General features: G+C 42.8%; 3 protein-coding genes and 1 long non-coding RNA gene across 7 annotated transcripts; 1 reads left to right on the forward strand and 3 right to left on the reverse strand.

Annotated features, from left to right (window-relative positions):
* Positions 1-3276: 3276 nt before the first annotated feature.
* LOC109278057 (cytochrome b-c1 complex subunit 7) lies at positions 3277-7966 on the reverse strand. The gene is made up of 4 exons (XM_019468085.2): positions 7853-7966; positions 5381-5452; positions 4406-4572; positions 3277-3486 (listed from the first exon to the last, which is right to left on the reverse strand). Exons 1-4 carry the CDS (start codon positions 7869-7871, stop codon positions 3409-3411), a joined length of 336 nt encoding a protein of 111 aa, XP_019323630.1. The 5' UTR covers positions 7872-7966; the 3' UTR covers positions 3277-3408.
* A 3284-nt stretch (positions 7967-11250) lies between these two features.
* MTERF3 (mitochondrial transcription termination factor 3) lies at positions 11251-30565 on the reverse strand. 3 transcript variants are annotated; one of them, XM_019468082.2, is made up of 9 exons: positions 30395-30565; positions 28486-28631; positions 27652-28000; positions 25742-25894; positions 20682-20871; positions 16474-16621; positions 16025-16096; positions 14671-14832; positions 11251-11542 (listed from the first exon to the last, which is right to left on the reverse strand). In XM_019468082.2, the coding sequence occupies exons 3-9, from the start codon at positions 27983-27985 to the stop codon at positions 11348-11350; spliced, it is 1254 nt and encodes a 417-aa protein (XP_019323627.2). In that variant the 5' UTR covers positions 27986-28000; positions 28486-28631; positions 30395-30565; the 3' UTR covers positions 11251-11347. The 3 variants fall into 3 exon arrangements, with proteins under 3 accessions (XP_019323627.2, XP_019323628.2, XP_053752578.1); XM_019468083.2 differs by lacking the exon at positions 28486-28631; XM_053896603.1 differs by lacking the exons at positions 25742-25894; positions 27652-28000; positions 28486-28631; positions 30395-30565 and adding an exon at positions 21783-22161.
* Positions 30566-30831: 266 nt separating this feature from the next.
* PTDSS1 (phosphatidylserine synthase 1) lies at positions 30832-95347 on the forward strand. 2 transcript variants are annotated; one of them, XM_019468080.2, is made up of 13 exons: positions 30832-31121; positions 42376-42467; positions 53855-53899; positions 57113-57237; positions 61307-61465; positions 64935-65086; positions 69180-69321; positions 71232-71344; positions 74194-74259; positions 82116-82215; positions 91124-91192; positions 91929-91998; positions 94243-95347. In XM_019468080.2, the coding sequence occupies exons 1-13, from the start codon at positions 30943-30945 to the stop codon at positions 94350-94352; spliced, it is 1422 nt and encodes a 473-aa protein (XP_019323625.1). In that variant the 5' UTR covers positions 30832-30942; the 3' UTR covers positions 94353-95347. The 2 variants fall into 2 exon arrangements, with proteins under 2 accessions (XP_019323625.1, XP_053752577.1); XM_053896602.1 differs by lacking the exons at positions 91124-91192; positions 91929-91998; positions 94243-95347 and adding an exon at positions 86623-86749.
* Positions 48460-52603, reverse strand: LOC109278056 (uncharacterized). The gene is made up of 2 exons (XR_002085485.2): positions 52377-52603; positions 48460-48697 (listed from the first exon to the last, which is right to left on the reverse strand). It is a non-coding gene; the product is annotated as an uncharacterized LOC109278056 (long non-coding RNA).
* Positions 95348-144179: the final 48832 nt, after the last annotated feature.

Consider the following 144179-nt stretch of genomic DNA (forward strand, 5'->3'; position numbering starts at 1 on the left):
TTGGATGGAATTGCAAAGAACAGAAAGATAAAGTAAACCACTTCAGAGTAAGGAATCTTTCTTCAAGGTCTAGGAAATTATACATTCAAAACTTAAATCAACCTCAAACTTTGAACGATAAAAGATACCAAACATTTTACGCTGTACAACATAAACTAGCAGGATGTGAAATTTTGAAAGTTTTTAAAAAAACAAACTCAACTCAAAAGGCAAAACAAGGAGACGGCAAAGTCTTGGCTGGGCTGCATCCCAGTGAAGCTGTCATACAGGACCAATTCCATCTGTCCGCATCTCGGCTAATGGGTACCTTCATTCAAGGTCAGACAGCCAAAGGAGGCAGATGGACCAGAAATGAGAGTGCCACAGGGGAGATTGAGGAGACGTGCCCAGGACCTGGACCTCAAGTCAGCTAACCAGACTTGATGGCTGAGTGCATCTCCCCAGAATATTTATTCTTGCTATTCACCTAAAGGAGCACAGAAACTAAGCCTCCTAGTGCTAGCCATGTGCCAGGAACTAGTCTAAGTGCTTGACATGTAAGCAAGTCAGGTAATTTTCACAATATCCTTGTAAAGTAGGTTCCATCATTAGCCTCATTGTAGAGTTGAGGAAACTGAGGCACAGGGAGGTTAAATCATATTCCTGAAGTTACACAATGAGTCATGGACTCATCTCTGGGCAGTCTAACCCACAATCATCTCTGAATCACTCTATTCTGTCTATAGGATGATAAGCCTCTGTATTTCAGATACGCCCATGCTGATTTTTCAAACACTACAGCTTTTGGTAACAAAAAGGCCCTCTCTTCAAATGAAAGGATTTCATTGACCAATTAACAGAATTCTCACCCCTTCAACTATTCTTTCAATGGCCAAATACTCCTTCTACTTTCTTATTCCTCATAACAAGCAGAACAATACTAATAATTATAATTAACAGTAAAAACTTTGATATAGCGTTCATGGTTTTCTAAGAACTTTTGCATACCTTTTCTATTTAGAAGAATCAGGTAATTGACATAGGAAAGCCTTACAGTTTGGCTATAGAAAGACCTCTCACAAAGTCACAGATCACCCTACTGTCATGCCTCATTTTCTACCTTGAGCAGGTGGATGACCCAGCTGTTTGTTAACACCTTAACCTTGGCCAATTGTTTGCCCCCATCTTTCAGGGGAGCCTTTAGGCTTGCTTTAAATATCAACAGCATTTACAAACATAGTTCCTAAGCTTAGTACCTCAGCCTCCCTCCACTCCATCCTTCTCCCCACATACCATTGTAGGGGTCCAGTTTGAGGTGCTTCAGCTCTGTTCTCCTTGCAAAGGTACACATTGGCTGCCTAGTTGAATAATTATATATAGACTCCTGCAAAAGTGATCTTTAACTTAAAGGAGCCTCTGGAGAGTCCTAGTCAAGGAAAATCCAAATGGTTTTAAAAACAGGGGTTCAGGACAGTCTGTTTTCTTAGTCTTTTTCTGTGAACCAGGACTATGTTGAAACCTCCTCCAAGTGTGGCCTGATCTTTAAAAGCCCCCAGGGAATCTTGATCTTGCCTGGGTGGTTTTCAATCCTCGCTTGTGCTAGGAATTCACTGGTGACAAAGGAATACAAGGGCACAACCTGCCTGCTGTTCCAGTCCAGTCTTCCCTATTCAGCCTGAACATGTTTTAGAAAAATTGTTCAGTCTTATTGTTAGCTACCATTTCACCCATAAGAGCCCCTGGGGCAGGGGGCTCAAGCAAGTCAAGAGATCCTATGACCTGCAGCTTTTGTGCCAAGAACACAAATATCTGTGATTTCCTTTTCTACTGTAAAAGTGACTGTTCAGTTATAAAAAATTGACTATTAGAGAAAAGGAAAAATATAAATACTACCTTTATTCAGTAAAAGATAACCACTGTTGCCATCTCAGTGTTTCCCCAGTCTTTCCTTAACCAAGGGTCAGGGATTTTGTTTCACCTGGTTACATCTTTCTTCATTTAATATCATAAGAAGTTTCCAAGTTTTTCCTTTTTTTTTTTTTTAATGTTTATTTTGGAGAGAGAGACAGAACATGAGTGTGGGAGGGGCACAGACAGGGAGACACAGAATCTGAAGCAGGCTCTAGGCTCTAGGCTGTCAGCATAGAGCCCGACACGGGGCTTGAACCCAGGAACTGTGAGATCATGACCTGAGCTGACGTCAGACGCTTAACCGACTGAGCCACCCAGGTACCCAGAAGTTTCTAAATTTTAAAACTCTCTTAATATACTTTTTCCACTTAGCACAGCTTAGTCATGTCCTATTATTGAAAACTTTCATTGCTCAGTTTTTCACTCTGATAAGCAGTGCTGCAAAAACATCCTTTTCATAAAGTATCATTCCATCATGGTTTTGGAGTCCTACACTATTTCTGTGGATGCATGACCTTGGACAAGTTGCTTGATCTCTGTAAGCCTTTCTCAATTTGTAAAGGAGTAATAATCCTATCTCACTGCATTGCGGTAAGATTAATGATCACAAAGTGCACAGTGTCTAATGTAAAATAATCACAATCACTCAATATAATGGTGACCACTACTGGAATTATTTAGAAAGAGTTTGCAGTTCTTGATACATATTGCCAAAATGTTATCCAAATGGGTTATAGCTATAGAACACCCATCAGCAATGTATGAGATTCAAATTAATTTGCAAAGGTGTGAGAGGAACGAAACTGAATCACTGAAAACAATGGTCCTTGGTTGTGAGAATTTGTCTTAGTTGCCTCATTGGGCCTGATAGGGAAGCACCTTGACACAAAAATCTTTACTCATCTCATATAGTCCTTCACTAAACCACGCCCCAATACTAGCATCTATCAACATCCTCAACCATTTCTCTGTGATCTGTGATACTGTACCAATAACAGAACTCAAATGGATTGCAAAATCAAATCATAAATCTTACAAAATATTAAGTATGTTAAAGGAGAACTGCTTTGCCATGACCAAATCCATGATCAAAGGAGGATCTAGGCAAATTGCTCTATACCATCCCTGTGAGTTGGGCCCTGAGGGGGCTTCTAAGTATACTGCTAATCTACAAAGGCAATATAAAGGTGACTATTCTACTTGGAAGAATGTTATATCCTTCAGTACATTAAGAAGTTATCCACTCAGTGAGGAAAACTGATTAAAGTAGCTTTTTTAAGCTCCAGGAAGGAGTAAAATGCTAACTAAAAAGTATCTTAGAATTGTAACAGGGAAGTAAATTCAGTAGTTGCTCAGAATAGGGTTTAGAATTCAAACATCCCAACAATAATTACCATAGACATTTATTTAAAGTTAATACATTTGCAGCTCAAATAGTTCCAAATTGTACATTTCGGGTTTACCCAATCTCTTAAAAATATCTGAGGGCAGCTGCAATCACAGATTTCAACTCCATGATTATTTCTTTGCCCATTCTTCTCTTTCTTTTCTTTCCCGAATAACTTCTTTCAGATATGGTTCAAGGTAGAATTTATCCTAAAGAATGAATAAAAGAAAAATATTATATGCCAATATCACACACTGATATATCCCTAACACTCAACAGGTCTTCGACAAAAGAAATCCATCAAAATTAATTTTTATTTCTAACTTAAAAAAATATATATATTGAAGCAGGCTAAAAACTGTCTGCTTTTCTTTTTTTTAAATTTTTTTTTTTTCAACGTTTTTTATTTATTTTTGGGACAGAGAGAGACAGAGCATGAACGGGGGAGGGGCAGAGAGAGAGGGAGACACAGAATCGGAAACAGGCTCCAGGCTCCGAGCCATCAGCCCAGAGCCTGACGCGGGGCTCGAACTCACGGACCGCGAGATCGTGACCTGGCTGAAGTCGGACGCTCAACCGACTGCGCCATCCAGGCGCCCCAAAACTGTCTGCTTTTCTAACATGTAAAAGCCCACAAAGATACTGTAATAAGTTGCTTTGATAGGTTATGAGAGGAAAGTCTGCCAGAGAAGAAGAGATGAGAGTACAAGCCTTTGCCTAGTTTCAATGCAGTTCAAGAGGAGGGTTTACTTCGGAGTCCTTCCTGGGAGCTAGAGGGCCACTCCATGGGCTGATCACATGCATATCACCAATTTTTTCATCTGAGCAGAAAGCAGAGTGTAGAGGGAGAACAATGGGCTGGAAGAGACAGGATCTGGATTCCAGCCCTGGATCTCTACATTAGAGACTTGCTTAGTGATTTTGGAACAGTCACGTCACCTCTAAGTCTCAAAGTGTTTATCTCTAAAATGGAGCTAACATTTGCCCTACTAACCTCACTGGACTGCCATGAGGATATTTCTTTGACATAACCTTAAGAACCCTAACTGTACAAATGAATGTGTTTCTCTGTTTCTAATGCTCAATCCTTGGAGGCCAACATTGTCAGATATGTAAAAGCTGTGCTACCTCCTCATATTTTGTCCACTGCTCTTTAGGCAAGATCTGGTGCCTCATGGTCAGGTCCAGTGCTCTCTTAATGCGAAACATCCTGTCATTGTAAAGGTTCTCAGGAAGCCTTCTTATGGCCTCTTTCACATCATCATTCTCATATATTGTATCATCTCGCATTAGTCCTATGATAAAAAACAAGAGAGTCAGATTGAACACACATCTCAAAAATCAGACATTAAAAAAAAAAAACGGGTAAATATGTTTATGACTTACAACTTAAGACTCAGGTGAAATATGTATGTATTTCATACATAATAATGGGTTATTTCTTAAACAGTACTATAGAAACAAAATAAGAGCCTTTTAAAATACACTGCCACAAAACTCATTTTCTCTGAAACAATTTTAAAAATATTTAAAATATCTACTTTATTTTTAAACACACATCAATAAACCACATGTCTATTTTCTTATGTTTTACATCTGAGATCAAGGTATTAAAGAATCTTAAGATGACAGTGTACTAAAGAACCAGTAACATTTAATGACACTTCCATCAAGCTTCAATTAATAAAAAGATGAAGTTCATGGCAAATTATACAATTTTTAAAAAGTTCAGGTATCAGATGATTGTAAAAATGCCAGACAATTTTAACATTTGAAAAATCGCTTACTTTCGAAGTTCCTATAACTTAAATTTTCAAATGCTAAGTGGAGGAGTTGGGAGAGGGAGTGTATAAGGAAAATGTACTGTTACCATATTTCAAGAACATAATTTATTTCCATCTCAAACATCTGAGATGATTCTATTACTCTCTTCTCAAAATAATAAAAAGGAAATGACTTAACAATAAAATGTGGCCTAATTTTAAAATTCTCTAATGTACACAGGTACAGTTAAACTGTTTTTGGGAATCTTAACTCTTGCAAAAGCACTACTCTCAGATAAAGCAAAACAAGAAAACCGAAGAAGAAAACTCAGATACTCACCCAGTTTATTGAACCCTGCAGCATTGTAATACCATTTTCGAATACCCTCCAGCCACCGACTTGATGCTGCAACTGATATTGTCACACTGTTAGTTATGATTCACTTATTATACTATATGAACATGTAGACAGGCAAGCAACCAGTACTTTTATTACCTTGTTAGAGAATGCAAACATTGGGAGCAATTTCCTTTTAAAATCGCATATCCTATATAGATAAAAACTGCTTATTGTATCTATGAGCAAAAGTGATCACAGGTTAAAAAAAAGGTGGGCAGCAAGTCATGGGAAAAAGGGTAAACTCAAGTATCTGATGTGCAAAAGATCTATACAGAGGTACTTATTACCACTCCAGCCTCTCCATGTCAAGTGTCCCATCCTTTTATGTACCTGTTACATCAGAACTGAAGGGGTAGGATGTGGGAATGGTACTTGGAACTCCTCCACCTTTTGTAGTTTCAGAAATTACAGGAAGGAAGTGTAAACTTTTCAAAGGAGTTGGAGTTATATGAAAAGAAGATAAGACTTCAGGATAGGCTGGCAGGTCTCAATGACCCTCTTCCTCCAAAATCTTTATTCGACATTACCTTTACTTCACTTGGCTACCCTCTCTCTCTGTATATCTATATATCTATATCTATATCTCCCGAATATATATATATATATATATATATATATATATATATATATATATATTTATTTCTGGGAGGATTTTGATACCATTAGCCAGTCATTTAATATAGATTATGGTAGAAGCAGCCCACTTTCCTCCTCCCAAGTAGCTAATTTTCCAACAAGGAAATGGATGAGAAGAAATAGGTAGTGTTAAAGCCTAGCAGGACTGAGCCTGATGGGATAACCCAGTAGGGGCTAAGGGCAACATGATAGTGCCTGACGTATTCGTAGGAGAGAGGTGGTAAGAAGGGGAGGAAGAGCATGTTTAAATTTTCTTTAATTTTTTTTTTTTTTGACGTTTATTTATTTTTGAGACAGACAGAGACAGAGCATGAAGGGGGGAGGGGCAGAGAGAGAAGGAGACACAGAATCGGAAGCAGGCTCCAGGCTCTGAGCCATCAGCCCAGAGCCTGACGCGGGGCTCGAATTCACGGACCGCGAGATCGTGACCTGAGCTGAAGTCGGACGCTTAACCGACTGAGCCACCCAGGCGCCCCTAAATTTTCTTTTAAAGTTTTGTCTGCGGCTAGCCCCTCACTAAGGGACGAAAGCAAACTTCCCTTTTATTTCAATCCCTCCTTATCCCTACTCCTTAGTATATCACAGATTACACAACTTTGGTTAAGTCTCCTTGAAAAGTAAGCACCATGTATAAAATTGCTTCTAGAAAAACAAGTGCCAAAAAGTCAACAATCTACAAACATACTTGTAGAGGACCAATTATCTGTAAACATATTTACCATTGATGGTGGTAATGATTAATATCCATTGATAGGCACTATCCTATCTGCTTTACCCACATTAGCTCCGTTTATTTACAACACACCTGTAGGTCTATCTAGTTCTCAAACACAGGATAGAGTGGAGTGCTTTCTACGTTTGTCAAACTATGAAACAATGAGTTCTTAAATGTCTCCCCGCCACCAAAAAGTTCAGTGTCATTTAAATTAATGGATTTTTCGGGCAACCTGATGTTTCCTAACAGCTTCACCATTGCTGGGGGCGAGGAGAAAGGGATCAATAGTTTTTAAAAGCTACTCCAATGTATACCTCCAGAGGGCAGAGACTGGCAAAAAATGGTGCTGGGGAGGGAAAATCCTACTTGGTCCTCACGATCTGTTTTAAATACTCCGGTAATTTCTGTATTCTATTCCATTAGGTATGTTTGCGCCAGTGCCTACAGTAAATACAAATTTATCCAAACCTACAGATCGAGCTGCCGTCCCAAATAAACCAAGGTTAATCTCAAGTTTGGCTGTAACCTTACTTAGCTCAGCTGCCCCTAATTTCCGTTTGAGAAGCGTGAGGTTGGGAACCGAGTTTGCAGACCTATTTCCTCTGGCCACTCTGCCTTGGTTACCTGATCTGCAGAAAAGGGAAACTAGTACTAATCTCTCACGTCTCACTGGCAGGAGAATTTATCACACATGATAGGGCTTGACTCACGGCAAGCACTCGGTTCATTCTGGTTGAAAATCCTGCACTAATTATCTCCTTGTGCCCTTGAACTTTTTTAAGGTCGAGCGGAAGGACTGCCGAGCACGGGCAGCTGGCAAGGCAGGGCTGTGGAGCCACCGCGGGCACCTTCACCAGCAGCAGATCCACCTCCCGACCCTCCAGGTGAGCCCGGGAACAGCAAGGGGATGAGGGAAAAGGCGTCCTTTAGGCTAGAGCGGAGCCGCCACCTTCTCATCGCCGCCCACCTGGCCCCTTAGAGCAGAGGAAGCGGAGCAAATTGCTGCAAGAATAAAAGGTTGAGTGTGGCGATGCCTGGCAGGGTGGTCGCCAATAACTTACCCGCAGGCCGGCTCGCCATTTTGACCCGATACTGGAGCGTTGCCTGCTGGGTAAGTCCTGAAGGACGCGCTGGGCCCAATGCGCAGGCGCCTCCTGTCGCGTCACCAGGCGAGGAAGGACGCCCGCGCAGGCCCAGTTTTGGTGCCGACTTCGAGTGCCTGCTGGCGGCGCTCTTCCCCTTGGATCAGGCCGCTGTAGTAAGCCGGGCGTTTTGCGCACCCTGTTCCATTAAACATTTCATGTGACTAGGTGGGAAGAACATTAGGCAAGGAATAAGGACACTGGGGCTTTAGCCTGGATTCTATAATGGACAAGCTGTGAGAATTTAAGGAGTATTAATTGAGCCCTTTGTACATAGTAATGCGCTAAGCCTTTTACCTGCATATTCTCATTTTCTTTCATTTAGTTGTAAATCTAAGGCAGGTACTGTCATTTTCCCCATTGTAGAGAGGAAACTGAGGTTCAGAAAAGTTGGATAAATTGTCCAAGACCACAGAGCTAGAAAGAATCCAGATCATCTTCTGGTATCAGAGTATCTAGGTAAAACTTTGGGATTCCTTAACTCTAGGACCATGTACTTAACTACACTACTAATCCAGGCACCCTAACCTTCTCTGGACTTCCGTTTCTCCAGTTTAAGATCTACACCAAGCCATTTTAGTGGAAGGGAAGGTTAGATAAGAACAACAACAAAAAAATTGATGCTAAAACTAAGAGATCTAGCAGAGTTTGTGTACAATTTTAAGATAGAAATATACTCGTAAGATCTCAGCCCCAACATGTTAAGTCTAAGGCATTAAAATCTTGGGACAGAAAGCAATTAGAATTAGTGTGGCTGACTTATTCAGTTACTAGTGAACCTCTAGCAGCATTACTGTCATGGTCAGCTCGAACTGCTGTAACAAAACACCAGAGACTGGATAGCTTAAAAAACAAAAGTATTTCTCACAGTTATGAAGGCTAGAAGCCCAAGATCAAGGTGGCAGCACAGTTTCAGTTGAATGGTCTTCCTGTGGGTCGTTCAGGGCTGCAGTCTCACTGTGTCCTCACGTGGCAGAGAGAAAGCAAGCTCTTTTGTGCCTGTATTATAAGGGCACTAAATCCCATTATGAAGGCCCCACCCATATTACTTCATCTAAACTTAATTATCTTCCAAAAGCTCTATCTCCAAATGCCATCACCTTGGGAGTTAGGGTTTCAACATATGAATTCTGGGGAGACAATTCAATCCATAGCAAGTACCCACAAATAACTACTTTTGTTTTCTTCAGGCTTAAGCTGAGAACTGGAACCATATAGAACGCCATCTCATTGTAAATTCAAAAGGTTAGATTTAATGGTCTTGGTCACATTCCAGTCCTAAAATTTCACTGCCTTCCCCTTTTTTCTTTTGTGCCACCAGATTCTCAACACTACTCAGTCTTTATGCAGCACTAAAAACTGACGAGGGCTGCTCCCGGACTACACTAGCCAAAGTGAAGTCTGAAAGATGTGAAGAAATGCAATACATTTTACACTGGCACATTACTTTACAAGTGCTCTACTAAACTCTTTTTCCTTCCTCATTACCCCGAAGTTTCAGCTTGCTGGTTATAGGGTGAAGGCAGTAAGAGAAGGAAGACCTTGTCAAGAGGTCAGATATCCAAGACTGTTGCAAAATCCAGCTTCTAAAGGTATTGAGCCTAGAGATCCTGGATGTTTGCTGGCAGTCATTAGTATTGATTCAAAAAATATGTTTGATTTCCTCCAGGAACATGGGTAGGATTGCACTTCTCTCCTCCCTTAAAGGTAGGCATGGCCATGTGACACTTTGGCCAAGAAAAATGTGAGAAGTTTTTAAGAACAATTCACATTCCTTTCCCCTTTCATGGATTGGGCTATAGTTAAGACACAGTGGAGGTTCCATCAACTTCTATTGCTAAAGATGATATGGAGCACAGCTCTTTTGGTCCCACGTTGGACACGTAGGAGATAAAAATTTCTGTGGTTTTAAACCATTTAAGGCTTTAGGACTATTCATGAGAGCCTATTCTGACTGATATGAGTGGTTTTTTAATAAGGGCAAAATGAGGTTCTGAGCCACAGACCAGTTGTCGTTTAGCTGAACCTTCTTGTTTTCTTTGTATTGATCTCATTCATTAGAGAATTCCATGAAGGCACATATCTATGCCACACTCACCACTGTATTTTATGAACTCAAAAATCTGTTGGGCAAATGAATAAAATACCTAACAGGAAGGCTACTATACTTAGCCCTGATCAATTACAAATCTAGTTGCTCATGAGGTTGCTGGACATACATACAGCACATCACAGAACCCTGGAGCACAACAAACTACCCCCAAAGTTAGTGGTTTAAAACACTTTATTATTTCTTCAAATTTTGAATTCAGCTGGGTAGTTCTGCTCCATGTGGTATCTGCTGAGGTGAAATATCGGAGATAGCTTCATCCCTCAAACGTGTGGTGCTCTGTTGGCATGGCTGGAACAGCTGAGGTTTGGCCAGGCACGTTTCTCTCCATTGCCTTTCTCTAATAGGGTCACCCGACCTCTTTCCATAGTGGCTCAGGGTTCCAAGAGGACAAGCCCCAATGTGCAAATACTTGTCTAGCTTCTGCTTGAGGATGCCTCAGGGACCAAATCTCATTGGCCCAGGGTCAGTGTGGAAGGGGACAAGGAGTGCAAACACCAGGGTGGTTCACTGGGAACCACCAGTGTTACCTAGCCTGTGATCCCAAAGCAGATAGCTAAAGTCACAACACCTTGTTTTTTACAAAGAAGAACTAGACCCAGAGGTTAAATTATTGGCCCAGGATTACATGTCTAAATGACAAATGGGGGAAAAAAGTATCCGCTCATGCTGTAAATCTTTGCATACTGGCAAGAAGTCAAAGGTTTGTTATAGCCTTTTACTATGTCTCATTGCCTTCCACTTCCCTTCAAACTACTTTCCGCTTTTTCCTTTCCTGATTCTCAGTAGCCAATTGTGGGCAACTTTGAATATCTATGCTCAGGAAGATAACAGTGCAGATAATCCAAAATAGAATGTGTCTTGTAGCATTATCTAAATGAATAATAGGTATTAGGTGAATAATAATATAGCATGCTCCAGAAACTCATTATATTTCAAAGCAAATAAAGATGTCTTGTGACAAAATCACTTTAAAAGACCCGTAAACACCAGAGGAAAACCTCTGTTCTCATCTTCACCAGAATGACAATGTGCCAGCCTACAGTAAAGTGACTCTCTCTCTCGAAGCTTGCTGTATTTTAAGTTCTGTCCTCCCTGAGAAGAAAGGAAATGGTTGAGTTAAAGAAAAATTATGTCACTAGGAACTTGTAAGAAAGATGTACTATAAGTGTACCCAAATTCACAATATCAAGAAATTGCACCAGTATCGATTGAGGGCTGGGCATTTATTTAAAACTAAATATATATCATCCATACATATACACGTTCATTTTACATTATTACATCTTAACATTCATCACACACTAGAGAGTTTTTAAGAATTTTTCAAAGTCCTGTACTGAGGCTTTGGCAATCTCTTCACAAAATATTTCATCAGGCACAGACACTAATTTGTCCAAAGAAATGTAGTTAAGTTTTGTTGGATCATACTGTGCTCTTCCTAAATACGTAAGAAACAAATGTCTTTCCTTGATTTTAAACAACCTTGTATTAAATACCTAGAAAAGAAAAAAAAAGTGTTAAAAAAAAAACATTGTGCACTGAAAGATGAACTATTAAAAATGTCTATTTCACTAAAAATTAAAAATTTTTTAATGTTTATTTTATTTTAAGAGAGCGTGAACAGGGGAGAGGCAGAGAGAGGAGACACAGAATCAGAAGCAGACTTGGGGCGCCTGGATGGCGCAGTCGGTTAAGCGTCCGACTTCAGCCAGGTCACGATCTCGCGGTCCGTGAGTTCGAGCCCCGCGTCAGGCTCTGGGCTGATGGCTCGGAGCCTGGAGCCTGTTTCCGATTCTGTGTCTCCCTCTCTCTCTGCCCCTCCCCCGTTCATGGTCTGTCTCTCTCTGTCCCAAAAATAAATAAAAAAACGTTGAAAAAAAAAAAAAAAATTTAAAGAAGCAGGCTCCAGGCTCTGAGCTGTCAGCACAGAGCCCGACATGGGGCTCGAACCCACAAACCGTGAGATCATGACCTGAGCCGAAGTCGGATGCTTAACCGACTGAGCCACCCAGGCACCCCTTCACTAAAAACTTTAATTAGGCTAACAACTATAAAGTACTGACTACATACTCAGTAACTATGATAAATGCCACAGGGTTTAAATGCCATACAGCTTCTGCTAAGAAATTATGATTAAAAAGGGACTCAAAACTAATAAACAGAACAACTATAAAGTAATTAAGGGCTATATTGTAGGCAAAGAACATTGACTAATCCAGATAGAGGACATGTTGTTAAAACAGCAAATCCTCAGGCCTTGCCCTAAAAGTACTTAATCAGAAACTTTGAATGGGGTTCACAGGTTCTCCAGGTGAGTCTGATGACTGCCAAGTTTGAGAACCGAGGTTAGAAATCAAGGTCAATGGTACCAAAAAATTTGTAAGATTTCACAATCTGTGAAGCTTCCTTATTATTCTTGTAAAATTCCTGCTTGCTCCCTCTCTCTGATTAGCATCAGAATGAAATGAACCTGGCCTCTAGGAGAGCAACTTGGGAAAGCATGTCTTACCCATCTTGGGTTAAAACTCCTAAGAAGTAGCATAAGTGGCAGCAACTTTAAAAGGGAGTCAGAAATAGACCAACCAGAAGTGTTTTTTGCCAGAGAAAATTTGCTTCACACCACTGGTTTTAAAGCACCAGCCAAAACTTTAAGGTCTGTATCAGTTCCCTCACAGCCCTGTCAGTTAATGTATTTTTCCATTATTATTATTATTTTTAAACAATATTAGCCAGACCCCTAGGACTCTGAGAATCCCAAGAAGGAAGGCACAGTTTTATAACTGGGCTTCCCAGAAGTTAGGGGTCAGCATGCCTAAAAGCCTGTTTTTAAATAAGTGATTCTGATGCATCTGGTCAAGTTTATAGTTTCCTCAGAAAGCTTCTGTCCATCTTTGAGACCCCACTCATTCTACTGACAGTGTCAGTTCTTAGAGTGATAGCATATCCTAGTTAAGAGGATGGGTTTTTAAACTCGACTGCCAGAGTTGTAATCTTGGCTCTGTCCCTTGTTACCTAGGTAGCCTTTGGACAATTCTTTTATGCTTACTTTCTCCACTTGTAAAATGGGGATAACAGTACCCATCTCATATGGTTGCTGTGAGGGCTAAATGAATCAATACAAGTAAAACAGTAAAGACAGAGCTGGCACACAGTGAGCACTTAGTAGCTATCATTATTTCTATGATTTTCCTACCTCTTCTAAATTAAATTAATAGCTCTATAAGGTATCTGGTTAAGACTCTAACATTATGTAAATTAATTACATTTTAGAAGCTTGTCTTCCACACTAGATTACAAATTCCACAAGACTACAGACCATGTCTGATTGATTTTTGTATCCCCAAATCAGATTATTTTATCATGCTCTATCACTGAATTATTTAACCACTCAGGGGAAAACTAATTGTCATTGCTTTTTAGTTGAAGATCACTTACTTTATAATTGTTCCAATGAGCCAAATTTGTAACACCACTGCAGGCTTCTGACACTTTTAATAATGAATAGATACGCATTTGATGAAACAGAAAAATTCTCTATTAAAGGCCCATTCATAGTGAAATATGATAGGTAAATAAACATTGCTATTTGTGAAGGAATTGTACCAAATGCAATCTAGTTCTGAACTGTATTAAAGTCATGTTTCTTTTGCCTATCTTTGTATCAAGAACATATATAGCAAATAGGGTACGGGGATCACTTTAATGAAATTCAATCATTCATTTGTTCAGCAAATATTTATCTAGTGCCTACTAAATGTCCTGGTGTAGTTCTAGGCACTGGGAATCCAGTAGTATATAAATCAGACAGGATCTCTACCTTCAAAAAGTTAACATTTTTGTGAACAAGCAGATAATGTCACTTACTAAAGACCAGGAAGTCTGATTAGATTAGAAAATAGAAATACGGCTTTGGCACAATGGCAAACTAGAACTGTTTTATGCTTTGGGAGGTGATCATTACAATACGGCTTAGCTAGTGGATTTAGATAGATTGTGAAATAAAAGTATACATAGAATTGAAAGGACCTTTAAGGGAAGTAATCTATTTCAGATTTAAATGGAGAAAAACACAATAGGGAATACCTTAGATTCCAACAGGCAGAATGACCAATATATAAAAACTATAGGGAAATAGAGTCATCATTTGTGTCTCCTCTGGAGATGTCCATGTGTGCTCCAGAAGTTGTAAGCATTTTTGTTTTTAACATTCATTTATTTTGGGGGGGGGGGGGGGAGGGCAGAGAGAGGGAGACACAGAATCCGAAGCAAGCTGCACACTATGAGTGCAGAGCCTGATGAAAGGCTCAAACCCATGAACCATGAGATCATGACCTGAGCTGAAATCAGGAGTTGGCCACTTAACCAACCGAGCCACCCAGGTGTCCCAGCATTGTTAACTTTTCACAAATGACCCCTCAACTTTGTTCGCTAGATGTGTTCTTGATTAAAAAGATGGGCAAAAGAAATATGATCTTACTACAATGGTCAGTCTCAGAAGCAGACTATATTTGGTCCGATTCCTTTCCAAACAGCAAGTCATTTTTGCAGTGGAACAGCACTATGCACACAGACAGCAGTTCTGGATGAAGGGCAAGGACAGCTCTTCGAGCTGTGCGCTTGTTACCTGTGGGAACCTGACAATGAGGTGGTGGGGAATGCTCATCACATTGTGCACATAGTCGAAAATCTCTGTAAGTTTCCTTTTATTTGCAGTTAACATCTTTGGGACTTGGGTGATCATATGTTGAATTTCATTATGTTTAAAACCTAGTTCAAGACGATAAACCTAAAAGAAAATAGAGTTGCTATGAATCATGAATGGAAATAGTTGTTTTGGTAATAGGCCAGAGGATACCCGGATTCCTTCAAAATTTGAAATGAGGACCTTAGAATCTGGAGACGGCTATGCCAATGCCCTCAAGGGTTCATAACTTCCTGCTTCTGGGGTCACCTGAATTTCAAGCCCCTCTCCTGAGGACAAACTGCTCATGCCATGGTGATCATCATGAAGATCATAACTATGGTATAACTGTCATAGCTATGAAATAGAATACTGGTTGGATGTGGAAGGCCTGGTCAGGCTATCTGGATGGGTCCTATATCACAGACCAGCAGTTAAAATTTACAAAGTGTTTTTTGAGCCTCTGCTCCCAAACACACTCATATACATGTTATCTGGAAAACCTACATCTCAAAATTCCAGACAGAGATGATCAAACTAAATACCCAAATGCAGGTTATTGTACGCACTTATAGTATCCTATGCTCCCCCACCAATTGACTGCTCTTATTACTCTGTTTGCTATGCCCCCACTAGACTATAAGCTCCATGTGAGCAGGGACTATCTCCCTAGCACAGTGCAAAGGCAGGTGCTCAATAAAAGTTTCCTCAACAACTGGACATGAAACACTTTTAGCACCTCAGAAAAATAGGCCTTATATCATAATTTCAAATACTACTATAGCTTTGCTTACTTGTCAGCTGCCTTTGGCTTTATACTATCCTCTTGAAGGAAGGAGAGTAAAGAGTGTCTGGTATGTTCTGTGATAGAACTGGCAATTGGCACAGTTCTAAGGAGAGCAATGTGCTGGCTACTAGTTTCTTCACAGAAGTCTTTTGGATCCAGCCTCCAAAACTCATCCCCCACCGAGATGACATAAACGTGGGCAACAGATGCCCTCAAGTCTCACACTGGGCAACAGATGCAGTTTCCAGGCATCACCCAGGTACCTAATTCATTACTCCAGGGTTACGTTTCAATGTCTACAAGGGGATTCACTCCCATAACACCTGGTAAACATGTGAACATGTTATTAACTAAAATAAACTGCTTGCTAGATACTTATTGTATCATTTCCTATATCCATCTTTTCAGAAATAACTCCTTTCACAATCTAGTTTTCTTTTAAAATGACAGTACAAAATCTATCCTCTTAAGCAACAAAGCTGATTTCTGAAAAGCTTAAAGTCATCCTACCTTCATGTTTTCTTTCACAGGTTCCAGACTTCCAGTTAGTAGCCTTGGGAGACGAACTATCAGATCTCTAGTCTATAGTTGTAAAACAATTATTACTATGTATGCATATTTAACTAGTTTGGAAAAACAAGGCATTACTAGGAACTAGGAAGGAACACAAAGCTAATTTTAAAATATGACCCATTAAGAAAAATGCTAGGAAGCCTGAAAACACATAAACTTAATACTGTTTGAGGAGAAAACAAACACTGAAACCAAACTTAAGGCACCACCTTGATGGAATATTATAAAATGATATGGCTATATATTTAACATAGCAGGGTAATTCATTCTGGTACAAAAATACCAGGCATTTATAGAATTCATATGGGCTAGGTATCTGTTAGAAACATGAGAGATTTAAGTTACTAAATGAAGCTGACACGGAAGTATACAAATTCTCCCCTTACCTTCTTCACGCTAAGTTCAAGTTCTTTCTGAAAAAATCCCAATCTGTTATCCAATCTTTCCACTGAAAAACTCAGCAAAAATGGTGCATTTCTGACCATCTGTGCAATATGTGCCTTGCTGAAATTTTTTGACTGTAGATAAGCCACTCTAGAGAAACAAACAAAAAACACACGTACACATGATCAACATTTACTAATGTCATGCTACTTCCCAAAGTAACAAACCAGAAAAGGAATAAGTAAAAACATTCTATAGTAATGGCCCAAATATGGTTAAAGCAAAACAAGCATCCATCCAACTCTAGAATGGTTCCCATTTATACTTAGAAACCAAATAATTCTGAAATCTAACAGACTGATTCTCTTTTCAGTTAATCTGACTTATTTTATTACTTGATAGAAGAAAATCAAATAGTTTCTGTTTAAGAACAGAAAATCCATAAATTAAGAAACTAAGAGATTCCAAACTCTTTTTGTAAAGACCCTCAAGCATGGCTAAAATCGGGAGTTGTTTCAGTTAGTCAATTTCCTGAGTATTTATTTTCATAAATAATTTTTACCATAGTTTCCATTGTGCATTTTGTTAACAACTGAGAAATTCTTGTTCAGTTTCTGGGAACAAAAGTAAGGTAGTAAAATATAGAAAATAGGACTATGAAATAACATTATTGATTTTAAACACTTATAAGCACAGTAAGAAGCAGTTTTATTAAATGCCTAAAATATAGGAGGGCATGTTTAATTCTCACCAGAAAAAACAAAAAACAAAAAACATGTGAACCAGGTAAGTTTTCCACATTGCATTTGAAGAAACACAGATTCAGAGAAGTTAAATACATACCTTCTTTAGACCACAAACTAATTAATGACCAAGCTGAGATTTGAACTTGGGCATGCCTACATTGAATGCCACCATATGGCATGGTATATTCTATACCGTATGCCACCAGAGCTTATATTTTAAAGTGACTACTACTCCTTTAAAGGACTCCTTAGAGTTCATGAGAAAAAAGACCAAAAAATTTAAGTGTATAAATATTTCAAATGCAAGGCAAAAAACAACAACAACAAAACCACCATCGACAAAGTCAAATGACAAATATTTACAATATGTCATAGAGAAACAACTAATTTTATTAAAATATAGAAGAATGCTTACAAAAGACAGAACAAGTCCTAATTTTAAAATGGCAAAGGACGTATGTGATTTATGAAAAAGGAAATGGAAATGGAAATTTAGCATATGAAAAGATACTCCAAACATTTCTGGAACAACACTGAGGCAGTTTTTATGTACAAAATGAACTGAAACCATAAAGTTAGATGTCACAGTATTAGTGAGGGTACTAGAGAAACTGGCACTTCTGTAAGATGTTGGTGGAAGTGTAAACTGGAAAACAACCTGACAAAGGACCACCTGTCAATACCTATTAAAATTATAAATGCACATACCCTTTGACCTAGCAATTCCCTTCTAGAAATCTGTCGTACAGATATATACCACTATGTGTGAAATGATACATATGATAACGAGAGTCACTGCAGCCTTGTGATTACTAGTAGAGATTGGAAACAACCGCCATGTTTATCATAAGGGACTAGATGATCCTCAGTATGAACTATACTAGCATTAAAAAGAATAGGAAGTGCCAATACAAAACTATCTCTAACATATAGTTAAGGTAAGAAAGTGGGGTGCAGAATAGTATGCATAAAAATGCTGTCAATTGTATGTATGGGGAATCATGTATATTTGTACACACAGATCTACACATATGCTTGCATATGATAAAACATTCTTAGCACGTTGAACACAAAATTGGTAATAGTACTGCCTCCACAGATAGATCTCAGAAGGTTGATGAGGGATAGGAAATAAGTGGGTGGAAAGTAGGGTTACTTCCATGCCCCCCCCCCATTTTTTTTTGGTCATAGCAAAAATCAGTATCTGACTAAAACATTATCAAAACCTTTGTCTACATGGTGATAATTTTTCTAATAAAAAATTAAGATATAAGGCCCAGCCAAAAAATTTTTTTAAATGATTTAAATGCAGATTATTCACTTGAAAATTCTTATGAAGAATCAAATAACTTTTTTATACATTTGAAATTTTCCGCATTCAAAAGACAAAAAGTATATGAAACCAATGCTATTACAGAAATCCTAGAAAATAAGACTGCTGTACGTATCAGAGACAAAAGCTAGTAAGTTCAATTAAATAAAGATTATCTTACTCTCGACTCTTACAGCAGAAGCTTATTTGTTGTCGTATGTGGATAAACTACCTATTAAAAAATTCCAAGTAATTAAAACAAATGCTCCAGAGTTTTGAGTCAGCTAGGTTTAGGGATCATTAGACCATGCTGTCTATGGGAGAATATCCCTTAGTTGTTAGGAGCATGCATGATCTACAGCAAGTAACGTCCGCTTCTTTTAAACTTTGGTTTCCTTCACAGAATTAGGAGTGGGGAGACAACATGGTGCAGTAGCCAGGACTCTGCAGTTAGACTAAGTGGGCCTGAATCCCAGCTCTGCCACTTGTACTACCTGCGTAATCTTGGGCAAATCATTAAACCTCTCTGTGCCTCCTCTGTAAAATGGGGTTGTTAGTAATATGGTGCAATAGTTAATGGTACTGAAATAGTGTCGTATGGTGATGGATGGTAGCTACACTTGTGGGGAGCATAGCATAACAGACAGCCTTATACAGACTTGTTGAGTTACTCTGTTGTACACCTGGAACTAACGTAGCATTGCACATCAACTATACTTCAATTAAAAAAAATAATATCAGTGCAGTAGGCAGCATCTGAAATGGCTCCCAATCCCCACCTCCTAGTATACACACTTCTTTTGAATACATCTTGAACAATAGGGCAAACTGGTGTTGGAATGGGGAGAGATCAGTGTTCCAGAATCAGAAGCAGAGCTGGATACATCAGACTGTGTTTCCTTTGTTCTCTTCCCTGTATTCTAATAGCCTATTTATATTATACCAGACTGTAAGTCCCATGAAGAGAGAGTGTGCATGTCTATCTTTTGTGGTTCAAGTCTAGCTAGGTGCCTTACATATCTAACCGCTCAAATTGTTCAATGTAAGGAATCCAGTTTTTTGTTTATTTTTTTCCTATTCCAGAGACAAGACATTGGACTCTGAAGCTTCAAGGAACTGCACAGTTCTCTGAAATCATCAGTGTAAGAATAATCTGGAGGTGAAGACTAGAGGCGGACCAGTTAGGAGACTACTGCAGTAATCTTCATGTGAAATGATGGGGACTCGAGGTAACCTTCACAGTGAAGATTAAGAGAAATGTGTTGACTGATTTGAGAGAGATACGAATGGAATTCATAGGTGATTTCATAGTGAAGATTAAGAGAAATGTGTTGACTGATTTGAGAGAGATAAAAATGGAATTCATAGGTGATTTATTAGATGTGGATACTAAAAGAAGAAAAGTCAAAGTCAATACCAATATTTCTAATTTGGGCAACAAGGTGAGCAGTGCTTTATCTGGGAATACAGGGAAGAACTGACTCTTGGGTGAGAAGTGGGGATGATGATAAATTCAAAACATGAATTTAGGGACAGGGGCTCTGTCTTATTCTCTGTGGTGTTCCCAATGCCTAGCAGGATTCTTATCTCACAGATCAATACTGTCTCATTTCACTGTATTGATTCTCACAGATTTTTCTTTGAATGTTGAATGAAGTACAAAGATGTTTATAGAAATGCTTTTTAAAGAAGAAAAAAAAGAACAACCAAAATAGCCAATTTACGGAAATGATTAAGCGAATTATACAATAATGTGCCAAGAGGATGCCAAATGTCTACCATCAAAAATTGGCCAGAAAATAAAAAAAAAAAACACAAAAAAGTTCAGGCTTTCATAATTTAAGTGCACTCTCAGATAATTCAGCCATCTGCTAATGGATTAAAATTTTTTTTTTATTCTAGTCTCCAAAGAGATACAGTTAAGTATTGACTCAGCAATAAGCTAAACACATAAAAGTATGAAGTTGAATAGTAAACTGTCTTAGATACTTAATCTTGATCAAAGAAAATCTATAACAACAACAAAATAACATTCATGTTCATTATCAGTCAATCCTTATGCAGCTGAGACTTAAAAATAACTTACATATACATTTCCTTCATAACCATAACCACTTCTTGGGTTATGTGAAAATCATTGTAACAGCCCTACCTGGTCTTAAGATTTTCAAGGTCTTCAGAGAAAATAGCATAGTTTTTAGTCAGGTATGTTCCCAGTTGGTTATCTTCTATACCCAAATCTTTAAGAAACACGAGTATTTGCTTAATGTCTTTTTCAAAATCCAGTCTCAGAAGGAGGTTGGCTGCATCTGGATGTTTTTCTATCTTTGAGAGATCCACTCCTATAATAAATTGCAAATACTGTTTGAGGAAAACAGTTTAGGTAGGTCATTAAACTTCATACACAAAAACACAAAAAATTACTGATGAAGACCAACAACCTGTCCAAAGGAGAACTGAGATAGGCCAATAGCAATTTCTAAATATATTTAAACTAATCTGGTTGCAGAAATAAAAATAAATTAAAATGAAATATAGTACTTATTTCAAAGTCATCTATAGAGGAAAACAGTGCATTTGGGGCTAAATTTCTACCCAAAACAAATTTACCAAGTCATACTGACCTAGCTAGGATCATCACCTTTATCTATGCTTTCTTGAATATTGTTTGAAGGATGCTTATCAATCCCTGGTGATCTCCACAGTAACTGCTTAACTGGTAATTCTGATTGTTACTTTCTTCAAAGTTTGTCATTTTCTTAGTTATAAGCATTATTTTAAAAATATACTTATGATGGGGCATTTGGGTGGCTCAGCTGGTTAAGTGTCCAAATCTTTAATTTTTTTTTAACATTCATTTATTTTTGAGAGACACAGAGAACAAGCAGGGGAGGGACAGAGAGAGAGGGAGACACAGAATTTGAGGCAGGTTCTAGGCTCTGAGCTGTCAGCACAGAGCCTGATGCGGGGCTTGAGCCCACGAGCCATGAGATGTTGACCTAAGTCAAAGTCAGACACCTAACCTACTGAGCCACCCAGGTGTCCCTAGTGTCTAACTCTTGATTTTGGCCTGGGTCATGCTCTCTAGATTTATGAGTTCACACCCTGCATCAGGTTTTACACTGGCAGCATGGCACCTATTTAGGATCCTGTCTCTCCCTCTCTCTCTCTCAAAATAAATAAATAAACTTAAAAAAATAAATATACTTATGATCCCCTCCAGAGGGGAAATAAAAATAACCTGATGTCTTACTCATTGTAATCTCCAGGTCTTCAGCATAAAGACAAGTACCTTGAAGGAGCTCAAGAAATATCTGTGTGAGAACAGGTGAGCGTATACAGCCCTCAAATATGCAACACAGCAGGAAGTATACAACCTGTAACCCTCACATATCCTTATAATCTTAGGTAGTCTAAGAAAATGAGACAAGGGACAGGAGAAAGGAAGAAGGAGAAAGCAAGTTGTTATTTTAAAGTATTCTCTGGTTATGGATATAATTAGATGTCAACATGAATTAGGCAGGGAATCAAAGTAACCTGTAATTCAAAATTTTCATTAAAACTGAGTGTTTTATTCTCTCATTTTTTTCCTTTTATCTGGTTAAAAAAAAAAACATGAATAGGAAAGGCCTATTTCTTACCTTTAGAATAAACCTTTGAAGATAATGTAAAATTTCAAGGTTAGACTTAAATTTTATATTCTTAAAAATATTTCTTCAGGTTAAAAATACTCTAAAAACTGATCTCCAGAAGCAACTGTATAATCTTAAATATAAAAGCAAAGAAATAAAAACATTCTTTCTTTAATGGTATACACAACCAGAAAAATAAATTATTATATCCAAACATATTTGTAAACCCATATTTATTGATATTAAACAGGCATTGATATAAGATGATCATGAACAGAAAAACAGATTACACAAACACACACACAGAACGAAAACCAGAAACAGATCCAGGATGAGCTAAATAAATAAAAAATTAGCATAAATAATGACATTTCAAATTAATGATGAAAAGATGGACAATTCATTAAAATATAATGGGATCACGAGCTATACATTTGAAAAGTAATTGTTTTCATAACTACACTTATCATGGTGAACATGATATAATGTACAGAACTGTTGAATCACTATGTTGTATATGTGAACTACATAACGTATGTCAATTATACTTAAATTTAAAAAGTTCCTTGTACATCTGATATAAAATTTCAGAAAGATTAAGAATCTAAATGTGTACTAACTCTACAACTACTAGAAGAACACAGAGTTATAAAAATATTAAGCTTGACTACATAAAAATATAAAACCCTTGTATGGTTTTCTGTAATAAATTGCAGAGAAAAAGGTGGGGAAAGCTATTAACAAATTGGTGATAGGGTTACCTTTGGAAAGTGGGAATGGATATGCAGAGAAGGTGAGAGTTCTTTCTCTTATGATACTTGCATTATTAACAACTAGATGTAATTATTTTATAATTTAAAAATAACATTAGTAGAAAAATAAATTAAAATTGTTAGATGAAAAGATAAGACAGAAACTAGTTCTAAAAATCTGTGATAAATGTGGGAAGAGGTGCTTTAAAAATAACATAAAGGGTTCAGACTTCAAATTTAATTTAATATTACAGCTGACATGTGCTGAAGTGCCTTGCTCAGCGTGAGCCGTCACACCCTGACTGTGCTGAAACAGAAATCCTGAAAAGCTGCTTTTTAACAGCAATAGGAGAGCAGAATCTCATGCTTTTTAACAGCAATAGGAGAGCACGCTGCTGTCAGCACAAATCACTTGGGCTTACTCAAGATTTCATTAACTTGAAAAAATAATCACTGAATGCGTACTATGGACCAGGCACTCCTGTTAGGCTCTGGGGATATAAAAAATGAATAATACACGACGCTAACATCTAAGTGACCAGAGTCTAAGTTGGTTTTATCTGTTCAGTAACTAAAAATATTACCACTGTATTCAGTTATGGTTATACATATTTAGTGTATCCATCAAGGTCTGGCAGGATTGCCCCAGAAAGCGCAAACAAAAAGAACTTTAATGAAGAGACTGTACAGTGTGGTGTCACAGAGTTGAGGGAACCGACAAGGGCACCCCTAGTGCTACCGAGACAGGCAACAAAAAGTATTACCCAAACCCACAGGGAGCTGCAAGCTGTTGAGAAAGGGCTGCTCAGTTGGAGCTGTTGTCATGGAGCGAGGCAGTTATAGGACCCAAAGCTGGGAGGGAACAGGGAAGACAGTACTCCCACCTGCCCTCCCTCTCCTCCTGCAAGTGCCTCCCACTGGCTAAAGCTGCCCAGAAGCCAGCTGGCAAAGGAGCTCTAGTGCACAGAGGTTAGCCTCCTAGGATACAGACAGAATGGACAGAGAAAGGCAGAAAATAGATCTGAGAAGCAGAGAGGCACCAGGACACTAGGGTCCTTAAAAATACTGTTTGACCATGTAATCATGGGTCCTCTGTTCTGTCATTTAAATTACTTCCAAGATGTGCTGTCCACAAATCAACATACAGATGAACAGCTGAAACATATTCTAAAACTGTTAAGTATGCTGTAAATTATTTAAAGGCAGGGCCACGTCTTCTGTTTATCTTGTGTTACCCATAGTACTTCTCATAAGGTTGGAGGAAGCTGTTCCAAAAGGAAGGGGGCTGACTCTTCTGTTTGCAGTAGATGTCATCTTTCTCTCCCTTTGACCCCACGAAACACTTTATTCATATGTCTTCTGTGGCACTTACCACTTTACCTTTCATCCTTGTAGTCTGGTTATTCTTATAGATGTATATTTAGATGCTTCTAAAGACTTGAAGCTTCGTAAGAACAAAGGCCATTCCCTGTATATTTGGGTAACTTGCATAGGAACAGGTAAGTAAGCAACTGTAATACTGTTATTAGCACAAGAAAGGCAGTAAGCTGCGGGTGATAGGAACGCCCAGCTAGTGGAGGGTCACTGAAGACATTTTAGAAGTTACTTGAACTTGAATTGAGTTTTCCAGTTGTCAGAGCTGGCCAACCAAAAGGATGGAAGGGGCAAGCAGTGAAGCTGCAAAGGTAAGCAGGGGCCAGACCAGACAGAGCTCTGATATCTTGGGAAGGCTTTGAAGGACTTCAAGTAGCTCACTGATGTAGTCAGATCTGCATTATAGAAAGAGAACTGATATTAGGGATCATCGGGGTAATGGTGCTGATAAGACGAATATCAAGTTAGAAAACTCCTCATTTTCCAGTGAAAAATAAGGATCTAAACTATGGCAGTGACTGGAGAATGAGAGTAGCACATGGATTTGACAGAGAATCCCTCACCTACCCTGCTCCTCTCAATCCCCTAGGAGAAAGGTTTGTCATATGGGAAAACGAAGCCTGAGAAGTGCCAGACCCAGAGATAATGAGAAAAGCAGAAGGCTGAAATAAGATGCTGGACTGAAAATGAGAGGACCAAGTAAAAAAGCCTGTGGTGGGGTCCCTTGGCTGCCTTCAACTCTCCAGGTCCAAGTATGTCCTTCCAACCAACAAGCTGAAATACTCTGGAGTAGGCCTAGAGAGAAACCATCGAAATTAGGGGGGCAGTGGGCTTCAGGAGGAAGGCTGTGGGGCGGGGGGGGGGGGGAATGGAAGTAATTCCTCACCTGATAGGGTTTACTGTAGGAAAAACTGTCCTGAGAGGCTATTGGAAGGTGTGGGAAAATCTGGCTCTAGAAATAAAGAAAAGGAATCAAAGGAAAAACAAAAATTATCATTAACTATGGAAAAATGAAAAGTTGTACAGGAAGGAAAACAATCCCAGGACAGCAAGCAATATTGATAGTCATAATGTTAATTGATGACTGATGATTCATCTAAAATTTGTTACCATAAACATACTGGGCAAATTGAGTAGGGGAAAGGTATGTGTGTACATACAAGAGATCAACTAATGTCTAAAGCTGATGAACCAAGAAACAACAGTATAAACAATTATATAAACAAAGGTTAACTGCAAACAAAGCTGTAAAACTTGAGTGGATACCTCTGGGGAAAGGCATGAAGGTCAGGAAGGATGAAGCAGAGAATATGGGTTTTCACTAGAGGCCTTTTCACACTATTTGGCTTTTGTTCATCTTGATAAAGATTAAGAATGCTGATTTGAACAAAGTAAGGCAAAATAACACAAATGAAGACTACACCAAGAAGTACTTGTAGGTTATTCAGACTTACCTAGAAGCACTAATTTCTGCAGAGTCTCAGAATGATCCACATAGTCTCGAAGTGTGAATGTATCTGGGGGCAATGGAGGGTCTGCAATAATCTGAATGGCCTCCTCCTCGGAAACTGGCTGCAACGGAGACAATGGAGGCAAATCGTCCAGTGCTTTGAAGCCAGCCATGTAGAAAGAAAGAAGCAGTTAGCTATCCAGTCTGTACAGCTAAAGCTAAACCCCTTCTTTTTAAATCTTGGAACCATTTCAGAATTAAAGATCTGAGTTCAAATATTTTCCACCTTCAGAGAGGTAAGGTTAAGACTATTTATAGAGAAATCAACTGCTGTTCCTCCAAGATAAGAAATCTGTTGGTAAGTTTCTATTCATAAAGAGGTCCTATACAAAATTCCTTTCCTTTGTTTTACTTTTAATCAACAGGTAAGAATGCTAAAGATCAACTGACCTTCAAGTACATTTTGAGATAGATTCTACCATAGCTTGTTAAACTGGACCAAAATACAACATATTCTACCAGCCTGATTTGTATGAGTTAAAATCATTATCTCCTGAAATATCTTTTTTTTTTAATGTTTATTTATTTATTTTGAGAGAGAGCAAGAGGGGGAGAGAAAGAGAGAGAGAGAAAGAGAGAGAGAGAAAGAGAAAGAGAAAGAGAGAGAGAGAGAGAGAGCAAGCGAGCGCATGAATCCCAAGCAGACTCTACACTGTCAGTGCAGAACCCAACACGGGGCTCGATCTCATGAACCATGAGATCATAACCTGAGCCGAAATCAAGAGTCAGATGCCTAACCAACTGAGCCACCCAGGTGCCCCCTGAAATGTCTTTTGATGCAATCCCCTTTCCTCCAAGTTATTCTCAAGTATGTTGGTTAAGTGTCTGACTTCAGCTTAGGTCATGACCTCACGGCTCGTGAATTCGAGTCCTGTGTCGGGCTCTGTGCCGAGACAGCTCAGAGCCTGGAGCCTGCTTCGGATTCTCTGTCTCCTCTCTCTGCCTTTCCCCTGCTCATGCTCTGTCTCTCAAAAATAAATAAACATTAAAAAAAAATTTAAAGGACTTCTGTGACTCTGTTCCTATCACCTGTAGTCCTTCCCTAAGGACATGACCCTCTCTGGTATAGTCTTGATTCTGATATTTTCTTTAAACCAAACAAGGTATGGAAGACACTGGGAACTGTCACCAACCTTAAGCTAAAGAATCAAGACTATGATTTTTTTGTTCTATTTTTTGCTTCATAACACTACCCTTTATTTCTTATAGCCAGTCTTTCCTCCCTGCCCTCCTCAACCCAGCTATCTTTCTTTCATATTCTGCTTAACCTAATATTACCTCATTGTGGTGAAATATTCCTTTTACAGAAATATTCCTAAAATAGAAAACATAGAAGGGAGAGGACTGACTAAAAAATGACACAACAGTGCTTTCAGGGGTGTCCCATTTGTGCTCTTTTTGGTTTGTTGATTATGGGAGCTATTATATAACTAAATGTGTATGTCAAAATTCGTAAAACTGTATATTCAAAAGCACTGAATTTTACTTGGATAAAACTATATCCTAATCAGGCATATAAAATTAGGATAAATTATTCCCTAATAAACCTAATTACCACCTGAAAAATTTTTTATAAAGATTCTAAATAATAAAGTTTTTAGAAAGCAACTGTTATACATATAGCTAGCTATAATGATATATATACATATATATGTGTATATATACACAAATTTATGAACTTGTTTTTTTAGTCAAATAAAGATATAATAGAAATAAATGAACAGAACCAGCATTGTTCTTTTCCTTGTGTGGTACAAAGTTATAACTTGAAATGGGCTAACAGACTATAAACAGTTAACTTGTTCAAACTAACAAAGTGGGGCAAAGGGGACTTTTCTGGAAGTTCAGAATTACCTTCTAGAGACAGCTCAGAATCAAAGCTGGGTATCTTTTGTGTCTTCTGTGTCTGCTCATTGACGGAAGGAAGCAGAGCACTCTGGGCAGAACTAATCTCTTGCCTACTTGAGTTCGTAGACTGGGAACTATTCCACAAGGAGGAAGTCCTATAAGTCTTAAATCCCCACGGGAGAAAGCAATTGTCAGAGGACATCTGTGGCTGAGCAGAAAAGCCATGCGACAATGTTTTTCCTCGTCTCTGAAACTGTTTTCCGAGTTGTGTAGCTGTAATGAAGCTACTCAACTTAACTGAATTGAACCATCTGGGTATCTGCTGGGCTGACAAAGCCATCTTTCTTGAAGTAGGCTACAAAGGAAATATATAACAGTCAAAAGAGAGAAACTTACTTTACTTAAATGTTTAAAACAGTATTCAAACAACAAAATGATAAACTGGAGAATCTTTTTTCTAACTGAAAGATGTTTAATAAATCTAGATGATTAGTCAGATGTTTCCTAAGCACAAGAAAAGCCATAAGCAAAGCAGTCCCAGGTATAAACCAAAAAACAGGAACTTCTGAACTGGAAAAATAAAGATTGCTTTACAATTAAAAAAAAAAAAAATCATTGGTATAATAAAAACACTTAAAACAAAAATCTGTAAATGTTTAAATTACAGCTGAACCCAATAATCTGTTTAATATTTAGAGGAAATAAGGTGATATTAAGTGTTCTTGAAATTTAGTTTGAAAGACATTTAAGAAGCAGATTGTTAATCAAAACACTGACTTATTCAAATGCATTTTATGTATGTACATTAGTCACAAAATAAAAAACAATAAAAAAATCTACCTTGTCCTAAATGAATTATCAAAATATTATCACTGTTATCTAGAAGATTGTTTCTTGCTTTATTCTCAGGGCTGAACACTGTTAAGATAAAGCTGTTCCTCAAAAGGGAATTGAACAAAACCAGTTTTGTCAAATTTTGTTTTTGGCTGTAGAAAAAGAAAAAGAAAAAGCTTTGAAAAACAAAAGGTCAAAACTAGCAAGCAAAATGAAGTGACAGAAATACATACGCAACCAGCAATGCATACATGAATATTTTCACTGAAAAAGCAGTGGTTTTTAAAAAAGATTTTTATAAGGAAATTATGAAGAAATCTTGTCTACATCCAGCTTCATCAGAAGAGTAGACTTGCTGCATATAATTTTATGTTAAATAAGATAATCCACATAAAACACAGCCTGGAGTCCAGCATGTGGAAAATGCTCAACAAATGTTAGCCATTATCACTATTATTGATTTCACATCCAAACAGAAATGAATTCTGAATTAATTGCAGCATACAATTTCTTGTTTTTCTACATATTGGAATTCAGCTTGTTTTATGATCTGAATTAGAGCAGATATTGAAGGTCTAGCCTCCTTCTGGAGATGTGTAGTTTAGGGAAATTTCCTGAAAGAGATTTACAAATGTCAAAGTCTGTCATTCTGAAGTGATTTTTGAAAGGAAATAAGTATGCACAACAACCTTGCGGGATTGGTGCTTTTTGTTAAATTCTGGTAGGAAATGATCCTGCGAATCTGTCAAGTTTCCACTAAAACCTACAACATTGATTCTCTGCACAAAGTCATAAGGGAACTAAACTGGAAGCCAGAAGGCCTCAGTTGTGCTAGTTGACAAGACTATTTCTTGTGGTGCTGGGCAAATTGGCCCATGAAGGGGGTTCAATAACTATTCTTTAAATAACATTTTTTTAAAGGTTATAGGTACAGTAAGATGATTCTTAAAGTCCCTAGCAGCTCTAAAATGTTTTTTGACTTCTAAGTTTGTCGAAGCATTTCATACTACTTTGATTTCAAAGCAAACTCCTTAAATCCCACATTCACTGTAAAGACTTCCCAGCCTCACATATCGCGCAGATGAGCTTTTGAATTCCACCCATATTCATTAAAAGACCTTTTGCGTACAACTAATGTTTATCCCATTTGTATTAACAAGTGCACTAACCTCTCTTCCTCAACATTTCATTGCTGTAGATACCTTTTAACAATTGATGAATTATTCGGTCATGGGAGCTGGGATGGGTCCCCTCTCTCGACCCACCCTCCCATTAGCCCAGAGCCTTGCACTGCTCCAATGTGTGTTGGATGGAAGTGAATCAGTTCCAACTAAGGCTAACTCATTTGTCTAGCTCGGTATTCAAAAGAGGGTAAGGCGCTTGCAGACGTGCATAAAATCCAGCGTACTGGTAACAGTAAATATAACACAACTTCAGGAAGATCAAAGAAAAAAGCCTTAAAGAATTCTGTAAAGTCCATTAAAATATCACACACTACTTCTTGCTCTAGTTCCTCGCTAGGAATAGTAATTGGGACTGAAGTACTGTTTTTCCAGCGTTCAAGATTTCTACCTCTGTAAGGCTAATTAGCGAAATCAGGAGGTGAAAAAGGGGTGAATGGGAGAAAGGCTTCGTTATAAGGGGCCTCTCCTAACAAGCCTCCATAGCGAACTTCCGCAGGAAGCCAGCTGACAAGCTAGGCTTCCTTCCGCAAAACACGCTAATAGACAAGCATGGTTGAGATTTCGCCTCGTCGACCAGGGAAAAAAACAAAACAAAACAAGACTAATTGCCCCCGATAGGGTCGCGGAGACCCGAGAGCCCTGAGGCCCCGGGTGCGGCCTGGACGTGGGCAGATCCGGACCCGAACCCCACCAGGAGCGCGCCCCTCGCGCTCCGGCGGCTCCCGCTTTACCTGTGGCGAGGCCCAAGCTCGCGGTTTATTTTGGGGTGGCCTCCAGGCTGGCCCGGCGGACCGTCCCGCAGTACCCCACGCCAGCCGGTCAGCCAGCCCCGCCACCCCTGCCGGCCACCGCCGCCGCGCACCCTCGCCCACGTGGACTGCGGCCGGAGTGGGCGAGACTATCTGCGAGGCTGCGCGGGGGGAGAGCCGGCGGCAGGCGGTGGGAAAAGAGCCGTCCAGGGGCCACAGCTTCTCTTCTCTCGCACGCCACTTCCCTTAGGCCATGGCCACTGGGCATCTGAAATACCACGAGTCCGTAGAGATGCTTCTGCTGGAACGCCAGCGCGGGCACGGCCGGCGCCGCCCCCCGCCCGAGTCCGCGTTGGCGGCGCCTCGACCCCGCCCTCCCGCGCCTGTCCTTCCCTCGGCTCCCAGCTTGTGCTCCGCGCCAGACTCGGCCCCGCCGTCCGGCTGCCCGCTCTCTGCGGCTCGCCACCTCCCGGGTCCCAGCCTTCACGGGCCGGGGCCGTCGCCGCCGCCGCAGGACGGGGAGGCGGGCCATGGCGTCCTGCGTGGGGAGCCGGACCCTGAGCAAAGATGATGTGAACTACAAGATGCATTTCCGGATGATCAACGAGCAGCAAGTGGAGGACATCACCATCGACTTCTTCTACCGGCCTCACACCATCACCCTGCTCAGCTTCACCATCGTCAGCCTCATGTACTTCGCCTTCACCCGGTGAGGCGGGCCGAACCGCGCGGAGGGAGCGCCCTTGGGCGAAGGGAAGGGGCCGGCGGGAGGCGGTGGTGAGGAGCATGGGCCAGTGTAGCTCTGCGTGAGGAATCCGGCTGGCTGTTCCACGTACACCCTCGCAGACCCTCCACCCGTCAGTTCCTCCACCGGCCCGGTGTCTCACTGCACACGCAGCTAGTTCTGCCCTACAGCTCTTCTGGACTGGCGTTGGCCCTACCCTCCAACCCCCACCCTCACCCCCCACCCTATACCACCTCTTCCTGTACAGCGCTTTGGGCCATATCAGGCGTACTCGCGAGTCACCTAGAGCGATCCCCATCTCTCCTATCGCACCGAGCATCCCCCCCTCACACATCACGACACGGCCCCTTCCTCTCCAGCCCCCGTCCCTACCCAGCACACCGCATGAATCATCTCCTATGCACCACTTTCAGCACATACCGCTACATGGCTGAAAGCACACCGGTCCACAGCGTCTCCACGTACCATACACGGGCCCAGGGCACAACCTGAATCCCTTCCCTTGGATCGCCTCCAGTTGTCAGCACTAGGGGCCATGCACAAAATGCACATGTGAGTTGCACTACACAGCCTTTCCCATGCAGCACCTCCTGTAAGTGTGGCACACCGACCATCTAGCATAACCCTTCCCCCAGCCTGAAACAGGACTGTCTATATACCACAACACAAATGATGTAGACACCTATCAAAGCTGACCTTTCCCCTTCCAGCGCAGCCAGTACCTGTCACCTCTTATGCACATTGCTATTCAAACACCAGCCCACTGCGTATCACACAGTGCACACTCTGCCTGGTTCATCATCTAACATGTATGCTGAAATGAGATATCGTCAAGCAATTGTAGCAGTGTCTGGTGCATAGTAAATACTGTGGAAGTGATACGTAAAACACATAAACCAATATAGCACAACTCTCCTTTCTCCCTAAACACACACACACACACACACACACACCCATACGGTCAAAGCTCTTCTGATACATACTTGTGCATAGGAACGACCCAGCCCAACTCTTGATACCTACATCATATAACTGTCCCTCAACTGAACATATGGCCCCTCACCCCCAAGCAAGGGAACCATTCTATCCCTTGTTCATAATGACATGCGCACCGTGGGTCCTACTTACAAGGACTTGTATTTTCTGAATGAACCTCTTTAAAGAAAGGAAAGGCATGCCTATCACGCTGCTATGTTTTAAAAGATCAACCCAGGGAAGTGTAGTTTTTGAGCCAGATTGTTGGCTTCAGAAGTGTCTGTGTATCCTTAGTTGAGTTACTTAACCTTTCTCTGATCCACATTTGTAAAATGGGGATAAAAATATGTACTTACCTCATACAGGTTTATGAGTATTAAGTGAATGTGTGAATGCACTTAAGAGTATCTCCTACACGATGCACAATTAATGTCAATTACTCCTCTTAGTATTTTTGTCTGACAATCAATGGTTCTCAGTCCAAGTCAGCAGATAATGTGCAGAGGTATATTGAGTGGTCACAAGCATTGGAACTTCTGATGTTTTGTGGGTGGGGATTAAGGATGCTAGATGTGTTATGACGCATGGGACAGCACTGTGCAGCAAAGAATGAATTGTCCCCTATATAAATGCATGTGTGTGCATGTACACATACAAGATAAACACACATGCACACATGTTAAGTGCCAGTGGTGCCTCCGTTAAGAATCACTGAAATTTTTCGCATTTTCATAAAACTAATAATATTCTTCCACATCACACTTGTTTCTTACCTCCAGAATCCAGTTGACTCTTCATTCCTATTATGTGTTTATCTATTTGCATAAATCTACCTAAAGCAATAAGGAATACGTAACAATAATTACTCTTAATGATTACTCTTAATGATTGAGGGATACAGTTACTATTATTGTAAAGTCGTCTGCTAATGCTATGCAGTGTGGTTTTTTTTTTTAATTTTTTTTTTTTTTAACGTTTATTTTTGAGACAGAGAGAGACAGAGCATGAACGGGGGAAGGGCAGAGAGAGAGGGAGACACAGAATTGGATGCAGGCTCCAGGCTCCGAGCCATCAGCCCAGAGCCCGATGCGGGGCTCAAACTCACGGAACGTGAGATCGTGACCTGAGCTGAAGTCGGATGCCTAACCGACTGAGCCACGCAGGCGCCCCGAGCTATGCAGTGTGTTAAGACCAGATATTTCCATAGTATCCAACCAAGAACTTATTTCTAGCCTTGGAGAATACTCATTCTTGTCCCTAATTATGGTTCCCTTCAAATACTTCATTCGTCATGTCATCTGATTTACCACTTAATAGTAATGTGGCCACTTAGTTTTGCTAAGCCATAGTTTACTTATTTATATGTAAAATGAAAATATCTAATAGTACTCCATAGGATTGTCTAGCATGAGGGTTTAATTCATTTTTTTAGGTAATCTGTGTTTAGCTCAGTTCATGACAAATAGTAAGTGCTTAGTAAACATTATCTATTACTATTACATCGTTTCATTGTATGCTAATGCCTTCTAGATTATATTTCTCATTGAATGAGGATGAAGTATGCTCTATTATTGACAAAAGGGATGAAGGCATTGGAATAGTGGACGTTGCTTTGCTTGGATAACATACATGCCTGTTTAGTATTAGCTTTGGTTTAACTCATCTCCTGTGTGGATTGGCAATGATGTAATTAGTGCGGGAGTTTCTTTGGAAATAAGAAAAGTAGTTACGGTATTTTATTCTAAATGAGAAGCAAGAATGAGCAGTTTGTTTCCACCTTTTATCTTTAATGTTACTCTAGGCCCCCTAAGAATAGATCTCTCTTCCTTTTTTCTAATACAGAAAGTCGCAGTCTTCTGTAACTTCCCCTTTACAGCATATTCTGCCAAAGCAGTCGATAAATTGCAGCAGAGAATATGAATTTCGACAGCTTGTCAAAAGTAATGGAAAAGGCATAATCTAAACCTCAGGCTATGGTCTTTTCTAAAAATCCTCATCATTTTATTTCTTTGAATAATTTCATAAAGAGAAGTCGTATATTGAAGAACTCATTAATAACCAGTTTCACCTTATATAAAATCATAAGCACCATTAATGTAGTTGGTACTTATTATCTCTTATTCATTTTTTGTATGATTTGTGATCCTTTAAAGTGGGACCTTACAGTGATTGCTCTTTCTCCATAAAGATTGAAAGTAATGACTTAAATGAAAATTATTCATTCTGTGCTCTTTTGTAATGATTGTCTCTAGTACCTTGTACTTATTTTACAACAGGATTTTAGTTGGATGACTGTTCACTGCAATTCTTTCAGTAAAACTTTCAAAATATGCCTTAACGTTTGTTTTTCAAAGACTAGTGATCTAGAATACTTTCAGGGTGCCATAGCAGCAGTTGGCAAGAAACAGTACTGGATCACGTCACATGCTGTAGAGACACAGCAAGAATTTAGGGTCGTGAAGAATTAGATACCATGCACAGAAGTCGGAGACAGGGTTGGATTTGTCAAGTAGTTCTTTTGTTAAATAGCAACTAGGTCAACTCACTCTTAAATCGTAGCGTTTAAATCTCCTGTCTCTTTCACTGTCATTAAAAATGAAGCCCGGTACCATTGAATCATTCTCCCTAACCTCATTTTGCCACATTTTAGGATAAGTATTTTTATAAGATAAATGCTTTGGCATGTATTTTGGAAGTTTGTTCAGCCACAATGGGGTCAGGAGAACCTTTGCCTTGAGCTCAGAGTATAATTGCTAAGGTGCCTCATATTTACTCTGCTTTCAGAGATTGGCGAACTTGGAAATAGTGAATGGCTTTAGGTTCAAAAACTCAAACGTTAGATTTGAAAACGCCCAAGTCTACTAACACGTTCATAGCAGCCCACCCCCTCCTTAAGAGGCACTTGGCAATGAAACAGTGGCATCCACCTGTCCAGGAGCGCTCGTCCGACAACCATGCCGGTCGTCCCTTACGCAGAGGAGATTGCCCTCCTACAGCTTGCTGTATCTAAGTGCTTTGTTGTCCGTCTGTGCTAGCTTTCTCCTTGATAGGAGGCTGAGGACGCAGGTGAGGGCAGGGAAGTGGACAGACGTTTGATTTATTTATTCTTATTTGCTTGTTGATAATGGTTTTTACCTTATTTCCCTTCGGTGGATTTGGAAGAACTATAGTTCTGCCTTCTTTGTCAGCTTCCCTCATGGATATCTGCCAGCCTTCCCTGTTCTTTCCCTTTTAGACCATATAAATCCCATTAGAAAACATCTCCTGATACTGCTGACTCAGTTGTCTTAGTTCTGTTTCCTTTATGTACATCATGTTCTTTTCTCCCATTAATGGAAGGCCTGGATGTCCTTGTTCCCTGACACCAGCTCTATGAAGTGATGGTCCACAGGGCTGTGTGCTGGGGTTCAACCAACCCTGGGGTCACCAACCACTGTTGGGTGGTGTCCTCTGAAGAGGTTCACTTAACAGTGATCTTAATATTTCTCTTTTCCACTTCCTATTTGGATTTTATTTTGTGATGGATTTAAGTAAGCATCTTCTATATCCTTTCTTATATTTATGTCTAGTGTTTTAGGTCCCCAATAAGATTACAAGGTCCTTGGAGGGGAAAATGTATCCTATATTTCTTTGGGGTCTTCTGTAGGAAATAGGTTCCTGGGTGACTTCAGATGTTCATTTGGTTTTGATGCTGCCTTACCTCAGAGAGATTCCATGCCTAGGGATTGCTACGTGGTGTTTAGCATTTGAGCTGTAATTCTGTTACCAAGTATAATACAGTTAGTCTTGTGATATAATCCCTGTAGCCTCAGATTTCTCTAGTGAAGTTAGCAGGTTTTCAGCCTCCCTGAATTCAGAAACCAGACATTGTCCAGTCAGCCAGGACTGCTTCCTGAGCCTTTGGCCCTGGCATCCTGTTTAATTCAGTTCAACAATTCAGTAGTCCAGGTCTCCGCTCACCTGGAGTACACCTAGTTTATCTTCACCAGGTCTCACAGGGCCTTCACGCCTTTCAGAGCTGTGTTCCCTCCCAGGCCCAGGCCGTGGCTCGGCAATCCTCTTATCCTTCGGGATAGTATGCTCCCAGACCTTTACTTCATCTCCCTCCCACTCAGCCTCCACACTGCTGCCTTCATGACCTTCTAAGACAAAGGGGAGACCCGATCTGTCCCCTGCTTACTGTCTGTCGCTACATCCCCATCACCTGTAGGAAATGCTGGCTGGACTCAGGCCTTCCATCACGAAGTATCCCTGCCTCTCCAGCCTTGCCTCCCCTACAACACCTGCACACAGGGCACACGGCAGGCCCGGATGGCTCACCGGCCCCACAGCCAGTGCCAGGCTGGCAGCTCTTTCCCAGGGGAGAGCGCCTCCCGGCACCTCCTGTCTGCCCACGAGCCCATGGTGTCCTGAGCTCCTTCCTGAGCACCTTTCTTGATTGTTTCAGGAAGCACAGGGAAGACATGTTTATATACTTCCAAATACCTTTTATTATTGTGTGTCTCTTATTGGTGTTGTAATAGTTGTTAACTGCATCAGTTTCTTGAGCCCAAATATCTTTTTTTTTTTTTTCGTTTTTTATTTTATTTTTGGGACAGAGAGAGACAGAGCATGAACGGGGGAGGGGCAGAGAGAGAGGGAGACACAGAATCGGAAACAGGCTCCAGGCTCCGAGCCATCAGCCCAGAGCCTGACGTGGGGCTCGAACTCACGGACCGCGAGATCGTGACCTGGCTGAAGTTGGACGCTTAACCGACTGCGCCACCCAGGCGCCCCATCTTGAGCCCAAATATCTTAATCACCCCAAGATACACACCCGGAAAATGCTAAATGAATAAAAATGCAAGAAGTCATTTATCCAATAAGAACTTAAAAATCACTCTTCTCCTTTAGTTGTTATCTAAGTTATAATTCTTGACAAGGACTGTAACTTACTGTAAAATGAAATGAATATAGTCTTTAAAGGTAATACCAAAGCTAGTTAACCTCGATCCACCATGTAACCGAGGACTAAGTTCTCCATCGGGAGAGAGGATCCTTAACAGTGACCAACCTTATAAACATGACCCTACCTGTGTGTCTCAATTTCAAGGACTCCTATTAGAGGGAAGGGAAAGAGAAGATGTGGGGAGGGAGGACAACCCACTTAGCAGCCTTAGGAGTCATGATAAAGGGTTCCTGTCTGCCTGGCCCCGGGGAGGAAGCCTTGTCTAGATGGTCTGTGAGTACGTGGAGTTTGTTTCGCTTTCCTGAAGTCTTCCTTGCCCACTGCCTATGGTCAGACGTTAAACTGACACAATCTGAGTCCAAAACTTTTCTGAGTGCAAACTTTTTTTAAGTTCAGGGCTTGTCTTAAACCTTTCCTGCTTTTAGGACATTCTCTCCTCTCTGGGTAGAAACAGCATTCTGCAGAAGGAGTTGAGGTGTTTGAATATTTGGCCATTCAGCACCGGGACAGTAAAGTCACTGTTAGTGGACTCTATGGCCTCAGGCTGTGCTTCACTCCTTCGTGACTTGAGTCGCTGGGCCCACTCAGCCATAGCGTCTCTTTCATTCTGGCACCCACCATATTGAGAATGCCTTCCGTGTGCTAAAGCAGTGTGCTGGGCATGGGAGGTACCTCAGAGGAATGAGATGGGACCTGTGCCCACTGGCGCTTAAATTACAATTTTATTATAAACTGCCCATTCAGTAGTTTTACTGTATGTGGTTGGGGCTACCCCCCCCCCCCACTTCTGGAGCACCTCCTAAATTTGGTAGAGAGAAAAGGACTTTGTCCCCCCTCCCCGGCTTGTCTGTTTGTATCATTTTGGTAAATGTAGCAATCTTGAACTAGAGCCAGCATTCCAGAAGCCCTGGCTCCTACTTCCACTCTGCCTCCTATTTGTGTGTAACTGTGGGCAAGATAAAGAAAGAGCTTTATCTTCTTCATCCTTTGAGTAAAGATAATACTTCCCCACAAAACTGTGAAGCAGTTAAAAGAAAATGCCAGCTGAGGAAGTTCTTTGGAAAGTTCAGAGCACCAGAGATTGAGACATTTGTCGTTGATGGCTGCAGTAGACCTTGGGAAGAAGTCAGGGCTGTGGTCAAGGTTGTCAGGGCAGGGAGAGTTGACGGGGCACGGGTTGGGGGTGCTGGGCAACCCCTTCATTCATGCATTCAGTTCTTTCTGTGCACTCACCTCTTGTAAGGGGCTGTTCTAGGTGTGGTGGGAACACCCTCTCCACTCTCCAGAAGCTGCTTGTGAGGCTGAGCTCAGATGGGGCTCACATTCCTAATGAAGATCACCTGCTTACGCTCCAATCATTGGTCACAGAAGTCTGATCTTCCTGTACTGTACATTTTCAGTTTATCTAACAACCCTGCTGTCTATCTTTGCTATGCTTTTTCCCCCCTCATTAGATATAAGGCTGCCAACTTTCAGACCCCACTGCTACTTTTTTTCAGATTTAATCAGCCTTTTTTTTCCTCCTGAAACAACTAAGCCATCCCTTTGATCCTTTCTAATATAGCTGCTCAAAATTTACAAAATTGCAGTTTCATTTTATAAGTGTTTATTTATTTACTTTGAGAGAGACAGAGAGAGAGAGAGAGAGAGAGAGCGCGCAGGAGGAGCAGAGAAAGAGAATCCCAAGCAGGCTCTGTACTGTCAGCGCAGAGCCTGATGCAGGGCTTGAACTCACCAACCATGAGATCATGACCTGAGCTGAAACCAAGTCAGACTCTTAACCTACTGAGCCAGGTGGGCACCCTGGTTTTATATCCTTAGTTATTACTGATTTTAAGTTTTTATGAATTTCATGTTGATGTATATTTTCAAGCATTCTGACTAGCAAGTAATTTCAAGTAGAGACTGATTTTCTGGTTTGCTGTAGCCATTTGTTTAGGTAAAATTTTAATTACCTTTTTTTTGGTAAAGAGTAATGGATACACATTGTTTGAAATCCATTAACCAAAGAGTATGTGGAGAAAAGTCTCCCTCCCTCCTTTTTTCTTCTTGGAGGAAACAGTGTTGCCATTTTTTGGGTAGATTTCTGAGACCTGCAGCTATCTGTACAAGTTGCAAGTTACATGCACATACACGTGCCCCCTTTTTTGAACAGAGAATATTTGCTTCCTAAACTCACTGTTCTACAACTTGCTTTATTTATCTCATGATGTCTCTTATTCTGTAGTAGTTAACTTACAGGAAGCTTCTTCAGTCTTTTTTTGGTTGCCCAGTATTTCATTATGAGATGGGACCATAATTGATTTTATCAGTTCCCTTTCAGTGGACACTTATTTAGCTTGTTTCCATTCTTTTGCTAATGCAAATAATGCCACAGTGAACAACCTTGTACATATGTCATTTTTGCATAAATGAAGGTATAGCTGTGGGATAAATTCTCATTCATGGAGTTGCTGAGTCACAGGGTATATGCATTTATAAAGTTAATATGTTGCCAAATTGCCCTACTTTAAAGTGGTTTCAATCTATACTACTACTGGCAATGTGAGAGAGACTTCCTGTTTATCCTCTCCAGCTCGGTCATTTAATTTTTACCTTTGTCCATAGGTTCATAGAGAACGGTCTCTCAGGGTTGTTTTAGTTTGTCCACCTCTTAACCATGAGTGAGACTCAGCATCTTTTCACTTGCCTGAGAGCCACTGGATTTCTCATTCTGAACTGTCTCTTCATATCCTTTGCCCATTTTTCTATTTGTTTTTCTTTGTCCATTTGTTGTTCTTTCTGTTAATTGATTTGGGGAGGAGTGCTTTGTGTATTAGGGAAGTTAACTCTTTGCCTTGATAGAAGTCCTAAGTTTATCATTTTTCCTTTGTTGATTCTTTGTCGTGCAGATTGACCAGTTTTTTTCCTTTATGATTTCTGGGTTGTGTCATATTTCAGAAAGGTCTTCCCTGCTCTGAGATGGTTGTGTTTTGGTTTTGGTTTTTTTAATTTGCCCATTGTTTCTTCCAGAACTTTTTTCCATTCTTGTTTGTTTTTAGTTTTTTTATTCTATGAATGTCCAGAGTATATTTTGGTATAAAGTATGAGTTACAATTCGCCTTTTCCCAAGCAACAGGTATTTATTTCAGCCTTGCTTTTATTTTATCTGGAACTTACAAACGTATGTGCTGTCAAACTCTCTTCTACCATCCGGTACATCGAACATGAATCAGATTGATTTAGGATGACAGATAATTTTTTTAGGAGGCAATTTGGCATGTCTTGAGCGTCTAAAAGACCTGGTTTCACATGCAAACTCTGTATCTTCTTATCTGTGTAGCCTTGGGCAAATTAAAATTACATAACCTTTCTGAGCCTTTGTTACGTCATTTGTAAAATATGGTTGATAGTACTCCATTTTGCAGATGGGGTGGGGGGGGGGTGACACTTAGCAATAATGTTTAGAAACTGCCTGTTCAGTGCCTGGCACACAGTAAATACTTGATAAACAGGAGCTGTTATTATGGTCGTTATTGTTGCCAATATCAGTAGTGTGATGTTGGTCTGAATGAAAACATTGTGTCCCCCCCAATCCCTGTATGTATTCATTCTTCGGTACAAGCTGGTGTTCCTGGAAATTGGATATGGGGCTTCCCTGCCTAGGCCAAAAGGTATTGCAAATACCCTAGTAATAATCGGGCTAGCATTTTTTAAGGCCATACTCATAACTTCTGGGCAGATGTTAAATTGTTAGGGTGTACCTTAAAATAAGATTGCGCCTTGCTGCAAGAGAAAATCTGTCTGATTGTGTAGTTTGGTTTTATAAGCAGATTTGTGAAGTTAACAGTGAAGCATTGTTTGTCCAACATTAACATGAGTGCTGTTTGGCCAGATGATGGTTTAAGAAATGGAATCTGTATGATCTCTTACCTCAGAGCCTTATGTTCAGTCCTCTCATGAATCTGGAAATCACTTAATTGGGTGCCTGAACAGAAGTTCATAGTAATTCATTATTGTTTTATTCCATACCTCTCATGTATCCCGATGCTCCAGATTTTTTTTTGTATGTTAACTTGATTTTCTTATAAAGTTTTTGTCTTCTTTTTTCAGTAATGTTTAATCTTTGTCTTTTGAAAGCTCTTTCACTGTAGTCCTTCCACTGATAAACTCAGCCTTCAAAAATCAGTTTTAAATTTATTGCTTGTAGTCTTATTATGTCTAAGTATCTCCTTCTGTTCTGTTTTCTTACTTTCTGTCTACTCATCCTGCATCCTTTTAAACTGAAACCCTGGACTTTCCTCTCTCAAGCTTCTTAATAATGATCAACAATTCACAAAATCTTGCTGTCTTATACTTCTGTTTTCCCTCTTTTGTTGGTTTCTCTTGAACCCCAAATATGTTACTAGACTCTCCTTTTTTTTTTTTTTTAAATGTAAACAGTGAGAACCTTAATTTTTTTCTGCCATCAGATTTCCCAAAGGGAATTTTACTTGGTTTTATTCAATAGATTTTCTTCCTAATAAATAATCAGTCCACAAATATCTATTAAAGGTTTACCATGTGCCAGCTTTTGAGGATACAATGAGAGAATAATCCCCTGCTTTCAGGAGTTTACTTTCTATATTGAAGACAGACAACATATCAACCAACAAGTGGAATCATTTCAGTTACTAGGGTTATGGAGGAGATAAACACAGCAATAGATTAGAAATGACCAAGCACAGAGGGAAGAAACTCATTCCCTTTCTTCATAGTTCTTTTGCTTCTGGTCTGACTTTAAGTCTTATATTCTGTTTTTAATGATTTTTCTTTTAATAAGTATTATTTTCTGGTGTTTTCTTATTGCCCAACATTTTCGCCCTTTTTGTTCATCCCTTAGGTAGTCAACTGCCTGTTTTTAAGAATTGATACATAATCTCATTGCATTATGTTCTTCTTCTTTATAATATTATGCTTTCTTTCTGACTTCTAAAAGATTTCTTTGCACAGTCTATATCATAAAGGTCATCTTTAGTGATTCTTGAAATCAAAAAGCATTTACCTTTTGACATCCTGGGCATCAAAAAAAAAAAAAAAGAACATTGATTCTCAAATGTTTGTCTGAAGAGAATGTATGTTGGTGTGCAAGGTTGCCAACGGCATTTTTTGTAAGAACTGGACTTTATTATAAGATGGTACTATTTTAGGAATTGATAGTGAATGATAAGTAGTATTTGTAATGACTTTGCTCAGCAAAATGAAGTTAACAATCCCAATCATGTCGTCTGTTTAGATCTGAAAATGAATACTCAGTGTTTTCTTTTCTGCTTTCAGGGATGACTCTGTCCCAGAAGACAACATCTGGAGGGGTATCCTTTCTGTTGTTTTCTTCTTTCTTATCATCAGTGTGTTAGCTTTTCCCAATGGTAAGTGACGTATTTCTCCTGTGCATGGTATCCTTTTGGTGTTTTTGAGATGCATGCCACCTAAAAGGTGAAACTAGAAAGTGGAGTAAAAACTTAATCTGTGGTGGTTAGGGCACAGGCCCTGGAGGCAAACTGCCCCTTCTGCCAGTTGCTAGAAGTGGTCCTGGGGAAGCACCCTAGCATTTTCACCGTGCTTGAGTTTCTCTTTTGTACGTTGGAAATAACAGGTAGGTACTGTTGAAAGGGTTAAATAAACTAATACATGTTATATTCTCTGAGTAGTGACTGACCAATCGTAAGCTCTTAATAAGTGTCCGCTGTTGTTCGTGTTGCTATTTTTGCTGTATCAGCTGAGTCATAAAAATACACAATTATTATTTAGTCCTTTTTGCTAATGACAGGGTCAGTGCTGTGATGAGTATTATTTAAATAACGTGTTGTTCCAGATGATCTTTTTATCACAGTAAACTTTGCTGATCATGCATTTGGGATATGAATTTTCATCACCGGATTAAAAAAAAAGACCATTATTACAGTGAATTTTATCTCCCATCATGATTATAGAGTGAGGCAAAGTCTGTTAAAAAAAAAAAAAAATCTGCCATACTCAGGATTCATCCCTTTCCTCTGAATTGTCCCTTGCTTTACTTTTTCTTACTTCTCTTTTGTACCTTCTCCCTGGAATATGCTTACTTATTTTCTGTAACCATTTATAAATGCTTCCTTTTTGTAGCCTATTTCTTTTACACTTTAGATATTTTGAAATTGTTCAGTCTTACCTATGAATTATGCTCCATGGGCCGTACTCAAACATCATACTTTGGGGTGTGTTTCTTCTCTATCCTCCTGTCTCTTCAGTAGATGTAATGTATAATATAAGAAGCTCATTGTGAATGTTACTCATTGCTGCTTGGAAATGTACCATGGTAATTACGTTCTAATGCCAATTCCAAAATATGTGTGTTGGGGGATAGTAGCAGGCCTGGGGCGGGGGGAGGTGTTCCCCCATCAGTAAGCAATTTTCAGACACCAGCTGGTTGCCCTATAGTTCAACTCAGTTCTGACACTGTCTACCCAGAGTTAGCATCAGATCCCACAGGTTAAGGGCTCAAGCTTAAGACTGTCCCCATGTCAGATGCCAATTGCAAGTCCAGAGTGTCACCTGTGCTTCTGACAGAATGGTTATAAATCAGAGGTTCCCATGACCCCTCCTTGGGTTCAATTAATTTGCTAGAGTGGCTCACAGGATTCAAGAAATAAGTTTACTCGCTAGATTACAGTACCAGTTTATTACAAAGGATATTTATCAACAGCCAAATAAAGAGATGCATAGGATAAGACATGGGGGAAGGGGCAAGGAGCTTCCATGCCCTCTCTCCGTGTGCCACTTTTCTGGGATCAGAAAAGTGTTCACCAACCCAGAAGCTCCCCAGACCCCATCCTTTTGGATTTTTATGGAGGCCTAATTTACATAGGCATAATTGATCCAATCATTGGCCATTGGGGATCCAACTCAATCTCTAGCCTCTCAACCTTCCCTGGAGGTCTGGGGGTGGACTGAAAGTTCCAACCCTCTAATCACATGGTTGGCTCTACTGGCAACCAGCCCCATCTTTAGGTGCTTTTGAGTTCTCATTAACACAGCAAAAAACATTCATTACCCTCATCACTTAGAAGATACCAAGGGTTTTAGGAGATCTGTGCCAGAAAAGGACACAAAGACCAAATATATATTTCTTATAAATCACAGTATCACACATGGCAAGGCCTTCAGTCTTTTCAAGATTGTGGCAATGGTGTTTCGTTCTGTATGTTTGCTTAATCTTATGTAACACTACGTGGTTTTTGCTGATAACATAATCCAACCAGTAAAACCATGACTGAATTCTTAAGAGAATGAGTTGTTTTAGATAACTAAGTTATTTGACAGCTGAGTTTAACTCTCCAACCACTCACGCTTCTAGATTAAATTTTATTTTTAGTGGAAACCTTTCAAGATATGAAAGCCTGCTGTCTCAGTCAGTGCAGGCTGCTATAACAGAATGCCCTAGACTGGATGGCTTAAACAACACAAGATTCATCTTGTGGCAGAATTCCCCTCCAGCTGTAAACCTGTGAAACCAAGCACATGCTTACAAAATATAGCAGTGGGACAAGCTCTTTTCTTCCAAAAGGGAGAAATAGGAAGGAATGAGGGGTGACAAGTCCCAAGCAAGTTCAAAATCAGGAAGGCAAACTCTGTGAGATTTTAAAGCTCAAGAATCATCAATCCTGGGAGCACCTGACTGGTTCAGGTTGGTGGAGCGTGTGACTCTTGATCTTGGTGTTGTGAGTTCTAGTCCCATGTTGGGAGTAGAGTTTTCTTAAAAAAAAAAAAAAAAGAAGAAGAAGAAGAAGAGTCAATCCTTTTTGGATCAGTGCTCTGCCTTCCAGACCTACTGGGGTAATAATAGTCTGCTTCCATAGCTCTGCCCAGCAAGGGGTCTAGCCTGCCCCCGTGGGTCTGCTGGGTGTTTATCTTGCCTTTAGAAACCAAGGTGGAGCTTCCCTTCCCCCTGCCCCCGGCCCCCCCACCCAGTGGCCCATGTACTCTGAGGCCTGTGGTGGAAGTGACAGCCCAGATAATCTCCCAATTACCTTTGAGGTCCTTCCTCCTGTATCTTAAAAAATAGCAAATGTTCACAGACAAGTAGCTCTATGGTCTGGTCCTGTAGGGTCCAAGAGTCCCACGAGTACAAGAGTCCAACAGAAATCTTCACTTTAGGGGTTAGGATTATAACGTAATGCATTTTGCCGAGAGTCTGTAACACCTGCACACCCTATGCAGATATGACAGACGTAGTTTGGCCTTTCCATGATGATTGAGAGTTCTGGTAATGCACAATTATTGGAGTATGACAATAAGATGTCCATGACATTGGCTGGGAAAAGTCCCCGTTGTCAAACAGCGTTTTGGCTATTTGCCAACTTTCTTTTCCCTTCCTCTTCAAACACACAAAACCTCAGAATTTTTGGTTTCGAGGTGAGCTTGGACATGATGCAACCCATCCCCTCTTTCAGGGGTCCTATGTTGTAGGATAGCTAAGTGATCACTTGCAACATGAAGCATTTTACATACATGAACCACCTAAGTCTGTGGTTGGTCTCCTTGAGCTCTGAAACCTGGCCTTTTCGTGCAAAGGTGACATGAGAACACAGCCCAAAGCAGGGAGATGGTGAGCCCCAAAGGAGGGTATATAGGTGACAGTTCAGGTGGGGTGACTGCCATTCCTCCCCTTAGCCATTCTACCTCTCCTGTCCCGTGAGGGCCCACTGCTTACTTCTACGTCATTAGTCAGTGCCATGACCATTATTGCTGTGTACCCTTTGTTCTTATTTCTTTCTTTTCTAGTCTTTCCCTGTCCTACTTTTTAAATATCAGTCAAGGCATGATAGGTGCTCAGAGAACTGATCAAAGGTGTCAGGTCTGTTCTTCAAGTCTTCAGCTTTTCTTGGCTGGGTGCTAATTGTTGCTTAGTTCTCAACAGTAACTTCTTCATGGCTTTGATGGTTTCTTTTCTGCCTTTGGTTTTTTTTTTTTTTTTTTTTTTTCTTTTACACTTACTTTTTCTGAGTCCAGTGTCATTTTAGAAGTCTGAGGATTCTCAAAGATTAGTCTCTCAATAACCATGATTTTATAGCCATCCCTTCAATGAGGCTTCAGCAAGAGCTGAATTTGGGGCTTCATTAGCAGATGGTTTTCTTCAGGTACCAAAGGCCCTGAGGACTGGGGGATTAAGTCTATTGCAAGGAACGTTTTATATGATTTCTGCTCTTTTTTTCTTCTGTTCCTAATGAAGTCCTCTAATCTTCAGAGTCCACCTACTCAGTCTCATTGTGGGACTGTGCTATTGTTTTCCTTCTGGGAAGATAAAAGTGAAGTTTGTTTTATGCTTTTCTTATCCTGGCTTGTGGACTTTGTGGGGAGGACCCATAAGGCTCATCTCATTCAGCCTGCTCAGTTTACAGCTGTGAAAGCTGAAACGTGTTCATCCATGAAAGGTCACCCAGACATTTGATGTCAGCTTGCTGGTAGGGCCCTGGCTCCTGTGTTTTCCTTTAGTCTCTGTTGTCCTTGTCATTTCTCCCTATTAGATCCACTGGCATGTGTTTTTATCTCTGTCTTCCTATGTGGTTTTGTCTTCTTTTTCTTCTGTTCCTCTCTGTTAGTGTCTAGCTTTTCTTTTGCCCAGGTAAAAGGGTCTTAAGGTATTAATTGGTCTGTACTTAGTCGGTCTTAGGGTCTTAGTTGGTCTGTACGCAGTGGCTTTGGATCCTGCGGAAGTTGGTTGGTGGTGGTGTCCACGTTCCTGTGTTGCCCAGATGTCATCTGTGACCAGCCGGAGTTAGCAGATCAATCGGAACCTTCCTTCTTTTTCTTTTTCTCATCACTTCCTGCCTTGTCCTTCCCCTTCCATGTCTGTGTGTGCCTGCAGAACATGTAGGCAGAGCATGCCAAAAGAGAAGGTTTTAGATGGATACAGAAAGGGGCAAGGGCAGTTTAATCTTCTATGTAAGAAGGATTAGGACGCTAGTGTAGCATGTTTTTAGAGGGATTCTCTTGAAGCCCTGTGTGCATAGCAAACACGTGTCTGCCTTGTTTTCTAAAGATCCACTTATCCACACTTTCCAAAGGTTAGTGAAACTAGAAGTTTTCCACATTGAAGAATGTTGTTGTTGAACAACAACAACAAGTGCAGGCTGGCTTTAGGGGGTGCTGGTGTTGATGGTGGGGGAACTACAAGGCCACTGGGAAAGGGTGGTCTAGGATATGTGGTCACTTAGACCTCAGGCCTTCCTGGGAGCCTCGATGCCGGGTGACCGCTTCCTGAGCGGAGTGTGCACGCCCCCTCTTGCTCCAGTCCAGTCACCTTATTTTCCGTTCTCCTCCCCCTTGGCACGAATTGTTAGATTAAGTAATGAAAATGAATGGGAGAAACAGCGCCCAACGTTAGCCTTCTCCTTGAAAGGCAGTTTTGGGGCAGTGCCTGCAGTGGATGGCATTCCCAGAATGACTCTGTTTTGGCAACTTCAGATGCATTTATCCTTGACCTAGCAGAGGCTGCCCTGCGTGTTTGACTGCAGGCCTGAGTTGGATGCTATCCATATGTCTCATTTGTGTGAGTCCATCTGTACTACCTGTGTGGTAGCATCAGGCAGCTCCTTCAGGAAGGGGGGCCCCGTGATTCTTTTTGTAGAGTCTCAATAAGAAAGAAAGCCCTTGACTTTCTCCATAGGGTTCTATAACAGGATGCTTTGGGCCACCAAGTAATAGGAAGCCCATTTCAAAATAGCTTGAAGAATAAAGAGAATGTTTACTGGAAGTTGTGAGATAGAGTGGTTCCAGGGTTGACTAATTCAGCTGCTCGGCGGCATGTGAAGACCCAGGCTCTCTGCCTTCTTCTGCTCCCCTGTCTTCATGTTGGTGCTGCTCTCTGCTGCGCTAATGATCCTGAGATAGCTGTTGAGTGCTGAACATATGGTCACGGTCAACATCCAAAAGAAGAGGAGGGCACCTCTTCTATAGATCTTTTTTTTTTTTTTAATTTTTTTTAATGTTTATTTATTTTTGAGACAGAGAGAGACAGAGCATGAACAGGAGAGGGTCAGAGAGAGAGGGAGACACAGAATCCGAAGCAGGCTACAGGCTCTGAGCCGTCAGCACAGAGCCCGACACGGGGCTCGAACTCACGGACCGTGAGATCATGACCTGAGCTGAAGTCGGACGCTTAACTGACTGAGCCACCCAGGCGCCCCACCTGTACATCTTTTTAAAAGTAAAGAAACCTTTTCTAGAAACTCTCCAGCACACTAGTCCTCACTTCTCTTTGACTAGAATTGAGCCCTGTGCCTCTTCCCCAAGCAGACCTCAGGACAGGAATTCGTATTGTCCAAAGGAGTAGGCACTGATAGGTCTTCAGTGACCAAAAGAATAAAAGGGAAACAGGATTACTTCCATCGGCTTAGACTTTACCACTGAGTTATCTGGGAGAGGCGTGGACACTCAAAACAGAATTTCACTTGGCGTCAAACAGGGTGAGTGGCTGGGGTGGGTTCTCGAGTTCCTTCCTTCAGGCCTGGGAACAGATGTGGAGGGAAAGACCCTGAGGCGAGGCCAGGGAAGGAGGATCTGATATTGACTTCATGCTGCTGCTTTCCTGCCATCTTCTCTCTTGTTCTCTTTCAGTTCCCTTCAAAAAAAAAAAAAAAAGTTTCTTAAATGCTGCTTTCATCTCATTATAGCAACTGACACTCAGGTAGAAGTGAGCTTTTAACTCCACCCCTGTATCATTAGAGCGTGATTATAACTGTATCACTCTGTCAGTGCAGTGAAATCTAGAAACCTGTTTGGCTGTGAGGTTTCTTTCAACAGGTGACCTTCAGGGGTACTTTTCCAGTGTCTGAGGGCTTCCTTGAACCGTTTCTCCCCCTTGCACCCCCACCGCCACCCTACCCAAAGTGCGCAAGCCTTATCCTCACCCACAGCTCCTGGCCCACAGGGGCCTCTCAGTAGGTAAATGTGGGATTAAGTCATGAGTCTGCTGGGAAGAAAGCTCACAGAATCAGCCCTGTCTTCCCCATTCCTTGTCTGCAAGAGGAATGCCATTCAGCACTTCTTTAAGGTATTTTGAGAAGAGTGAAATACTAGTATGTCTTGATTTTCCTGAGTTTATCCTTTTGTCTGTCCTTTGGCCTCATTCGACTTCTCTGAGCTCAGATGGTGTTAACCACATCTCCTTGAGGTTTGAAGGGGATCCAGAAGGCTCCCTGTCCCCTAAATTTAAAACAAAAGCCTAGTTTTCTCCCCCCCCACCCTCCTCCCACCATTCTGTTCCCTGCTCCACTACTTCTGCTTTAAAAAATGCTTAGGTTTGAAATTTGCTTAAAGATAATTTTATTCACCTTTTCTAGGTTTTTCTTAGAGGGATTTAAACTTTTCAAGTAATACTCATTGTCAGTTATACCTCATTAAAGCTGAAAAACAGTGGTAATGAAGAGAAGATGTGGTTGAAGAGGCCCAAGGACACAGATGTACAGATTTTGGAGAGGCAGCTCCTGAATTTGATTAAAGGAATTATTCTTCCCTGAGGTTCGGTCCCTTAAACCTAGTTTTTCCCTGGGACTAACAGGCTGCTGGCAAGTCAAACTGTGATCTTCTTTTCTTTTCTTTTTTTTTTTTCTCGTGTGTGTGATTTTCTGATTTCTAATTTCTTTTTTTTTTAATTTTTTTATTAGTTTTCTTTATTTTTGAGACACAGAGAGAGACAGAGCACGTGTCTGAAGGGCAGAGAGAGAGGGAGACACAGAATCGGAAGCAGGCTCCAGGCTCTGAGCTGTCAGCACGGAACCCGATGTGGGGCCCGACCTCACGAACCGTGAGATCATGACCTGAGCCGAATTCGGATGCTCAACCTACTGAGCCACCCAGGCAGCCCTCTAATTTTCTAATTTCTGAGGTCGGATCTTTTCAATGTTAGCTCTTCTCATGACAAAGACATTTGATTTCTGTTTCTTTTGAAATCAAACTCCTAATATCTGATTGAAAATTCACATGTTCTAGATGGAGGGACTGATAAAAGAGAAGAAACCATGCCATGTTTAAATGCACCCCGTAAGAACACAGTCCAAAACAAAACAGCACTTCTTTTTCCCTCGCGACCTGGCCAAGCCTTCCCCGTTTCTCCCACATAATCAAGAAGAGTAACTCTTGCAGGCAGCTTTTGTCAAATCCGAAATGAAGTATAGATAGATACACACACCAGGATATGGAGCGCCCCTAACTTCTTGACCATGCAGAGGAACACGGGGGACCCTGCCTGTACATGCCCACTGAGAAAACAGTCTGTCGGGAAAGAAGATGGAGATAAAGTGAATGTTGCGGGAAGGCTGTAGGCAGTGTTAACATGTCTGGGCAGATGAACACTGTGAGAAGCATGGCTTTAAAGGTGACCTGACTGGATTAGCCAAATGTGAGTAATCTGGTGAGCATAAGTGTCAGGGTTTATAATAAAATATAGAAAGACACCAGCCTCATCCTCCATTTTTAAAAAAGCAAAATAATGTTTTCAGCAATATTAACATCCTTGATGATAAAGTTGGTAATCTTGGTAATGCTCCTAGTGTATTTCTTAAAATATGACATCAAAATATTGAGAGTGTCTTCTCAGAAAGAAGTGGGCAGATTTGATCATTGAAATAAAGCCTGGATTTGGTTTTGCAGTTAGTTGCTGAAGGTGTCACCTTACTTTCCAGGGCCACATCTCACCTTTTGGAGGCAAAAGATACCACTACTCCCCACCTACTTGGTTCAGGGCAGAGCAACATCTTTTCTGAAATCTACCACACCAGGTTTCTTAAGCCTTTCTCAGATCCCTTCAGTGCATTTCGATTTGCAAAACTGAAAGGGCATTTTAAAAATTAGTATTTTTTCCCGGAAATATTGTGATGTGATATTACAATGTGTAAGTGGAAAATCTGGAGAAAATGGGGAAAGATTCAATAGGGAGGAGTCAAGACAAGACTTAAAAAAAAAAAAAAACAACACCAACCAACTGCAGTAAGATGAAAATTCTCATCCTGATTCTGGAACAACATGTGCCTGTCACAGGAATCACAGACTGGTGGAGAGAAATACCCTGGAGCCAGAGCAGGTCCCGGTTGGGTTAAGGAGAGCTGCAAAGCCCCGTCAACCCCAAATTCCTCCACCACCCCTCCTCTTATTTACCCTGGACACACTGCATAGGGTGAGGTAAGAGAGGGCCAAGTTCTGTTTTCAGAAGACTACTCTTCAAGTGATCATGGGCTGAAGATGACCTTGGATGGACTTATGAGGGAACTTACATCAGTTCCCCATCCTGTCCTTTGTCCTTCCTGACCTTGTGTTTCCTGACCTTGCTTATCAGTTCCACGTAGCAGCACCTCCAAACAGCACTCACTAGCTTGCTTCTCTCCCCTCACTCTCCTGGCCTTGAGACAGTCCTGCTTCAAACCTTCAATGCCCCCAACTCACCACCCCCACTCTGTCCTCTTCAGCTGGCCCAGCCTGACAGAGCTGATCAGAAAGCACAGAAGTGCTCTCAGGCCAAAAGTGGAGTCCTGTGAGCGGTGTGACCTTGGGAAAGTGCCTATGCCTCAGTGTCCTCATCTGTAAAGTGGGAGTGACCGTACGCTCTCATCAGCCAGTTGTCAACTGAGGGGACAACTGAGAGACAATGGCGGGGTGGGGTGGGAGGTCTCTTACCCTCCAAACTGCTTCCCATTATGTGCTCAGCAAAGTACTATTATGAATGCTCTTGAGAGTAACCCTTCTTTTATGATTTTGAGTGTTGATTGGGCATGGAATTCTGTTTGCAAGCCAAATAATCATACCATTTTTGACTTTCACCTTGCAAGAGGAAACTGTAGAGAAAGCTGGGATCCCATGTTATGTCTAAAAGGTTAATTCAGTGGTTTGGATGAAGTAATACTTGCAAAGCAGACAGCCACCATAATACAAAAGTCATTCATGGTGACAAGTTGAGCTGTCACCTAACAGCAGTGAAGAAGAGAATTTGGAAGAGAAAATTACTTAAATGATGACCATTTTAGCCATCAGTTTTCCAGTGACTTGAAGAAGGGTAGCCATGTTAAGTTACCTGGAAAGGGATCCTGGTTTCTGTGCCTCACTGTGCCTTTCTGAGAAGAAAGTGGCCAATTAAAAAGAATGCAGGTGTTCCTTGCTGTCTGAGCCTTTGCTATAAGAACTCAGAAATGGATCAGATTTTGAGACATCTTATTTACATCCCTCACTCTGAGCCCTCACTACTTGCCATCTGAAACTCAGACATCATATTTCTGGATAAAGAAGGGTCCCACACGAACCTGACTCACCTTCTGAGCTGCCACTGTGTAAGCTCCAGAACTGACTAGATTTGGATGGTAGGGGATCCCTGTAACTCACTGCTTTTCCTAATATGAACTTGATCCATCAAAAGAAAGCAGTTACGATATGTTTCAAAGCCATCTTTTAAAAATGAGGTGGATAATTCAGGATGAGTTCCAGAATAAAAATTACAATGTCATGTTTCCTTCAGACAGGATTCCAGGTTGCCAGCAACAGAAGCTGACTGCTGATTAAAAAGACTTCTAGGATGTTGGCTGGAGGATTCCTGGGAGGGCTAGGAGGCTGGGTCCCAGGCTAAGCTCCTAGAAACTGGCACATCACCCAGAGCTGGTCTCATGAGGAAACCCAGTGTGCACTCTGCAGTGATTTGCCACCATCATGAGTGTCACCTCTCCACTGCTGCCCATGCCAGCCCCGGCAGAGGGACAGGTTGGGGAGAGAGCTCAGCATACTTAACATCTGTATCACCAGCTCCTGAGATCAAGTGTGGCTCAGGGGCAACTGAAAAACTAAGCCCCAGTTATGAAGAGGGCAGGGCAGCGAGTTCTGGCATCTCCCTGGGAGATGTGGGATTCATAACATTGGAAGTGCGCCCAGAGTCTGTAGGAAGGCCGTTCCAACGGGGTGGGCAGCCCCAAGTAGGTCAGGTGCCCATGAGAGCAGTGTTTTCAGCGTTTGCGAACTATGTAACCTTTCAGTGGATGGTAACTCAGTTTAGTGGATCAAGGCCCAACTTGCTTGCTTCTCCTTTTCTTTTCTTTTCTTTTCTTTTCTTTTCTTTTCTTTTCTTTTCTTTTCTTTTTTAATTGAAGGAATAAAGTAGAAGAGAAAGTATTGGTGTGCCACTTGTAGTAAGAGTAAGTTTCATCCTGTAAAACTTGTTTTCGTGGTGCCAAAGTTGCATCTGTGTGTCTGAACTGGGTTGCCGTGTCCAAAGTATTTTGTTACCATGGCTCATGATCAGAAGCCACTGCACTAGTGTGTCCCAGTGCTCCAAGGATTTGTTTTCCATTTCAAACCCCACCTCACTTGTTTTCAAAGCAGTGTTATTCCTGTTTAATTTTCAGAACCTACCCCCTGCCCTGTGTCAGACTACACGGGCGCGCAGGAGATTTCGCTTGTGAAACCGTAGTATTTTCCAAACCCTTACAGGGCATCCTGGTAACCTGCTCACTGTGGTAACATTGTTTCCGTGGGAAATTATGGTCTGAGTTCTAAAGACAAAGCTTTAAAAACAGAAACCTCTGTTGTGGAGACTGGTACCTGTTAACAGTTGTAGTGACAGTTGCTACAATGCGAATAAAAACATTTCAACCTAGACTTCAACCTAAAAGTATTTATGTGGAAAAAAAAAATTAACAGTAGAGAGCCTTTTTTTTTTTTTTTAAATCTCTGTAGAGACCACTTTGCTTTTAGTTTTTGTTTAAAACCAGTTCGCTCTAACCCAGTGTTTTTCCGTCTACAGGTCCATTTACTCGACCTCATCCAGCCTTATGGCGAATGGTTTTCGGTGAGTTACCCACTGGTAGATTTAGAGGTATATCCTACTTAAAATCCTTTTTCTGTGTATCATTATAGCAGTTTTACTTACTGCTGTACAGTAGAACTTTATGACCTTTTACTTTTTGGTGTTCTTAATATAAGTTTTTATGAAAATTCCTTGCCATAAAGCAGACGTGCTGGTGGTAATTTCAGATTCTCATACGTGTCAACTGTCTCAGATCTCCTCGCCCCCCCGCGCATGCTGTCGTGTCTTACTGTGCACAGGTCTGACGTAAGGGGATGCGGCTTGTTTTTCTTTATGCACCTTTACGTTGCTCTTGGCTGGTACAAGCTCCAGTGTGTGCTGTGAGCCCATTTGTCCTGTCAGCAGCCAGGAGGTACTGAAAATGGGAAAGATCCTAGAGAGGGAGAAGTTTCTAGACAGAGAGTCCTGATTTGAAATGAGGATTAGTGATAAACGTCTGTAAATATTGGGTGTCTTATTTTTACTTGATTTCTAGTCCACAAATAGATCCCCTAAATGGACTTAAAACACGTCTTTCAAATGTTGGCTCTTGGCTTCGTCCTGCCTAAATAAGACATCAAATAAATTATTTTAGGTTCAGAAAATGTAGTGTTACAAAAAGGACCCTAAAAATGGATATTTTGCTCAAGGTCACCTATTTTTCTTTGAACTTTCAGACATCATAAGTAAGTCTGTGTGTGGAGCGGGGCGTTATTCATAACCACAGTAGGTGTTTATTCTGTGTGGCAGGGATGCTGTGGTCCTGAGGCTGAAGGGGAGGGCCACACAGACAGGGGACTCCCCTCAGGAGCGGCCCTTCCTGTCACAAGGAGGGAGGACAGCTGTCACAAACTATTAAACAAATCAACAACCAAAAAATATCAGATGCCACTAAGTGTTAGGAAGTTAATTAAAACCATGTGAGGTGACGATGACTCAGTGGCTGGTTTCACTTGAATGTGCAAGGAGGCCTTGAAGGAAGGATGCTTAGTGGAAACCTGAATGCCAAGAAGGATCTAGCATGCAAGGATTGAGGTCAGGGGAAGCCCGGCCAAGGGAAAGGCTACTGAAATGGTCCCCAGCCAGAAAAAGTATGGTGTGTTCCAGGGCACTGTGGCTGGAGCAGAGCAGACCCTAGGGCTGTAGTAAGAGGCCAGAGCTGGGCATGGATGGAATCCTGAGGGCTCGTGGGCCAGTAAACAGTGCAGATAGGAAGGGCGGTGGGAAGTTCTAGGAGAATTTTTTGCAGAAAAGTGACCATTTACATTAAAAAATGTTTATTTATTTTTGAGAGAGAGAGAGACGGACAGACAGTGCAAGCAGGGGAGGGGCAGAGAGAGAGGGAGACAGAATCCAAAACAGGCTCCAGGCTCTAAGCTGTCAGCACAGAGCTCGATGCGGGGCTCGAACCCACGAACTGTGAGATCATGGCCTGAGCCCAAGTCAGACGCTTAACCGACTGAGCCACCCAGGTGCCACCATTTACATTTTTAAATAGATTATTCTGGTTGCATCATATTTACATCTTATGAGCTTAATATTGCTGTTTGAAATTATAAGTTTTCAGCTGGCTGGTTACATTTGAATTTTTTCTACTTCAAATGATCCATTATAGGTAATTAGCAGTATAATTCTTACCTGAGATCTTTTTGGGATCATGGAGCCCTTTGATAATCTGATGAGGACTATAGACCCTTTCCCAGCGTGTGTGTGCGCGCGCGCGCACACACACACACACACACACACACTACATCTGGGGCTTCATGGACCTTGAAGCTCAACCATGAATTCCAGTTTAAGAAGCCCTGCTCTACCCGGATGTTTTTTTTCTGTCTTAGAATAATTGTTTTGAAAGGATTATTACAAAAGGGTATAGTGGGGGGCATTTGAGGTGAACAATTTTAAAAACAGCTGGTGATAAACCTGAGGAGATCCTCATACTAACATGCCTAACGGGTGTGCCCCTGGGGCCCTGGGATGTGCAACCAGGTCAGCCACGCTCTGCTCAAGTCCCCTGAACTCCCTGAGGGTTGAGAGAGGCCCTGTAGGAGGACCCGGTGAGTAGATGTTCCAGGGTACTTCATTCCAGCCCTGGACACTGTCTCCTCTGGAACAGCTCATTGGAGATTAGCGCTGAGCCAAGTTCACATGATCCAAGGTCGTTTGTATCACCGTGTCTGGGTGTCCTACACAAATGTTTCAGTTCCAACAGGTTCAGGAGAAAGAAGTGATAAAGCCACTGGTGGTGGGGTTTTTCAGATCTTTCTAAAAGGCTTTTGCTGTTTTAAAAGCAGGTTATTGTAATATGGGACGGTTATTAGGGTACCAGTTATGATGTGACGGGAACCCCGGAAGGGCCCACATGGGGTCTAAACTGTGGATGTGTGGCCACGGGCCACCTCTTGGCATGCCCCACTTGTCTCTACTGATGTTGCCCCTTGGCTGGGCTGTCCACACCCAGCCTTGCCCACCTGCACGCACTCTGCACACAGCAGCCAGAGGCCACCTTGTAAAACATTACCCAGATCAACTTCTTGCCCCCATGTAAAACCTGTCATGTGTTCCTAGTTTCACTGAAGGTAGAATCTGAAATCCTTGCCGCGGCCCCCAAGCCCCCTCACTTCAGTGCCGCCTTGCTCTCTCGTGTTTGCCAGCACCCCAGCCACAGGCTGGCCCCTGAATGGTTCTCCTTCTGTGGGCCTGCCTGGATGCCTTTTCTCTGCCTGAATATTGCCGGTCCTTGGTCCTTCAAGACTCAACCTGAGCATCATTTTCTGAGAATATTACCGAGCCTCTCAGCCTGAATTAAGACTGTGTATCAGACTCACTCATCAAAGGAAATACTGGATTGTAGTGAGGATCTCCAGACGCTACATCACAATTTCACATTGGGGCGCCTGAGTGGCTCAGTCGGTTGAGCGTCCGACTTCGGCTCAGGTCATGATCTCACAGTCCGTGAGTTCGAGCCCCACGTCGGGCTCTGTGCTGACAGCTCGGAGCCTGGAGCCTGCTTCCGATTCTGTGTCTCCCTCTCTCTCTGACCCTCCCCCATTCATGCTCTGTCTCTCTCTGTCTCAAAAATAAATAAACGTTAAAAAAAAAAAAAAAAAACAATTTCACTGTCTGCTTTGGCCATAAGTGACTTGAGTCTAATGTGTGTCGTGCATCTGACCCCCAGATCTTTCCTAAACATAAGAATATTTTTGTTTCCCTTAGGACTCAGTGTGCTCTACTTCCTGTTCCTGGTATTCCTCCTCTTCCTGAACTTTGATCAGGTTAAATCCCTAATGTACTGGCTAGATCCAAATCTCCGGTATGCCACGAGGGAAGCAGATGTCATGGTAGGTACTTGTCAGTCCTCTCAGAGAAATTGGTAGACTGTTGGGTATAGGAGATAGTTAACTTCACGTTCTAAGTTGTTCCTTCTCCATATCTCCTGTGTAGATATCCAAAAGCCAGGCCTCTGGGAAGGTGAGGCGTGTGGTTTCCACGAGTGATAACAGTCTAGGGAAATGGTATCTTCTCTTGGAGCAAAGGGGGATGGTAGGAAGAGTATGACTGTTATCGTCAGACAGCCTTGGGTGTAAATTCTGCCCCTGTCACTTGTTAGCTGTAGGATTTTGGGCATTGTACTTGCTAGCCTGATCATTTCTTTGTAAAGTGAAATAATAGTACTTATTTGGGGATTTTATTGTGAATTCAACAAAGTAGCACTATCTATGAGGCCCAGCATGGTGCCTTGCACACACCAGGTCCTCAGTGATGGTGGTGGTAGCTGCTCTTATCAGTGTCACCCTCAGCAACTCTGCTCCCCACTCTGGCCCTGATGCCATGAACGTCCCACCTGCTCACCATGAAGGGGCCAATTGTAATGAACTAGGCCATTTCGGTCATTATTTTTTTTAAACCCACAAAAATAATTTTATTCTTGGCAAAAGCTACTCTGTATTTTGGCTTTTAGTGAAGAGACCATTTTATACTCCAAGGCCATTCCTTTTTTGAAAATTTTTATTAATTTATTTTTAAATAATACATAACATTTTGTAGACTGAAGGAAAAACCTAGTGATGCTCAGAAAAGGAGAGCAGGCATTTGGGCTATAGGCGGGTCCTTGTTTAAGAAACAAGACAAATGGACTTAATAAACGGTCCAAGAAGTGATCATTCTATTGGAGCTGAGATAGGTCAGACCCTTCTTAAATGGTATATTAAGATTTTCTCTTTAATTCTTATAAAGGACATGCTAAAGGCAGAAGTAAGAATGCCAAAAATTATTTAAAAGTCTCAGGAAGAAAAGTATGTTTGGGGGGTTTCTTAGTTTATGGAAGAGAATGGCATGGGTGACTTCAAGCTTCTGCTGATGGAGAGGGTGGTGGCAGTTACCAACTATGGGCTGTCTATTCTGGCAGACATTTAACATATAATCTAGGTAAGCCTCCCACATGCATGCTAGGCATTAATATCCCCATTTTATCAAGGAGGAAATGGAAACTTAAACAGGATAAATATCTCATTCAAAGCAGAAGCTGGTAAGATCTCTCTGACTTCAGAACCTATACTTTTCCTTTGCTCTATGCCTTAAGTATGTAGTTATAATAATGACAGTGCTTTGACACTCACTGGAGCCTCATGAAACAGAGATTGGGAGGAACGTATTCCAGATACGATATTTTCCCCTGAGAATTTTCTTGGGTTTTTGAGCAAGATTGGTTATATCACAAAGTAAACTGACCTGCAAAATGGATAAGACTTGGTATTTGGTGAAGCGTTAGGCAATCGGGGGAGAGGATGGAGCACCAAGATCAGCCCTGCGAGCACTTGGGAGGTGGGCCCAGTCTGTCTTTACCTACCATTTACTCGTGTGCACACACCTCCCCTTTCTGGACTCCCTGGCTCCGGGATGTCCTTATTTAATGCTTCTTCCCCCTGCTTCCCAGGGTTGTGCTGCATCTGGCTCCCTGGCAGCCCTTAAGCATCATGTTCAGCATCCCTCCCACAACCAGGACCTCAAGATCTTCCTGATGTGATCATTGGCAAATCTGCTCATTAATAATTACAATGCTAGGGGCGCCTGGCTGGCTCAGTCGGTGGAGCGTGGGACTCTTGGTCTTGGGGTTGTGAGTTCAAGCCCCACATTGGGTGTAGAGATTACTTACAAATAAAAAAATCTTAAGAAAAAAACCAGTAACTATAATGCTAATAGTTACATTTGGCTCTTTATGATTTTCAAAGTGACTTTCCATCTGTTGAAGCACAAAAATATCCTCACGGAGAGTAAAAAGGCCTCCAAAGTCATCTTTAACCCATGGTCACTTGAAGAGTAGCCTTCTGGGAACAGAACTTGGCCCTCTCTTACATCACCCTATGCAGTGTGTCCAGGGTAAATAAGAGGAAGGGGTGGTGGAGGAATTTGGGGCTGACAGGGCTTTGCAGCTCTCCTTAACCCAACTGGGACCTGCTCCGGCTCCAGGGTATATCTCTCCGCCAGTCTGTGATTCCTGTGACAGGCACATGTTGTTCCAGAATCAGGATGAGAATTTTCATCTTACTGCTGTTGGTTGGTGTTGTTGTTTTTTAAGTCTTGTTTTGACTTCTCCCTATTGAATCTTTCCCTGTTTTCTCCAGATTTCCCACTTATACATTGTAATATCACATCACAATGTTTCTGGAAAAATGCAATATTTTAAAATGTTTACTTATTTTGCGGGGAGAGGGGCAGAGAGAGGATTCAAAGCAGGCTCTGCACTGACAGCAGAGAGCCCAAGTTGGCGCTCAAACTCCTGAAACCGTGAGATCATGACCTGAGCTGAAACCAAGAGTCAGACACTTAACCGACTGAGCCACCCAGGTGCCCCAAAATGCAGTTTTTTTTAAAAAATCAGCTTTGCAAATTGAAATGGCACTGAATAGGTCTGAGAAAGGCTTGAGAAATCTGATGTGGTGGGGTTTGGAAGAGATAGAGGAGAATCAAATTGCTCTTTTGCTCCCTTAGGAGGCATCATTTCTAGAATTTGAAAATATTAATACCTTGTTCCAGGAATTTCTTCAGCTGGCTGTTAATAGGTGGCTATTTTCTGAATCTTATTTCATCCTATCAGATTACTTTTGGGAAGGAAGAATTCAAATGTAGAAATTCCTGAGAAATCTTATATTGTCATATGATAACTACTTTACTAATATATACAGAAACAGAAGGATGTTGACTTAAAATATCTTTAAAATGTGCCAGTTAGGGGCACCTGGGTGGCTCAGTTGGTTAAGTGCCCAGCTTCAGCTCAGGTCATGATCTCACTGTTAGGGAGTTTGAGCCCCATGTTGGGCTCTGTGCTGACAGCTTGGAGCCTGGAGCCTGTTTTGGATTCCGTGTCTCCCTCTCTCTCTGCCCTTCTCCCACTCATGCTCTGCCTCTCTCAAAAGTAAATAAATAAATTTAAAAAAAGGCAAACTCATATGTCCTAATAAAAACAAAAAGATAGTAGAAACAAAACCAAAAGTCTCCAAAGCTTTGTAATTTTTAAATACTTAAATTATGTAGCATCTGAAAAGGTTAACTTTGGGATGGGAGGTTGATTCCGTTTCCTTCTAATTTCTGAAATTGGATGCTTCAGCTTTTCCTCTCTGCTAACAAATTTTTCAGGCTTTGGATCTTCTGTAAATTCTACTTACCTTCATCCCATCGTTCTGACACATAGTGTTTTCATTACCATTAATACTGAATATAGTTTACATTTCTGTTGTGATTCCTTTTTTACACCATGATATTTAGATGTGTTTTCAAATTTCCAAACCTATAGGGATTCTTATTTTTTTGTTAATTGAGATTCTATTTATGTTTTTATCGCTGGCTTTAACATAGTTGTCCTGTGGTCAGGTGACCTGAGCTGTGTGATTCCACTTCTTTAAGACATGCTCAACTTGTGTAAAATTATTTTGCTTCCCATTTAAAAAAATTTGTTTTAATGTTTATTTTTGAGAGAGAGAGAGAGAGACAGAGCGCGGGTGGGGGAGGGGCAGAGAGAGAGAGAGGGAGACATAGAGTCTGAAGCAGGCTCCAGGCTCCTAGCTGTCAGCACAGAGCCCGATGTGGGGCTGGATCGAACTCACAAACCGCGAGATCATGACCTGAGCCAAAGTGGGATGCTTAACCAACTGAGCCACCCAGGCGTCCTGCTTCCTATTTTAATCAAACTTTTGCAATTCAGAGCAAAGCAATTCTGAGTCACCAACTTTAATATTTGTCTGTTTTTCCTAAAGGATCTTCAATTATTAAAACTTTCGGGGGCAGGTGGGCAGGACAGGTGTCAGTTGTCATATCAAGGTCGTATCAGTTCTTTTCATTTGTTGTCAGCATCCTAGAAGTAAGTTGATTTTGAGAATATCCATTAATTATTTCCCTGTTTACTTTGAATAGGAGTATGCTGTGAACTGCCATGTTATCACCTGGGAGAGGATTATCAGCCATTTTGATATATTTGCATTTGGACATTTCTGGGGCTGGGCTATGAAAGCCTTGTTGATCCGTAGTTATGGCCTCTGCTGGACAATCAGTATTACCTGGGAGCTAACTGAGGTAAGAAGGGGCCATGGGCAGCGATCAGATAGTTTACATGTAGGAGGAAGGTTGTCTGTCCATTAACAGTCAGTTAATCCATTCTCCAGCCCCTGTGGTACAAACTATGTTTAAACCATCCCCTACAAATATTTGATGCCTTTGTGGCAGTTGGGGGTGGGGTGTGATTCCTTATTAACTTAAAATGTGTCTCTTGTCTCACAAGTCTTAAGGAGAAACCAATGAAATGAAGCAAAAAAAGAATGATAATAAAATCCTCAGTGAGACTGAGACAGGTACATAGTAATGAGGACATCTGCTTAGGGGTAGATAGGTGGGTTACCCACTAGCTAGTTTCTGGTTTGGGACAAATAGAATTGTGTTTATGAATTACAAGGGCACCCAGGATATTTTGTAGGTGAAAAATGGATTCCTGATATAGCTCTGATGTCTCAGGAGTCAAGTTTGTCTCATTTCATGAATGAAAGAGATATAGTCTTTTAAAACTATTAGGAAAATGATTTTGGGGGAACTTATTTATTGTTCAGTTATGATATCATTCTTCCTCAGTCCCAGGGAACAAAATTTGGCCATGTGTGCAGTATATTTCTTGATGCCAACTATTGTCTTGACCCCAACTTAGGGAACCACGCCAGCCAGATCTAGCTTCCGTTAATGTGCCTCTCACAGCCCAGGAGGCCAGAAGTCTGAGTTCAAGATGTTGATTGGTGCCCTTTGAGGGCTGCGAGGGAGAATCTGGCATAGGCGTCTCTTAGCTTCTTATGGGTTGCTGGCCATCATTGGTGTTTCTTGGCTTATAGATGCATCACCCCAATTTCTGCCTTCGTCTTCGAGCCGGGTTCTCCTCGTGTGCATTCATGTGGTGTTCTTTTTATAAGGACACCAGTCACACTGGATTAGAGGCCCACCCTATTCCAGGATGACCTCATCTTTACTAATTACATCTGCAACAACTCTCTTTCCAAATAAGTTCTTGTCATGAGGAACTGGATGTTAGGGGTTCGGCAGGAGGATTTTGAGGGGACACGATTCAAGCCACAGCGGTACCCAACACTGTACATGTATTGTCTCCTAAATCCTCACCATAAACATATTCCCGGTGGACAGATGAAGGGACCAGAGCCTAGAGTCTTGCCTCCTGAGGTGAGCCAGTAGGATTCCACATGTGCTGGACTCCAGGTGCACAGCCCACGTTCCTGCTCTCATGCCACATTCCTCCGAGTTCCAGGCATCTTCCTGACCGTACTGCCGTGTGACCCTGTGCAAGGCCCTGGGCTTTTCTCAGCCTGCCTGCTTCTCTCCCCTCATACTACAGATGGCCTCTGGGCCTTCCTTCTCTGTTCCTCTGTGTCCTCTAGACTCTTGCAAGCACCTCTGCTCCATCTAAGTCTTTCACAACCCTGCTCTGCTCACATCTAACCTCCTGTCCTCTCTTGTGTGAACTACTCGCTTCCTCCCTTCACTGTCTTTTGCCAAAGTGATCTTTTTCACACCTCAATCCAGTTGCGTCCTTCCCCAGCTTAAAACTATAGTTTTGTCCATTGCTTTTAAGACAAAATCCAAACTTCTAGGCCAGCCTTTGAGGCGTGATGTTAACTGGCCCCAGCCCACCTGCTTGAGACCCTCTCCACCCTGCCATCTTGCTCCAGCCATCTTTGCTTTCTTCTTGTCAAAGAGCCCGTGTCTTTTCTATCCCAGAGCCCACCAGCAGGCTAGTCCCTTTTCTCCCTGCTCCCGCTGTGCTCCATGTTTGTACACCTGGAAAGAGAGTACCTGGGCCTTCTCCTTTGAAATGCCCATCATATTATAGGTACTTATAGTGTCTCTTTTCTGCTAAGTGTTCAGCCTCAAGAGGGCAGGGCCCATATCTGCATAGTCCCAGATACTCTGCCCCACAAGTGGTAGGTTCTCCCCAAATTGCTCATGAGTGAATGAGTCCAGCCCTCTCCAGTTCCTCCTGCTCAGTTCTGGACAGATGAGGGAACCGGAGCCCAGCACCTTGCTTCGTTAGGTGAGCCAGGATTGGGTTCCAGATGTGCTCCTGCTAAGATGTGCAGCCCATGTTCTTGCTGCCCTACCACGTTCCCCTCTGTGAGTTCCAGGCATTCATCTGGACGGCCCATCTCACCCCCAGAATCTGGTCCTTTCCAGGAAAGCTCTTCATGTCCTCCACACCCCACCTCCCTGTATAGTCTTGTTTCAGCAAATATGTGTTATCAACTTCTGTTGAAGTTTCTCTCTTCCCCTTGTGCACACCACAGTTAATGCCGCATCTCACGGCTGGGGACCAGAGAATACACTTCAGGGGTCGGGTCGCGCCTGGCTCACCTGAGGGAGGAACGCAACTGCAAGCCTTCACATGCAGTAGCTGTGCTGGGTCTTCTTGGCAGCAGGCACATTAAGAAGGCCAACTCCATATATGTGCCTTGTCTTACAGTCTACAAAATGCTTTTGTGAACAGTTTTATTTTGTAGTATTTATTGTGTTACTTCACAGGTTTGTGATTATGGGGTTGCCTCCTTCCAAAGGATTTCCAGGTACCGTCTTTGTCATTTCAGACCTTCTAGAAATGGGCCTTCACACAGCAACATGTGCTGCTCTGGACACAGCTGATAGGCTGTTTGTTTTGGACGAAAGGATTTCCATGAGATTTTTATTCCACCCTTGATCCTGCTGTTTCTGGAATGCCCTCAGTCTTCATCTCCGTCTTGAAACCAGTCATCCCTGTCCTTAACGACCTCTGTCCCAATAGGTCTTGCCCCAGTTGCCGTCTGTCAGAATGAATCTCTCTTTTGTCCTCACCGTGCTCCATTTATGTCGCCGTGGTAACATTTGCCACAGCCTACCTTATTTTGTGGTTCTGCATAAACATCTGACTCCGTCCTGCCCTTGGGATCGAGAACCGTGACTTTATTTTGCCTCACCCCTTGCACATCATAAGCACTTAATAAGATGACGATTGTGAACCAGTTGTCATAGGGTTTCCTGTTAAGCTATCCGTTTCCCACCTCATGTCATCAAAACCTAACCTTTCTCCTTTGCAGCTTCCTTGCTGTTTTACCTAGATATCTGTGGGATAGTTCTAAAACACACAGCTTGAACTCTCAAGCTGCTAATTTTGAGGACTATGCCAGTGATCTGTTGGCAGGTATGAAGACTTTTCTCCCTTTCCTTTCTTAGATCCTTGTCTCGCTGTCGTTAGCCAAGGTAATTCATCAGCAGTATTTTTCAGGAGGGGTTACCTTGTCTTTAAAGCCGTATGTCAGGAAAAGAGCTGTTTGGATTCATAAAATGTGTAAACTTACCCACAGCATAAAAAACAAACCCGATTACAGGCCTTGTTTTGATTTATGTGTTTCATACATTGGGAAAACCCGTAACGTCAACGACTTCTCCTAAAAGAATGTATTAAAAGGAAGTATATCTTTCTGCAGTTTTGTTTTTAAAACCGTGGTCTCGTGTGTCTCAGCTCTTCTTCATGCACCTTCTGCCCAATTTCGCTGAGTGCTGGTGGGACCAAGTCATCCTGGACATCCTGCTGTGCAACGGCGGTGGCATCTGGTTGGGCATGGTCGTTTGCCGCTTTTTAGAGATGAGGACCTACCACTGGGCCAGCTTCAAGTGAGTCGCCTCCCCTCTGGACATTAGTCACAGCCTCGCACAACGAGGACTGAGCTGCTTTAGTAGCAAGCACCTTCAGTATGGTCTTTGACGATAAGAAGTAAATGACACATTAGTAGTTGAAACGCATGAATGATTATAGACCGTGTTGCAGGCATTCACCCAGATGATGCTAAACCATTTATGATTTCATTTCTCTCACATCCATTTTGTTTTCATTCTCCTGCCTCAGCCTGCATTTATACTGCCCTCACTGGATTAGTTAGTCCCCTGTTCCCTGGTTACCCCCTGCAAACCATCTCACCCCACTGCTTGAGGGATCTTTTTAAGCATGTCAGATTCATCATGTCATTCCCCTGTGATGGCTCCTCCTGGTCTTTGGGACAAAGTGCACATTGTGGGCTGGGCAGGTCCAGTCATTCCCTCCATGCCCCCTGGGGCTCCCAAGGTTCTGAGCATATGCTCCTCTATACCTGGGTTTGACCCATGTCCCCGTGTGCCAGGCTGACAGGTCCTCTCCTTTCCTACCTCGACTACCTTGACACCTCTTCAGGTAGCTGTCTCTGACTTTCTGATGCAAGTTGCGCGTCCCTCCTCTGTGCCTCCAGGGGGGACAGCACCCACTTCTGTCATTCCTTGTCCTGCCTCCCTGAGCTCTCCTCAATTTGACTGTCACAGGAACTGTGCCATTGAAAAGGAGGAAAAGAACAGCAGTGGGATTATGAAAGTAGCTGTCTTTATTGTGTTTACACCTTCATTTATTTATCAAACAAAATATGAACATTTTCCCACATCATTAAATATTCTAAAACATGATTTCAAAGGGCTTCTTTATATCCCAACATATGGATAAATCATGAGGTATTTAACCAACTCCCTTTTGTGGTCATTTAGATGTGTTTCAGAGTTTTCAGTTTTATGAAGGAAGCTAGAGTGAACATTCTTGAACATGTATCTTTGTAGATCTTTTTTTTCTCTATAAATAACTTTTTTTTTGTTAAATGAGGGGCACTTGGGTGGCTCAGTTGGTTAAGCATCTAACTTAAGCTCAGGTCATGATGTCAACAGTTGGTGAGTTAGAGCCCCATGTTGGGCTCTGTGCTGACAGCTCAGAGCCTGGAGCCTGCTTCGGATTCTGTCTCCCTCTCTCTCTGCCCACCCCGTCTCATGCTCTCCCTCCTCCCCCCCCCCCCTCAAAAATAAGTAAACATTAAAAAATTTTAAAAAAACAAATAAGGGAAAATGAGTATAAGTCACAAAGAAAATGTCTCAGCGCAGAGCTGAGGCTCAATCTCACAAACCATCAGATCATGACCTGAGACCGGAGCTGAAATCAAGAGTTGGATGTTTAACCCACTGAACCACCAGGGTGCCCCTATAAATAAATTCCTAAAAGTGTAGTACTCTAATTTATATTCTCACCCTCATTCACTAATGTATATATGTGTCTATTTCACTATTTCTTTGAATTTTACTTTTAAGCCTTTTTTAATGTTATCACATATAATTATGTGATACTGAATTTCTAGTCCGTTTCTATTATATTTTCCCTCTTCTTATTAGTGCTTTTTATAGGTAAAGGACATTAACACTTTGTCATAAATGTGACTTTATTTTCTGTTTTGTCATCCACTTGTAATTTTCTTTATGGTAGATACTCCATTTAAACTTTAAAAGCTTTTCATCTTTTTGTGTAGGTAAATGTTAACCTGTATTTTCTTCCGGTTCTTCAATGGTTTGGTCTTTTATTATGAGTAACTTATTTAGTCTATCTCACATTTAATGTGCTAGATGGTATGAGGGAGAGATTTCAAAATGTTTCTTGCAATTGATTAAGCCATGTTCCCTATTCCTCTTTAAATCATCCTTTCTCTGGGTGCTGACTTGAAAGCACACTTTTAATATATTTAAGACAGTAGATAATGGAACAAAAACTGGAGCTGTGCTAGATGTTGCTGTAAGTCAACTTTATAAGCAGTATCTCATTTGAGCCTTACATCAGTCCTAGGGGTTGACACTCCTTTTCTCTTCATTCTAGGGATGGTGACAGTAAGAACTAGGTTCAGTACTTGCCTAAGGACACACAGCTAGCAAGCTGCTGAGTGTGAATTTATCTCTGGTTGTCTGGCTCTTTACACACTGCCATAATGCTTCCCTATTTTCATACATTTATGCTTTAGACTCAACTTGAGAGTTGTTTTGTCAGGTTCCCAACACACAAGCCCAACTAAAAAGCAGAAATCCCATTGGTGCTTTTTTCTTTTAAGTGACGTCAAATATACAAATGAATATAAAGCTGAATTAACCTGTTGGCTGTACAGACAATTCTGACTTACAGTGGTTTGACTTAATGATTTTTTGACTTTACAATGGTATGAAAGTGGTACACATTCATCAGAAATCATACTTTGGGTCTTGAATTTGGATCTTTTCTTGGGCTGGTGACGTGTGTAGGGTAGGATCCTCTCTTGTGATGCTGGGCAGGGGACAGCCGCGGCTCCCAGTCAGCCAGGCGATGGTGAGGGTCAACCACTGATGCACTCACAGCCATTCTGCACCCAGACACCCACTGTTTTTCACTTTCAGTACTGTATTCCACAAATTACATGAGGTAGTCAACACTCTATTATAAAATAGGCTGTGTGTTAGAGGATTTTGCCCACCTGTAGACAAAGGTAAGTGTTCAGAACAAGCGTAAGGTGGGCTACACTAAGCTATAGTGTTTGGTAGGTTAGGTGTATTAAATACATTTTCATCTTATGATATTTCCAATTTATGATGGGCTTGTCCGGGCGAAACCCATCACAAGGTAACGGAGATCTGTAGTAAGTATTCCAATACTTGATCACGCTCTGTCCTCCTATTTATTCCCATATTCCTCTACCTCTTACCATATGGTTTGCTATTGTTTTCTTTTAAATACAGGTCCTTCATAGTTCTTGTTTATTTTTGGAGAATCTCTATTTTTTGTTGCTCTTGTGCCTCATGTCTTTTTGCTGCAAGATTTTCTCAGTACGTGCCTGTTGATGGGTAGGCGAGTGGATCCTCCTCTGCCGCAAAAATAAAAGACCTGACTTGTTCGCTCTTGTGCCTTCAGCACTTAGCACAATGTCCAAGACCTAAAGGCACTTGATAAAAATCTTTGTCGAAATAAAGAATCCTTACCAGTTACTAAATGCTATTTACCTTGGATTTCGGCTCCTGGTCTAGCAGGAGAAGCTAGAATACACAGCCAACTGTGGTGCTCATGACGGGAGCTTTCCTCTGGCAGGTGCCCTGAGCCTGACTGTTCTCACGTGTAACACGTAGGAATCTTCGTTCCTGTCATGGGAGTGTGAAGTTTTTAACTGAGTGATTTTGTGGGATTAAAATGAAGGAGGCTTAGAAATTGCTGTTTGTCATCCCAAACTGTTCATTTATCTTAGGAAGAAATAGGACGAAGAAATGGTGTGGGTGACCTCTCTGTTTAACTAAAATGCCCTGGCTTGGGAGGGTCCCTGGGTGGCTCAGTCTGTAAAGCATCCGACTTCAGCTCACAGTTCATGGGTTCAAGCCCTGTGTTGGTCTCTGTGCTGATAGCTCAGAGCCGGAGCCTCCCTCTGTGTCTCCCTCTCCTTCTGCTCCTCTCCTGTTTGTACTCTGTCTCTCTCTCTCTCTCTCTCTCTCTCTCTCAAAAAATAAATAAACGTTAAAAAAACAAAACAAAAAAAAAAATGCCCTGCCTTGGGAAATACAGAGTGGGTGGGATCATGTCCTTGTGGGCGTCCTCATTCTCACTGGCCTGGTTCCAGGGGGCTGTTATTATGCCTCAGCTTCTTTTGTCACCTGTTCACAAGTTAAGGCCTCTCCTGGCTCTTTAGTGACCTGACCCCTGCCCTGTGCCTGTCATCACTGAAATTTCCTATCGAGGATACAGCTCTCCGCACTTCATATAAATAGAGAGATCATTGTTGGGGAGATGGTTCACCCAGAAAGGAATCTTTTTGTCTTGAGCATTTGTTGTAAAATTGTCAGTGCAGTTTTTTTGGTTTGTTTTTCTTCTTCCCCTTCCTTATCTCTTTGGATTTTCACTGGAGCCATTCTCTTCTTACAGAGACATCCACACCACCACTGGTAAAATCAAAAGAGCCGTGCTCCAGTTTACTCCTGCTAGTTGGACCTACGTTCGATGGTTTGACCCCAAATCTTCATTTCAGAGAGTGGCTGGAATATACCTTTTCATGATCATCTGGCAGGTATTTTTTCAGATGCCCAGAAATGGGGGTGGGGGGTGGGGGTGGGGACAAAAGAAAAGCAAAAGCAAAATAAAAACCATTCAGGAATTTAGAGTTAACATTAGTTGACGCTGCTTACCAGCTGGGTGGTTTGGAAGATAGAAAATCCTGCAGCTTACATACAAAAAATAATTAAACAGAGCAGTGTTATTATGCCCAAGGCCTTGCTTCATCATAAAGACATTTTCAAATATCTTTCTTGGAGTTGGAAGTTAGAAAATGCTTACAGTTCCCCAAAAGAAGCTTTTGGTCACAGCATCTGTCACCCAAGTTGTTAGGCATCGGATAGATTTTCAGAGGGATCATTTTCAGGACCAAAGGAACAAATGCCAAGGGTTTTTCTTATATTCTAAGTTTAACGTTTACTTTTTAAAATTGGGCCTCAGCTGTTACCACCTCAGGTAATTTGTAGAGAGCTTAGTAAAGAAGGCTCTACTATGTGTGGGGCCCTGGGTCCTCCAAGAAGGTGTTGTCAGTGGAGAGAAGGTCTCCTTCCAAGCAGCCCACTACGTGATTCAGGCAGCCACGGGCCTTGGAAGAGGATTACTAAACATCTCTGTTTTCTAGAGATAGCCTTTTGTGTTGATCCTCCTGTGCCCAAGTTAATCATTTTACAACTTTGGGAGACCAGCTTTTGCTTGACGGGTGTTTCAGAATCATGAGAAATTATATTTTGAACACAGGCACGGAATGCTCCCAACATAAAAAATGAGCGTGAGTCACCTTTAAGACAATTATCCTTGTCCACATGTGGAGAATAATATTGCTCATCTCAGCAGGTGGAGTTCACGGATTCAGAAGTGGATGTGAATAAGTAGTCACCATGGTTTGGGGAAGTCAGTCTGATGAAAATGGGAGTTTAAATGGGTAGGGACTAAGTTTTTCCTTATCAGAGCGATGTCTGGGAAGGTGTAGGTGTTCCATTAGTATGCGAACTGAGGAGGAGGTTGGATTGGTCCAGGAGAGACCGGGTGTGCTCCTAGAATGGCAGCATTACACGGAGCACCCTTCTCACACTCACTGAGCTGGGACCAGCTTTCCATGTGTGGCATTAATTAGTGGACCATTTTTTAAATTTTATATCCTTGAAATCAATGCTGTGGGAAAAGACACATGTCTCACGTCACTGAAATGAACCTGCTGGTCCGTGTGTTCTCCTTTCCTAATCTCTGCTCCTTGCTGAATCTGGAGGGGAAATGCAGGAGATGGGCTCAGCACAGACCACGTCCTGCCTGGTCTCTCTTGTGCTGCCACGGGTTCTTCGTGTGATGAGCTGCACCAGGATGCTAACCTCAGGGAAAGTACCACTGGCCATAGGTGAAACTTGAACTGACCCTTCGCACCCACTTTTAAGAGCTGCCTTTGGTCAAGGCATGTGCTAGATAGGTTCCCAGTCATTTCTCGTTGACGTATCTCAAGCTTCTTTTGGTTATCAAAGAGCTCACTTTCCTACAGTGAGACTTCTTTTAGATCTGGCCTGATTTCTGTAAGGCTGCAGAGGTGTTCCATGGTGTATATTTGTTTTCATGATTTCTGCTGTTCTCAGAACATCTGTCTCCCAACTATCCCAGCAGATCACACGGGTGACCCAAATGAGAGCCACGCACCAGGAAACCTGACAAATAGCTGATTCCACCATATACCCCTTCCCTACGCCAGCACCCGTGATCCCCCAGCTGGTTGGTGCCCATATTGTACTGGCTGTTACTTAATTTAAATACAGCCGTTCCAGTAGCAACTTGGAGGACCCCATAAATTTTCTGAAAATGCTTTAAACATACTAATTATTTTTTAGAATGTCCATAACAAGGAATATGTTGTTATGACTTAGCATGCAGTATCAGGTTGACTAATGCATCCTTCTTTTTCAGCTAACTGAGTTGAATACCTTCTTCTTGAAACATATCTTTGTGTTCCAAGCCAGTCATCCATTAAGTTGGTGTAGAATTCTCTTTATTGGTGGCATCACGGCTCCCACAGTGAGGTAATTCTATACAAGCCTGACTGTCATTTGAGCGCATTAACTTGCTGTGCATTCTCCTGTTCAGCATAAGGAAAGTCACATATGTTAGATTTTCCATGAAAATATTAAAGAATTATACATCTGAATATGAAGAAAATGTTTTGCTCTCAGACCTCAGTACCATGAAGTGAGAACACCACACACACCATTATCTTCAAGCCTTTTTAATAATCTTTCACTGCTGTTCTTTTTCCCCCCTTTAACATCCTTTAAAAAAAAAAATGAGTAGCAGCGGTGCTGACTTTTTTTTGTTTTTAATGAGGTGATCGAAAAATACAAAAGTTTTAACGTTGGATCTGAAGTCATAAATGATGCTATTTTAGAGCCAGTTACTTTCCTTTTATCAGCATCCTTCCTGTCATCTTCCAGGACAAGTGAGATAAGCTTAGATATTCATGCTGTTATGCTTCTGACCTGGGTAGGGCCCCAGAGGTGAGGTGTGATTTGGTGACTGTCGCTCATGCAGACTGATTCCAGTGCACATCAGAGGCAAACAGTCATTTGTTTCATTCCTCCTGTCTAGAACTAACAGCATTGGGGTTTGACAATTCATGTGAAGCACCGCCATTGATTCACTAACAACACCAGAGGTATCTGCAAAGTTAGGAAGATACAGATAGATACTAAGCAGCTACAAGAGTTAGCTTCAGAAGCTGTAGCTGTAGAATAACTTAATTCATCAGTTTCAATGTGCATGCAAACCACACAAGCAGAGGGCCTCACTTGCCAAGAAGAGTCGGTATTCTCCTTGGTCAAACTTCTTCTGTGTTCATTAATTATTACAGAGAGGAAACAGATAGATATAGATAACCATCTGTATCTATATATATCTCCTCCCCTTGCCTCCCTCCTCCTGTGGCGCAGATCCCGGATTGAACAAACCCAATAAGATAGAGCTGAGTCCTGGGAAGTTAAGACCTAAAATTCCATCTCTTGTTTTCTTTAAGGACCAAACAGGAGACCCACTAGTTGGTAGGCAGGCAGAGTTTTGACATGTTACAGACCAATGGTCTGTTGAAGTGGTTTTCTCGTAAATGCTATTTTCCCTTGGTGGATTGGAGCCTCCTTTCTCATTTAAAATTTAATTTAATTTGAGGCTCACAGTTATTTTCAAGAAAGATTAGCAGCAGCTTTTTCATTAATTTAGGAGTGATCAACAAAGTCAGTAAGTGGGGAAAGAAATCGCTTATATATAAAACAGAATCACAAATCACATCTGATTTATCATGAAATTTCAATATTGCTAAACATTTCAAAACAAAAACCAGAGGCTACATGTCCAGTGTTTTAAGTTTTTGAGAGCTCCTTAAAATTTCTGCCCAACACTGTGGATTTCTACATGATTTCTTTTTTGTTTAAAAGTCAGCCCCTTTTCTGTGCTCTCATACCAACTTGAGGCATTTCCTATGTAAGAAGATGCTTTGGCAAGCTACTTGGGAAGATGGAAATGTTCTAATGGGTTCTAACACAGCCACCCCAGGTAGCAAATGGCAGTCCCTAAAAGTAGAGAAAGCTTACAGGCTTTCGGATAAATAAATCATACGGACCACATCTCCATTTCCTTCCCTTTTGATTCGACTCTCCTGCTTTGCGAAGAAGTTTGACTGAACCTTCTCTTACTCTGATAATATCAAGTACAGTGTAAAGGGATGGCTACAGTTGGAGGGGAGAGAAGCTGAAGTGGTAGAAACATACTAGGCCATGAAAATGTGAAGTGAGAGGTAGACCTGAATTCTTCATGACTAGAATTCTTCACGACTAGAATTCTTCACTCAGGCCTTTGGAGTGAAGAGATGATAGTTTGTGGATGATCTTCAGGTATCCATGAGCCCCCTGCAACTTAATGCAACATTTTGTGTGTTCGTGCCCCTTATTACAGGTTTCATTAAATCCTCAAAAAAGTCTGTGACCTCCAAAAAGATGATGAGCTCCTGCTTCAGATGCTACTTCTGAAGGGACGAATTGGGTTTTGGGGGTGGTCATGAGGGTCTAAACGTGCACTGTCCTAACAGCAGCCACTTACCCTACCATATGTGGTGGCTGAGCACAGGAAGTGTGGCCAGTCTGTGTTGAAATGTTGTACATGTAAAATACACACCGGATTTTGTGCAAAAACTTAGTGCAGAAACCTTGTAAAATACTTCATTATAGTTGTTTTCAATACACTGGGTTAAATAACATGTTACTAAAACATCTATTATCTTGTTTCTTTTTGCTTTAACATGGCGGCCGGAAGATTTGAAACTGCATTTGTGGCTTGTATTATATTTACGTAGGACAGTGCTGCTCTAAGCTTTTCAGCTCCATGTCATTGCCTCATTTTTCTGAGCTCGTCAGTAACATTCAAAGTCATTGGTATTGAGTGAACAGTGACCTGCATGCGGGATCCCATTCCAGTTTCTGAGAGCCAAAAGTGTGTGTCTGCCCTGCCCGGTTACAATCGGCAACCTTTGTCCTGGAGAGTGCCAGAGGAGACAATTCATGACAGTGTAGGTGACCCTCTGGAATCACTTCCCTGCAGAGAGACTGAAGCACCCATTCTGTCCCTGAATCAAAACTGCCTTTGTGAATACTCAGCTCTTTAAGCCATGCTCTCTCCACTCCAACCCAGCCCGAACTCTTCACCTTTTATAGGAATGTTCCAGCAGCCACTGGCTTCTCATTCCCTTGACTAGAAGTAGACCACTTAGCCGGAGTATGTAGAACAAGGCGGAACATCTTTTATATTTATCCTGTCAAAGTGATTTAATTTTATGCTGACCCATTGATCTTCCAGAAGCTTTCATTGAATTCCATCTTTGTTCTTTCAGGCAGTACTATGCTTACCTCACTGACACACAGTGCAAACGCGTAGGAACACAGTGCTGGGTGTTTGGGTGAGTAATCTATTATTGTGGAGGCTTAAAAACCACTTAAGCCTCTAAATTTCCTTGGTTATTTCTTGACCCTGTATTAAGTGCCTTTCAGTACAATCTTCCAATGAAGGCTTGCTATTGTTTTGTTTTAGGTCTTTTCATTTTTAACATTCTCTTTTCTGATTTAAGTTTAGAATATTGTAGTTAATTGGCAAATTATAGAAAGAGGACATACAAACTTTTTTTTTTTTTACAAAAAAAAAGGAAATCAAAAGATATTTGCTGCATGGAACTCAGAGACCTTATTTTATGAAATAAATTAGATAGACAACGGATTGTTCGAATTCCCTCTAAATTTGATGACAAGTTTGGGACATCATTTCATGATAGGCTTAGTGATGCTTTATGTTACTTTTACATCAAAAAGCCTGCTCAGAACAGCTGCTTGCTGCCTACCAAGGTATAATTTTATTGTTCCAAGGAGAACTAACATACAGCCACACAGTCACAATTTATTGTCTTGTCACAGATACAAATGCTATCTTAAAGTATTATTATTTAAATGATTTGAAAGAGACCATAGGCTAACTAGTCTAACCCTGCAGTGTTAAATGTGAGGCCATCTTCAGTGTCTCAGGTAAGTGGTTCTTTTGCTTAAATTCGGCCAACAATTTACCATTCCATTTAGCAGCCGAGGTTCCGTAGTTGTGTAGCACATCTGTGTGAAGTTAAGTCCCTGAGGTAGCTTAGACTCAAGACCTAATTTAGGTTCTAAATTGAGTGTGACAACATAAAAATGAATACCCATAGTAGGCAAGAAGTTACTACTTTCAGCAGATTTTTAAGCAGAGTAACTTTTTTTTTTTTTCCCAGTGAGAAGGTAATTCATATGTTTAGATTAGAAAAAGTGGCAAAAGAAGAAACTAAAGATCATCCAAAGAAGTTAGCCCATCAGGGATCACTGCCCTTAACCTTTCTATGTTACTCTTTCTAAACATTTTCCTGTGTGGGTGTGTGTCAGCTCTCATTTCAGATTCTGAGGGCTTGCTCAAGTTAAAGATGTAGGCAGGCTTCCCCCTCCCACCTAAAACACAAAGGGCCATTGTCCTTATTTCTCATACCTTCTGTGATGTAAGCTGATTTTCATACCCAGAGTAGCTTATGGGGTGATAACGTGGGTTGGCTTTCCATTGTTTAGTAATCTAGCAGGAGAGAGAATTTACACGTTTACCAGATTTCCGATATTCAGAGCAAAGGCCATGCGACCGCACTGTTGTAGTCACAAAAAGGAGGTAGACGGGCTCTCCTTACTGCCCCATCCAAGGAGGACAGGAAGCGTTGTTCTCGCACCTCGTCCACAGAGCGTCTGAGCCCTCCTCCACTGCCTATGCCTTCTTTCCACACTTAGTTTCCTCTTCAGACTCAGAAGTCCTTGCCAAAGCCTTATTCTGCTGTGAGTGCACGTATGCTCCACATGACTTGTCTCTGTTTTACCTGTTGAGGAAAAGGAGATGCTGATCAGAGAAAGTGGCAGTGTGGCAGCAAAGTTGGTTTCTAATCGGGCAGCCGAAAAATACAATCCCTAGCGGTGGGAGAAATGGCAAAGATAAACGGGGCTGGAGCGGCACAAAACGCTGCTGCAGAAAGTCACACGTTGTTGAAAAGGGCTCAAGTAAAGTAAAATGCGAAGGAGGCATCTTTTGGCTTATTGAGTATGCTCTCCGAGAATCGCGAGCTCCCAGAATGGTGGTATCAGGACACGCACCTTGAGAACTAGCGGGCCATGCCGGAAAGAACATTCCTGTCCATAAACCTCACACAGCCATCCCCCTGGGGGTGTGAGCACACTCAAGAGCCACCTCTCGTCAGCCAGCGGCAGGGAAACACGGGGCCCGAGCTGTCTTCTCTCTGCAGGTTTGCCCCTTGGAGGCCACCACCTTCCCTCTTCTGCCCCGTCCCTGTTGCCCTCATTTTGTCTTTTTCCCATCTCCTAGTAGCTGTTTTATAGCTCCTTTTCACTAGTTTTAGAGTAATTTCAGGCTTCATTTAGCAAGGTGTGGAGAGGGGGGGAATAGGAGCGCCCCACATAGCCACAGTCAAATTTTTGCCTTTGCGGAGGTGGGCGGGGGAAGGGAAAGGGCAAACAGGACCCCCTGAGGTGTCTGACCCACCATTCCATCTTTTTCTCCTGAAGAGAGCACTTTTCTCTTCTGTAAATGTTATACCCTGAAAGGGTTTGTATTAATTACTCGCAGTGTAACTAAATACGGACTTACAATGTGGTCTCCCACAGTTGTACCATAAAACTGAGCTTTTAAGCTTTTTATACTCAAACCTGCCGTGCCCAGCGGAGAGATGGGACTCCATCCAGCTAGGGGATGGGAACCCCACCAAGGAGAAAGCAGTAGTGTGTAAGAGCTGGCCTCTTCTGTCTTTAGAAAGTCCCATTACACTACTCCAGCTCTGTGGGGGTGTTAGGCCCAGACCGATATGAACAGATTCCCCAGGGGAGCACTTTATACCATATTTATCTTCGTCTTTCTCCCCACTCTGCCCTCATCATAACTGTTTCTGAACAAGAGGGAAGTAGCCTGATTTATAAAGAAAGGATTTTGATCGCATGGCCCTGAAGGAAGGTGTCCACGCTTTGGCCATAGCAGGAGTGAGTAATCACTTTTCCTTCCCCTGGAAGTACTTGGGTGGGGCCGTCAGGGGCTGGGTTGGGTAAGAGTCCACTGTTCCCCAGGGGCTCCAGGACCACGTCCGCCTCACTCTCAGAACTGTCCTTTTCTCCATGTTGTCCTAACCCAACTGGTGCCCCTTTGACGATAAGCCTCACGTCTCCGGTGCTCTGCTGCACTGTTCTTGCCAAGGTCAGTCCCAAGTCAGCAGGCCCTTCCTCCACCCGCATCTCCCCTGTCTTCCCCGCGGCATCTGCCATCTTGAAACTGTTCCTTCTCGGTTTCCTCTGCGGGCTGTCCATTCCACGTCACTCGTTTCCACAGTTTCTTGCAATGGTACTTGTTCTTCCAGGCTTTTCCCCCTGTGCTCCCCTACCCCCGGAAGGATAGACAACAGCTGTGAGGCATAGAGTCCTTCCAGGAGGAGGGTGCATGCGAGGGGAACAGACTTCTGTGGGAGGTGTCATCCCACTCTGACCTTTTCCCAGCACAGCCCTCACCTTCCTGCTGTTGACCTTTGTTCACAGCCTCCTGCCCTCCTCACCTTCTCTCCCCATCTGCCCACCTCTGTGTCGTGCCCTCCGTGCTCACACTGCTGGGGTAGCATTCTAGTTTCCCTTTTCCTGTGTCTTCCCCTTCATCCTGTCCTCCTCACGATCGATAGTCCGTCCTTCCTTTATCCCGCCACCCATGCTTCCTTCCTCAAAAACCCCTCCAGTCTTAGCCCCAAACCTCGGTGGTAGGCACAGAAGTTTTTTTTAGCAGTTGAATCCCTTTCCCCAAATGACATCTTGCCCCAAATCCTAACAGAGAGCAAAACAATTGACTAAGCCTGGGTGGCTTAGTCAGTTGAGTGTCTGACTGTTGATTTCGGCTCAGGTCGTGATCTCATGGTTCGTGGGTTTGAGTCCCACCTCAGGCTCTCTGCACTGATGGTGCCGAGCCTGCTTGGGATTCTCTCTCCACCCCTCTCTCTCTCCCCCTCCCTCGCTCACGTTCTCACTCTCTGTCCCCTCCCTCCCCTCAAAATAAATAAATAAACTTTAAAAAAAAGAAACAGTTGAGCAGAACTGTCAAGGTGAGGACCCTTTTGCCCCTGTCCCCATGCACCCCACCCTGCCTCTGGGGTTCTTGGGAAGTCAGAAAGTTCCATGGAACACGGTTGAACCTTTTTTTTTTTCTAGCTGGTAAAGCCTAGCCCATCTATGACTGTCTCTACAAAGGTGCGTCTACTCCCCCTAATCTGAACCGGAGCCTGACTCCTGCCTGTGTGACTGTGCGGTAGGTGTGTCACAGATTTGCACATCTCGTTTCCACTGCTGGAGGGTCAGCTCCTGGCTGGCCAGACAGAGCGGCTCACCCACCCCCTGAGCCATCCCAGCAGTGTATTCTGGCACAGCCATGGGGCAGTATATGCAGTATATGCGAGGTGCACGGAGGCCGTGGCATCCTCAGAATCCAAAAGCAGGTCTTGTTGGCGAACTGAAAACTTTTTCCACTTGTCAGGGTTGGCTCGGGCACTCAGTTTATACATGCGGAGCCTAGTGCTTTTGTGCCCCAAGTTTCTGCAGTGACTCTGCTTACATTCTTATCCCATTCACTGAAGAGCTCCTTACCCTGGACCCCACATTCCTGTCATCTTTATTTCTACCATGTCTGGAAAGAGCAGGCTCTGCAGGGCTGGGAAGCTGAGAAGGTCCCAGTCAGCTGACCAGCCTCGTCCCCAGGCAGGAGTGCCTCAGGCTGCCCCAGCGTGCTTGTCTGCCTTGTAACCTTGCTAATTAAAGATAAGGATGGGCGGAGACATCTAAGGAAGTAGCAGCCCCGACTGAATTCCACCAAACCACAGTTTGGCCACCTAGTTCAGTCTGGTAAAGATCTGAACTAGATTTAAATTTGCACTCCCCACCCCCTTGGTGAGGAGGTTGTGCTTTCGCAGGTGACAGGCTCAATAATATGGGCTCCCAGTGCTCCTGAGCCTTTGGACTCAGCCCTAAAGGGGCAGCCATTGGGTCTTACACAAAAGCGATGTTAGCCTTCCTTAAGGACTTTATTTATTGGGATTCCCTCCAGGGGCCAGGGATAACGGTGGAGGGGCAATGACTGGTGGCGAAAGGGTCCATGTGATTGCTGGGTTTAATGTATCCCAGTTCCCACCGCTTCTCACAACTCTGCAGCTACTCCCTGGGTCCCCTCCCTAGATTAGAAGGCTCCCTGTTCCTGCCGCCAGAATGAGTAAATTAAAATGTAAATTGAATCATGTGAAAAAACCTTTTGCTCAAAACCCTCCCTCAGACTAAAAGCCAAGCCCTAGTGTGGCCCTCATGACCTGCGTTGCCCTGTGACTCAACTATGCCCCTTCCCCTCACTTCCCCCCACCTTGCTTTGCTCAGTGGTCACGTTCTCACTGAGAAGTCCACGCACATGGACAGCAGCTTACGTAAGATTTCCTCAGCACAGATGAGCAAATCCTAACCCTAAAGTTGCTGACTGAAATGCTCTGTGGTCTTTAACTTCAGGTCATTGTGAAGTCAGTTGAGTAGGTCCTGCCAGCATTTTCTTAACGTGAAATAGAATACAAAAAAAATGTCAAAGTAAAGGAACAGATTGTTTTGCAAAACTTTTGTTTCAGGTGTGTGTGTATGTGTGTGTGTGTGTGTCTACTAGCTCACAAAAAATGTGTTTCTTGCTGTGGGTCTCAGATCATAAAAGTTTGAGAATCATGGCCCTAGTTACTGTGTTTTTGAAAGGTGAGTTGATCAAGTTGGATACCCCAAATTCTCACAGGAAACTCTGTGACATTTCAGTCTGGCTTAAGAGCAGATAAGCACACTGACTTTCTGGGCTGAGCATTTGCTGTTCTTCAAGAAGTCCCAGCCAAAAGTTAAACTAAATATTCTTTCTGAGTCTCCTCCACAGGCACCACTTTGCTCTGTGCTGCCATCTAGTGTGGGCTCACAGCCCGGACTTGAGGATTCTAGCGACACAGCCCTACACTTAAAAGCCTGTCGCGTATTGCAGCTAGAATGATGCTTTCTCACACATGTACTTTGTTGGGGGGGAGGGGCGGTGCGTGGGTTGGGGATGGTCTTTAAAGATTCAGGCCAGCCACTCCTAAACATTGTTTGGTTGGGGCTAGGGGAAAAGAGTCCCAAATTCTCAAAAGATAAATTAAGGAGATTTTCTGCTTTGGTTCAGATTTGGGGTGTTCAGTTGTTTAGAGTCATCTGTACATTTGATGCTGGGAGTGATCTTTGGGTCTTCCCATGGGTAAGGGGACCAAGGACCTTCTGGGCCCCTTCTTGCCTTTTGAGAGAATATCTGTGCGACTACACCAACCCTGATTGACCAGATTCCATCTGGAGTAAGGAACCCCTGAAGTGGAGTTGTCTGAAATCAATATTCTTGGGTCATCTTTGGGATCACGTGGCCAGCTCATACTCACCTCATCCGTTCTTAACTATGAGCTTGGAACCTTAGTAAAGGCCTGATCTTTTTAAACTTTTTTAAAATTTTATTTAAATCCAAGTTAGTTAACATATAATGTAATAATGGTTTCAGGAGTAGAATTTAGTGACTCATCACTTACATATAACACTCAGTGCTCATCCCAACAAGTGACCTCCTTAATGTCCATCCCCCGTTTAGCCCACCCCCCCCCCACCTACCCTCCAGCAATTTGCCCTCAGTTTGTTCTCTGTATTTAAGAGTCTCTCATGGTTTGCCTCCCTCTCTGTTTTTATCTTATTTTTCCTCCCCTTCTCCTATGTTCACCTGTTTTGTTTCTTAAATTCTACATATGAGTGAAATCATATTTGTCTTTCTCTGACTGACTTACTTTGCTTAGCATAATATATTTTAGTTCCATCCATGTTGTTGCAAATGACAAGATTTCATTCTTTTTGATTACCAAGTAGTATTCCATTGTGTGTATATATATCGTATCTATCCATTCATCAATCCATGGACATTTGGGTTCTTTCCATAATTTGGCTATTGTTGATAGTGCTGCTGTAAACATTGGGGTGTACATGCCTCTTTGAACCAGCATTTTTGTATCCTTTGGATAAATACCTAGTAGTACAATTTCTGGGTCATAGGGTAGCTCTGTTTTTAATTAAAAAAATTTTTTTTTAACATTTATTTATTATTGAGAGAGAGAGATAGAGCATGAGTGGGGGTGGGGGGCAGAGAGAGAGGGAGACACAGAATCCGAAGCAGGCTCCAGGCTCTGAGCTGTCAGCACAGAGCCCTACGCGGGGCTCAAACTCACAAACCGTGAGATCATGACCTGAGCTGAAGTCGGACACTTAACTGACGGAGCCACCCAGGCGCCCCTGTTTTTAATTTTTTGAGGAACCTCCATACTGTTCTCCAGAGTAGCTGTGCCAGTTTGCATTCCCACCAGCAGTGCAAAAGGGTTCCTCTTTCTCCACATTCTCACCAACATCTGTTGTTTTCTGAGTTTTTAATTTTAAGGTTTGGTTTTTATATTCATAAATGAAGGTGCAGAACGTAAAAGTGGTGTTTTTCTTTGCTCTTTTAATTAAAAAGTAAAGCAAAGTTGTTGTTGTTGTTGTTGTTGTAGTTTTTCAACATTTTTATTTTTAGAGGATAAAGGCTTACTTTATTGTCATCCAGAATGGGGAACATTGAACCTGGAAATGCTTGGAAGTCTGGGAGGGAATGTGACTGCTGCCTTCAAATTACTGAAAAACTTGGCTTGGAAGGCTCAGACTCACCCTGTAGGACAGGAGGGCAGAGTTAGGACCCATGGGCAGGCGGAGGCAGATACCAACCTGAGACAAGGAGAACTTCCCCACAGCTAGAGAGATTGAGTGGCGGAATAAGCCCACCTGCCAAGGTAGTAGGTTCTCTGTCACTTGAGAGGGTGCCAGCAGAGATGGTGACAGTTCATCTCGAACGTGATAGGCACTCATCTGGATGCTTGCAGCTATTAAAATGTGTGAGTGGAGGTTCTGTTCTGGGAAGAGGGAAGAAGTGAGTAACAGTAAAATAAGCTAAGTACTAAATATAAATATATATGTTATTTCTGAAGAAATTGCAATGGAAGAGAACAAGTGTCACTTTGTGGGGAACCCGCTCTCAGTGTGTCATGATGGCATAAGGCATATTTATGTAGGATGTATATGCTCTGATAAGACGAATTAATATTTAACCTCTTGTTCTAACTAGGGTCATTGGTTTCCTGGAAGCTATCGTGTGCATAAAATTTGGACAAGATCTCTTCTCTAAGACCCAAATACTCTATGTTGTGCTTTGGCTTCTTTGTGTGGTAAGTTTATTTTTTTTTTAAAAAGATCACTTTTTTACCCAAAAGTGTTAGTGAAACTCCTCATGGTGTCTCTTTAAAAAAACCAACAACAACAGCAAAAATTCTTGTGCACCTAGTTTTTTTTAGAAATTCATAGACCGGACCTTCTGCTTGTAATCACCCAAAATTGGCCACTAGTCTGAAGGTCAAGATTAAATACATGGGACCACCCAGCATCCAAAGCGGGTCACCTTGGTAAGTTCTGGTCAAATGCCCTCAGCAGGTACACCATACATGCATAAATTTCACTTGTGAGAATTCACCTACATGCAGGCCTCCATGAAGGAGCAAGGGTGTTACAGTGTTACATATTGCTGTACAAGTGTTTATGGACAAAGTGATGGACTGTGGTTTATAGGTCTTGAGAGATGTTCTTGAAGGTAATCAGACCATGCAGTTTCTGCCCCACAGGCTGACTTAAGGGGCCAAACCCTATGAGCTGACCTTCCTGTCTGAAGGGAAGATCCCTTTGGAGCCTCTGGCTCCACTGTCCTGGGACTTTTCCGTAATCTTTCTTTCTTTTTTTTTTTTTTTTAATTAAAAAAAATTTTTTTAACGTTTGTTTATTTTTGAGACAGAGAGAGACAGAGCATGAACGGGGGAAGGTCAGAGAGAGAGGGAGACACAGAATCTGAAACAGGCTCCAGGCTCTGAGCTGTCAGCACAGAACCCGACATGGGGCTCGAACTCATGGACTGCGAGATCATGACCTGAGCTGAAGTCGGACACTTAACCGACTGAGCCACCCAGGAGCCCCATCTTTCTTTATTTTTTTCATGTCTATTTATTTATTTTGAGAGAGAGAGAGAGAACGAGCAGGGGAGGGGCAGAGAGAGGGAGACAGAGAATCCCAATTAGGCTCTGCACCGATGTAGGGCTCAATCATGGCTCAGTTGGTTGGGTGTCTGACTCATGTTTTCAGCTCAGGTCATGATCTCGCGGTTCATGAGATAGAGCCCTGAGTCAGGCTCTGCACTGACAGTGCAGAACCTGCTTGGGCTTCTCTCTCTCTCTCTCTCTCTCTCTCTCTCTCTCCCTTTCTCTCTCTAAAATAAATAATCTTAAAAAAAATAAAATTAAGTAAGATCTTAACCTACCTTAAGCATTCTGTGTCTGCCCTTCTTAATTTTTTTTTATTATTTTGGACAGAAGTCTTATGTTAAGCTTAAGATTCTTCACTTTTACTTGGTTGGTCCAGAAAATTAGTTTGGGTTTTCTTGGTAATCACAGAAAATTTCAAACATATGTGGAAGTAGAGTAGATGACCCCTCATGTACCCATCTATCTTCCAGTTTCTTTTTTTTTTTTTTAATGTTTATTTATTATTGAGAGACAGAGCATGAGCAGGGGAGGGGCAGAGATAGGGGGAGACACAGAATCCAAAGCAGGCTCCAGGCTCTGAGCTGTCAGCACAGAGCCCAACTTGGGGCTTGAACTCACAAACCGCGAGATCATGACCTGAGCCGAAGTCGGACACTAAACTGACTGAGCCACCCAGGTGCCCCTCCATCCTCCAGTTTCAACAATGCTCACCTTGTGCACAGTCTTGTTTCCTTGTATTCCCTACTCTCTATCCCCATGCTGAATTATTTTGGAACATATCCACCTTTAATATTTCAGGATGTATCTCTAAAAGAAGGTAAGAATGCTTTCTTGTTTAATGCAACCACCATACCGTTATCACATCTGAAAGAGAATAATTTCATAATACTATTAAATATCTAATCAGTGTTCAGACTTTTAATATTTTTTAAAATTATGTAATTTTTGAACAGTCTATTTGAATCAACATCCATTTGTTGCAATTGGTTGGCGTGCCCTTTAAGTCTCTCAATGTATAGTTTTCCCTCTGTCTCTGGCTCTCTCTCCTTCATGATTTGTTGAAGGATCCAGCTCTTTGTCCCATAGATTTTCCCACAGTCTGGATTTTACTGATTTTGTAGTGTACTGTAATTTAACAGATTTCTTTGTCCTTTGTATTTTCTGCAAATTAGTAGCTGAATCTAGAGGCTTAATCAGATTCAGGTCTACTTTTTTTTTTTGGCAAGACTTTGTGTTTTTAAGGTGTTTTTTATTGCCTTTCACGGCATCTATTTTTAGGGTTACTTGTTAGAAATCTTAACTGCACCAGAGAACCTTGAGCCTGTTCTGTCCCATTTTGTCTTGAACAGCAAAAGGGAATAATGATTTCCTTTGTACCTACAGTCCAGAATTAACGTTCGAGTGGTTTTTTTTCCAGCCCAGTGAAACTAGATGTAAGAATTGGTTAGGGGAGTGTGTTTACATGTGCCTGGAGATTTTAACTGTGTGCTCTCCCACTTTTCTCTGGCACATGCACCTCAGGTGTATGAATAGTATTGTGACCGAGTGTGGAGGGCAGGTAGAGGTGGGTGTGGCCCTCTCCTGGTTCCGGAGCCATGGGGACCACAGAGAGGCTGAGGCAGGTGGGACTCCTGGGACATGGGCAGCAGCTGTTCTCACAACACCCTCATACAACCCCACCCTAGGGTGTCCGTGGCCAGAAGGGTCTTCTCAAGGCCATGTCCAAGAAGCCCTGTCTGGTCACCTGCCCTGCAGGGGCTCCTTTAGTCTCTCAGTTCTCAAGACTTTTCTCCATTTTACTTATTTGACACTTAGCATACGCTCCCTTATGTTGGTGACTTTTGGTTTGCCTTGGTGCCTGTGTAATTGTCACTTCATTGAGGACACGAATCACTTCTTGTCTCCTTATTGGTCTCTCCTTCCCCTGGCATGGTCCCTGTAAGTCTGTCATTTGTTCACAGAACGTTTACTGAGTGTTCATCAAAACTGCACCTGATGCTGGACCCACGCAGATAGATGATGGTCAAGATAAGATTTATTAATGGTCACTACATGCCAGGCTCTCTTCTAAGCAGTTCTCATGAATTACATGTTTGATTGTTGCTTTGAGGGCAGATACTTTATTAGCCCTCTTTTATAAATGAAATAAAGGCAAAGAGAGGTTCACTAACTGGCTTCAAGGTCACACAGGTAGTAGGTGGCAGAGCCAGGGCCTACATCCAAATAGTCTGACAAGAGTTTGTGTTCTCCCACCCACCCCCCTGCAAAAGGTGTCCCCTTCCAAGGCTGTCCAAGTCCAGACGGGAATTGTCCACGCAATCTCATCATGTTCATGTGTGATAACCATTGTGAAGGGTGTGAACGTAGTGCTAAACGGGCACTAGAGAGCACCAGACGAGCTGGGGAGCTGCTGAGGGCTCCCTGGATGTAACATGTGAGCAGGATTTTGAAGGGTTGCCACGGATGCTCTCCCAGCTGAAAACCTTACAGGCTGCTTCCTCTCCTCTGTCACTCTTGAAATCAGCAGGTCGCCAGGTTCTGTCCATCCCAACCAACTATGGAGCCCATCTCCGTCCCCTCCTCTCCGTTCCCACTGTCTGGACATACGTGTTCCTCCCCATTCTGCCCTTCAGACCCACTCTCTACGCTGCTGCCAGGCTGTCTTCTAGAACTCATATCTGAATCTCTTTCCCCGCTCAGAACCATTCCCTGCCGTCGGGGGTGTAGAGGAGTCAATAATACAACACTTTTCAGTTCAGAATAGTTAAAAGATAGGGTGAAAGAAGGATGTAGAGATCAGAATAGCATCTTTATCACTGAGGATACACATTTTTCAATCTCAGCTTTAGATGCATGGCAACAAGGGTTTTGTGAACAGTGAACCCTCGAATGAGACACTCTCCCACCCCAGGAAGCAGGCCACCCTGTGTTGTGTAAGTGGCCTTGCACCCAAGGAAGACAGGAAATGTCCAGCTTCCTTATCTCAGATTCGTCAGTTGGTTAAGAGAGAACTCGTTGTCCCTGGGGTGGAAAGGAGCAGGGGTATTATACCAGCAAAACTCTGTGTAGAAAGAAACATCAAGAAGGAAGAAGGATCCCTACCACACGTCCTGCCAGCTGAAATATGTTGCTTGTGTGTTTAGGACGGTCATTATCTGGAGCATTCATCATACCCGCCCTCTTGTACTTTCTTCTTGGGCCACCCCAAACTGGACGTAGCCACCTCAACAAATCATCCTTCCAGACTTCCTTGTCCTCACCCAGGGCATCTTCTTTGCCTGGGCTGAGTGCTTTTCCCTTCTTTTTCTACCTAGTGACTCTTATGCCAAGATCAAACTAAATTCACACCCTCCATGCAGTGCACCCTGATCTGCCAAGCGGCCTGGATAACTCCCCTTGGGGGACCAGTCACACTTGGTACATATTTCATTGAGTTCTAACCTCAGTGTAATGTAACTTGCAGTGTTTACATCTGTCTCCCCAGCATTGTACTTCTTGCTCACAAAGACTAAGTTTTTGTTGTCTTTTTGTCCCCACTGATTCTAGTGCGTTCCCTGATGCATAGGACTCACTCGGCAAATGCATGGAGAATAAAGGAATGAGTTCAAGAGGCAGAGACCAGGAGACAGACGTACAGGCAGGCTGAGAGACAGGCATGTATGAAAACATGCAGCTGTGCCCATGCCCAGCTTCTCAGGAAGACGGCAAGCTGTTTGGGGAACGAGAGTGAGGAGAGTGAGGGGGGGAGGGGACATGGGACATCTGCTCAGGAAAGACCCTATGTGTCTGTAGTTGGAGATCCAGAGACAATAATTCAGTGGGAAGACACCTGTTCGCAGAGGAAGGCTGCATGGGTGGGAGAGTCCCGAGGGAGGAGAGGTGCTGTCTGAGGGGGTTGAGGATCCCAGAAAGAAATAACTGAGGCTTACCCAAGGGTGGTGGCGTGGAAGATGCAGAGAGAGGGCTGGATTTGAGAGCTGTTCAAGAGGGTCAGCTCAACAGGACGCCAACCCCGTGTGATAGTGTGAGTGACTCCACGGTTTCTAGTTTGTGCCACTGGGTGGCAGTGTTGGTGGTAGTAACAGATTGGGGGATATCACAGAGGCCCGTTGAGTGAAAGGAGATGAATTGGGTTAGAGCGCTGGGATTTGAGGGACCCTTAGAACTAATAGCTGAAGGTATCCCGTATCGTGGGAAATGCCAGTCTGTCCAGTAACACTGGAAAGACTTGGTCAGCAATAGAGGTGAAAGAGTTGAGGGCCACTGGTGCACAGGGCATGGTGGGAGCCGCTGGATTCGGGTAGGGGAACACCTCGTGGGCAGGAGAAGCTGGCTGAGGATGGTCTGTGGAGCAGCCACACTTAAGAGGCCAGGCCTGAGAAACAGACTCAGGAGAGCAGGCCTTTGAAGAAGCAGAATCCCCTAATGAGCATTATCAGTGCCATGGAGGGGGACCTGGCCCAAAAGGAGACCATTGGCCGGGATAATTAGATGTCTCCACTGCCCATATTCATGGCCTTTACTAAACATCAAGATTGGAGTGAGGTGAACATTATTCAGTAGGAGAGTTAGGTTTGACCATGCCTCCCTTACTCCTCAGAGAAACAAAGCCCCTAATTATTTCCCTTGCTTGGTAAGAGAATATCTCCAGGCCTCGAGGTTAATGCAGAAGCAGAGATTCCCGCATGCCGGTTAGTTAAGTTTCTCCTCAGCAGTTGTGTGATCAGTCATCGGCAATTTGCATGCTCATTACTCTGACTGGAAGCCAGGGGAGATCTTCCGCCCTCATTGCCACCACACATGACGCTGTCGTGTGCTGCCTTGGCTCTCATCCCACATATTTTTCTTCTTTCTCTTTTTTTTCCTTCTCTTTCTTTAAACAAAATCTGTGCAATTGCTGTTTTAAATCCAGGCCCTGACATTTTAAGTGGATGCGTGCCTAGGTTTTCACAGGTGTGCTTGCGAACCCATAAATTACAAGCTTTTGTCTCCTGGGACAAGTGTGACCTGGGCCTCTAAGTACCCAGGTGAAGTGGTAAATTTGGCAACCACAGCGGCCCCTTTGTGTGGCGATTGTGATGATAAGCACCTGTCGCTCCTGACCTGCCAGTGTTTGCCTGCCTGCAAGCTGCAAAGCCCATTCTGTCCTTGCAGAGACAGGGCTAGAGAAAGCAGAGCTCCGCACTCCTGCCCTCCAGTGGGCAGAATCCGCAATGACGGGCAGCCCTGCGCTCACCGCCCCTTCATCCTGTGGAGTAGCAGCTGCCTGCCAGCCTCCCCACCTCCATCGCACCGCGATGACTGGTCGCAATGACTGGTCTGGGGACATGGGACCTGCCTCCCACGCTCCACTCCCTCAAACCTAGGACAGTCTGTTTTGCCCTTCGTAAAGGAGCAAACACATACATAAGCTTACACACTGCAAATGCTCTAGTCTTCCCCACTCTTTCCATGCCATGAAGATGGTACATTTAATGGTGGTGTATGTTAGAAATCTGAGCAAGTACTACAATATGTTAAAGGGTAGAAGTTACTTTCACTTTATAATCTTAATGTATTCATTCATTACCTAATTAAGAAAAAAATTTTTTAAGTGTTTATTTCCTTTTGAGAGAGAGAGCACAAGCAGGGGAGGGGCAGAGAGCGAGGGAAGCACAGAATCCGAAGCAGGCTCCAGGCTCTGAGCTGTCGGCACAGAGTTCGATGTGGGGCTCGGACCCATGAACTGTGAGATCATGACCTGAGCCAAAGTCAGACACTCAACCGACTGAGCCACCCAGGCGCTCCGCTGCCTAATTTTTTTTTTTCAATATATGAAATCTATTGTCAAATTGGTTTCCATACAACACCCAGTGCTCATCCCAAAAGGTGCCCTCCTCAATACCCATCACCCACCCTCCCCCTCCCTCCCACCCCCCATCAACCCTCAGTTTGGTCTCAGTTTTTAAGAGTCTCTTATGCTTTACCGCTGCCTAATTTTTTGATGGGGGAGGATATGAGCTTCCTTTTCTTTAAATCCCTCATCTGTGTATGTATGTCCACTTGCATATGGATTTAAAATAAAATGAAGCAGTGGGCCTTATATTTCATGTTCTGTCTCCACCATGCCGGCATTCCCACTTCACTGACCTAGAAGGAGAAGGCCCGCCAGAGCACTCATACTCCTGTCTTTCTGCACTTAAGATGACACTGCACACCCAACAGACGCTTAACAAATGTTGACTGACAGGAACGGGGCCAGAGCTAGACTGCACGCTGCAGTGATGAGAGTTCACAGCCCTGCCTTGCCTGCAGTCTCGGCTCCACCCTTGCATCTGGGGGCTGTGCACAGGGATGCTGCTGGTCCTGGCTATTCCCGGCATGCTTTTCTTTCTCCGGAGGTGGGTGAGTGGATGGATGGATGGATGGATGGAAAGAGATATAAAGATGTGTAGACATAAAACCAGTATTTGTTTATCTCTACAGCCATCCCTAAAACTTGGATCCAGGAAAATCAAGAGACCTGTGTTCAGGCTCCAGTTTTGCCACATACTAAATGTGTGCCTTTGAATAGACACCTCTCCAAACAATCATTCCCCTTCTGTGAAATGAGAGGAGTTGAAATGAATGATATCTTTTGGAGCTGGAATTAGTTTTGGGGTACCTGAGTGGCTCAGTCAGTTAAGTATCTGACTCTTGATTTTGGCTCAGGTCATGATCTCATGGTTGTGGATTGAGCCCCACATCAGGTTCTGTGCTGAGCATGGAACCTGCTTGGGATATTCTGTCTCTCTCTCTCTCTCTCTCTCTCTCTCTCTCTCTGTCTGTCTCTCTGTCTCTCTCTCTCTCTGTCAAAATTAATACAAACTTTTAAAAATTAAAAAGTTAAGATTCTCGGAGAGAATTAAAATTATTCCAGAAGAGAAGGTTCTACCATGATTTCACGACTGTTCACATAGTTGGTTCAAGGTGACAGCCTCAACAGGAAATGCAGGAGAAGAACCAGAGACCAGATAGGGAGAGTGCTTTGGTGTCAGTGAGTTCCTAAGGCAAGGAATTCTAAAGACAGGAGGGACAGACAGTCATTTTGTTTTGTTTTGGTGATTCATTTATGGTTGGGAAAGTCAGGCCTGGCCGGAGGGCCTGGCAGAGGTTCATCTGTCCTTAACAATGCTGAGGCACACCCTCCCTCTCTTGTTTAGTGCTCTGGCAAGGCACCCAGAAACTTCTCCCGGATTTTCAGTGTTTTGGCACATGTTAAAACTTCGGACTCTTGTAGATGCTATTCTTTGCTTAAATTGGAGTATAATTTAGGGTGTGGTGCAAGGTGGGTGGGGAGTCTCGGGGAAGTAGAGGTTATCCCTGCCTCTGGGTACCCACAGGCCATGCCCCTCTCATTTCACTCAGGGGTTTACAGAGCGGTTTTGTTTTCTCTGACTTCCTATGTACTTACAGAAGAAAAACAAAAGCAACCAGAACTGGGGTTGGGGTGGGGCCACAGAGACAAAACAGCAGTGAGAGAGCAGTGCAGAGCCACCCACTCAGACACAGTGGGCCTCGGTCCTAAATGCCCTCCAGCGCCACTGTGCTCCCAGACTGAATGAAGCTCCTTTTTCATTCAGAACTCGTCTTCCCCACGGAAGCTCACAAACTGAGAGTCCTTGTAACTTTCCAGTGATGGGGGCAGAGGATGGGCCGTGAGAACCAGAAATAAAGCATATACAATCCTATGTATCCTCTCTAGGAAGACCTGCAAAACTGTGCAGAAAATACATCCCACCTTATCCTACATCTAAAAATGATCTTGCGTTCTGATTATTAGCGTCGTAAGTAGTAACTACGGTCTGGTCATCACTCTTGTCAAAAGCTGTGGGGGGACGCTCTCCCCAGCCCTACTAGCTCTGCCATTTTGTAACCAGTGTCCTCAGAGAGACAGTAGAACCACATCAAGCCGTCCTCTGTGCATTACTGTTGAGACCCTGAAAGTCTGGGAAATGGGATTTCTTTTTTTTTTTTTTTTTTTTGGTGCAACATTGTTTTATGAAATATGCTTGGTTTTCTCTGCCAGGCCTTCACCACCTTCCTGTGTCTGTACGGCATGGTTTGGTACGCAGAGCACTATGGTCACCGAGAAAAGGTATGGAAGGAAGGGCAGAGATGGTCTCTGTAAAATAATCACATCCTGCTTGGAGCTTTAGCAGGGAAGCACATTCCTGTGAGAATGTGGTGTAGCCAACTGTGTGAGCACGCAGGTTCAGTCCTGCTGCTGTAGAAACGTAACCGGTTCAGGACCCGTTCCCTATCGGTTGCTGTCCTTGCTTGTGAGCGCCCTGTTCAGTAGGTCAGTGTTTTTATCCTCCCTTTTATAAAGGGGCTTAAAACCTAATTATGCGTCTGCTTAAAAATAATATTGCGGGGAGAGCCCCGGACTGGGTTTTGAAAGGCTGGGTTTTATTCCCGGCTCTTGTACTTTGCGTAGGCCTCTTTGTGACCCAGCCTGGGGCTCTCCCCCATTGTAAATGGCCCGCCCTGCCCACCGTGTAGTGGACACAAGGATTAAAGCAGAAAATGGATGTGAGTGAGCTTAAAATGCTACAGCAGTCTTGCAAAGTATAATATCTTTTTAAGTAAAATAATAGCTTTCATACTCGATTCATACTTAATTCGTATTAAGTCTGAGGAACTAAAGGTTCTTTCTAGACAATTGATTCTGTACCACCTGGAAGACAGTCATGGCTTTATAGCCAAGGAACCTACGAATGGGGAGGTTCTGTCACTTGCCGGTGGTATAGGGGCGGAGTGACCTCCCTCGCTTGTCCTGCAGCCCCAGGGAGTCCTTGAAACTCCATCACTAAGTCTGCTTCTCTCTCTAGACGTACTCCGAGTGTGAAGATGGCACCTACAGTCCAGATATCTCCTGGTCTCATGGGAAAGGTACAAAAGGTATTTCTTCCTCACTGCTTAAAACTTGACTGGGTTCTTGGGCGCCTGGGTGGCTCAGTCAGTTGAGTGTCTGACTTCGGCTCAGGTCATATACTTGCGGTTCATGGATTCGAGCCCCACATCGGGCTCTGTGCTGACAGCTCAGAGCCTGGAGCCTGCTTTAGTCTCTCTGCTCCTCCCCCGCTCTCTCTTTTCTCTCTCTCTCTCTCTCTCTCTCTCACTCACTCAAAAACAAACAAACACTAAACAAACAACTTTCCTGGGTTTTCTTCCTCCCAAGGCCCAGTGAGCAGATTTGGAATCAAGATTTATCCTCAGAATGGTGATAAGTGTATGCCCTGAAGGGTCTCATGTCTACTTATCCCATGTCGTCTGTTACTTATTAATGAAAACTGCAAAGTGCTGTCAGGATCTGCCCAAGAAACTTGCTTCTAAAGAAGAGGCACCATGTGGTTCTGCCTCTTCTGACACAGGAAAACATAACGAGGCGAGGCCCGTACCGTCCCAAGCACCCTATTGGGAATGTTCTTCCTCTTGGCTTTCATCCTGAGTGAAAAGGGTTAGGAAGAATTGTGCACTGGGAGGAGGAGCTTTCAGAAGAGGTGGGTTGATTTCATCATATTTATTCAGGAGGCAGGCCAGAATAAAATTCTGGTAGTATAGCCGGGGATCTCCCGTTGGCTTCTCCAAGGAGCCTTTTGGAAAGATTTGGGGCTACCTGGGTATTTTAAAGAATTAAGGCTTGTGGAATGATACCAAGGAGGCTCCACTGGCCAGTAATCTCTGGGCAATGCTCATGAGCCCATTGGAAGGCTGCCTGAGGGGAGAGAGTTATGAACACTGGAGATGGTGAAATTTAGCTCACAGAATTGCCCGGAGAAACCGTGGGCCCAGGGAGAGGAAAGCACTACTGTTGCGGTTGCTTTCCTGAGTTCTTTTGGGGTCGAGCTTTTTCGAGCTCTTTCTGGGGAAAATGCTAGCATGCTCTCTGCTGAGTTGCCAGTCACCCTTTTTGAGACTCCTGAACCAAGGAGTCGATAGGCGCCCTATGTTGGAACGCTGCTAGAAGTGGACGGAGGGGTTCCCTGGGGTCCCGCCCTTCAGAACCATCCCCTCACAGATCCGTTCTTGGCACTTGTAGGCCCTTTTCCATTGAAAAGACTGCACGAAGCAAGCAGTGGTAGAGATATAAATGAAAAGTAGATAAAGAGTAAACTAAAAAAGAGAATCTTCAGAGCAGTAAAAGAATCTCTTGGACAAAGCCAAATGGCCTTTGCAATGAAGACCAAATTCTGAGAAGTTTTTTCTCTGTTTGTTTGTTTGTTTGTTTGTTTTTTTAATGGCCGTCTTTGGTGGAGATTTCCTCTGGGGCTGGATCTGAGCCCTGGAGCAGAGAACTCTCTGGCTTGACTGCTGGGCCAGAGGTTGGCCACACGCTTAGTCTTTGGGCACAGCCAGTCCAATGCCAGGAAGTTTCGCTCACCTCCCAGGCCTTCCTTACACACGGTTACCCGGAAGGCCCACCCTCTCCCTGCTCCCCCACTTCTACCCTCCACCTTGCCTGATGCCTGCTGGTGGCTCAGCGTCCGGTTGACACAGAAGTTTTTCTCTGAGGTCGCAAACAAATAATGGTGTGACAAATACTGCCAACTGTGAGAGTCTTGAGGGTGTGTGCCATCTTCTGTGGGAGGCTCCAGAGCCGTCATGAGCAGAAGCGGCCTAGGTTTTAAAGGTGTTCTCTGGATCAAATGAGAGAGGTCGTAATGTCTTTACTTTCATAAAGTTAGGAATTCTTTCTCATTTAGGGGTGTAGAAACTCCGGTGTATAACAGGTCAAGGGGCGGAAACCTAAGGGATGCATCCTTTGGTTGTGAGGGTAGACCCGACACCCATGTGGTTTAATTGTTCCTCCTTGTTCTTTGGTTTCATTTTTACGCTCACTTCTAGACCCCATTCCCATGAGCATAATCCGCCTTACACAGTGAGAGTGTAAACACTCTTCGGGATGCCCTTGCTCCCCACGCCCCCAGCTCTGTGGGGCCATCCCCTTGCATACTCAGGCTCGGCTGCTGCACTAGCTCCGGGCTGGGGTTTCAGGGCCTTGCCTTCGTGTATCCATGAGGCCACTAGGTGGAGCACATGTATCAGAAGAGGGCGGCCTGAACGGGACGAGCTGCCCATCTGAGGAGCGAGCCCGCAAACGCCACGCTCAGGGTGACAGCGTGTTCTCATTCCTTTCGCCAGGTTCTGAAGACAGCCCACCCAAGCACCCGGGCAACAACGAAAGCCACTCTTCCAGAAGAAGGAATCGACATTCCAAGTCAAAAGTCACCAACGGAGTTGGAAAGAAATGAAGGAGCCCGGTTAATCGCAGACGTCCCAGAGAGTGCCTAGAACCGAGAGGGAGACAGAAAGGCTTGGACCTCCCTGTCGGGAGGGCAAACATGCGGTGCCATTGGGACGAGGAGAGGGGACTTGGGGGTCATTATTTGAGAGCGCGTGAGTCTTGTTTCCCACAGACCCAGCCACGCGAGGCAGGTCAGTGCCTGGGATCCTTCGCCAGTTCGGGGTCTCCTCCAACTTCAGCACTTGGCGTGCGGTCACTGGTAGCCATACGGAGCATCTGCAGGAAGGGCGGCCTCTCACTCACAGCTGCCCAGAGCAGCACCGCTTGTGTGTACTGTGGTTGCAGTTAGTTGAAACACCTTCATTCAGACAGGGCATTAACGGTACGTTAACACTGGTGACCAGTTTTTATTTTTATAAATCTGCCTTTCCCATTTGACTGATTGGTTTAAGTTCAGGCCACTCTTCTGTCTTTTATTGTTGGTATCTTATTTGTTGTTAAGTTAGGATGCTTAAAAGCCTTCAGAAGCCACTGCTGAAATTGAGTTGGGGGAAAGCTCTTCTCTCTCCTAAAGAAGAAAATGGGGAGAGCATTTGTGTTACTGTCTGGCAAACTCATCCCCCTTTTAGGACCTGAAACCACACAGTGGTGTAAACCAGTCTGAGGAAAGACTGGCTACCTACATAGGATCCTGGGCTTCAGATCAGAACCTTTTTTGTTTGTTCTGAATGTCATTTGTCCAGAGTTATCCACAGTGCACAGAAGTGAGCCTGCTTGAGAGGCGGTGCACATCGCAGCTTCTCTCCCAGCCAGGTGCCTTTTACATTTTATTTGTTTTCCTTCCATGGTGTATTGCTGACCTTGTCTTTTAGTCCCATGTGAGGTGCTGGTGAGTATTACCTTTCATCTGTGTGCCATGCTCTAGAACATTTACCCTGGTAGTTCACCACCTCTGATGGATCCCTGTTTTAAATAAAATAATACACGTTAAAGCCCATCAAAGATTAGTCTCTAAAAATGCTCGTTTCTTTGCATCCTATTGGTATTTTTCACCACTTGTAAGCAATTGCTGTGTTTTTCAAGTGACTTTAAGGATAATATGAATGTGTATGTGTGTTTTTATATAGTGAGAAGAAAAAAGAAGAAAAATACGTATTGTAGAGGACTTACAGATACATGTTACATTTCCTAAGCTCCCAAAGTAATCAATGGGAAATGAACAAGATAGTCATTGTGTTTTCACATGGCAATGGTTACATCAACCAAGTTGGATTTTTCTCTCTACCAAGTGATCGGCGCTCAGCCGATTGGCTTATAGATCTAAACTTGCCCAGGGAAATCGTTCTGTTCCTCATTTACAGAGCAGAGTTTTTCATGTCTTCTCCCCCTTTAAGGAAATCTTTCACCACAGAAGTGTCATGTTTTTCTTTTTCTGCAAAGGAATTCTGGGGTGAAGGGGTTAAATGAATCATGCAAAGCCGGGGTCACATCCTGTGCTCCGGGCCTCTGGTGATCACTTGGTCGAGAGCCTCACACAGACTTGCCGTGGCAGCCAGGCGTCTTGCCAGTGGAGGACTGCCTGTATTCGTTCAGCTGGCATGGTGGCCGGGGTGGGGAGCTGGCTGTGAGGGGCCGCGGCTGTGCGCCTTCACGTGCGGTCCAAACTGCAGCCCCGTCCTTCCCAGCAAGGACTGAGAGAGCCGAGGTCCCCTTTCATAAACCCACTTACACTTCCGTAGCCCATCTAAGGGCCTTTTTAAAACATCGGTACACCATAAACTCTCTTTGCAAGTAGGCGGGTTCATCTTGTTTCCTCATGCATTCTACTTTCCTGAGCACTGAGCTCCTGAGTACACCATAATATCATATACATGGTCCGCCTCAACTCTCCTTCCTGTACCTGGCCCACGTCACTGAGCGTTTCCAAGTTTGTTATCCGGGAGAGCCTGGTCTGGCACTTGAACGCTCCTCTAACTCCTCGTCGGGTCAGACTGATGCAACGTGTTTCCTTTCTCCGAGGCCGGCACAGAGGGAGGTACCTGTTTAGCACCCGGTGGCTGACGTTCCTGTGGGATATTTGAAAAGCAAAGTGCACACGAGACCATTTTTCCTCCACGGCTTTGTGTGAAATCCCAACAAAGCCCTCTGATGCTGTCTGTGCCTGTTCTTTGAGTTTACACTTTCTCTTTTCCCTTTCAGTAAAAGTTCTGGGCACAGTAGGTACAAAACCAATGCTTTCTGTGACCGGCCAGAACCTCGGCTGCCATTCCTCCTGGACACCATACTGCTGGGTTTGGCCTACTTTTTCACTCGTTTCTATGGAAATGGACCTCACGTTGATGGAAATAGATCAGAGGCATCATTTAATATCAGAAATGATTCTCTTGCAAATCATCTCACGTTGGCGATTTGCAAACTGCCCTCTTAAAAGCCACCATTGTTTTTGGACATAATGCTCAAAGAATGTCTTATGTGTTTTTCTCCATAAGTAACATTGTACTGAGTATTAGCTACTTTTCCCTTTTTGTCATTCTTGGGCTTTCCATGGCCCTTCCCCACTTTTCTTGTGTCTGTTTTAACCATTTGTAAAAGACTTGACCAAACTGCTCCCACAGCAATGCTAGGACATTTCATTGACCCATTAAGCATTTTGATGATAAAAGATATCCCATAAATGCCAGCCTTATTTTCACTAGAACTTCTATAGTGAACTTGTGTATAAAGTACTCACCCAGGAGAAATAAAATAAAATTCTTTACCAAACACATCAGGTTCAGCCCTGTTGGTCTTCCCCATGAAGCTGCATCTCTAAGTGGCATCTCTTTTTGTCAGAGCTCTCTTTGGATACTGGATTGTTTCATTCGTCTATAAGCGTGCACTTAGTCAGGCCCTTACGGGGTGGGGGGGAGGCTAAATGCAGGGTGGAACAGAACTACCTGTTACCCATTGAAAACCAGACTGAAGTGAGCACTTTAAACACAGGGGATTTGACTTACATGCTCTGAATTATGCTCAGCGACTCCTGCAGAATTCCTGGGCCCGCCACAGTGTTCACCAGGTTACTTGTTGTTAGAGAAACTAGAAATCCCACAGTCAAGCTGTTGTGATCCTCAATATATTCCCACTTACAGGATTGAATTCAAGACGTAAGGAGAGCCAAGACTTCTGTCCATCAGTGTTTCATCATAGAGGCATCTCTCCTTCATACATGTGTGTGCTTTTGCAAGGGTTATATTTTGAGATTTGGTTCTTTGCAAGGGTCAGCATTAGTACCGGCTAAGACCGATGGGCTGTAGATTCTCACTGCTAGCCCATAATTCGATTTTTACATTTCCCTTGATCACATTTTATTCTAAACCTGATGCATAGACTATCATAAGCGAAAGTCACAAAAATTTTTAATTGGAACTTTTTTTTATCTTCGATGCAATAAATACTTAACAGCTTTTTTTTTTTTAACTTTTGCTATCTTCTATGAATTTAGAGGAATTATTTTATTAATGTCTACCAAAGAATGGGAAAAATAGTTGCACGTTGATTTTTTTGTTTTTTGGTTTGTTGGAATGCCGAATTGTAAAAATCTTCCTTGTCTCCTATGTTTACTAAAGAGTACCTTTAATCCATTTCAGAAATTCATCTGTGACTTTGTCTATCTTGACATTCCCTTTCTTGCAGCTTTTTTGGGTAGATTTTGAAGCTGTCTGCCCTATAAGAAAATATTTGTTGTTATAGTCTCACACTGGTAAGGATTTGTAACAGGTCCAAGTAGCTCCAAGGTCTCCCATGGCGAAGCTCGGTTTTTATTATACATCATGATACTCTGACTGAAGACAGCACACATGGCTGGCCAGAGGGGTGGGTGACAGGCAAGCTTCCTGCCTGCAGTGCTGGCAAAAGGGACTCCTGGTCCCCAGCCTTCCTGTCCTGTTGGAGCAAGGAGAAGCGTATTGGCAAATCCATTATAAACCCAGTGAGGACAAGAACATCATTCAGAAAAGAGAATTTGTCCAAGAGGTTTGCTTTCACAGCTGATGCAGCCAGCCACCAGCCTCCTTAGCCATTCTGGGCTCACACTTGAACCTCTTGTGCCCCGGGTATTAATTATATTTTCTTTGTTATTGGAAGGCTCTGGAAACATGCTCCGAGGGCCTGCAAGTTGTGGGTGCCGATAATGTCCCACAATGTCTTGAAGGTTTTCTTCCATCTGCCTGGCCTCCTGTCCCCCACTCCCCACACAGTCTCTCCAGGGCCTCAGATACTGGTGTTTCTACACAGGCTGTGTTCCCGTTCTGGATGCTCAGAAAAGGTAACTAACTGTGGTTTTACAAACCACAGGAAATAAGAACTGGTTGCTTTTAAAAGAAAAGTAGAAAAATCTGAGACTAAAGAACCAAAATCCTGCATTTTCATGTCTGAAGTATACATACAATAGCCTTAATTATGGTGTCAAATTGCAGGCAGGGTTTATGTAATAATCCATACTGGAAAATCTTGACTGTAAACCTTAACTATTCCCTCTTGCCTGACAAAGTGCTGCTTTGGCTCGTTCTCATCAGTCTGACTGCAGACGTCATGGACTGATTAGGTATTTTACGGGTGCAACCCAGAAAAGACTTAAGAAAGATCTCCAGCTTTCAAAATGTTTAGAATCCTATGCCTTCTCTTGGAGTGGACAAAATCCAGACCAGGAGCGGGGGCATGTGTTTAATGGGCCACTGCTAACCTATCTTCCAGACAGGCTTTCAGAGGACTTAGAACCTTGGAAAGACCTCTGGGTGGGGCTCTGGGGACCCCCTTGCTCCCATGAATCTTCCCAGGGTGACAGTAACACTCAGCTGGTTTTGCTAGTGAGCCAAGAACCAGGATGGCATTTTCAGTTCCAGGGGAAAAGGGTGTCCCTGAAACCACCCTTCCCCTGCTCCATGGGTCCAGCACTGTGTGTGTGTGTGTGTGTGTGTGTGTGTGTGTGCTTTTTGAATCCTGTGAGTTTGGTGGTGTGATCCCCATTTTCCGGGGTCATGAAGCTTAGGGAGGAGAAGTCCTTGACCCAAGAGCACATAGCCATTAGAGGCTGTCGTATCAACCAGAGCCTAATGCTCTTTCTTCCACTTGAGGCTCCTTGACTTGATTCTTGTACACAGATCTTATGCCTCATTGCCAAACTAGAGCCTTCATGTACCCGCCCCCACCTTGCTTCCAGCCAGCATCAGTGGCCGACACATGGACAGTGAGAAGCCTGTTCCGATAGAGGCGCCCAGGCCTTTGTCTCCCCTCCTCCCCCTGGAAGGAGGCTTGGTGTGAGTCAGCTTTCAGGTGTTCACTTTGTGAGGGAAGGCCAAACCTCCAAGCCTCTCCCCAGACGTTGGCTCCCCATGTGATTTTGGCTGGTCGTGTGCTGGATGGAACAATAACTAGTGTTTATGAGTGCATGGACTGTGGCCTCATCAGTCCTGTTTCTGTGGCTTCAAATGAGTCAAGCTGTCATTCCTTGAAGCAGGTCCCGTCTCCATTTGGGTACTTTTCCTGATGTTTTGACGCATTCTGCAAACTGTCAGAAGGCAGTTCCTCAGCCGACGGCAGCTCCCTCTACCTTCAGGAATCTGATTTATGATCTGGTGAGGCCATAAACCTCTGCTCTTCACTTCTGAAAAACAGCGAAGTATGGGAAAGAATGTAAATTATAAATACTGAATTCCTATGGTCAGCAATAATGGAATGGCCTGGGTTGGGTTATTTTCTTTTTTTTTGATATGGTATGCATATGGCTTTAATTTCTAAGGGGCTGGGTTCCCCACTCCCCCAACCACCACCATATTTCCAGGGAGAACAGATAGCAGTAAAATATCTTGCTGAGATATGAATAAAGAGATAACATTTTTCTGATGACTCACCAGCCAAATACTTTGGAAGCTACCCTTCACAGCATAGGGTAATAGGTGACTGTCACATAGCCACACTCTTCCCACTGACCTGGTGCCACTCCAGACCAACCCCCGGTGTTCTCACTTAGCAAGCCCCCTCCCACCCCAATTTTAACTCTCTAGGAGGAGGTTTTCCTGTGAGATTTGTGAAATTCTCTTCCCATCTTATCAGTCAAGGTTCTGCGCTCTAACCGGGAACAGACTTCTTTTTTTTTTTTTTTTTATTAATTAATTAATTATATATATAATTTATTGTCAAATTGGTTTCCATACAACACCCAGTGCTCATCCCAACAGGTAACTTCTTAACTGCTGTCACGAGCAGTGAGGACAGTGACAAAGTCATACTGAAGACCACACAGTGGCAGTGGGTTGGAATTTTCATTCCAGGGGTGGGGTCACCTCCAGCTTAGATTTCACAAGCTGGGCAGAAGCAGCACCCCCCCCCCCCCCCCCCCCCCCGCCGCCCCGGCTCTGCTGAGGCAAGAAGGAACCACCTGGTCACCGTGTGAGTTTCTGTTGTGGGTCTCACACTGCAGAACACAACGCCTGGGATTGCTGTGCCGGCGTTGAGCACTTTTCCCCTTAAACCCGACCTCATCCCAGTTCACAAGGAGGGGCAAAAGCTGAAAAAACACCCAGAGCCGCAGAGTTCCCAAGCCATTGTTCTAACAGCCCAAAAGTCGATAGGATTGTGGTCTGTGTGCGGTCAGTAAGTGTGCTGACAGCAGAGCCGTGAGTGTGAGAATATGGCGCTTATAATCACAGTCATTTCCACCCACAGAGACACGTAACCTCACAAGCACCTGTTCACCCCCACACCGGCCCTTCATGTCTTCCTGTAATTTTCTTTGGACCACATCTGATTCACAAATTGCCAGGCTCAGCTCGAGTGTGGGACGAGCCAGACCACACATAGGGCATAGGACCTGGAGGAGAGGGCCAAGGTTCTCAAAGACGTCCACGCGGAAATGCACATTTTGGTCCCCAAGGTAACCTCCGCTGCAGGCCTCCGTATTGTGTCTCTGCCAGAAATTTCTGTTCATGTACATCTGAGTGATTTCAGCAGAAAGTGAAGATAAACCGAGCAGTGGCGGGCAAAGAAAATGTCTGTCGGAAGGGTGGTTAATTTTACGTGTCGACCTGACTGGGCTGAGGAAGGCACCAGACAGCTAGTAAAATGTTCTTTCTGGGTGTGGCAGTGAGGGGGTCTGTGGAAGAGATTAGCATTTGAATCGGTACACTGAGTAAAGCAGATGGCCCTCACTAACGTGGGTGGGCATCCTCCAATCCATTGAAGGCCTAAATAGAACAAAAAGGTGAAGGAAGGGTGAATTTGCTCTCCCTGCTTGAGCTGAGACATCCATCTTCTTCTCGGACATTATTGCTCCTGGTTCTTGGGCTTTCAAACTCAGACCATGGCTTAGCCACTCCCCCACACCACATGCATAATTCTCAGGCCTTTAGACTCAGACTGGGTTACACCATCCACCAGCTTTCCTGGTTCTCTAGCTTGTGGACAGCAGGTCATGGGACTCCTCGGCCTCCATACCCTCCTGAGCCAATTCGTATGTAGGACATTTATATACATATCTCCTATTTGGTTCTGTTTCTCTGGAGAGCCTTTAATACAGTCAGCCTTGTGTTTAGACTGAGGTTTGTAAGTTAAACTTATGAAGGGAAATGAGAAAGTCGAAGTGGAGCCCGGTTCACCAGCCAGGTGCCGCCTTCCTTCAGCTGCCTGGGACCAGCTAATCCATCCAGGAGATTCCCATAAGCACCACCCCAAAAGGGGAGAGTTAAGTTCTCAGCTCCTCTCGTGCCCTTTGGCCTCTTGGCAGCTCTGTTCTCTCCGCAAGCCTGGAACAGCTTGCTTGTGGTGCATACAGCAAGTGGGTGCCAGGTTACAAACTAAAAAGTTCTGTTTCGCAGTGTTATGGTTGTTCCCCTGTGAGGAGCTGGCTGGGTCTGTTTCATCGGACCTGACCGAGGAGCTCCTGCTCCTATGTAAGCTGTTTCCTTCCTGACGAGACCCACAGCCCTTCCGTTTTTCAGGTGGTGACAGCAGTGTTCTTGAGGGTTCTTTACGGAGCCACAGGGGCTGGGCTGCCAGGGGCTGTGTCTGCTGGGCGTCTAGGGAAGATGTTTGTTCCATACCTTGTAAGGCCTGATTACTGCTTCAGTGAGAAAAGGGTCCCAAAGAAAAGGCACTTCTTATTGGTGGTTCTCCCCAAACTGAAATAATTATCTTTCATCCTGCTAACTTTATCCTGCTGTGACCGGTTTGGTTCGGGGAATTATTTTTGCTTTTGAAGGCAAATGTTCTTTCCTCTCGCATCTGCTCACCACCAGCTTTCCAAACAGGCAATGACAGACCATCGAGTAAAATGTTATATCCCCTGGATAAAGCACTTATGTGTTTCCTCAAGAAAGCCATGTGCAACATCCCCCCCCTTCCGAGCAAGTGTCTGTGTGAATCTGACTTCTCTCTGGGGTTAACTGAGCCAAAAATAAATCACTCCCTTGGCTGCAAGGAGAGGCTGACCTGCCATTCTGCAAGATTACAATCCGTAATCAGCCTACCGATCCCTTCTGCTGATTGAAGCCAGAAGACTGGGCTGTATTAAAAGATAGCTGAGGAAATGACACAGAATAGCACATTTTCACCTCTTTTCCAAAGCAAAGAGAGTTGCTCCCAGATGCTGTTTCTGCAGTCCAACTTCTGACTCGCAAACTGTTTAAGAAGGAGGTTGTGGATGGCAAAGAGCCCGCGTGACCTAACCTTCATGTTGTAACACGCACACATGCAGATGGTGGAAACCAGGAGACATTGGGAGGAAGGGGCTCAGGCTCAGCCTGTGGCTAAACCCCTACAGTTCACAGGTCAAAACATCAAGATGCCCCTCACACCCACTGGGATGGCTGCTTTCCAAAACAACGAACAAAAGAGCAAGTGTTGGTGAGGATGTGGAGAAATTGGAACCTTTGTGCCACGCTGGTGGGAATGTAAAATGGTGTAACGTATATGGAGAACAAGTATGGTGGTTCTTCAAAAAGTTAAAAATAGAGCTACCATATGATCCAGCAATTCTACTTCTGAGTATATGTCCAAAAGAATTAAAAGCAGAGTCTTGAAGAGAGATTTGCACACCCATGTTCACGGCAGCCTTATTCCCAATAGCTGAAATGTGGAAACTACCCAAGTGTCTATTGATAGACGAATGGAGCAGGAAGGAAATTCTGCAGTATGCTGCAATATGGAAGAACCTTGAGGACATTATGCTGAGTGAAATATGCCAGTCAAGGAAGGACGAATTCTGTGAGATTCCACGGATATGAGGCTCTCAGAGTGGTCAGAATCACAAAGACGGAGAGTGTAATGGTGGTGGCCAGAGGCTGAGGGGAGGGTAGAAATGGACAGTTGTCATTTAATGGGTACAGAGTTTAGGTTTTATAAGGTGAAAAGAGTCCTGGAAATGGATGGTGATGATGGTAGCACATTATGAGTATATTTAAAACCACTTAATGGTACACTTAAAATGGTTAAAATGGCAAGTTTTTATGTGTATTTTACAATTACAAAAAAATTGGAAGAAAAAAAAGACACAAAGGCCCAGAGTAGTCAAGTAACTTGGCCCAGAGTCACACAGCTGGCTACCCCAGGGCTAGGCTTTTGGTTGCCCCCGGATCTATGCACCAGCGTTCCCGCCCTCGCCCGCCATGTCCTCCCGCCCACGCCCGCCCCGTCCTCCCGCGCACGCCCGCCCGCCAGGACCTCCCGCCCACACCCACCACGTCCTCCCGCCCACGTCCGCCACGTCGTCCCGCCCTCGCCCACCACGACCTCCCGCGCACGCCTGCTGCAACCTCCTGCAAGTTACGGACGCCAATGAGCTGTGTGTTGGTTAAGCAGCCACGGAGGGTGCATGTGTTTAAGGTATTTGTCCTTTCAACCAAATTTCTTTTTTCCTTCCCTATAACCGTGTATTTGTCATATCCAGAGCCTGCTCCAGCCTCAGAAGCTTTCTATCACTAACAAGTTCAGAATTTTAAAAGGCATATATAAAACCAGAGTGCTCATAGCCCAACTTGCTTATAAAAGGACAAACCTGTGTAAAAGAGTAACATAAGTGGCCAAAGCCTGTGTTGATCTGAGCTATTTGGAAAGTGCTAAGGATAATTTTTTAAAAGGAGGTAGGGAGAGATTTTGAAAGTCACCTATAGGACAAGAAAGCAAAACAAAAGATTGGTGTCCCCTATTTGAAAAAAACAATAAACAGTTCAATCTTATTATGTTTTATTATTTGTTATTTCCATGCTGCAGATCTTCTGTGATTTCTCTTTGCTCCTTACTATGGCTTGTTAAGTCAAGTTCTGGCCCCTCTGTGTTCCATCTCCCACTCTTCTCTGTGCTCCAGCCATTCTGGCCTGTTTTTATTGAATACTGACTAGCGTCTTTCCCATCACATCCTGCCCCCCACCCACCATCTCCCTAGTTAACTCATCCATATCCTTTCATTCTCAGTCAGAACATTGCTTTTGTAGGAAGACCCTCCTTGAGGCCCATACTAGCTTACCACCCCCAGAGTACCATCCTTCTCCTCTTGTAACTCTTAGTTCCTGTACAACACCTGTCTTTCCTGCCAGATTATTAACTCTAAGACTGTTTTTGGCTTGTGGGCTCTCAGATACCCAACACCCAACACAGTAAGTACTTAGTAAACATTTGTTGGGTGAATGAATTCTTGAATGAATAGTTGATAGAGCAAAGGAAACAATACATGCATGACAAAGGAATATAGGAAGGGAGAGATGTGATTAGTCAGGAAAGACTTAAATGAAGTGAGAGATCATCCAGCTGGTTCTAGAAGGAGATGAATATGAATTAGCAAAGAGGAGGCAGGAAGTCCATGGGGAGCAGTGGGAGAAGCAAGGAAGTCTGAGGCAGAGTCCAGTCCTCATGGACTCTGCCTTGACCATGAGTGAGTTATTTTGATTTCCTTTATGTGTTCCCCATCAACAGTATGATTAAAGTATGACGTAACAGTATGATACAACCCAGAAAAAGGCAGAACATGCATTTCGTAGAAGAGAATTGGAATCCAAGATAGTACCTGTGTTAAAAATGTCAGCTCCAGGTAAATATTATATAAACATAGTGCTGAATTTTAGAGCTGTTGTTGGTTAAACCCTGAGACACAAGAAAGTGTCATTAGAACAGAGGAGGAAAGAGGCAGATTTTGAAAACTACAGATCAACAAGCTTGATATTAATTCACAGTAAAATTCTAGAACCAGTTACAAAAAGTGGTCTGTGACCATCCTTACAGAAGAAAGCATTAATCACTGAGCATTAGCAGAGGTTCACTAAGAACAAACCATGCAAAGCTAATGTGTCCTTTTTTCACAGGATTACCAGACTGGGAGATCAAATCTCAAATCTCAGAGTACAAATCCCATCTAAGCTAAAAAATAATTTTAAAATATTAAAAAAAAAAACCCATCTCAACTTTGAGAAATCCAGTATGCTATTACACCTCCTCCTAGAGAGTCACAGTGCATATAGCACATTAAAGGTTCTGAGAAGTCCAGCATCAAAGAAACCTGTTTAATATTATTCAGCTGGGCAAAGGTTCCACAGAACACCCTTGGAGAAAGGATGGATTGGGAAAATTTCAGCGAGGAGTTTTTCAGTCTTTTATTGTATAAACTGTGAAGGAAATGAAAAAATATGGGGTTAAAATAGCCCATTGGAATCACAACTGGATAGACAACTGTACTAAAAACATTGATTAGTCATTAGTAGCCACTCTGTGGGAGGTCTCTAATAGTATGTCTTGAGGCTTTGCCCTTGGTCCTGGCATGTTCAGTATTCTTACAGTGACTTGTCTCACCACATTGAAAACCAAACCTAATTTTAAAATTTTCAGGTGTCCTAAAGTGTGAGAAGCTAATATGCTATATAACACATTGAAATACTGTCTCAAACCAAGAGAGGAATCCAACAGAGTTCCATTATAAATTTGTTCGAATCAATAGTGAAAGTAAAGGATAGATTACCTCTGACTTTGAACTAGCTCATATGAAAAAGACATGGGGTTGTAGCTGTATCAGGCCAATGTGTGATAGGGCTACCATGCTTCTGACATCAGTGAAGCCATCCTGGCAGATAAAATGGCTTGCAAGGCAAGCACGGGAGGCAAGATGGTCTGGCCACTCCAGGAATGGTATTCCAGTCTTATGTTGCATTTTGAGAGTGACATTGACAAATTGGAACATGTCTAAAGAATGGCCACCATCAGGAAAGTTCTGGAGAACATGTGCTGTAAGGAGGAAAGTGAAGAAACCAGGGACATTTAGGTGGTCTGTAGAAGAGAGATTAAGGAACATGTTGATAACTGACTTTGGGGGGCAGTGTAGTCGAGTAGAAATGAAGGGAATTTGTGCTCCAATCTCTGCTCTTGTACTTCTAGGCTGTGTGTTCTTGGACAGGTTTCTTAACATCTCTTATCTTCTAAGCCCTTAGATAAGAAGTCATCATCCCTATTTAGTGGGGTTATTGCGATGTCCTGAAGCAGAATAGGTGGTCAAAATGAGCTTCTCTTTCCTTTGTCCATACAAAGGGCAGTCATAGCAATCAGAAAGGTGATTCATTTGATGTAGATCCAGGGGGGAAACTGGGACCAGTAGGAGAATTCCTCTAAGGGAGGTACATTTGGCTGATGAAAAATAGGAACTTTGTAGTAACTAAAACCTGGAAAACAAAGGAACTGACTTAGTTGCCTTTAAGTTGACAGTGGAACTTCCGCAGATTGTTAGAAGAGATCCCTGCTTTATAGTAAGAGGTGCGATTAGATGACTCCCAGATCTCTTCCAATTCTGAGATTCCATGATTCATAGATAAAGCTAGACTGTATCGTTCTCTTCCATATGTGGTCAACTCATATATATTCAACCTCCACATTCATATATATTGAAGAGATACTTAGGCATACTTCAAATTGTTCTTGGGCCATTTCCTATGTAAATGGGGGCTTTCTCTCCTATTTCGGCACTCCATTACAGCCTAGTTCAGGGATTTGTTCTCAATGGGCACTTAATAAATGTTCATGTGTTCAAATCTTGACTCTACATCATGGCCATGTGACCTTTGGCAAATTGCTCTCTGGGCTTCCATTTCCCCATCTGTAAGATAGAGATAGCAATAACAGCTTTATGAGATAAAATGAATAGAATATTTTAAGTCCTTAGAAAAATAGTAAGTTTACAATCAATGTTAGATATTATTATCTTTGTAGTTGTTGTCAGTGAACTTAAATCTGTTTACTACTTATGTATAAGTTTTCTGACTGCACAGTAAGAGTCTTAGGGATGAATTGGTTCTTCCTGTACCATCTCCCCAGTACCTAATATTTTGTCCTAAAGAGTGTTCTCGGTTATCATGCCCCAAAGCCTACTTAAGTCTATTACCCTGGTTCCCATAGCATTAACGATGGGGACAAAGACGTATCAACTGGAAAAAAAGCAAAAGTGGAAACACTGAAGTGGGGACAATTTAGCCTTGGCCAGAAAATCGATGACAAGGCCAGAGCTGGTCTGAAACATCGTCTTGGGGGAACGCCCGGCATGCAGTCAGTCCATGCTGGAGACTAAGCTAGCCTTAGCTGTGGCCCTGCCTTTTGTTGTTGTCCTCTGCAGAAGGGGGATTGTTTGTGGGCATGTGCTGGGGGGGCCTGTGAGCATCTGCTGACAGAGTCTGTACCTTGGTTAGTGCCTAGTCCAGCGTGGGCCATGGCCTAGACCTAGAGATATTTGACCAGGAAGGGAGACAGGGAGGAAGGAGGAAGGAAGGGAAGGAGAATGAAGGAGAGATCCTTTTTAAAAAAGGATTGCAATTAAAAAAACATATAAAATTTACCATCCTGACCATTTTTAAATGTATAATTTTGTAATGTTAAGTATATTCACATTGCTGTGCAACAGGTCTCTAAAACTTTTTCATCTTGTAAAACTAAAACGTTCATTAAACAATTCTCCATTTACCCCTCCCTCCACCTCCTGGCAACCACCACTCTATTTTCTGTTTCTGTTAATTTAACTACTTTAGATACCTTGTGTAAATGGACCTATTATTTGTCTTTTTGTGACTGGCTTGTTTCAATTAGCATAATGTCCTCAAAGTTCATCCATGGAAGTCCATGTGACAGGACTTCCTTCCTTTTTAAGGGTGAATAATACTCCATTGAAGATATAGAGATAGATAGATGATAGATAGATAGATAGACAGATCACATTTCATCTATCCATTCATCCATTGATCACTTGGGTGGCTTCCACCTCTTGGCTATTGTGAATAATGCCATGAGCATAGCTGTGCAAATACAGAAGTGCTTTTGGGAGGGGGGCACATAGGTGGCTCAGTCGGTTAAGCATCCGACTTAGGTTCAGGTCATGATCTTGTAGCTCCTGAGTTTGAGCCCTGCATTGGGCTCTGTGCTGACAGCTCAGAGCCTGGAGCCTTCTTCCAATTCTGTATCTCCCTCTCTCTGCCCCTCCCCTGCTTGCTTTTTGTGTGTGTGTGTCTCTCTCCCGAAAATAAACAAACATTAAAAAAAATATACATTAAAAAAAGAAATGCTTTTTAAAAAATGTTTATTTATTTTTGAGAGAGAGAGAGAGAGCACAAGTGAGGAGGGGCAGAGAGAGAGCTGGACAGAGGATCTGAAGTGGGCTCTGCACTGAAAGCAGCAGCAAACCCGATGCAGGGCTTGAACTCACAAACTGTGAGATCACGACCTGAGCTAAAGTCAGATGCCCAACCGACTGAGCCCTCCAGGTGTCCCTAGAAATGCTTTTAAAGATATAGAGAAGTTAAGATTTTGGAAAAGTGGGAGGGGAGATTTAGGGAAACAAATTTGTAGAGACAAAGAAAAAACTCAGAAAAGCAATCCATGCCCAAAATGGCAATTTTGAAAGAATACCAGTGAACAGTTGGCCAAAAAAAGTCATTAGTCATGGATTATTGAGTTGTAAGGAACAGAACCCGCTCATACTAGCTCAAGAGAAGTGCTTATCAGAACACAGGGGTGTCTCACGGCACCCAAAGTGGGGCGAGGGAAGGACTGGATCCAGAAACTTGAGTTTAAAACCAAGTTCCTCTCTTCATCTTATAGAACCTACATTTGTTCTTTCAATTGCAGACATTGCTGTTCTAGGCTTTGAGGATGCAACTGTAAATAAAACCGACTTTACCCTGGGGAAGGTGAGTAATAAGCAACTAAATAAACAAGAAATTCCAAATTCCGTAAATTGAATGAAGAGAAAAGCTGTGAGAAAGAATATCAGGGAGGTGAAGGTGGCAGAGGGACCTAGCGGATCATTGATTGCTGCTCTGAGGAGATACACTGAGGCTTCAAGCGCAAGGATGAGGAGGTGAAAGCCATATGCCAGGCAGAGGAGATGTTACATTAAGGAAGCGAGAGAAAGCCATGAGCCTGGAGCAAGGTGGGCGAGGCATGGTATAGCAGATGGAAAGGAAAGGAGTGTAATGGCAGACACCAGATCATTCAGAGCCTTGTTGACTATGGAATGAATTTCTTTTCTAGTGCAATGGAAATCCATTGACAAGTTATAACCTGAGGAGTAACAATATCTGATTTCTGTCTCTAGAAGATCCTTTTGGAAGTCAGGTGGAGAGTGGATTGAGAAGGGGAAAGGGCGAGAGAGGGAGCAGGAGTGGGAATGTCATAGACAGTGGCTTAGGCCTCCACCAGGGAGGTGGAGAGAAGGGGGAATAGTCAGAACATACTTGGGGGTACCTCAGTGTTCCTAGCAGCTTTATTCATGATAGGCAAAAAGTGAAAACCGCACATGCTTATCAACAGATGAGTGGATAAACAAATTGTGGTATATCCATACAGTAGAATAGTATTCACCCATAAAAAGGAATGAAGGACTGATACATGGTCCATTGTGGATAAGCCTTTAAAAATTGTGCGAATCGAAACAAGCCAGTCACTCAAGCCTCAGATTTTTTTTTTAATCTCATTCTTCTGGAAGTCCAGAAGAGAGAAATCGTAAGAGACAGAAGGTAGATTAGTGGTTGCCTAGGACAAAGGGGTGGGACTGGTGGGAGGGAAGATGACAGCTAAAGGGTAGGGGGATTTATTTTTGAGGTGATGAAAATCAAAATTGGCTGGGATGATGGTTGCCCATACTGGTGAATATACTGAAACCATTGGATGGTATACTTCAAATGGGTGAATTGTATGGTATGTGAATTATTTCTCAGTAACACTGTTGAAAAAAAGAGAGACCACACCTGGAGCAGGACTGACAGGACAAGCTGTTGGTTTGGAGGAGGAGTGTGTACCTGTCGTCTCTTCCCTCTCTGTGCTTCTGTTTCATTCCCCTTCCGCTCTGTGGCTGGGCTTTCTCTGTGCACAGGAGAAAAGAGGCTGTCCTAGGATCTACTCTACACTGCATCCAGCCCCCGTGCTCCTGCTCGTACGATAGAAATCTCTGTAGCGGTACCTGGGTGGCTCAGTCTGTTAAGCATCTGACTCTTGATTTCAGCTCAGATCACGATCTCACTGTTCATGAGTTCAAGCCCCACATTGGGCTCTGCGCTGACAGCACAGAGCCTGCTGAGGATTCTCTCTTCCTCTTTTTCTCAACCCCCTCCCCACTTACAATCTCACATGTGCTTTCTCTCTCTCAAAATAAATAAATAAGCTTAAAAAAAAAAAGAGAAGAAAAGAAAAGAAATCTCTGTAGACCAGTTTCAAGCCCCCTGGATGGAGACATGTTTGCCTAACCAGGCCGCCCCTTAGTAGGTCTGTGTGGGATGAGCAGTCCCCATCCTCAGAAGTAATAGCAGTCTATTTTCAGAGTTTTCTAACAGAACCAACATATAATGAGCACCTTTCATGTGCCACATACAGTGTCAACTGCTCTCACATCCCTAATCCCGTATAATCCTTTATCGACACTGTATGAAAGCATGTGCTGACTCAAAGAAACTGTCTCAGTTGGGTTCAACTTGTGGTGTATGCATAATGTCACGTCAAGGCCACAACTGGTAAACTCTTCTACCCCAGGGTAGGAGGAGGCCTCCTTGAAATGGGATTACCAGCCACAGAGTGTGCTTTCCAGAGAATAGTGTTTTCAGTTCACCAAAACACAGGGCTCAGCGTTCCTTCTGGTTAGTCGCATTGGCCAACAGAGAGATGTTTCTAAAAAATGCTTTAAAACCAGTCTGATGGGGAGAGAAATCTGTTACAAAAACTATTTGGATCTTGAACATTAGCAATCTGTAAATTCTCTGTTTAAAAATCCTCCCTGGCCTTCCTGATCTGACATTGCTCTTTGGAAAGAATGATGGCAAATGCCCGAGGCTGAAGGTGCAGAGCGAGCCACGAGGAAAATCCATATTCTTTAACTTAATCAGTGTTTGTGGAGTAGGCAGAACCCAAATCCAAACCATATTTTCCAAAAAGATTTTCCCTGTTAATTCTTAAATCCATGTGTATTATATGAGAAATCTAATCCATATGTTTCTTACTCATTTACACTTAACTCATCAAAGCACTTCCTCTGAAGAGCTATTTGATGTCCAAGGAGACTTTAGAGACTTTTTTTTTCTTTTTAACAAGCCTTTGTTCTTGGAAATAAAGAAGCTGCTGAAATTGTTATATGGAAAGAGTAAATGAACTTGAACCCCAGAAAGGTTAAACTTTGTTTCAAGGAGGTTCTATATTCAGAAGAAACCACTTTAGGAATGAGCTCTTTTCCTTTTAAATTCTTTTTAGGAGGGGCCTCCAGATGGGTGCTTGGATTTTCAGGCCAAAGCAATTTGCTCTTCAGCTGTTGTTGGTAGGCACCATTAGATAGATAAAGTCCATCTCATTAAGGCAACCCTAGGTGGTCTTCAACTTTTTAGTTAGAAGAAACCACACCTAATTTTGATCTCTATCTGATAATTTGTGGCAAAATCTGCCCAATGCAAGATGCATCCTTCGAGATTCCCAAGATGTGTGTTAGAAAGAACAAAGCTCTGGGATAAAAGAGGTGCCATGAAACCATAGGGCAGGACCACCTCCCTTCCCCTTCGATCGGGATCATGCCCAAGCCATCTCAGAGAGTATGAACTCATAACCTCTCTCTTCTCCCACTCTGACATTTTTTCTTACTTTGCTAACACTTATCTTTATGCTTCATTCATGTCAAATTTTATTGTGCATCTCTTAGCATAGCTGTCCTGGGGCTGTGAGGGAAGGAAAGAAGTAGAAGGCACTATCCCTACCCCTGAGAGGCTCATCATTTCACTAGGACACAAAGTAATCCAAGTGAGTTTATCAGGCGTGTGCTTGGTGGATATTCCAGGACTTCCAAGAAGGGAAGGACGGTCAAGGACAGACAGAGCATAAAAAGCTTCCCAGGGCACATGGACCCTGGGGTCTGGGAATAACAGCCTGAGTATTGATCTGACTGTATCCAGATGAAGATGAAAGCACCCTGGGCTGGCATCATTTGGACACTCCTTCAAATTGATGTGCTAAAAATATTTGCTTGATATTTGCCAGAAGAGAAACTGAGGACTGAATGTGTAAGGCACGCAGGACTGAAGGTGGCAGGACTCACGGTCTCTATCACCTCTACAATTCCACTCTACCCAAACCCATCCACCCCACCCAGCAAACCCAAGCCAGGTAGTCAGCAACTGGCCTATTCGGTGACCATCAGTTGTGACTTTTCATGCCCGTAAGGAATCTTAGAGCCCATTGAAAGTGCTCTCCCTTTGTTCTGGTAAATACAGATTTCTTCACCTTGTACCATTTCTAATGATGCTTTAGCACCCTTATGGTCTAAACCCTTATGGACTATTCTTGGACAACTGCCTACTTGGGATGATGTGAAAAATGGGCAAATATTTGGCTCAGTGCATAGAGACAAGGAATAAAAATGAATAAGAGAAAATAAGGTCTAAGGAACCAGCATTGTTTATTTTCTCCTATGTTCCAGCCTAGTGCTTGATGTCACACAAGCATGTTATTGTTCGTTCTCTATAACAGCACTACAAGGCAGGCGTTGTGATCCCATTTGACAGATGAAGAAGGAGACACGTAGAGGCTAACACACTTGCCCATGGGCAGCTAATAAGTGAAGCTTGGATACAAACCCAGTGTAGGGTTAGGATAGATTCGCCACAGGGGAGAGGGGCGGTTGGGTGGAGATCAAAGTCAGGAAGCGCAATGAGGAGCCATTGAGAAACCCAGGGATAAAAGGAAGTAGCAGTGAGCTAGAAACAGGGCATATTAGTGAATGCCACATTTGAGGGTCGGGAGTGGGTTTGGAGGGAGAGGAAAAGAAGTTTCTGGTCATGAGAAAACATTGGTAACATTGGTGACTGAGAAAACATTGGAACCTGGGTGTCAAGGGAGGGCATGGGTTTGAAGAGAAAGATGCTGAATCTGTTGTATTTGAGGTTCTGGAAGAACTTCAGTGTAGGTTTCTGGTCTGTGCTGGAGAGCAGTCAGTGCTGGACCAGAGGACACTAATGGGACACCAGACAAGGAAACAGAGCAGCTCACTGAACACTGAACCTTTGGGACCACCATACTGTGATTCTCATGATACAGTATCTCTGTTTCTCAGAGGAGACTCTGCTGCCTCTGGTGTGGAACCCTGGGAAATGGAGGGCTTGCTTTTGGTTGTCCCAGTGATTGGATGCCCTTGGTCTTCAACAGACCTACAGGGTATACAGGGATACAAGATGTCCCATGATGCACGGGACAGCTCTGCCCAACGAAGAATCACTCTGGGATCCTCTTGATTTCTAAATATCCCATTGGACACTCACTTAGGTGAAAGCTCTATTTATAAGTCTCTGGGCCTAAAATCGAAATTTCCATATATACATATATATCTTGCTTCACTTAAATTTATACTCTGTTTTGTAAGGATGTAATCATAAAAATAAAAAACTGTACTTCGATTTGTTGGAATTTGAGCTGTTACATTTCAGAAAATCATGTCTCTGATGGCAATGTCATTCCTAGAATTTGAATTATTACTCTTCATAAATAGCTCTCCCACTAATGATGATTCTGCGTATGTGCGCAACTGTGATTATTTTGTCTTCAAGTACTCATGCCTAACCATCAGCTGAAATACATTTTCTCCTATGGATTCCTTTTCTTTCATTTATCCTTCATATTATAGTTAGGCCATTATATCGATTTTTTTAATTATGCATGTAGGTGAATTATATGTAACTTTCATTTCAGGAGAGTGAAGGAGGTGTTACAAGTTGATTGTTATAAGGGAGGGTTGAGACTAATGGAGTTGAGAACCACTGATTCTAGACTAGCACCATCCTATAGAAATATAATGCAAGCTACAAATAAAACTTCCAGGCTTCTAATAGCCACCTTAGAAAAATTAAAAGGATAGAGTATTATCATGCAGTCTTAAAAAGGAAAAGAATCCTGTCACATGCTACAGCATGGATGAACCTTGAGGACATTATGCTAAGTAAAATAAGCCAGACACAAAAAGACTAATACTGCATGATTCCAATTATATGAAATAGCTAAAGTAGTCAAATTCTTAAAAACAGAAAATAGAATGGTCATTGCCCAGCATTTGGGGGGAGGAGGAGAACGGGAGTTGTTATTTAATGGGTCTAAAGTTGCAGATTTGTAAGATGGAAAGTTCTTGAGATCTGTATCACACAAATTGAATATACTTAACAGTACTGAACCATACACTTAAACATGGTTAAAGTGAGAAATTTGTGTTATGTGTTTTTTAGAAATTTAAAAAAAAAGGGACAGGTGAAATGAGTTTTAATACTACATATTTATTTAACCTAACATATCTAAAATGCAATCACTGCAACATATAATCAACGTAACAACTATCAATGAGATATTGTATATTCTTTTTCTTGCACGAAGTCCTTGAAATCTATGTATTTAGTACCTATAGCACCTATTAACCCAGACTGGACACATTTCTAGTTCTCCATAGCCACATGTGCTTGGTGGTTACTGTACTGGACAGCCAAGTTCTAGATAATAGAATAATAATAATGGAATACTGGTTGAGCTGACTTTAAGTGCCTATCGCTACTGTGAATCCTTCACATAGAATGACTCATTTAATCCTCCTAATGGCCCAGTGAGATTGGCACAACTATTGTCCCCGTTACACAGGAGACACCTGAAGCTCAGAAAGCTTGAGTAGCTTGCCTGAGGTCACACACCAGTGGGTCTCCAAGTGGAAAGCTGAACCCGGGTGTTCTGGCTCCAGAGCCCTGCCTTAACCACTGTGCTATGGGTGCCTTTGTAGGATTTTTCCCAAGGATTCCTTTTCTGGCCCACTGGGAGTCTGCACAGCCCTGGCGGGTCTTAGGGCAGCAGAGACATGAGTGAGCCATCAGGGAGCCAGTTAGGCTTGTCTTTCCCTGCTGTTCCTGAGGAGCCTGGCAGAGGCACTGGCCAGCCCTTCTGAGAGGCAGAAAGAAAACCCCTGCTCGATTCACAACCCCCTGCAATGTCCTCTGTTCTCTGTATTTCCATTCAAAGAGGTAGTGGGTCTGGGCAAATCAAGATGAAACACAGACAGGACAGAAAGACTGTCTCAATTCATGCATCTAACAAGGACTTGCTACTAGGACCTTGCTCGTTAGTCATCTGCATTCCAATAACATTCTCCTGAGTTCTCCTTAATAAAGACAGATTTCTTCATTTCCTGGGACTCCCGTCAGGATTATGCCGACAACTTCCCCATTAATTATTAAATTATGTACCATCAAAAAATGATTGCATTTGCTTTCTATCTAAACACCACCCCTCACTGATGAAAAATCTCATTTAAACTAATATGCTTTTAACTTGCTTCATTTCAATACCTCCGTGGAGGCTACTAACAAGCTGACTCCTTGCCCAGCTGGTCCCTCAGCCCTTCCTTGGAACAGTCCAAGCCCAATCTTGCTGGGCAGGAAAGGGGAGGACTCACCATTTGAATCAGAGTCTTGGCTAGAGGCTTCCTGAGGAGTGTGTATACTTAAACACACGACTTTGAGTCTGAGCTCCCCACAAAAGTGAGACCCCACTTGCTGCTTTCAGAACCATGAAAACTGCTTAAGAGTGTGGACACAGGAGTAAAACATCCTCCCAGTTTTACCTGGGCAGCTTCATGAGTCAGGTAATTATACCCAGATTCCCTTTACAAGGGCTTCTTAATTATTATTTAATAGAGAGATGATTCCAGGTTGTGACCCACAAGGCTGGCAGCATTATAACCTTAGAGCTGGAGAAGCACCTTCTCCCAGATGCTGTCCTCCTCCAGCAGGGAGACAAAGTGCTTTGAAAGGACCCCTCATCATTGCTTTTGGAGAATATCATTTGCCAAGCAACTCATCTTCCTGGCACAGTCTTCTCTGGGGTGTCAGATGGGTCACTTCACTGGAGTGCTGTGAATCAGGTCATTCTGTTCCTCTGATTAACCCTGATCTCATTCTGTTGGCAGCAGGCAGTGTGGCCTGAGGCCCTGCTGCCTTCCAAAGGCTGTCCACTTATGCCAGGGGTACTGGGAACAGGAAGAGCTGACTGAGCTCACACCATGGGCCAGGCTTGGTTCTAAGTACTCTTGAAGCCTGTCTCCTTAAATTTTCACATCGGTATTATTTAACTTCCCTCCCTGTTTTACAGATGTGGAAACTGAGGCTCACTGTGTTATGCCCATTGCCCAAGGCTACATAGCTAGTGTAATCGGGAGAGCCAGGATTTGAACCTACATCTCTCTGGCTCCAAAGCCCAAGGGCTTAACTCCTGTGTCATGTTGCTAGGGGTTAGCTGGCTAGAGAGGGAATTATCTGGGCCATGTTCTCATGGCCAGAACTTGGCTAGATTGGAGCACCTGCATGGTTCAGTCAGTTAAGCATCCAGCTTCAGCTCAGGTCATGATCTCATGGTTCATGAATTCGAGCTCCACTTTGGGCTCTCTGCCTTCAGCACAGAGCCCACTTCAGATCTTCTATCTCCCTCTCTCTCTGCCCTTCCCCCGCTTGTGTGCACACACACACTCTCAAAAATAAATAAGCATTAAAAAAAAAAAAAAAACTTGGCTAGATTACCAAAGGACAGCCATTTTTGTCCATATGGATGGTGCATCATGCTCTTGGCCTCTGATCAGGGGCATATACAGTAATCATATTTTCCCTTCTCTATCCCAGCCATATTCATTAGACCAGGGATGGGCTCATTATTCCAGCCAGGCCAATAGGAGGTCTTCCCAAGGAATTTTAACTGGAATTGAAAAAAAAAAAGGAGGCTGTCCTACTCCAGTGGTGCAACTAAGTAGATAAGAGCTCCAAGTGACCATGGGTCATGGTCCAGACTTGTGGAGAAGGGCAAAAAGATAGTTTTTGACTATACACAGAAAAAGAGAAAAAATCCCAATGGCATTTGAGCCCTTGATTCGAATTTCTGGGGCACAACCCTTGTATTTCCTATAATTCAGCAATGTAAGCAAATAAATTTCCCCTTTTCACCCAATATAGTCCTACTTAAGTTCCTGTCACTTGTGACAAAACCACACTAATACACCATGCACTGGAATTTGGTCTAGTAAGGTCAATGCGGAGCCTCTAAAGGGCTTTAATGTGCACTGGAGAGAGGCAGGAGTGGAGAGGGGGATACTGTGAGCAGGAAGACCAGCAAGGAGCCTCTTGCTGTGTGGGCTGCATCAGTGGTCCCACAGAGAGATGATGAGGGCTGGAACCAAGGCAGTTGGGGATGGAGTCAAGTTGGGAGAAGTTTTCTGATTTGGTGATTGATTAAAATTCGGGAGATGATATTGGAGGTGCCCAGGATGATTCTTAAGTAGATGGTGATGCCATTAGCTGAACAGAAAACACAAGGAGGCAGAACAGACTCAGGGGAAGTGAGTGGAGAAGCAATAGGTAAGAAGCTTGGCCATGGGTGGCTGACTGGTGTTTAGCTGTGTGTGGCTCCTTTAAGCGGACACGATATGTTTTGGCACTACGACAAAGGTGTGTTCTGGCAGTCACCTGCTGGCCACAGCCTCGGTCCTGAGTCATTCACCCTAACCTGTGCCTCACACTTCTTTCCATCCTGCTTTCAGCTCTCCCAGTCGCCAAATGGCCTTCTTATTTTGTCCTTGCATCACCCTGCAGATTTGTCAGAACTGGTATTGTCTTCCTGGCAGAACTTAGGCTCCTTTCCATGGAATTCTGTCCTTCCTGCTGCTCAGCTGAATTGAGCCACCTTGGATAACTCCCACCCTGGAGTGGTGTGGATAGATGGCTAGCACTGTTAAAAACAAACAAAGGAATCATGCTGTGGAAATCTGACTCCAGCCAATTTGGCTGCTTATAATTATAAGCGTCCTTTGTGCTGGGTATCTGTAGCCTACCATAGTTAAAAGATGATGAGAACTGTAGACCTCCTCTACTATGACTGCTCGACCAGGGGGTGTGGGTAGGTTGCATTGAAATCAAGACCCAGACCAAATTCTGGTATACATACAAACGTTTGTTAATAAGCAGGCATTATAATAATGCCAATATTTTTTTCTGAGTTTGATGAAATCTCTGCTCTCTGACATACACTTTGCATGATGAGACAATATTCTAGTGGAATAATTCTAGTCAAAATCAGGCAGTAGCCTCATCTGTTAGGTGTAGCGCACAGATAAGGTGGAGTCTGGGGCCTGGCAGGACATTATGATGTAGCTGGAAGCTGTTGAGCTGGAAAAACTCTTGCACTCTACTCAGGTAGGCATGGAGGACATGTATTGTATTGTTGGCTATTCCTATATCTTTTGCACCGTTTATTTTACCAATGAAAAATAATTTCTAAACCCATTTCACAATGAGCAGACCCTCTAGTGCTGATGGAAGATAAAGATTGCTGAAGCTCTACCCAGCAATAAACCCATGCATATACACTCAGCTAATATTTGACAAGAAGGCCTAGAAGACTCAACGGGGAAAGGATAGTCTCTTCAATAAATGGTTTTGGGAAAACTGGATAACTATATGCAGAAGAATAAAATTGGACCCCCTATCATATACCACTCACAAAAATGGACTCAGAATGGATTAAAGACTTAAATGTAAGACCCAAAATTGCAAAACTACTAGAGGAAAACATAGGGGAAAGCTCCTTGACATTGGTCTTGGAAAAGATTTTTTTTTTTTTGATATGACACCAAAAGGACAAGCAACAAAAACAAACATAAACATGTGAGACTATATCAAACTAGAAAACTTTTGGGGGTGCCTGAGTGGCTTGGTTGCTTAGGTGTCCGACCCTTGATTTCGGCTCAGGTCATGATCTCATGGTTCATGAGTTCAGGTCCTATGTCAGGCTCGGCACTGACAGTGTGGAGTCTGCTTGGGATTCTGTCTCTCTCTCTCCCTCTCTCTCTCTCTCTCTCTCTCTGCCACCCCTCACCCCCACTTGCTCTCTCTCTCTCAAAATAAATAAATAAACTAAAAAAAAAAATAGAAAGCTTTTGCGCAGCAAAAGAAACAGTTAGCAAAATAGAAAGGCAGCCTACCAAGTGGGAGAAAATATTTGCAAAGCATCTATCTGATAAGGTGTTAGTATCCAAATATATAAGGAACTCATACGATTCAGTTGCAAGAAAATCCAAACAATTTAATTAAAAATGGCCAAAGGACTAAAATAAGCATTTTGCCAAAGAAGACACACAAATGGCCAACAGACACACAAAAAGATGCTCAACATCACTAATCATGAGAGAAATGCAAATCAAATCACACTGAGATACCACCTCACACCTGTTAGAATGGCTTTTATCAAAAACACAAAAGGTAACAAGGGTTGGTGAGGAAGTAGAAGAAATGAAATCCATATATGCTCTTGGTGGGAATGCAAATTTGTACAGCCACTATGGAAAACAGTATAGAGTTTCCTCAAAAATATAAAAATAGAATTATGATATGATCCAGCAATCTCCCTTCTGGGTACATATCTGAAGGAAATGAAATCACTATCTGGAAGAGATATTTGTATACCCATGTTCACTGCAGCATTATTCACAGTAGTCGAGACGTGGAAATAACCTAAGTTGAATAGATAAAGAAAATTAATATTTATGAATAGACAAAGAAAATGTGGCATACATGTACAATGGAATATTGTTCAGCCATAAAAAAGAAGGCAATCCTGCCTTTGCAACAAATGGATAGACCATGAAGGCATTATACTAAGTAAAATAAGTCATTCATAGAATGCATAGCAATAGAGTAGAATTGTGGTTGCCAGAGGCTGTGGGGTGGGGAAATGGAAGACGTTGGTCAAAGGGTACAAACTCCCAGCTATAAGATGAATAAATTCCGGGGATCTAATTTACAGCATGGTGACTATAGTTAACAATACTGTATTACCTACTTGAAAGTTCTTGATAGAGTAGATTTTAAATTTTAACATCACAAAAAGTAGTAATTATGTGAGGGATGAGGTGTTAGCTAACTTTATTGTGGTAATCATTTTGCAATATATGTGTCTATCAAATCATCATATTGTACATCTTAAACTTACATATAAGTCAGTAATATCTCAATAAAGCTGGGGGTGGAGGGAAAATTGCTGAAGCTCTTATAGAAGCTACCCTGGAATGTAGATTTCTACTTAGAATCTATCAAAGCTTACAAAACATTCTGGAATGTGTATTGCTGATTAGGGTACTTCAGACATAACAAAATGCTCCTAGGATGTAGGTTAAAACTAACACATACATCTGTCAGTCTAAGCTTAAGTATTTAAAAATAAATTACATGTAAAATGCATGTATACATATATATGTGTGCATATGTATATATATAAAATTCATAGCATGTACTTGCCTCAGGACCTTTGCATAAGCTGTTTCCTGCATGCATTGTCTTCATCTCTTTCTCACCCATCTGCCTGAGTAGCTCCTATGCAATCTTCAGGATTTGGAATAGCTGTCACTTCCTTCAGGAAGCCTTCCCTGATCCGCCACCATCCTCACCAAGGCTGAGTTGAGTGACTATCCCATGTCTTATTTATTTTTGTAGCGTCTTGTGCTAACTTGTCGTCATTGAAAGAAAGTCAATTGGTCTGTCCCCTCCACTTGACTATAATTCCTAGTCTCTTTCTCTGTAGTATCAGCAGAATACCTGGCCATTAGTAGATGCTCAGTTTGTTTATAGCATTGAGTTTAACTCAAAGGAGAGGCCAATTTTGCTTTCCTTCCTCCCTGCTTTCGAAAAGGAATCATCGATGATTATTTGCTGACCAATGGTAGATAACCAGTAAGAAAAGGCTGAAGGGGACACTGCCCTAGATAGCTCATAAGTCTGGGGATAATTTGGAAGCAACCAAACACAGAAACATTTTTAATTTGTTTTCACTTTAAATGCTCCAAGTGTTCAGTGATTTGCTCTCAGGGTGAGCTCTGGAGCTGGAGTAGTGATGAGTATCTTCTGTGTTGGCTGTTCATTGATATTTATCCTGAGGAGAAGAAAGCCACCAGAGGCCTTATTCATTCAGTGCTTCCCTTTGGGTTGTGCAATTCCTCATGGAGTCAAGGTCAGTGAGGGGCTGTCAGCCAGCCAGACAGCACATCAGGGGGCTGCTGACCTCATTTTTGTCCACCACAGTCCAAATGCACAGACTTGGACTTGACATTTGCCAAAGTACAGCTAAACTAATGGCGGTCAAATGATGCTCCACATATTCAACCCCACATCAAAGTGGCTAAATAGGGTTTTAATGTTAGAAAATAGACTCAGCAGAAATATCGACACATGGGTCATTTATTTGGAGGTACTCTTCCTTTTGCAGCTCTGAATCTGTAATTTTATTTCATTTTTTTAAGCTGAATTTTCTTCTAAAGATTTTATGAAAGTTTATTTTGAGAGAGAGAGAGAGAGAGAGAGAGAGAGAGCACGTATAGGAGGGGCAGAAAGAGAGAGGGGGGAGAGAGAATCTTAAGGAGGCTCCGCACTGTCAGCACAGAGCCCAGTGTGGGGCTCGAACTCATGAACTGGGAGATCATGACCTGAGCCAAAAACCAAGAGTCGATGCTTAGCCAACTGAGCCACCCAGGTGCCCCTGAATCTATAATTTTAAATAAGACCAGGCCTATAGCTCGATGGGCATTTTGTCCCATTTGAATAAATATTGAAGAAGGAGAGAGGATGACGTGGAATTTATGCATTCAAAATATGTAAAGTTTACGCTCTCGGATTATGTGGAAAATACTGTGAGCGAATGATTGCTGTCCCCAGAGGTTCCAGGAAAGGAACGGAGGCCAAGGAGGGGCATAACACCTGTGTCTCTTCTGTACCTTTGTCCACAGCCCCAACATTCCCCCCTACCCTCAACCCCCTTGCCCTATAAACTACCACAACACCATAAAATCATGCCAGGATCAGCATTCTGGGCATGGAAAACAATGCAGGAAAATTCTATGACGCAGAGTTGAAAGCCATAGTTCTAGGAAAAAGACTGGGCAGCAGCTAAGAATCCCTGAGCCTGCCTGGACAGGTGTGTACGGCCTCCACATTGCGGGAGGCAAGGATTCTTGGAAGAGCTCTTGGATAAAGGCTCTTTCAGTGAAGGTCATTCTGTGAATGAAATCTGGTGTGTTTGTAATTCTTTGCTCTGGTGAGCAGCAAAAATGGTCAGGGATAATCTTAAAAGGCCCCAAAGCCCTCATCCAAAATTGAGAATATTTCAGATTTTAGAAAGGGAACCCAGTAGCTGATCACAGACCTGCAGTAACATTTTCCTGAGGGGCTAGTGCATATCTTGAGAAGAGAAACTCTGATTTCCCCTCCCCCACGTAGGAAACCACAAACCAGCACAGAGATTCAGGCTCAAAACCCTGATGCTCTTCAGGCGAACCTGTGGCAACCTGCTCTCACCTGCAGTTTTCTTCCCAGAGATTTTAAGACTCTGTGTGTGTGTTTTCATTTTTTCTTTCTTTCTGCCTTGTGCTTAAGGCAGTGTTGGCTTCATGGCTCCTGTTGATACCCACCGTGGCGAAATAAGACAGAAACATGGTTAAGGGCTAAGACCTGTGGTCAGAAGGAACTTGGTTAACATCCTCCCTCTGGCACTCTTTAGCTGTTTGTTGGAAACTAGGAAGCTGCTTAACCTCTCTGAACCTCAGCTTATTCAGCTATAAACCCTCTTGCAGGGTTGTCATAAGAATTAAAGGAGGTTATGAAGTCACTGAAACTTACAGAATGCTTGCTCTGTACCAAGAACATGCTAAGAGTTCTACATGAAGGGTTATTCTATCAAACAGAGGAAACCAAGGCTTATTTTATGAGAAAACAGGCTCTGGAAGGCTAAGTCACTGGAGCCATGTTGCAATCAAACGGAGAAGCTGGCATTCAACACGAAACAGTCTAACCCCTGGTACTCTTACCTCCTCTGCTATGATGGCTCAGTAGATGGGTCAGCGAAATGTCTGCATGGTTTCTGAAACAGAGGGAGTTCTCAGTGTATGTAACTATGATGTTAAAGTGATGACAATGATAAAGGAGGACCAAACTTTAAAACAGGTAGAAACTGGAGGAAGATCATTGAGTGATGTGGTTGTCGGTGATATTGTGCTCCTGACTCATATTGTGCTCCTGACTTGGGACCCCAGGGAGAAGCCCCACAAGCTCTGTCAACATCCTTTTAAGCAGAGTCTCAAGAATAACTGGCTCAGAGATTTTCTAAATGTTACCAGTCCATTCTCTGCACACTCTAGCCCACTCATGCTTTAGGTCAGGTTGCTTGCAAAACAGGCTCACAGATGGAGATCCTTGTGCAGAAAATTTATTGGTAATCTAGAGATTACCATCTCTGGGGAATAAAGGAAGTAGGAGTGGTGGAGGGAAGAATTGCAATGCTATGCAGTTCCAACAAAACCCTCAGTCTAGAGGTGCCTGGGTGGCTCAGTAGGTTGAGCGTCCCACTTCCGCTCAGGCCATGATCTCAGTTTGTGGGTTCAAGCCCCGCAATTCGGCTCTGTGCTGATAGCTCAGAGCCTGGAGCCTGATTCAGATTCTGTGTCTCCCTCTGTCTCTGCCCTTCCCCCACTTGCATGCTGTCTCTCAAAAATAAATAAACATACAATAAAACAAAAACAAAACTCAGTCTATCCCATAAGGAATGCTGAGGCTGACAGACTGTGGCAGGCAGAATTCTATGATAGCCATAAGATTCCTGCCCTCTGGTATACACGCCCTGTATAATTCCTTTTACATTCAGTGCAGGCAGAACCTGTAGATATGATGGGATATCCCACCCATAGTTAGGTTACTAATAGGTTGACTTGGAGTTCATCAAAAGGGAGAGTATCTGGGTGGGCCTGACCTAATCAGATGAGCCCCTAAATGAGCTTGTGCTCTTCCAGAAAGTGAGATTCAAAGCATGAGAGGGAATATGGCAAGGACCACATGGCAGGAAGCAGCAGGCAGTCTCTAGAAAGCTGAGCATGGTCCCTGGTGGACACCCAGCCAGGAAATGGGAGCTTAGTCCTTTGGCCAAAAGGAACTGAATTCTGCCAACACCTAATTGAACTAGAAGGAAGACCCCAAGCTTCATATGAGACCACAGCTCTGGCTGGCATGTTAGTTTCAGCCTGGTCAGCCCTAAGCAGAAGATCCAGTTGTGCTGTGCCTGGACTTCTGACCTTCAGAACTGTGAGACAATAAGAGATGTAGCTTTTGCTTTATTTTTTTTTTTTGATTAAACTTTTTATTTTCAGATAACTGTAGATACACATGTAATTGTAAGAAACAATACAGAGAGGCCCTGTGAACCCTTTACCGCATCTCCCTCAAAGGTAACGTCTTAACAAACTATACTACAAGATCACAACTAAGATATTAGCATTGAGATAGTCAAGATACAGAGCATTTCCATCACCACACATATCTCTTCCTTTTGTCCTTTTATAGCCACGCCCCCTTGCCTTCTGCGTCTCCCCACTGTGAATTATCAGGGAGCCCCCAGTGCAAGGGCAGCTATCTGTAGGACAGAGCTTAGTGCTTGAAGAGATACCTTCTCTTTAGCCTGTCTGCCATTCACCTAAACTCTGCTCATGTCTCCAGATGGTTTTTCTCTCAAGCAGACTATTTCAGGACAGGCACACAGGGGCATTCAATATGTACTTGATGAATTGAACTGAACTGAACGTGATTTTGCCAGGTTATTGCTTTCTTATTATTGTTTGTGATCTAATCTTTATTTTGGGGACTATTCTTCTCCTTGATCCTACTTACCTCAATATTAAAAAATCCCTCCCTTCTCCCTGCTTTACTATGTTTGGCCTCAGATTTATGGGAAGCAGGAGCCCTGGCTGTTCAGTGGCTACCCAGGACCCCTGGACACTGAGTCTGTGCACTAGGGTGATCCTAACAAGCTCTCAGAGCATTTCTTGGTCTGGTGGTGATAGTCTTGGGGGCAGGGACTGAGCTGTCTTTGATGAGGATGGGGGACATGACACTCCAGTCCCTGCTTGTCCAGGGACAGAGGAGTATTTGTTTAGTCAATGAGTGCTAATATTTGGTTAGATGTGAAGCCCTCAGGAAGTCATTCCAAGAACAGAGACTGATATCCCAACCTTCAAGTTCAGTCCATCACCACACACCTTAGTGCCAAAGACTGAATTCTGTACCTTCCTTCATTGCCTTCCTTTTAAATATGCTCCTGAAGCCTTCTCTCAGCCCCTTTTATGTCACTACACAGCCGAGGCATCCACTCTCGTCATCCTCTCCACCTGACTCCTCCTTCCTCCCTTCTACCAGTCCAGGTTGTTCAAACCTCTTGTATCTCCATTTATAATAGCTAATTGGGAAGTCCTTCCAATTCCAACCCGTCTGCCTTTGAGTATTATCTGCTCACCTCTTGACCATGACAGACTGGCCTGGCAGCCTCCTGCCTTACATGACAAGAGCCATGGGGATGGTGCCAGCGGTGAGAAGATTGGCTTCAGGGTGGTCCTAGGAAGTTGTAAGGATGTGCCGGATGCTTGGTTGAAAGAAGAGGCCTTCCAAGGGAATTAAAAGCAAAAATGAATTACTGGGACCTTATGAAGATTAAAAGCTTCTGCACAGCAAAGGAAACAACCAACAAAACTAAAAGGCAACCAACGGAATGGGAAAAGATATTTGCAAATGACATATCGGACAAAGGGCTGGTATCCAAAATCTATAAAGAGCTCACCAAACTCCACACCCGAAAAACAAATAACCCAGTGAAGAAATGGGACAGAAAACATGAATAGACACTTCTCTAAAGAAGACATCTGGATGGCCAACAGGCACATGAAAAGATGCTCAACGGCGCTCCTTATCAGGGAAATACAAATCAAAACCACACTCAGATATCACCTCACGCCAGTCAGAGTGGCCAAAGTGAACAAAAGAGGAGACTATAGATGCTGGAGAGGATGTGGAGAAACGGGAACCCTCTTGCACTGTCGGTGGGAATGCAAACTGGTGCAGCCACTCTGGAAAACAGTGTGGAGGTTCCTCAGAAAATTAAAAATAGACCTACCCTATGACCCAGCAATAGCACTGCTAGGAATTTACCCAAGGGATACCGGAGTACTGATGCATAGGGGCACTTGTACCCCAATGTTTATAGCAGCACTCTCAACAATAGCCAAATTATGGAAAGAGCCTAAATGTCCATCAACTGATGAATGGATAAAGAAATTGTGGTTTATATACACAATGGAGTACTACATGGCAATGAGAAAGAACGAAATATGGCCCTTTGTAGCAACGTGGATGGAACTGGAGAGTGTGATGCTAAGTGAAATAAGCCATACAGAGAAAGACAGATACCATATGGTTTCACTCTTATGTGGATCCTGAGAAACTTAACAGGAGCCCATGGGGCAGGGGAAGGAAAAAAAAAAAAAGAGGTTAGAGTGGGAGAGAGCCAAAGCATAAGAGACTGTTAAAAACTGAGAACAAACTGAGGGTTGATGGGGGGTGGGAAGGAGGGGAGGGTGGGTGATGGGTATCGAGGAGGGCACCTTTTGGGATGAGCACTGGGTGTTGTATGGAAACCAATTTGACAATAAATTTCATATATTGAAAAAATAAATAAAAATAAAATAAAAATAAAAAGTATCAAAAAAAAAAAGGAAAGAAGAGGCCTTCAGAGTAGAGGCTTCTAAGAATCACATTTGAGAAGAAATAGAATGACATAGAAATAATGGCAGATCATAGATTGCTCTTTGCCAAGGATTTTGCTCCTATGATACCCTATAAAAAGAAATAAACCTTCTACGGGTGCCTGGATGGCTCATTCAGTTAAGCATCTGACTTTAGCCCAGGTCATGATCTCATCATTCATGGGTTCGAGCCCCACGTCAGGAGACTTGGGAGTCTCTCTCTACCCCTCCCCCACTCACCAACTTGTGCTCTCTCTCAAAACAAATAAGTAAACTTAAAAAAAAAAAAGCCCTCCAAATTATATCAGCTCTGCACTGATAGTGGGTGGCCTGCTTAGGATTCTCTCTCTCCCCCGTCTCTCTGCCCCTCCTGCACCTTTCTTTCTCTCTCTCTCTCTCTTTCTCTCGAAATAAATGAATAAACTTTAAAAAAATAATTAAAAAAATAAAACTCTGTTAAGATCATACCCATTCCTTCCTCCAAGGTTGGCAGTGGATGGAAATCCTCTACATGGATAAGGTGCCTGGGTCTCATGGCCCCAACTCCCAGGGAGTAGCTGCCTCTTTGAACATCCTCCTCAAGCCCTGTCCATAAATTTCTGTGTCCAGTCCATCCACTGAGATCATGTTGGGGAAGAGACACTCCTTAACTAGAGCACTTAGACTCCAGGCATCCCAGGCTCCTCTGCTGTGTGCTCCCATAGCATCAGCATTTCTTCATTCAAATGGCATAAGTGGCCATTTGAACAGATATAAGCGTAAGTGGTTGTTATAGGTCTGCCTTCCTGGGGTCTGAGTCCTTCATCCCCATGTTATAGATCATAGCTCAATGACTGCCACAGGATAGATGTTCAATATGTTTTTTGGATGAATGAATTTTGCTAAGTCTCAGGGAGAGCAATAGAGAGAACAGATTCAGAAAGCTAGTTGTAGCTAGGGAATGGGGCTTACAAAGTCTAGTTTACTCATTTCGAGCTTGCCTTCCTCTCTAGGGCCTCCCTACTTAGCTCCTAGCATACCTCCACGTCTTTTCCTTCCCACCTGGCATACTGCAACAAAGCTAGACTTTTCAAGACAGACCTATGGGCAAGAGAGGGACAGGAGATCCATCCCATGGTGGTATCAATCCATTCTCTAAGTTTCTAGAGTCTCACATGAAGGGGTAATCTTTCCTGGTTAATAGATTCTGGGACTATCCTCCTCTCTAGGGATGTACACTGACTCTAGGCCAGAAGGGAAAATGGAGAATTACTAAGAAAAAATAGGTAATCAACAGTGACTGCCATGGGGGCGGTGAGGAGGAAGAAAAGCATTTCTGAAGAGTATTCGCCTATGGCCTCAGCAGGGTAACCTATCTTTGTATAACAAAACAGTCTAAGATCTACATCTAGGGGGATTTATTTCATATGTGCCATTTAAGGATTTAAGGTTTCCCTCAGTAGTCTTCACTCCTACTCCTCCACTACAGAGACTTGAGGAGTGGGAAATTTTAATAATTTGTAATAATTTCTGATGTGATTTCTTTTCTTCTGAGATATAACAGAAGTTGAAGGAAGCAATGGCAACAGGATGGTATTTCTTTCTTTTTTTTCTTTCAAGTTTTTATTTAAACTCAAGTTAGTTAACACATCGTATGGTGTTGGTTTCAGGAGTAGAATTTAGTGATTTATGACTTACTTATAACACCCAGTGCTCAACACAACAAGTGCCCTCCTTAATACCCATCACCCATTTAGCTCATCCCCCCCCCCACCGACCTCCCCTCCCTCTAGCACCCTCAATTTCTTAAACTCAACTTAGTCTTTTTTTTTTTTTTTTTTTTTTAGAATTTTATTGTGAGCCTGTGACGGGATGCTGTGCTGTTTGTCAAGCATCATTTGCTTGCAAGTGCTGGCAATGGTGATAGATAAACCTGGGACAGTCCAGATTGTTCCTTCCCACCTTTTGTCCCACCTGGGTCTGAAACATGCCCCAAAGGGAATTTGGCTCAGCAGGCACACCAGGACTCTCTATATTGGAGCTCTTTGATGGGAATCCAAGAAGGCTCTTCAGAGTACCCATGAGGGCAGTGGGTGATGTAGCTGGGGAAGAGCCTGAGTGGATTTAGGTTGATTCTGCGTTTGAACCAACATGGGGAGGGGTGCCTGGGTGGCTCAGTTATTAAAACGTCTGATTTCAGCTCAGGTCATGATCTTGTGGTTCCTGAGTTGGAGCCCCGATGGGGCTCTGTGCTGACAGTGTGGAGCCTGCTTGGGATATTCTCTCTCTCTCTCTCTCTCTCTCTCAAAAATAAATAAACATTTGAACCAACCAACATGGGGATGTTTAGCATAAGAGGGAAAGGATAATCTGATCCACTTTGCCTCACCAGTGCCTGAGAGGGGGCTGCAGACCTGGAGAAAGAAGAACAAAATGTCTGGAAAGCTAAAACAAAAGTTGGGGAAAAGCAGTTTAGAGGGAGGGGAAGGAGTCATTGCCAGAGTGACATTGGAGGGGCACAGAGACTGAGTACTCCCAGCGAAGTAGAATATTGTCCTTGAATGCTCAAACCCCTCTGTGAATTTCTAGTCTTTTCCATAACTCAGAGACCAAACATGTTCATGTGACATTTCTAAAACTGCGATTTGTTTCAAAATTGTTAGAAACAAGAACAGCTAGAGATGGGTTCTGACTTTTCAACCTGGAAAGGAAGGGTTTCCTCTTCCTTACTTGTGACCAGTAAATTGAGACAAAGCAAGCATGAATGTATTACCTCACTCAGAATGTCTCAGCTCATCTTCCTATGCTTTCGGCTGCTTCTCAGACTTAGGAGCATTTAATCTTTCACTTTCTCAAGGGGCAGCACATCTTACTTGAAGGTAAAGAACACCATCCTGGTTGATGGGCAAAGATTGAATTATCTAGGATGTGTTTGTTTTCCTACCATTTAAAAAAATTGTTTCACTAGAAGACAGAAAAATGGAAACCTCCATGGATGATTTCAGAAATGCCTTGATAATGACTTGGGAAGAGGAAAACCCATTCTGCATCCTCAGTCATCCCACTGGTGTCTGAGACATAAGAATATCATTTTTCACTTTCTCCCTTGATCTTCTCATTCAATAAATCGTGATGACAATAACAGCACATAATACTCACAGTGACCATGTAATTTAGTACCCAAACTGGGGCTCTTTTGAGAGCGAAAGGGAATGCTCATAATCATCACTCCTGGACAGCAGGCTGACACATACAGTCACTCTAATATCAATGGAAATAGGATTGATTCTCTAGTCAGGCCCATATTTCAATCCTAGTTCCTCACATACTTACTCACCACATGAATGCAGACATGCTATTTCACCTCCAAAGCCTCACTTTGCTCATTTTATATTAATACTAGTCTTGCAAGATTGTTATAAGGATTAAATGAAATAGCATATGTGAAATCACCTAGCATAGCAGAAGGGTGGCATTCCTCATATATCCACATTCTTTGCTTTACAGCAATATGTCAGGGTTAGTGAATCAGTTCATTTATTCATGCACCCATGAGTGAATTGGCTAAGGATTATTTAAAAAAAATTTTTTAATGTTTATTTATTTTTGAGAGAGAAAGAGAGACCGAGCACAAGCAGGGGACGGGCAGAGAGAGAGGGAGACACAGAATCCGAAGCAGGTTCCAGGCTCTGAGCTGTCAGCACGAAGCCCAATGTGAGGCTCAAACTCACAACTGTGAGATCATGACCTGAACCGAAGTTGGAGGCTTAACCAACTGAGCCACCCAGGCACCCCTGGATAAGCATTAATGAGTGGAAGAGGTCCTCAGTGGAAGTCGTACTTCTCCACAGAGGATGTTTTAGAAATTTGTGAAGGTGTACTTGGTTGTCATAATGATTTGGGGGGTGTTGCTGGCACTTAGTAGGATGGTGTCAGGGATGTTAAACATCTTGCTGCGTACAGAAGAGCTCTCCACCACAAAGGACGCTCCCTCATCTTTCATGGCCTCCTAGTGTCCCACTGGACATTCATGTAGGTTGAAAAAAAATAACTCTTCATAATGATCTGAGCCTAGAGACTATTTTTATTTTGCACATAAATGGAAAGCATTTTTTTGCAGAATTCTAATATGCATTGGATTTTCCAGGAATGTGTCAGATGTGTAAATTAAGGGAAATTTGTACTTTGTTCTGAATTTCTCACAATTTCAGGACCTCTCATTCCTAGTAACAATACCACTGTTGGATAGTAATCCAAATGGGAAGGGTATGTTAGTCACTACCACAATGCACCTGTCTTAAACTGTATTTCAGGCCTTCCCATTCACATGATTCTCCATGCAGAAATTCACATCTTACTCTCATGTCTGCTAGCATGGCCATGCCTAAATATTTACATCATGAAAATCATATTATTTTCTTAACAATTATTTTTTCTTTTATTTCTCTTGAATAGCAGAGTGTTGTGGTTGTGGCAGAAACTTCTAGATGCTAACCAAAAGCTAGATTCTCCTCCCTTTTCTGGGCCCCCAACTAGACTCGATTTCCCAGCCACCCTTGTACTTAGTGTGGTCATGTGCTGAGTTCTAGCCAATGGCATCTGAGAAAAATGGGGCATGCTACTTCTGGGCTTGACCCATGAAAATCTCCTACGTGGAACCCTCCCCACAGATTGCTTATCTGCCAGTCCAATGATAAGAGCTAGAAATAGTTTCTATTGTGTTTAAGCCTTTAAATATAGGGCCCATTTGTTTTACCAATCAGTGTACCATGGCTAATACAATATAGCCTTTTTTTCCCTAATGTTTCTATATGAATTCCATTTTAAGATAGTGAAGAGGACACTTAAAATATTAGCTATAAAAGAGGGCTTTGGTCTGATAGGGCGGAGAGCTACTGGACTAGACAGTGCAAGCTTTTGTAAGAACTATAAAGAAGAATAGCACGTGGTTAGTACTTTATCAAGTTTATAAAAGAGTGTGCACAAGTACGCCAACACACAAATGTATGAGTTAATAATTAATTTGAGGCAGTGTATAACAAGAAACAATTGAGTTGTATAGATTCGGTGTCCTTCAAACTTTTCTCCATTAGTTAAGAACTTTTTTGAGCAAGCACACCCAATATATGTATGTTTCATAGAGTTTAAGACACTATCAATTATATATGACATCCTTATCTTACATCGCATGAAGAAAGAAAAGTTTTGCTGCCAACCATATTGGGACATAAGGCTTTCTTTACGCATCAATTGTAAAATGGATTTCAATATGAGAGACATTAAAATGTGAAGCAGTGTGTGTCTTAAAATTGATGAGAATTGGTCATGTACTTCTAAATGAATATATTAGGTTTATTTAAGAACACACATGATGGGAGTTTTAAAAGGTTGAAATTTTATAAGCAGAACCTCTACTGCTTTCTTGTTGCACCCCAAAGGATTACCATAGACCCCTACTTTGGAGACCTCTAGTATAGACATAGGTCCTCTGTGGACTCAGAAGAGCAAGGGTTGCTATTAGCTGTCCCTGCATGGCTCTGGGTAAGTGGAACAGCATTCTATGTGAAAGGTATTTCCAGAGTACAGAAAAAGGAATGTCTGAATGGTGTTGGAGGGCAGTGAATAAAGCAAGGGGCTATCAGGGACTTCGATTCTGAGCCTTGGTGTTAGGGCCAATGTAGGGTAGCCAGGAGAGGTATCTAATCATTAGGGAAAAGATAACATGAACAGAGGCCATGCAGTAGAGCTACAGGGTAAACAAACGCTAGCTGGGCTCTGAATTTAACGTCAGCCTGGAGGAAGAACAACACGAGATCTTGGTAGGTGCCGCTTAAGGCTGATCTTATAAGCCAGATATAGTGCGGTTTGAAGAGAATGGGTTAGGAGATCCTGGCTCAAAACATCTCCCCTACTGACTGTCACAGTGCCTGAAATTTCTCCTTTGAAAATTAATCCCTGTCAGCTAAGGGACCAAAGACCCCAATTAAAATGCAATTACTCCTAACAGAAGTACGGTCTTTGTTTTTTGTGAATTAATACTTCAAAGGGGACAGACTGCTAAAGGAAAACACAATAGAAATATAGTGGGAAAGCTGGAGGTAAGAAAAAGTAGGAACCCCAAGAGGAGAAAAGATCCTACTAACAGGAGATGTAGAAGAGCATAGTATCTACTGAAGAGACTTTTTTTTAATGTTTATTTATTTTGAGTTAGAGAAAGAGAGAACAAGCAGGGGAGGGGCAGAGAGAGAGGGGGGGACAGAGGATCTGAAGCGGGCTCCGCACTGACAGCAGTGAACCTGATGTAGGGCTCGAACTCACGAACCGTGAGATCATGACTTGAGTTGAAGTCAGACGCTCAACCGACTGAGCCACCCAGGTGCCCTGAAGTGACTTTTATGTTCATAATCTGCATATACAGTCTTGGATTCTTCACTGAATTCCATATATATATATATATATTTATGTATTATATAATATATAATTATATATATATTAACCACCTTGTGAGAAAACATACATATATATATTATATAATGCGATTTATATAGAACACACACATTGTATAGTGTACATATGTATTTCTGAGCATATATGATATAATACATATATTTCTGAGTTTTCTTACAATTTTTCTCTTGTGAGAAAACACACCCTATATATGATATATATTTAATTAGATGTGTATAATATTATGTATATTGTATTATATATAGTATAATATATATTATGTATATATGTATAGTATGCATAGTTAGGTGTAATTATTATGTATAATTAGTTTATTAAGAGTAATATAATTATATGTATCATATAAATGTGTGTGTTTTCTCACAAGGTGAGAAGAACTGTAAAATTGCAAAATAAAAATTGTAAGAAAACTCAGAAATAACCATTTTTAGCATTTTATAAATCAAAAGCAAGAGATAAAATCATAAGAGAAAATATCATAAGGGAATAGACTATTTTAAAATTCTGTACAAAAAAAAAAAGCACCACCAAAATTAAGATTAAAAGGCAAACTGCAGGAATCATTTGCAGCAAATACAACAAAGAACTGCTCTCTTTGCTGTATAAAGAACTCAAGCAACCCAATGAGAAAAATGCAAAGAACCCTGACCGTGAACAGGCAAGATATGTACAGACAGGTCCCAAAGGGAATCTATTACTAGTCAACGATTATGCGGTCCACGAGGAAGGGAACACGTCTGTGTGTTCATCATCTTAGCTCTTTTGCCTGGGCCAATGCCTCTTACCTGTTAAATAAATATTTGTTGAATAATTGATTAAGTGAATTAATACAAGAAAAAAAATCAACCAAATTAAATATTTTTGCCCATCACTGTAGCAAATATATTTTTTAAGGGGTAATATCCAATGAGTATTGTAAATACATGTAGTGAAAAGGACTTTCTCTTGTGAATTGATAGTCATGTTAACTGATGTGACTCTACAGAGAAGCAGTTTGTCAATAATATTAACCTTGATGTGACAGAATTTCAGTGCTCACCTCCTCCCATTGTGTGGGAAAATGATACCTCCTCACCGGACTGCATCCCCCTTGGAGTCAGATAGGGCCGTGCAATTAGTTCTGGACAGTGGGTAATGGGCAGGGGTGGTGTGTGTGGCTTCTGGACTGATTCATTTGAGAAGCTTCCTCTGAAGATATAAATTAGAGAGGAGGCCTCAGCTGAGATGGTGAAGCCAGAGACTGAGAAGCCTGGACTGCTAAGTCCCTGTGGAGAAGACAGCAACTTGAGAGATACTTTTATACTAAGAAATAGATTCTTATTTTGTTAGGTCATTGAGATGTTAGAGCTGCTTGTTACCACAGCACGCCTAGGCTCTTCTGATTAATATGCTTATGTCATTCTTTTAATGAATATCTACTGAGCTAAGCACCTACTATAAAACAGACCCAGGCATTCCATTTATGTGGAAGAAAAAAATCCTAAATATGGAAAAAGATATTTATACATGAAGATGCTCATTTAAGATTATTTTAAACCCAGCATTCCCATAATAGAATTGTTAGTTGCTGAAGAAAAACATATCACATGCACTTAGTAGATATTTATAAAGAGATGTAATAACATGGGAAAATATTTGTGACTGTCATCCTCATAAGCTTTCTATACATATAAAAAAATTGAAAGAAAACCAACCAAAAATGTTAAAGACTCGTTCTGCTGGGTAACAAAAATGTAATTTTTCCTCCTTATTTTTTCTACAGTTTGAAGTTTTCTAAATATTTAAAAATAAATTGGCACCAATTCTCATAATAAATAACAGCGTTTCTCTCCCAATTACTCAGTTTTTAGATTTGTAACAAATAGATCATTTTATTATCTCATCGGTAAGATTTTTTTCTTAATCTGGGAGCAGATTTCCCAAGTTAAAATCCAGATGGTGGATGATCTTTGTACTTCTGCTACTTTTTTTTTGTTTGCATACATGCAGAAAATGCAAATGGTAAAGAAAAAAAAAATTCTACCCATTCATCTCTTTTAGAGGCATTGCAGAATGCTTACTGATGTTTTAAAACAGAGAGAATCTGACCTTGAGCAAGACCCTCCTCCTCTCTGGAACCCATTGTCCTTGTCTGAACAATGTGGGGGCTGAGTCTGATGACCTCTAAGACCACTGCCAGCTTCTGCAATTTGTGACTCTATGTTCAAGTGGAATAAGTTGATAATCTCATATGTCAGAGATGTCATTCAGCCAGGTTTTGGAAGACACTCATCTCATTAGTCTTTGTAAACAGATATCTATGGAAACTACTTATGTTTGTACTCCAGAAAGATAATCACTTACGAATTTATCTTCATGGCAGTCTTCACAAAGATAAGATTGTGACCAGGCTAAGCTTCCAAAAGTGTGTACAAGAAGATACAGTTTTACACCATTTTTGGTAGCATCAAATAAAAATCATCCTGACAAATTGAGGTACCAGAGTTCCAGAAACTGCAAGGTTTCACTTGAAAATATACCATATGAATCCTGAAAGTCACAGTCCTCAGTGGACACAGTTTCAGAAAATTTGAGAAAAATATACTGGGTTAGGGAGCAGAAGAGAAAAACTAATTAAATGCAAACAGCATCATTTTTCATCCAACCTGGGTCATTTTTATCCAAGGATTCTGGAATACCAGTTTGTTCCTTAATTAGCTGTGCCTCTCTGGCACAGAGAGCTTCTGCATGTAGAAAATGAGGGACCTTAATCAGATGACATCTAAGGTCCCTTGCAGCTTTAATAATAGGACAATTGAGCTGGCATTTATCTTTTGCTATCATATGATGTCCTTCATCACTGATTAAAAAGAAAAAAGAAACAGGTTCTATGTTTGATATTGTCTAATAAGCAGAACTGATGTCTTCTAGCTAACAGTCCTTTACTCTTCTCTAGCTGTATTGTTCAGGGCTCTGGTTGCCAATGGCAAAAGCTGAACATGGTTTAGGTTAACTTGAAAGGAGGTGCCTTGGCTCATGTAAGCAAATCGCTGAAACGGCAGGGGTCAGGTGGCCAAAGGACAATGGATTCGGAGACTCTTCATGCTCTTTGGTGTCTGGGGCTCCGACTAGTTCCACTGTGCAGTGAGGACACGGCTATAGGCAGCTCTGGGCTCACATTCCTACAGCTTAGGACCAAAGAAGAAAATTAACTCTCTTTCTCAAGTTTGAAAATTCACATGTAAAGACACTGATTGCCAAGCTGGGGTTACCTGCCCCAGTATCTGAGCCAATCACTATGCTCAGTGGCAAGAGAGATGATGATTTGCCAGCCTGGTTACTTGTCCAATCTTTTTTGTCAGGAAGATTTGAGTCTATTATTAGAAGGAGTTGAAGGGAATGTTGCTGAGCAGAGAAACAGAATAGTTGCTGTATTAACCTAGTGTTGCTGTGTAGCAAATTATCACAAACTAAGTGGCTTAAAACAGCACCCAGCTATTCATAGAACTGTGGGTCAGAAGGCTGTCCATGGCATGCATCCATGGTCTTGCACAGGTGTCAGCAAGGTTTTGTTCTCCTTGGAAGTTCAAGGTCATCTTCCAAAGTCATGTGGCTGTGGCAGTATTTAGTTTCATGCGGTTGTAGGACTGAGGTTCCAAGTTCCTTGACGGCTGCTCTTGGCTCCTAAAAGCCACTCGCATTCCTTGCCTCATGGCCCCTCCATCTTCAAAGCTGGACAGTGTTGCATCTAGCTTGCTTTTTGCATGTTTTTCACCAGGAAGGGTCCTATCCTTTTTAAGGGCTCGCCTGATTAGATCAGCCCTCTGGCCCCAAGATAATCTCCCTATCTTAAAATCAGTTGATTTGTTAGGTTAATTACATCTACAAAATGTCTCTTTAGGACTACCTAGCTTAGTGTTTGATTGAATAACTGGGAGAAGTATAATGGGGAAGGGGGGTGTTCGACCATTGGGGGGCCATCTTAGAATTCTGCCCACCACAGCTGCTATAGGAGCTTAGGAAGTTTAAATCAGTCTTGAGTAAACATATATCAAAAGGCCAATCATCTCTAGACTAAGTTTACTTAAATCTTGAGCAACTAACTCATTTATTAGACTGCTTGCTTGACTCAGTGCAATCAAAATCAAAATAATTTGATTGAATAGATTTTTTTTTATTAATCTCACTGTCTTAATTTTAGGAAGATAGATAGAAACTAAAAACAGTTTCCTTAGTTAAAAGCATGTTCTAAGCATTTTTGGCTTGCTCCTCCTTGGGATCACAAACTGTTTGATCCTATAACCTCAATCTGGTCCTCCTGTTATATACCCTCATGGAACTCTATTCTTTTCACTCATGACCTTTACAAACTCCTAATATACTGATGACACAGAATCTGTGTCTCCTGTTACATGCAGTATCCCCACTACTAGCATAGGGCCTGGCACATACAATAGGTATTTATAGAATGAAAGAGGACAGGTGCCATAACATGCCTTAGGTATTTGCATACTTTATGCTTAGGGCAGTGCCAGCACATGGTAGGTGCTCAATCAAGGTGAAAGGTAGGGATGGGGCACCTGGATGGCTCAGTTGGTTAAGCATCTGACTTTGGCTCAGGTCATGATCTCATGGCTCATTGAGTAAGGGCCCAGCATCAGCCCTGTGCTAATAGCTTGGAGCCTGGAGCTTGCTTCAGATTCTGTGTCTCCCTCTCTCTCTGCCCATACTCCCCTCGAATTCTCTCTCTCTCTCTTTCTCTCTCTCTCTCATTCTCTCAAAAATAAACATTAAAAAAATTTTTTTAAGGTGAAAGGGAAGGAAAGAGGGGAAAAGAGAGGGAGGACACAGTAGTAAGCCTTTAAAAGAAAACAGCTAACTTGTGTCATTCTGATTGATCAAACTATATCAACAACTTCTTAGCATTTTACTTCCCCCCCAAAAAAAGAATTGTGTAAGGTGATTTAATTATTTTTGAAACTCTCCAATCTTATGGGGTTTAATGGGAAAGGATCCCACACCAAAGGTTGGCACTGGGTGTACCAGAGGGTGTTTATCTGGCTGGGCTCCAGACTAAAGGGCCGGCTGCTGGGGCTGTTCTCTCAGTCTGTTTTATCCTGAGCACAGTCACTTGCCAGCTTCAGGACTCTACACAGAGGAAGTATGCCTGGAGTCAGTTACTCCCATTGCAAAGCAAAACACTCATCCCTAGGCCAACAGCAGACAGACCGGAAGGCACCCTGGGCTTGAAGAACATGGCACTGATTATATAAAAGATTTCCTCTCATGCCTGGGAGATCAGTCTCACTTGTGTGTTAACTACCCCCACCAGCCCCGGGGATCTGGCTTTGAAGAGGGTCTCAAGATTTCAGACATCTAAGAAAAAAAAAATACTTTGTGGGCCCAAAATATGAGTAAAAATGTACAAGCAGACCATCTTCACTGAAGGGAATTTGGGAAATACCTTCCAGGGCCAAGTGTCTGTATTTAAGCCACCCAGTCTGTGGTATTTTGTTACACAGCCGAGCTAAGGTACTTACTTACATTACGGCAATTATTATGTGTTATTATTTACTTAAAACATTTTTTTAAAATTTTTATTTATTTCTGAGAGAGAGACACACACAGAATGCAAGCAGGGGAGGGGCACAGAGAGGGAGACACAGAATCTGAAGCAGGCTCCAGGCTCTGAGCTGTCAGCACAGGAGCCCGATGTCGGGCTCAATCTCATGAGCTGCAAGACCATGGCCTGAGACAAAGTCCGACGTTTAACCGACTGAGCCACCCAGGTGCCCCTGTTATTATGTATTATTAATTATTTGTATTATGACAGATTCTCTCACTTTCCAGGATCTTGTCTTATTTCCCTTTGCCTCCTATGGTGCCTGCCCACAAGTGTCTGACTATATAAAATCTTATTAAATGTTAAATCGTAATTTCTGTTTCTAAGGAGTTTGTACTTGAATAATGGGGGCCAATGAGAGTTTTTGAATCAGAAATGGTGTTAGCTGTGTATTCTCAAGCAAATGACTTGCCCTTTGGAACCTCGGGTAAGAGGAATTAGTTGCACAAGGACAAAAAGGTGTGAAAACTCTCTGAGCCAACAGCATAATTCATGGCATAAATGTATGACAGCCAGAGGGGTTCACACTTGCCCCCTGCCCCTGCCACACACTCCCTGCAAGGTGAGAGCATCTGCTGAAAGTCCAGTCTGTGAAGTGCTTCTCTGTGTTCTGTTTATTGAAGCTGGACTAACCTGGCGACTGAGTCATTCTTTCTGACCCTGTGCTGCTGATGTCTGGGCAGAGAAAGTGCCCACATGTGGAGGGGCTTTGAAATCCTTTATTGTGGGAAAAATCTATCGTGGCGTGCAGCTTTGCTTCTAGGCACTGTGTGGGCATGCCTTTTTAAATAGTTAAAATTCACTTGGCTATCCCACAACTACCGAAGGGGATGAAACCTTGAGTTTACGTTTGTCATATATGTTCTAGCAGCAATAAGGGCTACACACACACACGCACGCACACACACACGCACACACACCTGTCCCTGCTGTTGCCATTCTGTCCTTAGCATTGTTTCACTTATAAAGACCACAACACAGTGAACCCTTCCTACAAAAATGTCCTAGCCGGGGAGTTAGCTATGTGATAAGGATTTCCATATATGGGAGTGTGACTAAGAGCTGAGAGAAAATGTGACAGAGGCTGTTGGCTACAAATCTTGGATAATTCCCTGAGAAGGGGGGGGGGGGGGGGTGCGGAAAGAAGGATAACAAAACCTGTGGCGCACAGGAAATGCCTGGCTAACATAATGGCTGAGCACATCTGTGTGGGAAAGCTCACGGTCTCGCGGGCCCCGTCTCCTGGCGGAGACAGGTCTCAAAAGTGTCCGCTCCCACTTTTCCCCTTTCAGACACCTAAGAGCTTCTTCGGGGACTTTTGAGAAAGACCTGGGCACTTCAGGCCAGGACATTTGGAACAGCTTTCCTCACAGGCTTAGCTCTGTGTCCCCTGCAAACTGCTAAATCCTTCAACCTCTAAATTTTGTTTTGAAGTCATAAATTTCTCTCCAGGCTTCCTGGTTTTCAGAAACCAGCACTGCACGTTTCATTTGTGAACAACTGGAAGAAAGCAATTTTACTGCCAAATGAAAAAAAATGTTTTTAATGTTTATTAGCTTTTAAGTTTACATAAAGATATGCCCTGTCTGCCAGGCGGAGGGAAGTCCACTAGAATTATAGTAGCTTAATCTGCAGAGTTGTACTGGTTGGCTAGTCTAAAAATACCTCCACAGGCCAACACAGTGGGCTGAATTCAAATATAAATGAGAAGAGACGAGTGTACTGTCTCTCACTTAGCTTCTGCAATTCAGCTGCACGAGCACATTTAGGGGGTTCCCTACCTGCAAGTCTGACCGAATCTCCATCCTGCTGTCTCCAGCCCACACCTAGGCAGGGCGGTGGTGGTGGGTTCAGATGGACCCAGATTACAGCACTAGCTCGGCCCCTTACCTAGGCCTGTGTCTGGGGACAAGTCACTTCACTTCACTGAGACTCACGGTTCTCACCTGAAAAGTAAGGAAAATAGGAAATCTCTCCCAAGAGATGGATCAGGATTAAATGAGATGACAGATGTGAAGCATTTATCACAGTGCTGCTCCCTCTTAAGCTGCCACTGAATAAAAGCCTGTTGTTCTTAGGGTCGTCTGTCTGTGCCCAGGCACCACTTTGGAAGACAAATTGATTAGTGGGCTCCACTCAACTTTGGGTATTTCTGATATAAACGAAATCTGCATAGTCTCGACATTGAAGATGTTAAAGCCAAAATGAGTTTCTTCTGAATGAGAACATGATCTGAGGAACTTTGAAACCATTCACAGGGTTTCAGTAATTGACTACGTATATTTTTAATGTGTCCATCGATATCCTCGTATCACTCAGGTTGAGTGGCAGGATGTCCCCCTCCCCACCCCACGTGGTAGGTATGCGGCTGGAAGCCGCTCCTGGCCCAGGGAGAGTTGCTATCAGTCTTCTTCATGCCTGCGTTCTCCTTCCTGTTCATGGCAATTCACATTTCTTCCCTCCTGAGTTCTCTACAGCCCTACCTTTTCACATTCCCTCTCTCTTTGTACTAGAGACATTAAATGTCCAGACTAATGTTGCTACTGCTGCGTTTCTTCCTTATAGCGACTGCTTGGGTCCAAATCCTGTTACTGAAGTCTCTTAGCCTCTCTGCCTCCCTTTCCCCATCTGTAAAATGGCTTGGAGTGAGAAAGTACCTGCTTCCTGACAGTGTTAGGAAGGGAAATCCTCTTGTGCCATGTTCTGGGGCCATGCGGCACAGAAGAAAGAGCAAGACCTGGACCTGGAAGAGCCTGGCTTCAAATCTTGACTCAGCCACCTTCTAACCACCTTAGCATGTGGGCAGGACACAGTTACTTTACGCCTCTGGGCCCAGTTTCTCATTTGCAGCACAGAGTGGTGGACTGTCACTTATCCCTGAGTCGTTTCCCATTTTTCTTTACCAATGAAACCCTGATTTTGTTTGGAGCTGAAATGTGCCCCGATAAGATTTTTCATCTTCTCGCTCTCCCATTTGATAAGCTCTGGCCCATGAGCCGTAAGTAGAGATCACCGAGTATAGCCGGTAGGAAGGTTGTTTCTTAAAAGGGCCTGGGCCGGCATGAACTTCTCCCTTTGACTCTTCTCCTCTTCCCTCTACGATGTGGACATGATGCCCAAAAGGGACAGCAAGCCATCCTGGGTTCATGAGGTGACACGTGAGGTGACACATGAGGCTGCCCACCCCAGACCTGAAAAATAAGCCACAAGGCAACAAGGTCCCTATCTTTTCAGGTTTTCTTGATCAGTTTGTCTGTTATTGGTAGCCAAACTCCAAACAAATGCTTAAATGATACTTGCTTCCTAGGTCCCCTGTGAGAGTAAAAAGAGGTGAGGTTTGTGAAACATTTAGCACCACAACCAGCACTGAGCTGACTTCCCCTCCATGTGTATTCCATTCCTCCCTTTCTGTCTTCCCATTATGAATTCTCCCTGCTACCAGTAAAGGTCAAGGGCGGTGGGGCCATCTCATTTTGCTTTTAACGTGCCCTTATGTGTGGATTGCCCAACCAAAAGTGACCTCACAGTCAGATGTGACTTCCCAAAGCAAATATGTTTCTCCTCTGCCTCCGAACAGAGTCTCAGGAGAAAGGGAGCTAAGAGCCAGGCACTCCCTGCACCAGTACAAGGCATTTCAAGCTTTATGACAAATTCCAAGCCCCACGCTTTAGGACTGACATTCCTAACTAGCGAAGGGTCTGAAAACCACTGTCCTATTGGCTACCTTTGGATGTTTAGTTTAGAAAAGCAGAAGTTTAAGGGGAACATGGAAGCTTTCTTTAAATATCACTTGCGCCCCTGGGGAGCCTTGGCTGACTTAGCCGTGTGGACATGGAAACAGCAGCTTCTAAAAACCTTTCCAGTTCTAGTTGAGATGCATTGTAGGTCCTGGGCTTTGAAAGGATGACCATGATATATTCTCAGTAAATAGTTAATTGATTAATTAATTAAAAAATTTTTTAAATGTTTATTAATTTTGAGAGAGAGAGAGAGAGAGAGGGCAAGGGAGGGGCAGTGAGAGAGGGAGACACAGAACTGGAAGCAGGCTCCAGGCTCCGCACTGTCAGCACAGAGTCTGACACGGGGCTCGAACTCAGGAACTGTGAGATCGTGACCTGAGCCGAAGTTGAAGGCTTAATTGACTGAGTCCCCCAGGCACCCCTAATTAATTTAAAACTTACGTATTTGCCCCTTATACTTTGTGAGAAAAATGCAGCCTGAGTCCACAATATCCAACTTATCAGTGATAACATGCCATTGTAGGAAATGGGGTTCCCTGGCTTTGGGGTCATCTGAAATCCAGCTTCACCTTTCTCTCCCTGTTGAATCCCTTTCTGGGAATATCCAAGGAAGACACCTTGAAGGGCTGAGGCCCACAACCTGCCCCAGCCCATTTTCAAAGGCAGTGACTATGGAACTGGAATTGCTAAGGCCAGAAGGACTGGTTTAAGCAAAAATTATTTTTCTGGGCATCTTGTTTTATTGCAGCCAAATTAGCATCACACATGTCTGGCATCTCTTCCAAGAAGTCTATTCAGTTGGCCAGAAGCATCTGAAATGCAGCCTGAGCTCTCAGAAACGCTATGTTGACTGTACTTGAAGTTATTAAATCTTGAATGCATGGAAAAGAAAATGTCATAATGCTACCA

Source organism: Panthera pardus, unplaced genomic scaffold, assembly GCF_024362965.1.
Source record: "Panthera pardus isolate Hobbes unplaced genomic scaffold, ASM2436296v1 HiC_scaffold_7, whole genome shotgun sequence".
Classification (NCBI taxonomy): domain Eukaryota; kingdom Metazoa; phylum Chordata; class Mammalia; order Carnivora; family Felidae; genus Panthera; species Panthera pardus.

Excerpts from the sequence above, each read along its gene's own strand:
- LOC109278057 (XM_019468085.2), bottom strand. Across the intron at positions 4,573-5,380 it reads TGCAGGGTTCAATAAACTGG|GACTAATGCGAGATGATACA; the intron begins GTGAGTATCTGA and ends TTTTTATCATAG. Across the intron at positions 3,487-4,405 it reads AGTGGACAAAATATGAGGAG|GATAAATTCTACCTTGAACC; the intron begins GTAGCACAGCTT and ends TTCATTCTTTAG.
- MTERF3 (XM_019468083.2), bottom strand. The coding sequence starts at position 27,985 with ATGGCTTTGTCAGCCCAGCAGATACCCAGATGGTTCAATTCAGTTAAG. Across the intron at positions 25,895-27,651 it reads TTCTGAGCTGTCTCTAGAAG|CACTGGACGATTTGCCTCCA; the intron begins GTAATTCTGAAC and ends CTGGCTTCAAAG. Across the intron at positions 11,543-14,670 it reads TCATTGTCAGGTTCCCACAG|GTATTTAATACAAGGTTGTT; the intron begins GTAACAAGCGCA and ends TTTCTTTTCTAG.
- PTDSS1 (XM_019468080.2), top strand. The coding sequence starts at position 30,943 with ATGGCGTCCTGCGTGGGGAGCCGGACCCTGAGCAAAGATGATGTGAAC. Across the intron at positions 42,468-53,854 it reads TGTGTTAGCTTTTCCCAATG|GTCCATTTACTCGACCTCAT; the intron begins GTAAGTGACGTA and ends TTCCGTCTACAG. Across the intron at positions 57,238-61,306 it reads CGAGGGAAGCAGATGTCATG|GAGTATGCTGTGAACTGCCA; the intron begins GTAGGTACTTGT and ends TACTTTGAATAG.